The 114,106-nt window shown below is 42.2% G+C and overlaps 2 protein-coding genes across 12 annotated transcripts; both read left to right on the top strand.

Moving 5' to 3' along the window:
- The first annotated feature begins 17,832 nt into the window (after positions 1–17,832).
- Positions 17,833–39,583, top strand: POPDC3 (popeye domain cAMP effector 3). 3 transcript variants are annotated; one of them, XM_073336903.1, is made up of 4 exons: positions 17,833–17,896; positions 34,455–35,184; positions 36,645–36,753; positions 37,445–39,583. In XM_073336903.1, the coding sequence occupies exons 2-4, from the start codon at positions 34,694–34,696 to the stop codon at positions 37,754–37,756; spliced, it is 912 nt and encodes a 303-aa protein (XP_073193004.1). In that variant the 5' UTR covers positions 17,833–17,896; positions 34,455–34,693; the 3' UTR covers positions 37,757–39,583. The 3 variants fall into 3 exon arrangements, with proteins under 3 accessions (XP_073193004.1, XP_073193002.1, XP_073193003.1); XM_073336901.1 differs by lacking the exon at positions 17,833–17,896 and adding an exon at positions 18,394–18,498; XM_073336902.1 differs by lacking the exon at positions 17,833–17,896 and having other exon boundaries at positions 34,021–35,184.
- A 13,700-nt stretch (positions 39,584–53,283) lies between these two features.
- On the top strand, positions 53,284–113,818 carry POPDC1 (popeye domain cAMP effector 1). Of its 9 annotated transcripts, XM_073336895.1 has the most exons (10): positions 56,682–57,107; positions 62,332–62,392; positions 64,297–64,530; positions 77,772–77,896; positions 89,964–90,151; positions 91,754–91,862; positions 95,705–95,872; positions 104,842–104,983; positions 108,662–108,763; positions 111,819–111,859. In XM_073336895.1, exons 3-9 carry the CDS (start codon positions 64,308–64,310, stop codon positions 108,727–108,729), a joined length of 1,023 nt encoding a protein of 340 aa, XP_073192996.1. In that variant the 5' UTR covers positions 56,682–57,107; positions 62,332–62,392; positions 64,297–64,307; the 3' UTR covers positions 108,730–108,763; positions 111,819–111,859. The 9 variants fall into 9 exon arrangements, with proteins under 9 accessions (XP_073192993.1, XP_073193001.1, XP_073192996.1 ...); XM_073336894.1 differs by lacking the exon at positions 108,662–108,763 and having other exon boundaries at positions 111,819–113,818; XM_073336892.1 differs by lacking the exons at positions 56,682–57,107; positions 111,819–111,859 and adding an exon at positions 53,284–53,406 and having other exon boundaries at positions 104,842–108,750.
- The last annotated feature ends 288 nt before the right edge of the window (positions 113,819–114,106 follow it).

The raw sequence follows: 114,106 nt of genomic DNA, 5'->3' as shown, positions 1-114,106 counted from the left end.
TCTGCATATGCTGCTTGTTCCATATTTTCATAATTTCTTTTTATTTTTTTCATACTTATGGACACTTTAAAGGATATTTTGCTTTAAGAGTTCATCTACTCTTACTTGTCATAATCTGGAAGTTTATATCCTCTTTGTGATATCACACTTTCATGGCAACCCCCTATGTCAAAAAGAGAATGGTATAGCTTTAATTGTGTGGAATATGAATAAGGAATAGTGCACATCAGCTTTTAGAGACAATGAGCTATTTTGTACCTTTCTTTAGAAAAACCATCAGGAGAAGGACAGAGAGCCCAGGAGACTCAATAGCCTGGTCTATACTAGGGAAGCTTTATAAAAATTTCCCACTAATGGTAACACGAGAAAATCTGGTCTGACCAAAGAAATATGTGCAGTAGGAAAATGTACTTGGTTAAAAGATGTTAACATGTTTTAACTAGCATAGTGTTTATGTGCAACAGCATGTAGGGACAAATCATGGTTAACCCTAGGTTGTTCCTACAGTTAACCATGACTAGGACCTTACCAAATTCACAGTTGATTTTGGGCAATTTCAGTCATAGAACTTTAAAAATCTTAAATTTCAGTTTCAGATACTTAAATCTGAAATTTCACGGTGTTGTAATCATGAGGGTCCCAACCCAAAAGGCAGGAATGAAGGGGTCAAAAAACTATTATAGGGGAGAATGGGGTATTGCCACCCTTACTTCTGCGCTGTTCCTGGGGGAGGTGCTGCCTTCAAAGCTGGGCAGCTGGAGAGCAGCAGCTGCTGGCTGGGTGCCCAGCTCTGAAGGCAGCAACACCACCGCCAGCAGCAGCAGTGCAGAAGGGAAGGTGGCATGCTATGGGGAAGTCCTTACTTTTGGGGGGGGTTGGTATTATGGGTGGGAGATGTGGGTGACCGCCCAGGGTGCCATGGTGTGTGGGGGGGAATCTGTGATCACCCCTCATACACACAGCCAGCCAAAGGCCCCTTTAACTCCAGAGCGCCAGATCCAGGGAGGGGCAGGGCTTGGGGTGCCCTGGCCAAGGTTTCCTACCATACACCAGATGCTGGTGAGGGACTGGACTTCCTCTTCCCCTGCAGGGGCTGCTCCTGGGGCCAGGTCAGACCCACCTCCAGGAACCTCCCCCCGAGCTGCAGGAAGCTCTGTGGCTCCTGGCCGGGAGCCCAGCTCTGCAGGGAGCACCGCATAGCCAGCAGCAGTGCAGAAGTAAGGGTGACATGGTATGGGATCGCCTCCCTTACTTCTGCGCTGCTGCTGGCTGTGCGGTGCTGCCTGCAGAGCTGGGCTCCCAGCCATCATCTGCCTCTTTCCAGCCACCCAGCTCTGAAGGCAGCACAGAAGTAAAGGTAGCAATCCGCTCCCCCCCTAGAATCATAGAATATCAGGGTTGGAAGGGACCCCAGAAGGTCATCTAGTCCAACCCCCTGCTCAAAGCAGGACCAATTCCCAGTTAAATCATCCCAGCCAGGGCTTTGTCAAGCCTGACCTTAAAAACCTCTAAGGAAGGAGATTCTACCACCTCCCTAGGTAACGCATTCCAGTGTTTCACCACCCTCTTAGTGAAAAAGTTTTTCCTAATATCCAATCTAAACCTTCCCCACTGCAACTTGAGACCATTACTCCTCGTTCTGTCATCCGCTACCATTGAGAACAGTCTAGAGCCATCCTCTTTGGAACCCCCTTTCAGGTAGTTGAAAGCAGCTATCAAATCCCCCCTCATTCTTCTCTTCTGCAGGCTAAACAATCCCAGCTCCCTCAGCCTCTCCTCATAACTCATGTGTTCCAGTCCCCTAATCATTTTTGTTGCCCTTCGCTGGACTCTCTCCAATTTATCCACATCCTTCTTGAAGTGTGGGGCCCAAAACTGGACACAGTACTCCAGATGAGGCCTCACCAATGTCGAATAGAGAGGAATGATCACGTCCCTCGATCTGCTCGCTATGCCCCTACTTATACATCCCAAAATGCCATTGGCCTTCTTGGCAACAAGGGCACACTGCTGACTCATATCCAGCTTCTCGTCCACTGTCACCCCTAGGTCCTTTTCCGCAGAACTGCTGCCTAGTCATTTGGTTCCTAGTCTGTAGCTGTGCATTGGGTTCTTCCGTCCTAAGTGCAGGACCCTGCACTTATCCTTATTGAACCTCATCAGATTTCTTTTGGCCCAATCCTCCAATTTGTCTAGGTCTTTCTGTATCCTATCCCTCCCCTCCAGCGTATCTACCACTCCTCCCAGTTTAGTATCATCCGCAAATTTGCTGAGAGTGCAATCCACACCATCCTCCAGATCATTTATGAAGATATTGAACAAAACCGGCCCCAGGACCGACCTTTGGGGTACTCAACTTGATATCGGCTGCCAACTAGATATGGAGCCATTGATCACTACCCGTTGAGCCCGACAATCTAGCCAGCTTTCTACCCACCTTGTAGTGCATTCATCCAGCCCATACTTCCTTAACTTGCTGACAAGAATACTGTGGGAGACCGTGTCAAAAGAATACTGTGGGAGACCCTACAATAGTCTTGTGACCCCCCCATACCCCTTTTGGGTTGGGACCCCCACTTTCAGAAATGCTGGTTTCCCCTGTGAAATCTGGTCTTTTGTGTACTTTTACTCTATACTATACAGATTTCACAGTCTGTGATGTCTTTTTTTCACAGCTGTGAATTTGGTAGGGCCATGTCCAATGGACACATTTTGAAACAAGAATGACCCATTTTCACATCACATTAAAATGTTAGTTAACTTGATGCCTTTTCGTATTGCAGACAGTACTGTAGTCTCAGCAGGTTTACTGATGTTAGCAATGGTGGGGAATCTTGACAAGATCTAGGAGCTAATCAGTGTGGCGTTTAAAAAAGGCCGTGACCACAGGAGTCTTGTCTTTATGCCGATCCTAAGGTTGCTAACACCACTGCAGCTGCACTGTTGTTAACAATGGAAGGGGGAAAAATTTTAATCAAGTGTTCTTAGCGTAAACAAGTCTTCTGAAGGGTCCCCTCCACAGAGCTTTCTCTGTGATCCCATGCATAATATCACAGCATGTAACTAACAACTGGCAACAGTCCAAATGGTATTTAGTTCTTGTGTTCTTTTTCTTTCATGAACAATTTGCAGTCTGATGTGATTTTCCACATTATTCAAGCCTGATCCTATGATATCCTGTGTCTTCCTTTGCCACTGAAGTCAGTGGCAATTAAGGACTCAACTTCCCGGGTTGTTATAACATTCCCTTACAATGAAAAACATAGGAACTGATCAGGTTCTCCATCCATGACATTGGTGGTATGATGCCATTGTAACTCTGATTTCATTGGGTTGGCTTTAAATCAGTGTAACACAGAGGTGAATCAAGCCCAGTACCTCTCTTGTTTTCATCTTTGTTGGTGGACGAAAAAATCCCCTTAGAATCAGCACATTTAATCTGCCTCAGCCAGAAGTGGATTTCTGGATTTTGGCTGGCTTCTTACTTCTTCCACTGAATGTGAGCAGGATTTACGTTATGGCAGCAGACTGAGGCATAGTGTTACTCCACAGGGATAAAGTTGTCCATTTTCTTCACTATTATTTCTTTATTCTTAAAACCATTCTCTGTCTTAGAATATGTAATCTTAAAACATAATTTATGTTCCTGTGCAATATTTTATATCCACTGAAGATAGTAACCCCAAAATAGAATACTATGCATAGTACTAGACTGTATGTTACTTGTTTAAAACATATGGCTCCAAATTCATTCCTGGTGTAACTTTATTAATTTCAAAGAGGCATCTAATACTTAGCATATAAATTGGGAAGAATTTTAATATAAGATATTCTCTTCGGTTCTGGTTCTTATATTGTGTCTATCACTATGGTACCTGAGCACCTAAATCATGTTTGGATATACTGATTATAATTTTCTGTTAATACAATTCACTCAAAAGCAGTGATTTTTCAACAGTGCTGTCACAAAGTGACACTGGCCATTTAAGAGGGAGCAGGGCCAGCATGCCTATGCCACATCAGCTGACCCAGATGAGGCTTTAAAAGAGGGCGCTTGAGGAAGGGGAAGCTGACCTTGATGAGTCAAAGCTAGGAAACAGGAGGACTGCCAGAGTTCCCTTGGGGGAGAGGGGAGGAGAAGCGAGGTGAGGCATCAGACCCTGAAAGGTAAAGGGGAAACATACCCTGGGGATTGTAGACCAGGGTGAGCTGAAGAACTGTTTTCATTTGTTGCGTATGTTTGAAAAATAAAACTAACTAAAGAGAATGTGGGTGTGGCAACGAGTCCCTTAGCAAGCTGGGGAGAAGCCCTGCCTTGTTGCAAGTTTCTTGTTTATTTGTATTGCAGTAGCATCTACATGCCCTAATCCAGTGGTTTCCAAACTTGTTCCACTGCTTGTGCCGGAAAAGGGCCGGGTCGGTTTGTTTACCTGCCATGTCGGCAGATTTGGCCGATCGCAGGTCCCAGTGGCCGCGGTTCACTGCTCCAGGCCAATGGGAGCCGCTGGAAGAGGCGCGAGCTGAGGGACATACTGGCCACCGCTTCCAGGAACTCCCATTGGCCTGGAGCAGTGAACTGCAGCTACTGGGAGCTGCGATCGGCCAAACCTGCGAAAGCGGCAGGTAAACAAACTGGCCCGGCCCACCAAGGGCTTTCCCTGCACAAGTGGAGGAACAAGTTTGGGAACCACTGCCCTAATCAAAGATCAGGGTCTCATTGTGCTAGACCCAGTACAGACATGCAGTTGGCCAACTATTTTACAACCTTACAAATAAAATTTAGTTTGTTAATTTCTAAATACCTCAATCTAACTTCGGCTGTTATATCAGTGTAAGTGAGTGTAACTCCATTTGCTCTGTAGTTAAACCTATGTAACTGACATTGGAATCTGGCCCCTGATATTTTATCTGTGAATGTTTTTAGCCAAAATGTGTGCCATAAATGACAACGTTCATGCCAGAAAAGACTAGCAATAAAAACATCTTTGAGTCTATAAATCAATGTAGCAAACTCAGAAAAATGTTCCTAAAAGTAGTATTTCAGCTTTCTTTTTTTCTTAAGTAAGCAACTAAATGTGTGGGGGGGGGGAAGGAAATCAGCTCTGCTGAAAGATAATCTCCTTGTCAATCCCAGAACAAAGGAAAGAAGTATGTTAACATGAATTAACTTGTCAAAAAGAATGAACCAGGCAAGATAACTGATATTCTTGATGTCCCAGTAATCTTTGGTATAGTTCATTGTTCATCTCTCTCTAAGCATTGGTATGCGTATGTATAACCTGTTGTATTAATTTAGATGAAATAAATGGGGCAAAGGTGTTAACATGATGCAGTGTCCAAAATTAAACAGTGTTAAACAAAGTCTGGGTTCAGTATACAGAGACCTCAGCCAGCTTAGAACCATGGCAAACATACCATTACAAATCAATTGTAACTTTTTTTAAAAAAGATAAAGAAAAGAAGGAAAAACAGTTAAAGCATTTGAAATGCCAGGTAATAAATAAGGCCTGCATTTTAACGACATCTCTTGTTCCTTTCCATTTAGCTGGAGGGAATTTTTGGAAGGAAAACCTCCTGTGTGACAGCTGTAGATGACATCAAAGATAACTGTCCTTTTGGGGAAAAGAGAAAGTTAGTTAAAATGAGTTAAAGCTGTTGCTGCTGCTGCTGTTGTTTATGTCTGATCCTGTTGCATCCTAGATGGTGATGATTTAGCTGGAGCCAGTGGAGGTGACAATGTCATCTGGATCACTCTCTCTGGCCCATTCTGGTCAGGACATGTCTCAGAATCAGGACGATGAAGGCCTTGCATCCCAGGAGATGGTGGGGGTGGCAGCCAGGAAAGTGAAGCTCACTCCACTGGTCCATATTTCTCTCCAGAGTCTTTCTTTAAAGGCCCACAAAGGGAATAATGGGTGGAATAGCCCATCTCATTATTTTGTCCACCAGTTTGGACTTCATTTCTTACACACCAATTTTAGTTCACTGATTTCTGGTTCCACGCTTTTCTCGTTTACCAGGTATGATCTTAACACAGCTCTTGAGTTAGATCAGCTGGCCTTTTTGCTTGGACTAATTCAGTCTTTGTGTCCCTTTCAGTCCTTTTCCCATCAACATTTGTTGTTGTAGGTTATTGTGACATCTTATGTGTTTACACTCACTTTTTACAGTTGAATTCACAAACGGTAAATTGGTAGGCCCAATTATCACAACATTTCTAAGGTATCTGGGACATCAAGAATCCATTATCCTGGTCAGCTGATTCTTTATATAAACATCATTATGGCTTAGTCTACTGATTTTTTTTCCCCTCCCACCCCCATCATTGCTAATTGGCTATTTTATTGGTACTAGAGAAGCTGCTTATGTACATGCTGTTCTAAGACATTTGTTCATCAGAGGCATTTGCAATAATGAGTAACACAATGAAGTGGAAATCAGCAAGTTGGTGAATCCAAGAGCCAAGTAGGGGCAGAAAGAGTTAGGTTGCAGGAGGCAGTAGAATAGAGGGCATCTGGAAGCTGGAGAGAATCCCTTCTGCAATTTTCAGAAATGAGGTGCACTCTGATGCCTAATTTCTAGGGAAGCCACAAAGTGGCATTTCAGAGGTAAAATAGCAGCCAATGCAACACTACACCAAACACACAGTTCACTAGCTAAGAACAAAGAATATCTTTTGTACTCTATACTTACTTGAATGCGAGTACCAGCAAATTGCCAGCATTCGTTCACAAATCAAATATGAACTGAAGATTAGTCACTGTTATAACCTTGTGTGTAAAGGACTCCTTTGCAGGTTGAGACAAATTACCCCACCTACCTCGTCTATAAAATAAGAAGTGAACTGTGAGGAGAAAAGTTCGCAGATAAATATATTTTCAGGTACTAGTAGTGGAAACAGCAACCCTAATTCGTCCATCAAGTAGGGCCTGATCTAAAGTCAAGTGAAGTCAATGGGAGTCTGTCCATTGACTTCCATGGACTCTGAATTGGGCCACATAGAGATGCATTGCAGATTAAATTCAGGAGAAGATGCACCTGTGTGAAGGTGGTCAGATATGGCTCAGAAACAGGACCACAATTCTAGCCAAAACAAACGTCCTAGTCTATAAACGTTTCTTTCCTCTCCCACTCCCCTGGTGTTGTCTTCTCTTTTCCATGAAAAAGTCAAATTTCAAGGGAAAGAGACTCCCATTGATTTCAGTGGGCTTTGAATCAAGCCCTCTGTGAATTCTTTTTGTCATCCAAAACTCCCATTGACTTCAGGGGGAAATTTGTCTTCTTTCCATTGTTTGCTAAAACACTCATAGATGTTAATGCTCATGAAACAATCATTACTATATTTTTGTTATTGTTTTTGCCATATCTCACTCTTCAGACAAGATGCCTCTTCATATTCCTTTCTACTGAACATTCATTATAATGTACTTTTTTAATAAAGGAAGTATATAAAAGAGATTGGTGCTAGCTGTGCTTCACGGTGGAAACTAGTGCTATCGTGTACATTTTATTTTTTATTTTAAAACATACTGCATCCACTTTCACTAAATCCTACACTCTTTAAGGAGGTGGCATTAAGATAGCTGGAATGTTACAGCTCTCTCTACTCTTCTATAACTGCTCATCTTTTTCTTCTGCTTTAAATTGATCCTCTACATGGCTTTGCAAACTGCAATATACTAAACTAATCATTTGAGTGTTTCTCAGCAGGTAAGGAACAACTTTTTAAAAATTTAAAAGGGTCTTAGAAGGCACACGGTAACGACAGTCATTTGCTCTGAAGATGATCCTTTCTTTGAGTCTGAAGGACACTCTAAAATCAACAAAACAATGGGGACCATGAAACTTTAAATACCTGCATTAATTTAAGCCCCAAACTGCTTTTCTTGCTGCCAAAAAATGGGTTGGTGCTCAGCACTTTCTGAGAATCAGGCCCCTCTAAGGTGTCTCAGGTTGGATCCCTGAAACTTGAGGCACCTAAAATTATTGGCCACTTCTTTAAATCCTGGCTAATAGCATTCTCCTTGCTTTATGGCCTTTCGTCACCTCTTCTGCCTTTCCAAGAATGCTCTGAATCCCATTGTGTAAATAAATGATTGCCATTGAGACTTGCAAAAAATGGTGTCATCTATAGAAAGATTGGAGGTGATGATGCCTTGTAACACTGGCAGTTACTGAACTTCATAATCACTAAATTGTAACCACTGAAACTGGCAATTATTATTTTAATGTGATGTTGACCACTTTTAAAGGTATATCTTGAAGCTCAGAACTAATGACACATTTAATATTCTGGAATAATTCACCTACCTGCACCAGAATCTAGTAAAAAGGATCCCCTGTGATACTGCCTGTGGCTGGCATGGCTTGCTGTACATTTATCACAATGCTCCAGATAATATTAGTATTTAATGACTGTACTCTGATAAATCTGAAACTGGATGAACAGAATATCTTCCATCTAGTTGTATTTAAGGTAACATCAACTTTCATTTGTATCATAGCCACTCTGCTTACATCCTTGAATGACAGCAGAGTCAGGATGAGCTCCACCCTGACATCTGGTGGTGAGGTGTGGCAAGTTGTGGAAAAGAACTTCAGGGGCTGATCTCATTTGCATAGGCACACCCACCCCACCTAGCATGAGGCCATAGCTGCCCAAATGGTCACTTTGGCTGCTGTGGGATCCCCACTGTCTCTTTTATTGGGGCAGGAAGAATAAATTGTTATTACCCTGATTATGGGAATCAAGGACAGTGGAACTGTATTTGGCCTTTTGTTATGATGGAGGGACTCGCCATCAACTAAGTAGCACTAGCTAGGCAAGGGACATGGGTTCCAAAACTCTGTGAATTGAGAGAGGCTGGAGACTGGTGGTGTGGGCCCCTTTATGAGGGCCTGAAACATCAATTGCACTTCTGTCTCTCTCCATTGTGGACTATCAGAGCTAATTTTGGGTCTATTAGGAGTCTAGCTACAGGTGCTGAGCTGAATTTACTTTGGCCTTATGGTGCACCAGCACTAAGGCTCCCACTACTACAAGCTGAAATCACTAAAGGGCTAAAATTGCTAAGAGCTGAAATCACTGAGCACTGTGTTAAGTAGTGGGGAGCCTGAAGATCTAGAGCGGAGCAGAGCCGTTTGTGGACCAGCTGGTGGAGCAGTTCATGGGATGGCAGGAGCTGCTTGTGGGACGCTGAGAGGAGCAGTTTGTGGGACGGCTGGTGGAGCGGAGCAGAGTGGCTTGTGGAGCAGATCGGAGTGAAGCCCCATGGAGCTGCAGGGCAGTCAGCTTCAGATCACGTAAGGTGCCCCTTAGCTCTTCCCCTCCACCCACCATGTGCACATTCTCACCCAGACTGGGGAGTAACACTCCTGTAGATGAACTTTTGAACTCTGGGGCTGGACTTTTGGGTTGTTGGACTTTGGGTGATTTTTGGATTGCTGGACTCAAGAGATGTTTGGGTTGTGGGACTCAAGAACCCGAGGGAAAGGACATGGCCCAAATTGCTGGGGTGGGTCTTTGCTCATGGTTTGGTTGATGAGCCCTAGTTGTGGTGTTTTCCCAATTTAATGCTGATGTCGTTTACCTCATGTTATTAAAGATTCTCTGCTACACCCAGACTCTGTACTTGCAATACTTCCCCTCTCGCCTCTTTGAGACGTCCCGGGGTGTGTGTAAGATTTTCCCAGGTCACTGGGTGGGAGCTCAAGCCAGTTTTGCATTTGCTTTGATGAGAGGGAACCCCTGTGTACTGCTGCTATCAACTCGGCCTTGCAGAAGGGTTACAAGTATACTCCAGAAATGCTGAAAGGGATACTCTATCAAATCACAGCTGAATGAAAGACCATAACAATGAGTCAGTCTTTCTTACTGTCTTTGGATTACTTTAATAAAAAGCATTTGTATTCCAGAAAGGAAGCAAAAAATATAATTAATCAATGACACAACTGAATAGGCACACTGTCTAAGTGATTCATTAGGAAGTAGTTTCAAGAATATTTATTTTGATATACACTTTATAATTCATTAGCAGCATAATAAAGTGAAGACACTCAAATGGATGCATTTCTATTTTAATACTTTTGAATTAAATATAACAATGCCCCAGATACCTGCAGCTATGCTGGAAACAATGGGTGTATCTGCAGTAAGGGCAATAATCATGGCGGATGCAATTAATGCAACAGGGAGCCTTGTATTGACAGGAGACCTTGTTGTACTCATAACTACCAATCAGGCCAGGAATCTGACACACAAAATCCAACATCACTACTTAACATCCCTGGTGACAGTCTCAAAGAGACTGATAACTGAATGTTTGTGAATACTGAAAAGACAGTTATCTCAAAGGACACCAGTTATGGAAAAAGGTGTGTTGCTCATGTGCACTCAACTTTGGTGTGTGTGCTCACCACATGCACCGATGCCAGAAGTTTTTCCCTCAGCAGTATCCAGAGGGACCGGCTCTGGCGCTCCCGGGAGTAGTGCGCACATGCTGCGGTATATAGGGGGCCACCGGCTCCCCCCACTCTCAGTTCCTTCTTGCTGGAAACTCCGACAGTGGGGAAGGAGGGCGGGTTGTGGAATGGACATGACCAACACATCTCGAAGAACACCAGTTACGGAAAAAGGTAACTGTCTTGTCTTCTTCAAGTGCTTGCTAATGTCCATTCAACTTAGGTGACTCCCAAGCAGTACCCCTTGGAGGTGGGTAGGAGTTCATGGATGTGTAGATTGCAACACAGCTCTGCCAAACCCAGCGTTGTCCCTGACCTGCTGAGTTATGGCATACTGGGCCATAATGTGTGCATGGAGGACCACGTTGCGGCTCAACAGATATCCTGGATCGGGAAGTGTGCCAGGAAGGCTGCCAAAGATGCTTGTGCTCTGGTCGAGTGGGCTCTGATGATTGGCAGCAGAGGGACTCCCACTAACTCATAGCCTGTTCGAATGCAAGAGGTGATCCAGTTAGCAATCCTCTGGGTGGTCACCAGGAGGCCCTTCATCCTATCAGCTGTAGGGATGAAAAGCTGAGCTGACTTACTTTCATTTGGAAAGGCTTTGTCTGATCTGGGTAGAAAGCCGGGCCCTTTTTATGTCCAAAGTGTGGAGGCACCTCTCTTCACTAGTCTCATAGGGCTTAGGGCAGAAGACCAGAAAGAAGATATCCGCTTTCCATATAAACCAGGACATCGCCTTCGGAAGGAAGGCGGGTGGGGCCGGAGCTGAACTGGGTTCTTATAGAAGACCACATACGGTGGTTCTAAGGTCAAGGCTCAAAGACTCGCCTCACTGATGTCACCACCACCAGGAAAGCTGAAGATTTAGTGAACATCCAAGATATTCTAAGAAAATAAAAAACATAACCTCCCACTAATTTGTCAGAGATACAGGAAATGAAGCAACTTGACAGTGATAAAGGAAGAGAAATAGAGTTGTGAGAAACCAGTTAGTGGATATAAATCTGAGAAACCCAGGGGAACTACTTTCTAAAGAATTAAATCAAGCATTATGTTAATGACCCCATCATGAGGAAATCCAGTAATTCTTCTCCAAGGGAAGATAGGATGCGAGTATCCCTTAAATGAGCAGTGTTTAGGTCCTTGCTCAAGAAACCATCTCTTGACCATAATGATATCACCTAATTACTGCTCTTTAGTTTGGAGGCAGGGCTGTTCAGAAGGAGATAGCAAGACAACCTTGGCATTTTATGGAGTAATCAGATTTCCTTGATGTTGGTAAGATGAGTCATGGTGGTGAGTCTCTACTTCTTTTATGTAGCCTTATGTCTTGCCCATCACTGTCATAGGTGGGCTCTGTTTCATGGGTTGATGCTGATCCTCACTTTCATATGTCCATGCTGATTCTGTTAGCTCTAACAGCACGAAAGCTTATGTTCAAATACATTTGTTAGCCTCTAAGGTGCCACAAGTCCTCCTGTTCTTTTTGTGAATACAGACTAACACGGCTGCTACTCTGAAACCTTTGATACCACTGAGTTCTAACTTGCTCTTGGCTGCCAAGAGGTTGTTCCTGCAGCTGGGAATAGCCAAATCACAGGATCATGCCATTACACCAGCAGCTGGGAAGTGGAAGGATAAAATATAGCTGCTGCACTGGCTCTATGCCACCTAAGGAATTCCCCTACACTGTGGGAATTCCTGGGTAGATGGTTGTCAGCACTACTGCTGCTTTATGCTGCCAGAACTGTGCAAAGGCAGCAGTTTGGAACCAACAATTAGACCCTTGATATCATTCATCTGACTTTCCTTTGTATACTTTCTTACAAGTGCATGAAATTTTTACAGTTAAAAATGTGTAATTTATATTTTGCATAACTGTTGCATGGGACAACACCTGTTGTAATTTGTTTTTGTATTTATTATTTCATTTGATCTCAAAATGAATCATTTTAGGCAGATTAAAAAATACAAAACTTTTGAAATGAATCCAAGAGGACACTAATTACTCAGCTGGCTGATTCAAAGCATGATAGGCAATGTAAGTATATCCTCATTATGCGATTTTTATATCCATTCTATTATTTTCCCACTCATCTTGTATGTATACTCATATTTGTAATAAGCATCAGTCATGAGAAAAATTGTCCTACAGGAAGATGGGATCTAAGGCAAAGATTTTCAAATGTGATTTTTAGGTCCTCAGGTTTTTGAGCTTGGGACATCTCATAAGGGCCTGATTTTCACTGAATAAATGCCCAGCACATTCTGAAAACCAAGTGTCTCAGTTTGGGACTCAAAAATTAAGGCCCACAAAATGACAGGTCACTTTTGAAAATCTTGATCTAGATCTCTTCCCTTCTCTGCCTATTTTGTGATGCCCTAATAAACTATTTGAAAGCAATGATAGTTTTGTTAGTAAACCAGTACTGACTTTTGCCTTTTTCCACACTAATTCCACCAAATATTCACCTTTTTTTGCAGTTTATTGCACCAGTACATGCAGCCCAGTGTACTGCACTGAGACTAAATTTAGAAGGATATTTGTAATCTCAGTCCCAAATTTCAATGGGTAGAAAATACGTGATATAGATCTGAGTGGATTAAAATAGGCAGCATCATAGCACATTAACTGAGCCTGGATGATCCATGCTGTGGAAGAATTTAGTCATTGCTTGAGACCAAGAACAAATGGAAAAGTATCTCACAGATAAGTTACCAAAATGCATTAGAATTTTTCCTTTCTCCTGTAATGAAGAGCATTTTTAATTAATGAGTAAACCATTAATCATTAAGAATCACCAGTAAGAATTTATCAACCAATATATTAATTAATCTCATTTCCCAAGGTCAGTTCCCCACATCAGTTATACTGATTTATATGAATGATTGGATCTTTACAGATAGTTTAATTAGAAAAAAATAGAAACTTCAGAAGTTCTCTTCTCTTAATCTTTATCCCATCTGGTATTAGCCCAATGAAAAATAAACATAATGGATCAGATACATCCTTAAGGCAACTGGGAATGAATGTGAACCAGTGATCAGAAACCTTCAACTCTATCCTTATATTTGAACTTTGTATACGTGAGACAAAGATCACTACAGTACAAGGAACAATAAAAATAACCATGGAAAAATGTAAGCCTGCATAACCACTGGTTTAATAGTGTAGAAATCTCAAATAAATGGTGTTGCTAGAATTAAGAATTTTTCATGACCTAATATATAAATCAGGTTTGAGAAAAGAATAGTGAGTATTACTTCACACTCTCAGAATTGAGTACTTTTTAATTAAATGTTAGAATTTTGTGCTACTTCTAGGAAGGGAGTGGGGGAAGTATGTCAGACAACTAGAGTGAAATCCTATGTTAACTGAATTCAATGGGAACCTTGCCACTGACTTCAGTGGGGCCAGGATTTCACCCAAGTTGTTTTAGGCTTGGCTGGTCTATAGCTATAACTTAAGTTGACCTAGCTATGTTGATCAGGGATGGGAAAAATGGTGTGCCCTGGGCAACGCAATTAAGTGGACCTAACTCCCAGTGTAAATATGACTAGGTCAAGGATTCTTCTGTAGACCTAGCAACCACCTCTCAGAGAGGGGAATTATGTACATCAACAGAAAAACCCTTTTAATCACTGTAGGAAGAGTCTACACTATAGCGCTACAGCAGCACTCCTGCACAGCTGTAGCGCAGACATACCCTTCGGGTGAAGTGGGGAAAGGAGGGATTAGCTATACCATACAGTGACAAATATAGAGCTTGGTAACTACTTTCCAATCAAGATGCCAGATGCTTTACTTCAGTGTACATTGTGTTAAGGAAGCTTCAGCCCAGAGCCAGCAAAGCATTTAATCATGTGCTTAACTTTAAGCATGTGAGACATCCCATTTCATTCAATTTGTGTCTGCAAAACAATAAACACAATAGGCTCACTTTGGACCTATTCCAGCACAAAACATTTAGATATCTTCTTCATTCTAAGGATTTGAGAAGTCCCACTGAAGTCAACTCTTTCATCTTCCAGGTATGTAAGCAAGCTTGGCTGAATTTGATTTGTATCTTTTTATAATTTGAGGGATAATACTGATGTTTGTTTTAAGCATTTTTTAAATGTTTATCTATTTAAATTTTCTCAGTTGTGAGAAATTATGTGGGAGGAGTCAGACAACAATTATTTAATGACAACAGATGTAGAGATTCAAAAAGTTTACAACTGGTAAAACACAAACTGTCAACATCATATGTCACAATATACAAAGTAAATATCCTTAAATCGAGCTCTCTAATAAGTTCTCAAGCAGCATTTTCCCCACCTTGCCTATCTGTAAATTTCTATTATTGATGGAAATATTTTTGTCAGTTTGTGTGTGTATGGTAAAATTGATGTGTACTGATAATAAAAATCTAATCCTTCCAAGCATATCCTCCTCCTATTTATGTTGTGCTATTGGCGTCAGAGGGAGCGCAGGATTGAGTCCAGAAATGGAAACACTGCAAAAATATAGCTGAAACTTTTTAAAAATATTACCTAAAAGTTGTGTTCACAACACCTAAAAGGCACGTGTTTAGAAAGGTGCTGTAAAGGCCTCTATCATTAAAATTTTAGGTTAATAGACTTAATATTACCCTAGTAGATAGGCATGTTTTTTCCTGAAAAAGTTAAGGATTGTAGCCAGACTATGGCGTTTTGTGGATCTATGTAATGTAGGGCTGCTGTTGGAGCTAATCATTCTGATGGTCTATTTTTCAAGTATTAGGAGAACAAATGAATGAAGAAGCATGTGTCTTCTTCCCTTACAAATTTGGAGCTCATATTTAAAAACATGGAGAGAGAAGCCATAGAAAGTGGATCTGAAAGTTGTTGCAATAGGTCCCAATTCTGCAATTTAAAATGCATTGGTAGATTGCTGCACCCACTCCTTTTCTTTCACCAGGACTACATGTGGGCACAGCAGTTTAACTGTATATTTTAATTTGCAGAATTGGGCCTCAGTCCTCACAGCTGGCCACTATAATATGATATCACTGGAAATCACAACTGAGACTCCGCACACTTAATGTTTAAAATGGGCATAGCTCAAACTCTAGTTCAGGGGTAGTCAATAGGTGGACCGTGGGCCAAATATGGACCGCCAGACACTTTTGAATGGACAGTGAAATCTTTTTATTTACTTATTATCATTGTTGTTGTTTTCTCTAGAGTCTGGACCTTGACCAAGAAATTTGGACCTTGACAAAAAAAATAATTGGTTACCTCTGAGGGTTGGCTTCTGTAACAACTGGAACTGTGCATTTTATATTCTGCAATTTTTATGTATTATTAACTTGGAATTACAAGACTATCTATGTCAATCCCTAAATTATATTTCCCCAAAATGGCCACTTAAATTTACAATTAACATACTAAAAGAGATATGCATCAACACAGGGTTAATACTTTTAATTAGATCTTGTGACACATTTGTTTAGTCTAAAACAAGACAACTGAAGACAGGGTACAAACCAGAAGCATTACAATCATGTAATGCAGAAATATAATTTTCATAGTGCATTTCAAAGGAAATAGCAATATATGCTGGGTAACTAGAAAAAAAGAAGGAAATTAGATTTTTGTTTAGTTAGACTATGTTCTCTAGAACTATTCATTTCTAAGGTAATGGTTTAAAGGTAATTCTAGTTGGTTCTATTGTTATTTTTGTTTTTAAATACCTGGAGAGGCACTCTGTGACAGCAGTTGCATATAAGTATCTAGCAAAAAGAAAAGGAGTACTTGTGGCACCTTAGAGACTAACCAATTTATTTGAACATAAGCTTTTGTGTATGCTCACGAAAGCTTATGCTCAAATAAATTGGTTAGTCTCTAAGGTGCCACAAGTACTCCTTTTCTTTTTGCGAATACAGACTAACACGGCTGTTACTCTGAAACCTGTAAGTATCTAGATTGTCCAGTGAGGACAGAGATGATGACACTTTACATCACTTTTAAGATGGAGAAGGAGTTTATAAAATGAGCTCTTTGGCTAAGCAGGCTTTGACCTGATCTGTCACAGCTGGCAGTGCTGCAGCTATATCAGGTCAGGGAAAAACATGACAGAGTTCTGAACTGCTAGGATCCTAGTAAAATCTGCAGTATTCTGGCTCTTCCACTTCAGGGCTAGTCTGTAAGTGCTTTTCACATTGGGCCTGAATAAGGAGTTTGCTAAGGTAAGATGTTCAGGATCTAGCCCCGAATCCATAACAGGTACATATTTTCTAAAGACAGGTTTCAGACTAGCAGCCCTGTTAGTCTGTATTTGCAAAAAGAAAAGGAGTACTCGTGGCACCTTAGAGACTAACCAATTTATTTGAGCATAAGCTTTCGTGAGCTACAGCTCACTTCATCGAATGCATCCAATGAAGTGAGCTGTAGCTCGCGAAAGCTTACGCTCAAATAAATTTGTTAGTCTCTAAGGTGCCACAAGTACTCCTTTTCTATTTTCTGAACACTGTTTTTTCTTTCTTCCCTCTGTTCTGTATTTTGGCAATAAAAGTGAACTGCTTTTTGTTTACTCTGAACTGTGGTTTTAACTGTTAATTAGGAGCAATTCCTTGGCGATGCTCTCAGAAGAAACTGAACTCTGCCCTTAAGGGAGGCTACTATCTTCCCTCCACAACTGTGCCCTAGAAAAAGTGGTGGACAACAATGAGCCCCACATGCTGTGATGAACATAATGTACTATTACAGTTCTTTTTCCCTATTAAGAAGTATCATAAAACGGGGAGGGGAAAATAGAGAAGTTAATAAATGGTAGGCAATGTGTATAGTCATAGTTTTAATTATATGATCTCCGCTACCTCTGTGATGCACTGTTGCTAATTTTCACCATTTTATCCTGAGTCTTGTGATATTTGCTGGTTTTCTTAAAGCCTCACCTGCAGGAATTATGTTCTTATCTGAGAACCTAAGCTTTCCTTTAAAAAGAAAAACACCCTCATGACTCCAGAGAAAAGCTTGAAAATGTGAACCCGAGGTGGTCTAACAACAGAAGGCAAATCAGAAGAACCCAAAATGTATTACTTGAAAATATCTCATTATTTTCTTGGGGCGCCCAGCTCCTGATTACAGGGCTATTGTTATATCCCAAATGTATACCTAGTAATTGTGGGGCAGATTCGGCTAATACCTTGCTCTGCAAATACCTCTCTTTTCTATTGCTTCTACTCACGGTGAGTAAGGGGACAAGCGCCGCTTCGTGTTAACAAAAAATCCGTCACGTTTATTTCTCTTTAAAGACTGTTGCTTATTCTCCCTTAAGACCGCAATAGCCGGAACGGCTCGCAATGGGTGCATGTAAGGTACAGCTCAGACACGCAGCCTAAGCTCACCTGGGATGCGCGCAGAAGCTGGACACGACGCTTTGCTCCCCACATCCCCTTCTCAGCAGGTTTGTATTTGCCGGGGGGAGGGCGAGCCGGGTGTTTGTTTTTTGGTCCACAGCAGAAGGCAAACGCAAAGCAGCCCAGGGGGTGAGGGGAGCACTGCTATGGGCCGCCTGTCTTCGGGCTCGCTCGCGTCTATTAGGACCTGCAAGCGCTTGCCAGGACGGACGGCGCATTTCCCCTCCCTCGAGAAGCCCGCGGCGCAGCTCCGCTCCAGCTCCCCGGGCGCAGGAGCTGGCCCGCCTCAACCTCAGCCCGCACCTGCCCAGCCCTGGAACGCTGCCGGCGCGAGGGCGGGGGAGCGGGGCCCCCTCATGGCCCGGGGCCGGCCGTGCAGAGCGCCACGTGGCCGGAGCCCGCCGGTGCCTCTGCCGCCGGGCAGCGGCTGGTGCTGCCCGTGGCAAGCGCCTGCGCGCTGCGGTCGCTCGCTGCCTGCCCCGGAGCTGGCGCCGCCCGCAGCCCCCTGGCGGCTCCCTGCCTATTTTAGTCCAAGCGGCCGCTCGCTGGCAGCGCCGGGGCCTGAGCAAGCAGCAGCGAAGTCCCCGGCGCCTCCGCCCTGGAGCCGGGAAACTTTTCCCGAGGCGCCCGGCAGGGGGCTAAGGGCCAGGTAAGGGGGGCGCGGGCAGGCTCCCGGCGCACGGACACGCACCCCCACCCCGCTGGGGCAGCTGCTCTTTGGGGCGGGGGGGGGGTCTCCGGACAGCGGCTGAAAGCGGAGCTGGAGCCGCCGCTTGCCCGGAGGGACCGGGCGAAACTTCCCCGGGGAGACGCGCCCGGGCCAGCCCCCGCCGGGTGCAGCTCCCGCCCGGACACGGGCGGCCCCGAGCGAAGTCCCCAGGCGGCCCCCGCCCTATAACCCCCATGGGCCCCGCTGCCCCCGGAGCCAGCCAGAGGGGGGTTGTGTCGGGGGCGGCTGCGGCTCCCGGGGTCACCGCCCGCCCCGCCTGCTCCCCCGCCCCGAGCCCCCCTGCCGGCTGCGGGGTCCCGCGGCGGGGAGAGCCGGGCTGAGCCGAGCGCTGCTCTCCCCGCCGGGTTCCGCTGCCCGGCCGGGCTGCGCTCCCAGCACCCACACCCCGCCCGTAGCGGCGTCCTGGCCCCGAAGCGCCTCTCTCCTCCCCGCAGACCGCTGCTCGTGACAGTCCCTGTGAACGGGAAGCGGTGGCGTTGTCTTTGTGGCTTGCTTTAGGCGTGGTACAAAGTAACTTCGCAACACTGGATGGGATACATGAATCCAGAAGGAGGACCGCATTCCAAATGGAAAATCAAGCTGTAGTATCACAAATATTTAATATCATCCGCGGGAAATGCTTAGTTAGGAACTAAGAACAACTGTAAACAGTCCATATTAATTGCCGAAATAACGGATTTCATTGAAACAGGTGCTTTCTACATTAGAACGCCATTCCTCTGTAAAAGGCTTCACTTTAAAAGTAGAACAGTAGTGAAATGCAGTAATTTTGTCTGAAATGTTTTGAGATCACTTAAAGGTTGAAGAGCTCCCTGCTGCCTCATAAAATGTTCCATTTAGACAGAATATTGCTTGCATGACACTTGCTCTAAAGCTATCTTTCCTCTCTGATTAGTAAAGATATGCATGCAAAACAAAAATCTTTGTTTTGTAAGAATTCTGAGTTTATTTTCCCAACTGGAGTCCTAATCTCTCTACCTGATCCTGCAAATTTTCTATGTGTATAACTCCTTTTGCACATGGAGCACAGAGAGTAGTAGGTTTTTTTGTGTAGTAAGAGTCTTTCCACAAGAACCAACTAGGGGCCAAATCCTTCTCCCTTTACTCAGGGAAGTAGTCCTGTTGACTTCAGATTTGACTTTCTCTTGCCACCACTAAATAATTATATCTTAATTGAGTAAGAAACAGTAAGAGCAATTACATTAAGACCTGGTCTTTATATTTGCTTTTTTGCACATAAAGAAAAGGAGAGTAACACAAAGCATGAGACTTTTTTTTTCTAAATAGAATGTTTTACAAAATCTTCCACAACCCACCAGCTGTTCCTTAAAGCTTTGTGTACATTTAACCTGCCAATCACTTTATAGGCAAATATTTTATTTACTTGCTCTCTTATGAAATTGAATCATAGAACCACCTGGTAATGTCATAAAGATGTCATTGATGAAATCTGGCTTCCAGAAATTAGTTTTCTTGCCATTCTGTGGATTCATGGGAGTTTAGCTGCATACATCCAAGGGAAATGTATGCGGCAGTCAAAAAAGCGAACAGAATGTTGGGAATCCTTAAGAAAGGGATAGATAATAAGACAGAATATATCATATTGCATCTATATAAATCTATGGTACGCCCACATCTTGAATACTGCGTGAGGATGTGGTCGATCTCAAAAAAGATATATTGGAATTGGAAAAGGTTCAGAAAAGGGCAACAAAAATTATTAAGGGTATGGAATGGCTGCCATCTGTGGAGCAATTAATAAGACTGGGACTTTTAGCTTGGAAAAGAGACTACTAAGGGGCGATATGATAGAGGTCTATAAAATCATGACTGGTGTGGAGAAGAAGTAAATAACACTTTTTTAACACAAGAACTAGGGATCACCAAATGAAATTAATGGACAGCAGATTTAAAACAAACAAAAGGAAGTATTTTTTCCACACAACGCACAGTCAACGTGTGGAACTCCTTGCCACAGGATGTTGGGAAGGCCAAGACTATAACAGGGTTCACAAAAGAACTAGATAAGTTCATGGAGGATAGGTCCATCAATGGCTATTAGCCAGGATGGACCGGGATGGTGTCCCTAGCCTGTGTTTGCCAGAAGCTAGGAAAGGGTGACAGGGGATGGATCACTTGGTGATTCCCTGTTCTGTTCATTCCCTCTGGGGCACCTGGCATTGGCCACTGTTGGAAGACAGGAACTGGGCTAGGTGGACCTTTGATCTGACCCAGTATGGCCTTTCTTATGTTCTTATGAAAATGACTTTAGTGACCAAAAGAAAGTAAGAAAGGGCTTTCACCTGTGTAGAGTTGTTGCTATCTAGGCATGACACAATACTGTGTATGATGCCAGATCTTAAAGTAGTATAGAAAATCTTCAGGCAGGTATTTTATGTAGCATGCCAGTGACTCATTCAGTATCCCTTGAGTTGCATGTGCTGATAGTAAGGAAATTAGATGCTATTCAAGAGGGAAGCATAATACGACATTTTTAATTTTGAGGGAGAAGGCAAGTTTTTCCCTTCTCTTACAAGTTTTGTTGTAAGAAAATCTCTTAAAGATAAAATTTGATCAGCAGGAAATTTATTGGAGTAGGAGAAAAGGACTGTTAACTGAAACTAACTTTAGTCTATTTGTTTGTAAATTCTTGGGGCAGAGACTACTTTTTTGTAATATGTATGGTGCGTAGAACAGTGCGTGTCTAGAAGCTACCACAGTACAAATAATAAATAATAATAGCCTGATAGTTTGATTATATTGGGATAAAGAATTTATAAGTCTCTTCTGACAATGGTAGGCAGAAATGAATCTATTAATGTACTTGAAAGTGATACTAAATGATCTCTCTCTCTCTCTCTGGGTGTGCACGCTTCTGTATGGAGTTGCTTTTGTGATAGTCCATATGACACTTGTTCCAAAAAAACCCTACCCCCCTGTCTCAATTAAGCACAAATTAGAGGTATATTTTCAAACCTGAATGCCCAAGTCAAGTTAAACTATTTTAGTAACCACTAAAGCAGTGGTCTCCAACCTTTTTATGCCCAAGATCACTTTTTGAATCTAAGGGCAACCCAGGCTCTACTCCGCCCCTTCCCCAAAGCCTCACCCCACTCACTCCATCCCTCCCTCTCTCTGTCACTCGCTCTCCCTCACTCACTTTCACTGGGCTGGAAGAGGGGGTTGGGGTTCAGGAGGGGATGCAGGCTCTGGGCTGGGACTGAGGGGTTCGCAGTGTGGGAGGGGGCTTTGGGCTGAGCCTGGGGCAGAGCAGGAGGGGGTACAGAGTGCTGGTTCTGGGATGGGGGTCAGCGCTGGGGCAGGAGATTGGGGTCCAGAAGTTGGTACAGGGTGCTGACTCTGGGAGGGAGGTCAGAGCTGGGGGTTGCGGTGTAGGAGGGGTTTGGGGTGCAGGAGGAGGAGCTTCCGGGAGCGGCATGGGGCTGGGGTAGGCAGGGAGTCTGGCTTAACAGCAGCCACACTGCACCGCTGGAGATCACAATCGACTGGGAGATCCTCTAGGATTGACCAGTCAATCGTGATAGACCGGATGGTGACCACTGCACTAAAGTATCGCTGTTACCATACTGGAATGTGTTTTGGAACACGTGGGATAGGTAAAGTGATATCCCATGTTTTATCATGTTTATCTGTTTGAACTGGTAGCTAACTATTTTTCCTCTTTTGTAGTCTGGCTTTCATACTGGTGCATTGTGATGAACCAAACCTCAGTGTTTACTTCTTGGTTTGGAAATAACCAACCATGCTGCATGCACTTAATTTGTTGATGCATGAATTGTAGGATTGCCAGGGGGAGCTCATATGGTTATGCAACATACAAACTAATTAATTTTAAGCTGAACTGTGTTTGCAAGGTTCAAGTGCAGTTCATTAACACAGCTGTAAAACAGCTTTTAAAATATGCACTGTTACGGCTTAGCAGATTCCTTGAAAACAGTTTAAAAGCTGTAATGTGTAAACAGGAATGCCGTTTGATTTCACTTTACTGTTTTCTTTGCAAAATGCAATAAGTTTAAATCATTACATTGTTTGACCAACACAGTATGAATCATGTTTAACATATGTGAATTTTATTCAAGTTTTCTCAAGTGCAAGTAATTCACCATACTTGAAAATAAAAGATCTGGATTGTTTCATTCTGTGCCAGTAGGCTTCATGCACAATGTTCCCCCTTATCTGAAAGAACTAAAGAAAAGATGCTAACTAGCCTATTGTCTATAACTCAGATTTCTGCAAGAGTACTATGTGCTTTCTATGTGTTATTAGTCCCCATCCAAATTGGAAAAGAAACTGTAATGTTTTTTAAAAGAAAACATTATTTAGAATTAAAATGTAGATATCTCCAATATGGGCTATTGTCTGGTATGTTTTACAGTAATAAAGAAGCAATTATTGTAACTTACCTAAATTTTAAACAACAGTAAATTGTTAAAATTTTGAAGACAAAATATTTGTAACATCAAAAGCTTTCACTGTACATGATGCTTTTGATAAACCTTAAATAAATTATTCTATACTCATTTATTTTTTAATTCCGGGGCAGTTTAACAAGTTAGAAAAGGAATGAAACAATTAAAAATAGTATCCTTGACCTTGTTTCACATACAAATTCAACTAAGCTCAGTGAATTGAAAGTCCTGAGACAGAATACACATAAATACTCACGTTTGTTTAAGAACTTGTATGACTTTCTAAACTATTCTGTCAGTCCTTGTTGTAGTACACTTCTGACATCCTGTGCTATATTATTTTTTTTTCCTCAGAAAAGTTGACCTACATACACAGAAAAGGGCAACTTAAACTTGAAACAGGTTAAATTTTGTAAAAACAAGCTTTTATAAAGCTTACCACAAATGGAAGTGTTTCCACAATTATTGAAATTCCAGTGAAAACATTTGCTGTAAAGCAAATAAGCAGTGTTTAAAATGCAAACTTAAATGCACTAAAAATCTGAAAGTGAAACTGACCATAAACAAAAGTGAAGCTGAGTTCATTGATTTGTTCAAGCTGAGAGAAATGCAAAATATAAATGAAGGGTATAAGTGAGAGCTAAATGCAGCCAACCCATGCAGTTTTAACTAGTGCAGAAACCCACAGATCTTTCCTTCTGAATACTTAATATGCTCCAACTAAAGGGCAGTTTGCTTGAAGCCTGAATAAGCACAGTGTGTTATTGCTTTACCTCTTGACTGAATTGAAAGGACTGAAGTATTAGAAGAGCAAACAGATCACATCTTAAGTTTTTCAGAAATTAGTGTTCCCAGTATTCTGTGCAGGTGAATAATTAATATTCAAAGAATACCACAGCTAAAGTATTCAGTGACAAATATATGGTGATATAATACAGTTATGAAAACAGTAATTTACATAAGCAAAACATGTTCTGTATGGACTCTGCAATGTCCTCAAACACTTTTCTGCATATGGTTGTTTCAAATAAAATTTACATTTTTATCTGATTAATCTTTGATATGAACAGATATGAGGATAGCCTGTATCACAATTCTGGCTTAATATTTCCTTGTTTTGGGGGAGGATTAGTGGAATATTGCCATTCTATTTAATAATTTTTAATAAGGTTTTTTTCTTATTTTAATTATTTCTTAAAGCCCTCCTCAAAACACTTCCACAAAGCCAGCTCAGTACCTGCAGAAATACTACCGTTGGTTTTTAAAAAAAAATACTGTAGTGGTATGTGATCACAGCTCTTATGTCAGATATGTTGATCTCTCACTAACTGATTTGCTTCTATTGTGACAATGGAAGTTTTGCTATTTACTTCACAGGAAGCAACATGAACCCTTAAACTAAACTTTTCATACTTGGGAAATCAGATCTTGAATATTTTGATTATTATTAAACCAGAAGTTCATCTTCTAATGACAATTTTGACTACGAGAATGGAAACAACTCAGTGAAATTGTGGTGTTCCTATATATACACTAGTACTAGGCGCTTGTTAGAGTGGTACTAAATGGCAGAAGCTTTGCAATTCATAGCACTGTTGATTTCCCTGTACTGGGGATAAACTGAATAGTGTCTGTATAGTGGCCATTGTGTAGCCCTTGGAGCTATATGTCCTGCACCTAGAGGAACTAGGAAATATCAAGGAACACACACACTGTTTGCTCTGCTCTGCCAAGTACTTTGTTCCATTAGTCTCAATACCCTTGTGGCAAAAATTACCGACAACTCTTGGCCTCCCATAATTTACAGGAATGTTTCTCCCAAAATAATGGCAGAAGCAACTCTGATTTGGGGGCCTGATCCTGCAAGTTCTCTCTGTGCAGAATTCCCATTGAAATTCCCATGTGGTAGGTTTTGGAGGACTGGGTTCATTGTGAGCATATCCAGCTATAAATGCAGAGAATTTTTTCCATGGTCTTGGAGCCTTTAAATCTTCCTGAGCAAATGGGTTCCATTGCCATGGTGGTGTACATAAGAACGGCCATATTGGGTCAGACCAAAGGTCCACCTAGCCCAGTTCCTGTCTTCCAACAGTGGCCAATGCCAGGTGCCCCAGAGGGAATGAACAGAACAGGGAATAACCAAGTGATCCATCCCCTGTCACCCTTTCCCAGCTTCTGGCAAACACAGGCTAGGGACACCATCCCGGTCCATCCTGGCTAATAGCCATTGATGGACCTGTCCTCCATGAACTTATCTAGTTCTTTTGTGAACCCTGTTATAGCCTTGGCCTTCCCAACATCCTGTGGCAAGGAGTTCCACACGTTGACTGTGCGTTGTGTGGAAAAAATACTTCCTTTTGTTTGTTTTAAACCTGCTGCCTATTAATTTCATTGGTGATCCCTAGTCCTTGTGTTATGAGAAGGAGTAAACGGGAAATAAGCAAGTGTTTTTACCACACCAGTCATGATTTTATAAACCTCTATTATATTGCCCCTTAGTCATCTCTTTTCCAAGCTGAAAAGTCCCAGTCTTATTAATCGCTCCTCAGATGGCAGCCGTTCCATACCCCTAATAATTTTTGTTGCCCTTTTCTGAACCTTTTCCATTTCTAGTATATCTTTTTTGAGATGGGGCAACCACATCTGCATGCAGAATTCAAGATGTGGGCGTACCATGGATTTTTATAGAGGCAATATGATATTTTCTTTCTTATTATCTATCCTTTTCTTAATGATTCCCAACATTGTTTTCTTTTTTGACTGCTGCTGCATATTGAGTGGATGTTTTCAGAGAACTATCCACAGTGACTGCAAGATCTTTCTTGAGTGGTAACAGCTAATTTAGACCCCATCATTTTATATATATAGTTGGGATTATGTGTTCCAATATGCATTACTTTTCATTTCTCAACACTGAATTTCATCTGCCATTTTGTTGCCCCATCACCCAGTTTTGTGAGATCCTTTTGTAGCTCTTTTCAGTCTGCTTTGAACTTAACTATCTTGAGTAGTTTTGTATCATCTGCAAATTTTGCCACCTCACTCTTTACCCCTTTTTCCAGATCACTTATGAATATGTTGAATAGGACTGGGTCCAGTACAGACCCCTGGGGACACCACTATTTACCTCTCTCCATTCTGAAAACTGACTACTTATTCCTACTCTTTGTTTCCTATCTTTTAACCAGTTACCAATCCATGAGAGGACCTTCCCTCTTATGCCATGACTGCTTACTTTGCTTAAGAGCCTTTGGTGAGGGACTTTGTCAAAGGCTTTCTGAAAATCTAAAATCTGAAAATCTTTCTGAAAATCTATATCCACTGGATCTCCCTTGTCCCCATGCTTGTTGACCCCCTCAAAGAATTCTAGTAGACTGGTGAGGCATGATTTCCCTTTACAAAAACCGTGTTGACTCTTCCTCAACAAATTTATGTTCATCTATGTGTCTGACAATTTTGTTCTTCACTATCGTTTCAACCAGTTTGTCCAGTACTGAAGTCAGGCTTACTGGCCGGTAATTGCCGGCATCACCTCTGGAGCCCTTTTTAAAAATTGGCGTCACGTTAGCTATCCTCCAGTCATTCGGTACAGAAACTGATTTAAATGATCGATTACAAACTACAGTTCTGCAATTTCATATTTGAGTTCCTTCAGAACTCTTGGGTAAATGTCATTTGGTCCTGGTGACTTATTGCTGTTTAGTTTATCAATTTGTTCCAAAACCTCCTCTAATGACACCTCAATCTGGGACAGTTCCTCAGATTTGTCATCTAAAAAGAATGGCTCAGGTTTGGGAATTTCCCTGACATCGTCAGCTGTGAAGACCAGAGCAAAGAATTCATTTAGTTTCTCCGCAATTGCCTTATTGTCCTTGAGTGCTCCTTCGTCCAGTGGCCCCACTGGTTGTTTAGCAGGCTTCCTGCTTCTGATGTACTTAAAAAAATGTTTGCTATTACTTTTTGAGTCTTTGGCTACCTGTTCTTCAAATTCTTTTTTAGCCTTCCTAATTATATTTTTACACTTCATTTGCCAGAGTTTATGCTCCTTTCTACTTTCCTCACTAAGATTTAACTTCCACTTTTTAAAGGATGCCTTTTTGTCTCTCGCTCCTTCTTTTACTTTGTTGAGCCATGGTGGCACTTTTTTGGTTCTCTTACTATGTTTTTTAATTTAGGGGTGTACATTTAAATTGAGCCTTTATTATGGTGTCTTTAAAAAGTTTCCAGGAATTTCACTTTTGGCACTGTACCTTTTTAATTTCTGTTTTAACTAACTTCCTTATTTTTGTGTAGTCCCCCTTTTGAAATTAAATGCTATAGTGTGGGGCTGCTGTGGTGTTTTCCCTGCCACAGGGATTTTATATTATGGTTGCTATTATCAAGCGGTACAGCTATATTCACCTCAGATCCTGTGCTGCACTTAAGACTAAATCAAGAATTGCCTCTCGTGGGTTCCAGGACTAGCTGCTCCAAGAAGCAGTCATTTATTACTTCTGAGTTTGTGATGCCATTTGATAACTTGGTAAACTGTCTATACTGCAGGGCTGCCCAGAGGATTCAGGGGGCCTGGGGTCTTCGGCGGTGGGGGTCCTTCTGCTCCTGGGGGTCTTCGGGGCACTTCACTGAAGACATGGAGTGGAAGGACCCCCGCCGCCAAATTGCCACTGAAGACCCGGAGCGGAAGAAGTGGCGGCGGGTCCTTCACTCCGGGTGTGTCCGGCGGCACTGAAAGACCCCCCGCTGCCGAATTGCCGCCGAAAACTCTCATGGGGGCCCCTATGGGGCCCAGGGCAAATTGCCCCCCCCCCCCGACAGCCCTGCTATACCTTGGTATAAATAGGAAGTAAATTGAGTATGCAGAAGAGAGATGTTTTGAGGGACTTTATAAGGTTATGAAGTATTTTAAATGCTTGTCATTTTGTGAAACATTTTCATACACATTTTTAATCAAACTGAAATCTGGCATAGGAGGAAACTCTATTGACTTCAATAACCCTTCAAGACTAAGAAATTTAAGGTCAGGAACTGACCTTCTTTATTAAGTGGAAATAGTACAAGTGACACTGGATTTGTGGTGTTTTGGCTCTGTGCATTAATCTTGATATCCGCATGTATGTCTTGACAATGTACTGCTCTACTTTAAAAGATAGACCAAAATCACTAATGAACCTAAGCCAATCTGTGTTTACATGAGTTGAAATACAGGAGTTACAAAAGCTTTGAGTTAACTGGTAGTGGCTATCCAAAACCACCGGAATTCTAAGGCTGCACTGTGTCAATTTCGGTTACGTAACTTAATAAATGCTCAGTGTTGTGTGAACTAGATAGTAGTACTGATCTATTATCTTATTTACATCATACAGGCAGAGTCCCCCATAATATTTTGACCACAATCTCATTAAAAATGCAGCAGTTTACTTCATAGGAATTGGTATTGTATTAATTTGACAATTGGTAGACCTGGTATTGTTGACATTAAGCTAGAAATATCTATGCTATCAAAAGTAAAATAAACCACAACATAGGACCAGGTTGTCTTAAAAAAATCACTTGTTCTGCAGTGGACTAGCAGCAATCTCACTGCTCTGCCAAAGGATTTCAGAATAGAAGACTCAACAGCCATGTGCTTTTTGTCAATTTTGTTTCTTTGAGTTCAACAATCCTATATTTTGATCCTACTTGTCATGCCTAATGATCTCTCCATCTAAGTAACTTAAGAATTTTTATTTGTAGCAGAGATTACTCTTATCAACTCACTTGGTCAAAGTGCCAAATTCTGCATCTAGTTACATTTCTGTAGTAACTCCACTGACCCCAAGATTTACACTTGTGTGACTGAGAACAGAATTTGGAGAACAGCTCATCTTAAAGCTCCAGGATATCTCTTCTACAGGATTTAGGGTCCAATAGTGACAGATAGCTCCCGACTTTTAACAAAAAATATATATATGTAATGCACTGTGGGTGGAAACAAAGATCATGTTCCCCTCCCCCCCCCCCACACACACACACTCTCTCTCTTGCAGATCTTAGTACTCAGAGACGGGCAGACCTCCAGAACTTCTCATCGGTACTGCCTCACTATATTCTTCTCAGCTCTTCTAGATTTCACCATTTTAGCAGACATGTCTTGGAATCCTACAGCTAATGTTCCTTTTCTTAGTAAATTAAAACAAATTAAAGCTCAGCAGCTAATAAATGTGCTATTGATCTATTCCATGCACCTCTCTGAATTGTCATTTCAATGGTGGTACTTCTGAACTGCTGGATCCTCTCAACACACCAGTAGCATTTCCTCTAAGTATTGACTTCAGTGGTTCCTGGAAAATCAGTTTCATTTGATGTCCCAAGAAATGTAGTATTTGCAATAGGTTTCTCTTTTTCCTAGTAAAACAGCAGTGGAACTGACATTGAAAGTTGGGTATTTTTCACTTTTAATTACACCACTGATGAATTTTGATTTTACACTTCCTACCAATGCTAGGCTCATTTTGGATAAGTATACTTTGTTTTAAAATCTGACACAGAAGCAAATATGTTTTTTAAATTCTGGTGATCTCACAGAGCTCAGATATTCAGTGGCTTTTCCTGGAAATAAATCAAAATGAGCAAAATGAATACTGGAAGTGTTAAACAGTATGATGTATATTCTAACATTTAGGCTAAATTACAGTAGTTCTCAAAGCCGGTCCGCCGCTTGTTCAGGGAAAGCCCCTGGCGGGTCGGGCCGGTTTGTTTACCTGCCGCGTCTGCAGGTTCGGCTGATCGCGGCTCCCACTGGCCGCGGTTCACTGTTCCAGGCCAATGGGGGCTGTGGGAAGCAGCAGCCAGCACATCCCTCAGCCCGCGCTGCTTCCTGCAGCCCCCATTGGCCTGGAATGGCGAACCGTGGCCAGTGGGAGCCGCAATTGGCCGAACCTGCAGGCATGGCAGGTAGACAAACTGGCCCGGCCCGCCAGGGGCTTTCCCTGAACAAGCGGCGGACCGGCTTTGAGAACCACTAGAACTCTAATGCTTTGTTACATACTGTTCTGTTAGTAGTTGCTTTTGAGAAATTCTTTCTATATTTTCATGCTTGTATTATAAGAGCAAGTTCCTTTGTACTTGGTGTACACAAAGACACTCTTAAACTGTGTGGCTTTACTTATACTAGACAGGTTTTTTGCATGTCATAGCTGAAAAGTGTCATTTTACATGTGATGAAAAAGGAACACCCTGCACTATGCTTATGTTCCATATTGACTCATTCGGGGCGAGATCCTTCACCCCTGAAGTCAGTAGATGCTTTGCCATTGACTTCAGGGAGTACAAAAGCATGTGATCTAATTTGTGCCAATAACATTTCAAATATTAAGAAGCACTCCTTACCATGTTGGGAAAAGTTATTTGTAAGTTTAAAAAAAAAAAGTAAACAAAAAAGCTAGATCATGCCCTTCCTAGGAAGGGAAAATTTCTAGTCTATTTTGGGTATCTCCACAGGGACACCCACACAGTGAGGTGGAGGTGGTGGCTAGCCATAGGTCCTACATTATACAAGTAGGCTGGGGATCCATGAAAAACTCTGTAGACCACCCCCTCCCCAACCATGCTTGAAGACTTTGCTTGTGACTGGAAGGCTCCACCATTTCTTACACCAGCAGTTCTTATGCTGCCACTGTTTCCCTTGCTATGGGCATGATCCAGAGCGCACTGAAGTGAATGAGAGTCTTTCCATTTATTTCAGTGGGCTTTGGATCAGGCCCCCTGGCTTCATATTCAGACCTTCTCCGCAGGTTGTTAATTCAGGCATGAACCAACATTTACCGCTGTGACATTATGTCAGAGTTGAATTCCCTACATCAGAGGATCATGCCATCTAGCGCAGAGGTTCTCAAGCTGTGCTCCATGAACCACCAGTGGTCCGTGAGCTCCATTCAGGTGGTCCACGGATAGTTCCCTCTAAGGTGCACGCGCCTGGGCAGCCGCACACGAATGAATGAAAGGCCACCTGCCTAATTAGTGGAGCTGCGTAAGCATGGTTCCACTAATTAGGTGCCTGGACCCTGGAGAAGACGCACATGTAAGGTGAGGTGGTGGCCTTGGGGAATAGGAGGTAGGTGGGAGGGGGCAGTGGAGTGAGAAGAAGGTGTGGGGAAAATTTGGGACGTGCAGGGCTGCAACAGCCAGAGAAAGAGGCGACTTTCCCCAGCTCCAGGGCTGCAGCTGCCAGGGAGAGGACCCCCACTCCCCCCGCTCCTTCCCAGCCTCAGCTCTGTGGCTGCTGTGGCAGGGGAGAGGGGGAGAGACCCCCACTCCTTTCCGCCCATCTCAGTGGCTGCCACGGCGCGGGAGACACCTCCCCCTTCCCAACCTCAGCTCGGGGGCTGCTGTGGTGAGGGAGAGATCCTCCTCCTTCGCAGCTCAGGAGCTGCCGTGGCGGCGGGGAGAGGGCACATCCGTTGCATTAGAAAGGTAAGACTACTGATATTAAAATAGGAGTTGTGTGCTTTTATTTGTAGAACAAAAAAAAATGAAGTATATAGCTTTTATCCAGAGTGCTTTACAATAGTTAGCTAATGGTACAAACAGCATTTGGAAAGATCATTAAGTGGTCCACCGAGACCCTCAGCAATTTGCAAGTGGTCCACGCAAAGAAAAGTTTGAGAACCACTGATCTAACGTGTTCTTTGGATCTACCCACTTGGCTGCCAAGAGACATTCCCTCCTCCCCAGGTTCCATTTCCAGCAGATCTGCCTCAACACATCTTGTTTACAGGGAGGCCTTCCCAACTAGTAGATCGTTTATTTTTGTATTTGTAGCCCTCATTTAAAAAGTTACTACTTGATATGTTTCAGCATAACAGCCGTGTTAGTCTGTATTCGCAAAAAGAAAAGGAGTACTTGTGGCACCTTAGAGACTACTTAGAGACCCCCAGATCTCACTGTTAAATGTAAAACTCATTTGTTTTTCTTAGCTTTCTCTCAATAAGTTCTCCTCTCTCATACTCTGCAAACAAAATTCCCCCAAAATACAAATTAATCAAGCTATTGCTCCGACGAACTGTTTTGTTTTGTTCTTATTTCTGTTTGTAAATGCTTGGGAGGATCACCAGTACTACAGTGATGGGAGGCCATAGATACATAGAACACGCGTGGAAATCTGAACTGAAATTCAACCCCAACTGATAAATCCTATTAAAATATTAACAAGAATATGTTGGTACTTACTCCTACTTTGGTGTTAATGAAACTTGTATTGCACTGCTATCATCCTTGCAATATTGAATTTTGCTCCTTAAATTTTCTTTTTGATTTTTGTTTATACATGGTCCGTAGTTCAAAATATTAATAAACAGTGTTCTTGTATGTTAGCATATAATTAGTAAGGCTCTTGACATAGCTATAAAATAACCCCCACAACACACAATCTCTCCTTAATTTGAATAAGGAATCAGTCATGCCAAACTTGTCATTCCTTCAGTGCCGTAAAAGGACTGTTGCTGAATATCTGACAATTAGGGCTGTCGATTAATCGCAGCTAACTCGTACGATTAACTCAAAAATTAATCGCGATTAATCTCTGTTTTAATTGCACGGTTAATAAATTTCAATTTGTATTCTATTCTTTAAATATTTTGGATGTTTTTCTACATTTTCATATATATTGTGTTATAAATATTTGCACTGTAAAAATTATAAAGAAATAGTATTTTTCAATTCACCTTATACAAGTACTGTAGTGCAATCTCTTTATCATGAAAGTTGAACTTAGAAATGTAGATTTATTTTTTTTACATAACTGCACTCAAAAACAAAACAATGTGGGCTCTGAAATTTTAGAAGTCCACTCAGTCCTACTTTTTGTTCAGCCAATTGCTAAGACAAACAAGTTTGTTTGTTTGCATTTACAGGAGATAATGCTGCCCTCTTCTTATTTACAATATCACCAGAAAATGAGAACAGGCATTTGCATGGTACTTTTGTAGCTGGCATTGCAAGGTACTTTTATGACAGATATGCTAAATATTCATATGTCCCTTCATGCTTCAGCCACCATTCCAAAGGACATGCTTCCATGCTGATGACACTCATTAAAAAAAGATGTGTTAATTAAATTTGTGACTGAACTCCTTGGGGGAGTACTGTCTGTCCCCTGTTCTGTTTTACCCGCATTCTGCCATATAATTCATGTTATAACAGTCTCGGATGATGACCCAGCACATGTTGTTCATTTTAAGAACATTTTCACTGCAGATTTGGCAAAATGCAAAGAAGGTGCCAATGTGAGATTTTTAAAGATAGCTACAGCACTTGACCCAAGATTTAAGAATATGAAGTGCTGTCCACAATCTGAGAGGGACAAGCTGAGAGCATTCTTTCAGAAGTCTTAAAAGAGGAGCACTTGGATGCGGAAACTACAGAACCCAAACCACCAAAAAAGAAAATCAACCTTCTGCTGGTGGCATCTGACTCAGATAATGAAAATGAACATGCGTCAGTCCTCGCTGCTTTGGATTGTTATTGAGCACAACCAGTCATCCGCATGGACACATGTCCCCTGGAATGGTGGTTGAAGCATGAAGGGACATATGAATCTTTAGCGCATCTGGCACATAATTATCTTGCAACGCTGGCTACAATAGTGCCATGCGAATGCCTGTTCTCACTTCCTGGTGACGTTGTAAACAAGAAGTGGACAGCATTATCTCCTGCAAATGTAAACAAACTTGTTTGTCTGAGCGATTGGCTGAACAAGAAGTAGGACTGAGTGGACATGTAGGCGCTGAAGTTTTACATTGTTTTGTTTTTTTATTGCAGCTTTTTGGGTACATAATTCCGCATTTGTAAGTTCAACTTTCATGATAAAGAGATTGCACTACAGTACTTGTATTAGGTTAATTGAAAAATACTATTTCTTTTGTTTTTTACAGTGTAAATAATTGTAATCAAAAAGAAATATAAAGTGAACACGTACACTTTGTATTCTGTGTTGTAACTGAAATCAATATATTTGAAAATGTAGAAAACATCCAAAAATATTTAAATAAATGGTATTCTATTATTGTTTAACAGTGTGATTAATCACCATAACTATTTTAATTGCTTGACAGACCTACTGACAATATGTTGTTAAGAAAGATATCTAAGACAAGGAAAGTTGTGGTTTTTTTTGTTTTTGTTTTTTGCTAGAAATGAGGTGTGCAAATTTTTAACAGTGAGAGTAATTAACCATTAGAATAACTTAGCTAGGGTGGATTTCCCCCTTCACCTTACTTCTTTAAGCCAGAAGTTATGATGAGCTTGAGGTTGGAGCCACTTGGTGAAATTCTGTGACTTGTATTGTGCAAGAGGTCAGACTAGATGAACATAGTGCCCATTTCTGGCATTAAAATCTGTGAAATCTTATCTGAGCTAATTTATGCAAATGTTTGTATAAATGCTCCTCTCTTTTCTTCACTTGGCCAGATCCGATCACGTTATGGATCTAACCAAATCGGAAGGATACATGAGTCGGTGAGAAAGAACATGGACTTCTGAGAACACTAACTTCCTAGATGCTTAAAATAGAAGAGCGTAGGATTATGGTGATCAGTTACCAGTGGCTACAAAGATGGAAGAGCAATGGACCCCTCTACCTGTACCTATATAAATAAAGTTTTAGAAAGCAGAGAGAACTTAAACTGAACCAAATAATTATTTCAGCCATGGGAGATAATGAAAGTTTTTGGGAGAGCTTGATATATGCACATCCTACCTGTGTAGCCTGGAAGCAAGAGGCAGAGGGATCTGTCTACCATCTAGCTAGTATTCTATTTGTTGTTGGCTTCATGGGAGGAAGTGGATTCTTTGGGCTAATGTACGTCTTCAGTTTGCTTGGATTGGGTTTTCTCTGCTCTTCTGTATGGGCTTGGCTGGATGTATGTGCTGCTGATATATTCTCCTGGAATTTTGTCCTGTTTGTGATATGCTTCGTACAATTTATTTATGTAACCTACCAAGTTCGGAGTGTTTCCTTTGAAAAAGAATTCCAGGAACTCTACAGTTCTCTTTTTCAGCCTCTGGGAATCTCCTTGACTGTTTTTAGGAAGATTGTCTTGTGCTGTGATGCAGAAGTGGTTACTTTGGAGAAGGAGCATTGTTATGCTATGCAAGGCAAAACACCTATTGATAAACTCTCTATGCTTGTGTCTGGAAGGTTTGTATCAGTTTGTTCTTATCTATTTACAGGGTGGGTTTTTTTTTCATCCTTCCAAATATAAAAGTAAACAGTAATTCCTTATTTGTATATTGTTTGCTCACAATTAATTCAAGTACCAGAGATTAAATAGGTTGACAGTTTAAAAACTGTAAACATGTCCAGGAAGTCTCCCAGCATGAGAACACTTTGAGCCCAAAAGCTTAACAGCTTAAAGAACAAGGAGACTAATATTTTTTCAGACCATTGTATTATACCACTTCAATTTTTCCTTAAGTAATTCAAATAAAGGGAGCATGAGTGCATTAATCAATGTGTACACTGTATTTGTTTTAATAACATAAGAATATTTTAGAAGTGTTATCTATTAGTATAACCTGACTAATGAATCCAATGAAGTGAGCTGTAGCTCACGAAAGCTTATGCTCAAATAAATTTGTTAGTCTCTAAGGTGCCACAAGTCCTCCTTTTCATTTTTCTGACTAATATGGGAAACAAAATTGTTCTACACCATTTAGCAGTGAATGCTGTGTTTATTTTAATAGTGTATCACTACATTATAGCCTAGATTGTACCTGACTGCTTCATGGGTGTCCAAGGAGTGGAAAAAGGCATAAGAAACAAACAGCCTCCCTCCACGACAGCTGGGCACAACTACTGTCCCTACTAGTGTCTGCATGAGTGCTGCAGGGGTAGTGTCCATCCCTCCACATTGGCCAAACATGCAGGGAAGTGTATGCTACATTCCTTCCTGGGGTACGACAAAAGACTTGCACCCCCATGCCCATGGGAGATGAGAGCATTAAGCCCCATCCTGAGTAGCCCTCAGAGAGGCATACAAGGTCCAGTTGAGTCCTAGATAATTTTTTAACTCATGAAAATCTTGGTCTGTGGAGGACTAGGCCATTCATACAGAGACCCAGTGTCTCCATGCTATTCCCCTGGCCTTAATCACAGCTTCTGAAACAGCATTATCTTGCATGGGAAAACCATATATGTTACATGAGGGATGTCACCCCAGAGGGCTACCATACCCCCTCTCACCTCAGCCCTCTAAAATGCAGAGCCACAAAATAACAAAGGGGGTTCTATAGGTCTTCGAAGAAGGTGAATCATGCTTTTTCACCATTTCTATGTATATCCGCCATATCAGGTCACCATATGCCTAACATTCAGCCCTTCCACATGCCAGTCACCTTTAGAATGATCTTGCCGTGAGTAAGGACTATAGGAATTGAACTTTAGTTGCTTGCTTGCTGTTTTGTGTGTGCTTGTTCCAACTGCATATAAAAACTTAAAGAAAACAGTATGAACAAATCAGCATAGACCCCACTGACTTCAACTCCCTATACTGAATATTAAAGTACCTCACATCTAGCTGCTGTTTAATATTAGAAGTAACTTACTATTCTGTCTACTTTTATGAGTGCAATATTGACATATCCACTGTATTTTGGTAGGATCAGAGTGACAGTTGATGGAGAGTTTCTGCATTATATTTTTCCCTTTCAATTTCTGGATTCTCCTGAATGGGATTCCCTTAGACCCACAGAAGAGGGTATTTTCCAGGTAAAACATGAGGGGTTTTTGTGTACTACTTTAAACTGTTGCATAGTTAATTACTTTAGAAATTAATGTACTGTATTATTTTTGTTACTGAAAATGCCAGACTTGAGTCTATAGGGGAGGGAGGTCTGGTTACTCAATTGATTGGTGAGGTCTGTATTCTGTTGGTATCTCCTTTCTATTTAGTTTTATATTGTTGCTGCAAAATCTGATTGCTTAGAAAAAATGATTGTGTTCAGCATTTCAGAATTAGACTGCCTTTGTATTCTGTACTGGTATTTTTACATTTCGTCTAGGCTGACAGCTAGAGAACTTCCGGATCCAAGGAAACTAGAAATTCTTGGTTTCTTCCCCACCTGTCCTTTATCTGCAATGAGTCTTGGGTCATATTCTCAGCTGGCTTAAATTGACATAGCTCAGTTAACTTCAACTGTTGTAGATACAGAGCAGAAAGAATAAGGCACATGCACAGGCAGCAATCCAAGAAGCGCTAGTGGCACTTTCAGAGGACTATTTGTAGGATTTCTGTGGCCAATTGTCATAAATCCTGATTCTGCAGTTTTTACTTATGCAGCTTTCCCACTGAAGCCATAGGAGTTTCTTCTGAGTAAGAAGAACAGGCTTGAGGCCTTCATACAATTGTATAGTCAACATCAGCACACCAGAATTTAGCTATTTTTAATCTCATTTTCAGGTAACTCTTACAGCAGAGACAGACTGTCGATATGTGGCTTGGAGGAGAAAGAAACTGTATTTGCTGTTTGCTAAACACCGTTTCATCTCACGTCTGTTTTCAATTTTAATTGGGAATGACATTGCTGATAAACTATATGCCTTGAATGACAGAGTGCACGTAGGAAAAGGACTTCGATACGACATCCGGTTACCAAACTTCTACCAAGTGGCAGTACCAGGGACACCCAAAGTGCAACCTGCAGAACAACTTGTGAGCAATTCAAGACAAAAGTTCACTAACTTTGGAAACTGTGACTCTTCTAAAAAATAATACACACAAAAAATGATAAATTAAATAGGGAAATACAAGTTGTTAACAGGAAAATCAAGCTGAACAATACCTAGTAAAGCCAAACTTGATTGAAAGTGCCATTTACTTTAGTTAAAATAACTTGCATCCCTTTTCTCCCTGCTGAGCCAGCTGGTTGGCTTGTACATTTTGACTAATTATGCATTATGATTAATTTCTTTTGTTGGTCTTATTACTTTTGGGGGGGGGAATGAATCATGAGGGGATGAAGCTTTATTGTAATTGTGGTGCCTTCTGTGGTTTTTTTTTTTTTTTTTTTTTTTAAGATATTTGCATAGCGCTCTTGATCATATGTATTCCAACTTACTTGTCATAATGAATTATGGAATCCAACAAGCAAGTTATTTTGAGTTCCTTGTTACATTCATAATTACAATATCTGGACCTGGTCTTTTTTTTAAACCATCAGAAGCTTAGAGAAGATTACTTTAAAAACATTTTTTAACTCAGATTGTCTTGTTTTCTTTTTTTAAAAAGGGAAATGACAGAATGTGAAATGCACAGTAAGACAACTTTTTTTTTTTCCATTCAGTCCATGAACAGTTGATTTCTCTGAGGCTATAGGAAAGAAGCATTACAAAAAACACTAATGTAATTGCCGACGTGAAAAAAAAGTAAAGCAATCAATGTAATTGCGGCAAAGTATATAATAGGAAAAAAATTGTGTAGTGCTTTTAATAGAATGTGATGCTATAGTAACTAGACTTAAAAGGTGTAAGTTCCAATCATAATGTAAAATAAATACTGTACAACAATCCATCACTAACACATTTAAGTCCGAATTTTACAGCAACCCTTTCAGCCAGGTTTGTCATAAAGCGACACAAATCAGTAAATACATGGGGCTACCAACATAAAACAGCAAACTATTCTTCTTAGTAGTGAAGTACTCCTATTCAGCTTGCAAAGTCACTTTTCTGTGCCTATAAACTTTTTAATTTAAAATACATCTTCTCCCTAGTATGTGTGGGTGTCTTTAATAGTTTATGAGGATTCAAGATCAACATTTGGTTGGGGAAAGCTAGTTTTATACTTTTTCCAATTGATCTTGAGGTCATGGTGCCTTTGGGGAAGAGGTGTTTGAATGTCTTTCTTAACTTACTTCCTTGCTCTATGCTTGATGCATGCCTGTAATCAAAAAGGGAAAACCATTACTATTTTATGAGACAATATTAATGCTTGATACATATCAAGGTAGATTGCCTTTTTAATATTTAAAATTTAAAAAAATTGCTCTAGGGCTTGGGAGGAAAAGTTAGTGCCTGCCTTTTTGCTTTTTTTTTTTCTTTTTTTTTTTTTTAAACTAGATCTTACGAGTCATTGGTGGAGGTTCAAAGCAGTTGCCACAGTGTCTACCTTTGAAGGTAATCTTACTGTGTAAGAGAGAAACTTTTTCAAAAACACATTCATCCTGGAGCCTGAGTCAGTAGTTTTCAGTAAGAGTGGCTTTACAGAACAAACCAAATAAATCCATGTATTTTAACAAAGTTATTACAAGTGATGAAAAACGTATATATTGTACATCACTCAATACAAATAAAAGTAGCATTGTACAATGCAAGAACACATTCTGCTTTTAGCTTTTGTCCATTTTCTAGTGAGAAATGTGTAGTGGTGCTATGTGATATTGCAAATCTACTCATGTATAATGGGGTAATCCCAAATTCATGCTAATAACCTCTTTATTATGTATTCCCTATGTTATACCACATGATGTCACAATGTCCATAAAATTACTTTGTTTCTGTAACCCTGTGGCAATACCTGCAGCCATTTAATTAACTAAAAGATGCTGAGTCCTTAAATTAATTTTGGAGCTGAGGATGTACAGTATTTTGCAGGAGGTGGCTTGCACCTCATATAATTGGGTTCTCTTATTGCTCTGTTGACTTCTCACTTGTGTTCTGCCAACTCATCCATCTCCGCCACAACTATCAAATATCTCACTCTTCAGATAAACTTTCAACATTTTTTTTAAAGTACCCCAAAATTATTTTTTCCTCACCAAATCTGATGTAGACAAAAACCCAGGATTGAATATGTCCATTGCCATATAACTTGTTTTGGACCAATAAGAGATTTTACAATATTTTATGACGCCCTAGGACTAGAAATGCCATTAGAAAGCTAGTATTCTAGCTTTGACAGATATAGACAAAGCATTGATTTATTGCTCTGTTAGCCCTTAAAATCAAGACATCCTGACTTTTTCTTTTTTTTTTTAAAAAAAAAAGCTAATTTTAAATAGAGGTTTTACAAAACTTACTAGTACTAATTTCCCTTGCTTGTACTATCAGATATATGGGGTAAAATTCTGGTCTGCTTTGAAATCAATGACAAAACTCCCATTTAAAATTCTATGACCATGAAATTGACCACAATTGACCTTGAATTTGGTAGGGTCCTAATTATCAGTGTGAGTATGTACAGCGAGACAGATATAGACTTTTGGCCTGATTCTAGTCTCACCCCACTGTGTAAATCAGGAATAATGTCATTAATCAATGAGGTCTTACTGGTTTAAGTGACAGGGTAATCAAGTCAATGCTGCTCTTTGAAGCACAGAGGTCCATATTGTGAATCCTTTGCTTGGACTGTAGTGACTCTGCTTGAGTAGCACCTCGCTCTTTGAATAGTTGCATTGTCTTGAGTGGGGCTATTGATGGAGTTGGGTACTGTTATAAGTAAATCTGGCACAATGTGACTGTTTTATAAAGCAGCTGTTTGCCCTTTCATCTGTGCATCAGTCTGTCAACTGATTAGTGCTTCTAGCATTTTTGAACATGTCAGGCAGGAATCCCCCTTCTGAGTTGCAAATTTCAGGCCACACACCAGAAAGATAACTGTGCCCCAGGAAGAATTCAGCTCAAAGAGAGAAGATGATGTTTGCACCACCAGCGTTCTCAGGAGTTCCCCTAGGGAATGGTTCATTTTAATTTGGGGTTCTGACTCCATATGAGGTTCACTGGCAGCATCTGCCTACAGGACACCCCAAATCAATGTATCCTCTTCATACCATTGCTGTGAGCCCTCCACAACTAGTGCTGCCCACTTTTGAGGCGTGGTTGGCTGGCTGGCTGGCTACGGTCCTTTGACAGAATAACACACAGCTGAATCAAACCTGTAAAGCTAAGGGCCTGACTGCCACTCATTTGTAAAGTAGCTCTTACATTGCAAGCAGTCCCATTGAAATCCAAATAATGTGAGTACGGGTGACAGAATTTAGTCTTGTGTAAAAAGCAAGGGTTACATTCTACTCCACTGCCTGGGGTGACAACCAGGGAGAACATAGCTCTATTTATTATAATACATGGTGCAACTTCTAATCAAGAATTATTTGCCTTGGACCAAAACAGAAACTGTGGCTCAATCTGATCAAAGACAACTTGATCATGGAGTAGATTGTGGTACATAACACACAAGATTCAGCCTGTTTTGTAGAAAAATGGGAAACGAGCATGAATAATAATGTTATAGACTTACCACTCAGCTGAAGCTATGCAATCTTGCAATGATGAAATGATATTGATACCACTTTCTAGAAAAAAGTTTGATAATATGAAATTATTGTGACACAATGCATTGCCTACCGTTATATTCTCAACCTACAAGAAAAATTACAATAAAGTATTTTGCCACCGATGTGAACTGGTCTTGCAAGACCATCTGTTATTAAAAACAATTCTCAATTATTTAGGTACATAACATGAAGGAAAAAAAAAACTGCACTGAACTCAGGGGTGTAAAAATAGGTTAAATTACTCTACTTTCTTTATACTGCTGTAATAGTTGAATTTATATTAAAGTGGGAGTATTTCTGAAATACTCTGAGGTAGCTGAATAGACACACTGTCAAACCAATTCCTTAGCCTACCTTTTGAAAGTGTTTATTTTGATTATATGCATGAAAAATATAAAAGTACCATAATGGGTTCATGATTCCAGAGGGAGTACATCAATTTTTCATCTGCATAATTCATACTAACTTGTTTCTTTTTGTAGAGTTTTGTGTGTGTCTGCAGTTTCTGCTTAATTTTCTGTCTAGTGTAGATGCAGTAAAAGCTGTAATGGGCCTTGCATGTTTCGGACAGATTGTTATAGTACACCATTCACAGAACCTGACCTTGTAAACACTGATGTTTGAATTTTGTGGTGTTAGTAATCCCACACAAAAGTGCTATACATAACCCACTTTGTTATTTTAACTTTCAAAGTCTTCACCTCTGTTCTATGCATACCCACGTCCCAATGTGAATCAAAGGAATTAATGAAACTTAACATGCAAATTAGCAATTTAGCCTGGTAACTTAACATGTAAATAAATCCACATCATCCTGGTGAATCAAAGAGTGTAGGTGGAGCTTCATAAATACAAATGTGTAGGAGAAAATCAGTACAAGTGAGGCATGTGACCTACCCGGCTGCTCTGGAAGGCTTAAGCAGCAGCTGTGACTTCAGTGGGACTAATTGTGTGAGTAAGGATTTACAGGATTGTGCTTAAGGTCAAAAAACTGCTGGCAGATTTACCTACAAAGGCAGCATACAAACATCACCCATGGGGAAGGCAAGAAGCTTCCAAGAGCTTGAGGAAGATGTTCCAGTAGTTAAAGCGCTACCCAGGGTTCTGGGAGATCTATTTTAAATCCCTGTTCCATCATTGACTTTGTATGACCTTGAATAAGTCACTCAGCCTAAATTCCTCATCTGTGAAATGGGAATGATAGCACTTCCTTACCTCACAGTGGTTTTGTGAGTCAGTATGTTAAAGATTGTGAGATGCTCAGAAGCTAATGATAGGGGCCATATAAACACCATAAGAAGTTGTGATAAAATAATAGAGAGAATGAATAATGTTTGCTCCTCTCAGTGCTGGCACTCAGTTCTAGCCCTGGAAGATCTTCAAATACCTAACTTCAAAGTCATGAGACTTATACACAAAAAACTATTTTTAATAACTTTTAGATATTTGCACAACTATTTTTAATTTCCCCGTACAATGTGGGCTCCTGGTAGCGGAAGTCTTGTTGAATTGAGATTCAGCCATTGGGGGCTCAACTCCCAGTGTAACTGCACTAATACAAACCCCAAGTATACTTAAAAAAAGCTGCAATTTGCATTAGTTGAGTTTACTGCTGCCTGAAATCCTGGCTTTCCTTGTCTATAGTTGGGACTTGCAGTGGTGCAGCTAACACCAGTTACTGGCTACCAATGGCTGAAAATGCCACGTATAGACAAATCATAAGGATCATAATTGTACAGGTAGAAGAATACAAAAGAAAACCTCAGTGTAAAATATTTAAATTTCTCTAAAGCATTCTTAAAATAGTTTTTTTTTCCATGGTACATATGGCATATATGTAATAAGATGGTATGAAGTTTCATTAACATTTATTTGGAATAACTTGCATTACTTGTCAAGTTATTGAGTTGTGCAACCATTACCAATTGCTGCTCATAAAACCTTTGTACCACACCATGTCTGTTTGTGTGTGTGTACATACACACGCATGCTTCATATAGTGTAGAGGATGGACTGTGCTCTGGGAATAGCTCTGAGGGGTGTGGTGAATGAAGATGTTGTTTGTATGACTTTGTAGTGGAGCAGCTGCCCCCACTCCTGCAGAATAGGGGATAAAAGCAGCCCTGGAGAGGGCTACAGTAGGGAAGAGGAGTGAAAACAGCTGGGGGAGGCTGATTGTGTAGCTGACCACAGCTGTGGCCAGCTCAATCAGGGCCCTGACCCCCAGCTGTGGGAGGGAGGTGCAGAGCCCCAGGCAAGGGCAGCCCAGGCCACAGCCACTGGTTGTGGGGGATATATAGCCACAGGAGGCAGGCACAACCCTGGCTCTGGTCCCAACTGCAGCTGCTGACAGCTGAAGCCAGAGAAGTCACAAAGGTCCAGTAAAGTCATGGAATCTGTGACCTCCATGACTAAATATTATCCTTAATCATAATGCATATTATTCCTGGGGGAATTCTCCACCACTGCACATGCACAGAATTCATGGGTCCTGCAGATTTTTTTTCCGCCGCAGAAAATACATTCTGTCGGACAGGCGCTGCAGTTCCACCTCTCTCCCACAATACAGCAGCCAGCTCACTGCTCACTAGCCCTTGCAGTCAGCAGCCGAGAAGGAGAGAGCAGAGGCTCATTCCTCACAGCACCCTGCTTGCAGGGCCAGGTGATGAGGCATGGGATATATGAGGGGGAGGGGGCAGACAGACCAGGCCACATGTAGGTGCTAGGCATCATATAGACTGGGGTCCAGAAGGGCGAGTGGGCAGGATAGTCTGGACCAGGTGGTCAATGGGAGTGGGGTTGCAGGGACACATGGAGATAGGGGAGGAGGTACGGGGACAGGGGAGATGTACCTGACTGATTGGGAAAGGCTAGGGGTCAGTCAGGGTCTACATGGCCGAGGCTCCCCAACTTCCTAACAATCCCTCCCCTCCTCACAAAAAAAACTGTTCCATACTTCTCCCACCCACATCCAACAACCCTCCAGGTTCACTTTCAGGCTCCTTCCCAGCAATTACTTTCCTCTCCCTCAGCTCCTCCATTACCCCTGACTCCCTCAAACCTTTGCACTGCTTCTGAGGGGTAGGGAAATATGGTTCGGTATTGCAGTTTAAATGAATTATTACTCAAAGTTCTGTATTAATATGTCTAGTAAGGAATCTATTTGACCAAAAACATTTCCTGAATCTTTTCTGTTGTCTATATTGTTACAGAAATACTTGCTGAGAGGTATTTTGAAATAAATTACCAAAACAATTAAAATGGGAGTGATTTATATAGTGTTTTGACAAATAAAATATGCAGAATTTTAAAATATAGTGTGCAAAGTTTTTCATTTTTTTTTGGCAGAGAATTTAAGTTTTTGGTGCAGAATTCCCCTCAGGAATAGCATATGCAGAAGGAGGCTGAAATAAGGTTGCAGAGGCAACTTTAATTCCTAACTTCTGAGAATTTATTTAACTCTGCAACTTTAATGTTCCTTTAGTTTTTATTTATTGTAACTATATCTAATTTTGATGTAACTTTGTATTTTGCTAAGAGATTTAGCTGATAAACATTTTATATCTTTTAAAATATATATCAAACTTCATAACTCTTATTTTAGTTTCTAGAAATCTCATCCTATGTTTTTAAGCAGAACTCCCGCAGTGAAATCAGTGCTTAAAAATAAATACCAGGATACAGCCCTTACTGTTTTGGGTTTGTTTTTTTTTTGTTTTTTTTTTTCCTGAATCTCCATTTTCTGGTCCCAATTCAGTTATAGTTTTTCAATACAATTAAAGTCCATTTGGCATATATAAAACAATTTGGAGATTCGTTATAAATGGTAAGAACATAGCAGTATGTAAATACTGAGGACCTGAAGTCAGATGTGGAATATAAAATATTATACTGATCTATGATTTTACTAGCCAGTGTACTTTGTTCTTCACCATAGTTATCTGAATAGGTATTTTAGGTCAGAACAGCACTGTATACACAATGCTTTATGCATTTATTGAAAATAGCATTTGGTGCAAAAACAATAGACATACTGCAAGTGTGTGTGTGTGTGTATACACTGCAGTGCCTACTTTTAAGGGCTCAGTTTAATAGATTTACTTTACAGAGCAAAGAGCTATAATAAATATTGTTCATTAGACTGGTCTTCCCCAAATTTCACTGAATACAGCTGAAAAATTTTAAATGATTCTTCGTTTGTCTAGTATTTTGAAAGATCATTCAAAATTGCTGCAGGAATACTTTATCCTGACTCTTCTGGCAAGGATTAAAGTAGTCCAGAATATATATTGGCATGCATTCTGCTATAGTGAGTTTAAATAAAGAGCGTACATGAGATCCGCGTTGGGCTCAATATTTCTGATTCTATAGTCCTGCACTGTGAGTTTTGAATGCAAAATCAGACTCTTAATGTCAATTGTTTTATCTTTTTAAGTGATCACACATTACATGACTTTAGAATTAGAAGTTAATCCAGCCAAGGAACAGAATAGTTACATTAGGGTCCCCTTAGCTCAAGTTAATGCTGAAGGCAGACGGTATCTTGAAGTCTCTTGTTTTGGACTCTTGCTCTGAACAAACACATGAAATACTCACACTTGGTCTCCAGGCTCCATAGATTCTTTCCAGTGTGCTGGGAGAGGATCGTGCACAGTCACAGGTTGGCCAGATGCTTGCTCTTGACCCTCACTTCCCAGAATGTATCTGGTGATTACCCTTCCCTGGTATTTCTTGTCTTTTCCCATCTCTATTACTCTTCTCTCTCCTCTGTCCCTGACTCCAGGGAGTAGGAAAGGATGACTGGAAAATGCCCTTTTACCATCTTTCTTCTCATCTGGCTTTGTCCCCATATACTACTCCTCAGATCTCATAATATTTTTACCCTTAACTCCGATCTTCTTTTATTGTCCTTTCGTTAAATGATTTTATAGAATCACCTTCCAAATTCTAGCTTTTAATTTTTTCCCCCTCCATTATCATCTGCTTCTTCCTCTAGTTATCACTTAAATTGTCTTTTCAACATTTTCTTCCATTTTTCTTTTCTAGTACCTCTTTGCCCTGCTGGAGATTTTAAACATTTCCCATCTGACATCTCTTTTTCTCCCTTCATAATAAAAATAACAATAGGAGAAAAGACTGGGAAGAAAGGGCATAAAACCTGCTTGCTTGTGACATAAAATCCACCATCTGCACATTGTTGCTGACCCCAAGAAAGTGAATTACTTTCTATAAGACTAACCACATAGGCACAGACTCCATGGGTGCTCTGGGGCTGGAGCACCCACAGGGAAAAAATAATGGGTGCTCAGCACCCACCGGCAGTCCTGCCTATTGCTTCTTGCCCACCCACCAGCCAGCTGCCTCCCCCCCAGGAGGCACTGTGGGGGAGGTGGAGGAACAGGGGTGGGGCATGCTTGTGGGGGGGGGGAATGGGTCAGGGGGGTGAAGTGGTGGTCAAGCACCCCCTGGCAAATCACCACCTCTGGTTAACTGTACCAAGATTAAATATTTGGGGGGGTTGGGGGGGGACTATGTTATATTGGAATTAAAGTTAAATGCATTTTATTATGTAAGGGAGAAAATCCTTAACAGAACATTGTAATTTTAAAACACATATCTAGAGGCCAGGAAATTCAAAACTAAAGTTACACTTCCCAATAAACACTGGAACGTAAGGAAATGCAAAATTAAAATAAGCCTAACAGGGTAATAAAATATTCACGAACATTTGTTCTAACAGAATCCCATAAATTCACTCTGACTGTATTCACAGTTGCTTTGCTCTACACATTCATTTTTGTTCACAAAAATGTTTGCAGACAGATAAATTATTGTGGATGGTCATTAATACAGATTTGAATGAGGATTAGCACCAAAAATGTTTGGGTGGTCATCTTAAACTCCTTGGGTTTCGGAGTCATCCAACAAGGGAGCAGGAAAATCCTGATTAGTTCAAAAAATGCTGCCAAATCTGCAGCTGCAATGACCCCAGAGGAGCAGGAGCGAGGGGTGCGGCCACACCCCCTGTCTTGAAGTGGTTTCCACCATATGCAGGGTTTACAGTTTGGTTCAGTGGCTCTCAGCACCCTCCCCCATACAAATTGTTCCAGTGCCCCTGAATGACCCTTCAGAAATGTGACCTCCCTCAACCAGGAACAAGTTGAAATGCTAATGTGTTATTTTAGTGCTCATGTCGCAGTGTTGCGCAGCATGCAGTAAGAGCTACTTCATGCCTACTCGAAGCAATATGGTGGTAATAATTTGAGTCTCTGGCAACTGGGATGTTTCCCCTGGCTTCTTAGCCCTAATTGGAACACATCAAAAGTTCCCCTCTTGAAAACCTTTATCCAATATTCCCTAACTCTCTCCAGAAATGTGCACACAAACTCTGGACAGAGTCACTACTGTTTCCCCACCCTTACTGCCAAGCTAGTATGGCAATGGGTAGTGAAGGCTGCACACTGACTCCCGGCCTTGTTGGCTTCAATAGTTTTTGATAGAGAGTTTTAGTTCTCCTTTGAGTGCTTGCTCATGTCCATTCTATATTAGGTGTGTTTCCTAGAAGTTTTTCCCTTAGGGGACCGGCTCTGGTGCCCTCTGGAGTGGCACCCACATGGCATGGTATAAGAAGCGCCACCCGCTCCCCTCACCCTCCGTTCTTTCTTGCCGCCAGTGACGGTGCTGGAACGTTTGCTGCTTTGGCTAGTGTTAATTGTTCTCCGTTCTTGCAAGCTTTGCAGAACCTATAATTTAGTTGTATAAACTTAGTAAGTGAATTAGTTACCCTTAGTAGTAGTTCTTAAAGCCTTTATTAGTCCCGAACGGGACTCAGCCTGGGGATGGGGCATGCCCTGGTCCCCAGGCTTCAAGCAGCCCCTGTCCATCCACAATCCCCATAGTAGCTGTCTTAGGTGCTTGGGTGAAGGGCTTATAAGTGACAGGTGTCATTTGCAAGTCCTTCAAACCCAGAACTAAAAAGCATGACAAATGCCTTAGAGCGCTCCTGATAGAGTTGGCAGACACTCCCGCACCAGAGCAAAGATCCGTCTCAGCACCAACCACCGCAGCATCGGTGCGGAGTGCCCCACCGGTGCCGTCCAGAGGCTGGCACCATTTTCCCCCTTCATGGCTCTGGCCAAGGAGCTGAAGAGGACTGTGAGGGGACGATCTCCTACTTCCTGCAAAGGAAAGGAGAGGGCTGGGGGCGAGCCAAGACCCGCACTGGACTGCTCAATGCCCTCTCCAGGAGGTCGGGCCTAAGCTCAAGGTGAGAGGTGCAGCCCATCTCATGCCTTGCCTGAGTCCCCAGACATCGACACAGGCCTCCATCAGCTTCAGGTGCCATTGACACTGAAGCCCTGCAGGCAGTTCCGGAGATCCTGATGCTCCCAGTGCCACCTGCACCAGTGATACCCAGGTCATGGGGTAAACCCAACTTGGGACCTCTGCATACGTCCCCGCCTCAATGGCGCCATTCCCCATCGCAAGGGATGTCCTGCTACTGCTCGCCCACCTGAAGCCATCATACTTCAGAGCAGAGAGACAGGCCCAGCGGAGCCCTTTTTGGTCCCCAGACCTTGCGCACCAACAGCGGGATTCAAGGCGTACCTAGTCAGTAGCCGGGCGTAGACCCACCGGGGTACGCACCCCTTGGCAAGAGCACCGAGACAGACCCCTCACGTGGCCAAGAGCTCAGTATGATCCTGGGACCAATTAGAGGACTGAAGCCACCGGTAACCAGCCTGCCATCATTGGTTTCCAAGACGGGGATCGCCATATTCGGGAATATCCTCCTGGCAACTGGCTCGTAATAGCTCCCAGTCCTGCTCGACATCTCGGTACTGGTCCGGTAGCGTAAGGCGTAGATCACCAGGTTTCTAACGCCAATTCGATGAATGCCGTTGTTCTCCAAGGCCCAGACCAAAATGTTCATCTCGCTTGGACAGGTCTAGCTCCAGACACAGCAACTGGCCGCTGCTCCGCCCAATCCTGGTCACCTGGTGGCGACCAATCAGATGATAGCTCTGGCACAGTTCCCTGACTGCAGGACAGCTCCGATGTAGATGTCAGCATAGTCCTCATCAGCACCAAAACCTGTCCCATTGCCCCAGGCACAGTGGCTGGCGCCATGTAACCCATGGAGCCCTTGGGGGTTCACCCAACCTTCCCAGGCTGCCCGTTCAGTGTCGGGAGCCTCAGACAGGCCAGAGGCCTCAACATCCCAGACCCCTCCAGTGCTCGAGGCTTCCGGGGGAAAGACCTCACAGGTCCAGGACGATCCAGGCAAGTAGCCTGCTGGACCACTAATGGTCGTCGAGGATTCAGCTGTAGCTGTACGGGCCTTCCTGCTGAAGGTGGTATCTACGGTCCTTCTGAACAAAGACATCTTCTTCCCTGTGCTCTGTCCCAAACCGCACAAGACAAGTGAAGAGAGGCATCTTCATGCACTGGACGTCTGAAGGGCCTTGGCTTTTTACCTAGAGCATACCAAGCCTTTCTGTAAATCAACTCAGCTCTTCATCACCACAGTGGATAGGATGAATGGCTTTCTGCTGTCCTCACAGAGGATTTCCAACTGGATCACCTCTTGCATATAGACCTGTTATGATCTGACAGGGGTGCCGCCGCCGATGATTGTCAGAGCCCACTCAACTAGTCCTCAGCAGCATTCCTGGCACACATCCCTATCCAGGAGATCTGCAGAGCCACGATGTGGTCCTCTCACCACACGTTCACGGTGCATTATGACATCACTCAGCAGGCCAGAGATGACGCTGGGTTCAGCAGAGCTGTGTTGCAATCTACACGTCCATGAACTCCTGCCTGCCTCCATTGACACTGCTTGGGAATCACCTGATATGGAATGGACATGAGCAAGCACTCTAAGAAGAAAACGGTTACCTTTTTTCGTAACTGGTGTTCTTTGAGATGTGCTGCTCATGTCCATTCCATGACCCACCCTCCTTCCCCACTGTCAGAGTTCCCAGCAAGAAGGAACTGAGGGTGGGGGGAGGTGGCGGCGCCCCTTATACCGCTCCAGAGGGCACCAGGTACTGCTAAGGGCAAACCTTCTGGAACCAGTGCATGTGGTGAGCACATGTCCATTCCATTTTAGTGTATGTGCTCACCACATGCACTGGTTCCAGAAGGTTTGCCCTTAGCAGTACCTGGTGCCCTCTGGAGCGGTATAAGGGGCGCCGCCACCTCCCCCCACCCTCAGTTCCTTCTTGCTGGGAACTCTGACAGTGGGGAAGGAGGGTGGGTCATGGAATGGACATGAGCAGCACATCTCAAAGAACACCAGTTACGGAAAAAGGTAACTTTTTTTTTCTTGAGCTAGCCTTGCAACCATGTGATTTAGGTGACCGATTGTTAAGAACAAAGAGCAAAAACTTGAAGCAACGGTTTCAGAAATTCATTTGTAAGCAATCCATAGGCTGGAAAATGTTCAGATAGATCGTTCCTTGAACAATTTCAAATACTGGACAAATCTGTAAAAATCAGATGGTTCACAGATAATTCATGAACAGGAAAAGGGGCTTAGTTAATCAAATAAATTGTCTGTTGTGATTAGTTTGCATAGCTCTGTCAAGGTTCCTCCCCAACTCTGAACTCTAGGGTACAGATGTGGGGACCTGCATGAAAACCTCCTAAGCTTACTTTTACCAGCTTAGGTTAAAACTTCCCCAAGGTACAAATTAATTTTACCCTTTGCCCTTGGAATTTCCACTGCCACCACCAAACTTTAACTGGGTTTACTGGGAAACGTAGTTTGGACACATCTTTCCCCCCAAAATTCTCCCAACCCTTGCACCCCACTTCCTGGGGAAGGTTTGGTAAAAATCCTCACCAATTTGCATAGGTGACCACAGATCCAAACCCTTGGATCTTAGAACAATGAAAAAGCATTCAGTTTTCTTACAAGAAGACTTTTAATAGAAGTAAAGGAATCACCTCTGTAAAATCAGGATGGTAGATACCTTACAGGGTAATTAGATTCAAAACATAGAGAATCCCTCTAGGCAAAACCTTAAGTTACAAAAAAGACACACAGAAAGGAATAGTCATTCTATTCAGCACAGTTCTTTTCTCAGCCATTTAAAGAAATCATAATCTAACATATACCTAGCTAGATTACTTACTAAAAGTTCCAAGACTCCATTCCTGTTCTGTCCCTGGCAAAAGCAGCATACAGACAGCCACAGACCCTTTGTTTCTCTCTCTCCTCCCAGCTTTTGAAAGTATCTTGTCTCCTCATTGGTCATTTTGGTCAGGTGCCAGCGAGGTTACCTTTAGCTTCTTAACCCTTTACAGGTGAGAGGATTTTTCCTCTGGCCAGGAGGGATTTTAAAGGGGTTTACCCTTCCCTTTATATTTATGACAAGCTCTAATACCAAACAGCCTTTCCCTGCCCTCATAGCCCCATGACTCTCTGAGCCCTTCAGATTACATATTTATCTGTCTGTCTACTATCACAGGGGTTCTCAACCTTTTTCTTTGTGAACCCCCCACTCCTCCCCAACATGCAATAAAAACTCCACGGCCCACCAGTGCCACAACAACTGCTTTTCTGCATACAAGAGCCAGAGCCAGCATTAGGGGATAGCAAGCAGAGCAGTTGCCTAGGGCCCCATGCCACAGGGGGCCCCACAAAGCTACATTCCTCAGGCTTCAGCTTTAGCTCTGGTGGTGGGGCTCAGGGCTCCAGGCTTGGCCTCTGCCTTCAGCCCCAGACAGTGAGGCTTTGGCTTTCTGACCTGGGCCCCAGCAAGTCTAATTCTGGCCCTGCTTGGCGGACCCCCTGAAACCTGCTTGTGGTCCCCTAGGGACCCCAGACCCCTTGTTGAGAACCACTGTACTATCATACTATTATCACAGCTAGTGGACCTGTTAAGTTTCTTTGAGACTAAAATTCAGCCCCTGACCCTTACTTTGCATCAATCATTTGGAAAATGATTTGGAAAACAGCAGGATCCTGAATCTATTACACAGTGTTTTATATCTCCCATTCAGAACATGCTTACAGAAACACAAGTGGTCCTTTTCTAGTGCACAGAAGATGCCATTCCTTCAGACTTCTAGTAGCCACTTTTTGATATGTTGCCAAACCACATACATTGTAATTTCTCTATTTCACTTTTTGAGGAAAGATCAAATTGTATCTCAGTGCATGCTTTTATAATTAGCCTAGTACTGCAACCTTTTAGGGGTTGGACAAATTATTTTTCACCCCCATGCAATCTCTTCCCAGACAAATTTCCTTCTAATAATAAATAATACATACAGGGTGTTTTTTTGATAAATCCAAATAGTAGATAGATGTTTTCTGGATATATGACACATAACAACACCATGCAATGACTGCTCCCTTCCTATCTTGTCCTGACCATTCTTTCTTAAAACTGGAAAAAACCCTGGCTACATTTACAAATGTTGCTGCTGTTATACATTATTGCGTGCCTGTATAAAACATTTAGGGTCCAGTGTTAGAGCAACTTCACTTGCAAATTGCCCATTCACTTTTATGGGAATTTTGCCCAAAAATAACTGCAGTATTGGCTCCATTATAGCCTCTTATAGAATAGCAATATAATTTAAGTTCTAAATAAATTTAGGGGAAATTACTTTGTTTTATACACATGAATATGCTCCTCAACACTCTGTAAGTAGGCGCACTAGTCTGCGAGTCAAGAGATCTTGGTTCTGTCTCCAACTCTGCCACTAACTTGCTCTGTGACCTTTTCAAGAGACTTCATTTCTCCTTGCCTTTGTTTCCACCCTCCGCTCATTGTCTGTCTTGTCTATTTCAACTGTAAGCGTAAGCCCTTTGGGGTTTACAGAGCATGGTGCCTTTAAGTATTTTTCCCAGGTGGGGGGGAGAGTGCTGATTTGTTCCAGAAGGAGTTAGTGCTATTGTTGGAAAGGGGGGGCGGAGAGCAACTGCAGCAAGCCAGCCCTCACAGAGGAAGCAGCCAAGAACCTGCCTGAAGCCTGGGAGGGACAGAGCAGCTGATCGGGGACACCCCAGGACAGGAGCAGGACAAACTGGAGCTGGACCCAGTATCACTGCTGCCCAGAGCTGTATGGGGCCGTGAGTACTGGGCTTGTGACTTTGCATCGGGAATAAGGAGGGAGGCTGTTAGCTAGTTAAGTGGGGAGGTGGTCGCTCTGTGTAGCTTTGCAGAGAGCGGCAGAAGAGGGCACTGGAGGGGTTTGTTGGGGAAAGTTTGGCACTCAAGATGACCTGGAGCATCTAAGACTCACCAGTGGCTGGAACTTTATCCAGGACTCCTGAACTGTGTGCAGACACATTGCGCCATGTCTGCTCTTTCAGACTGTGCTACCACTGGGCCTGTGGGGCCTTGAATTGAATGCAACACTGTTTTATTGCTCCCTTATGTTTCCCCCTGTTTTTCTCCTTTCATCCCTCTGTTAATATTTTCCTTTCCTATATTCATTGTACTTTTTGTGCATGCATGTGCGCTCTGGAGGGGAACAAGTGTCCCTAGGATGGAAAGGACTTTCCCTGCTGCATTCCTGAGTGCGCCTTCTCTTGGCCAGAGGTGCCTACAGAGCAGACTCCATCTTGGCCACGAGGGTGCTAAAGTTACATAAGTGTGTGGTTTTTTTGTTGTTTGGAGCAGTGTCTGTTTGCACAGTGCCTAGAACAATGGGACACAGATCTCAGTTGGGACTTCTAGGAACTACTGTTAATATACACACATACTATTATTCCTATACGTATGAGGAAACAAAGACTTTATGTGACTTTGCCAAAGGTCACACAGCAGGTCAGTAAAGGTAAGAACAGAGCCAAATCATTTTGTTTTAACTAATGAGGCCACATTTTCTGCCATAGTCTCTACAACTAATGGCCTATCAGTTAGAGCAGGGGTGGGCAAACCAAGGGCCACATCTGGGTGGGGAAATCACATGCAGGGCCATGAATGTAGGACTGGGGTAGGGGTTTGGGGTGCGGGAGGAAAAGTGCAGTGAGGGGGAGGGTGCATGAGGGGGCTCAGGGCAGGGGGTTGGGGTGCAGGAGGGGACTCAGGGCAGGAAGTTGAGGTGCAGGGGTTTGGGGTGCAGGAGGGGGTCAGGGTGTGGACTCCAGCCCAGTGCTGCTCACCTGGAGCGGTTCTGGGGTGGCAGTGGCGCACAGAAGGGCTAAGATAGGCTCCCTGTCTGCCCTGGCCCTGCGCTGCTCCTGGAAGTGGCCAGCACCATGTCCCTGCGGCCCCTAGAGGAGGGCGGGGGCAGAGGGCTCCGTGCACTGCCCTTGCCTGTGGGTACCTCCCCCGAAGCTCCCATTGGCCTTGGTTCCCCGTTCCCAGCCAATGGGAGCTGTGGGGGGCAGTGCCTGCAGGTGAGGGTAGTGCATGAAGCCCTTTACCCCTCCCCCAGGGGCCACAGGGACGTGGAGCCAGCCGCTTCCGGGAGTGGCCTCACGGGCCGTATCCAAAGCCCTAATGAGCTGGATCCAGCCCACAGGCCGTAGTTTGTCCACCCCTGAGCTAGAGAATTGAAGAAACTATTTGCTAGAGAGCTACACAGACTTTTATAGCTAAAGAGATATGTGAGAGAGATAACACTAGGCAGCTGTACAGACTCTTCAGTACAGATGGGCCTAAAAGTGCACCAATTCAACTAAATTAATCTGGCTAAACTGGCACAACCCCATGAGATAGGCACACTTACACTGCTTTAGTCCTTTGCCTATAGCAGTTTAGCTTGCACTTGCAATATTTTTTTTAATAAACATAAACAAGGGTTAAACCAATTTAAATGCGCCTATATTAAGGCTTCACCTTGGTTTAACTAGTTTGGTTTTAAATTCATGTAATTAAACTGGTGCACTCTTCTAGACTAGACAAGGCCAGTTTTAGAGAATGCTCTCTAGTTAGCTGGGGAGACTGTTGTCTATACAGTATAGCTAAAAGAGATTGTTAGATATATAGATTTGGAAGGATAGACTTTTATTGACAAATGTTGATAAATGTCAATTTTACTGTATGCAGTGTTGTTTTGCCCAGTTGGTCCCAGGATATTAGAGAGACAGGAGGGGTGAGGTCATGTCTTTTACTGGACCAACTTCTCTTGAGGAGAGAGGCAAGCTTTCTCCCGAAGAGAAGTTGGTCCAATAAAAGATATGACCTCGCCCACTTTGTCTCTCTAATTTCACTGCACACCCACAAACATTTTTTTCTGTTTTTTCACAAACATTTAATACTTGCAATTTACAAGATAGCCTGAGTGAATTGAGGCAAAATGAGAAAAATGCAGCTTGAGAACTTATTTAGAATTTGATTTACTATTTACTTTGTGTATTTTGACATGTGATGTTGACCTTTTTGTGTTTTGATGCTTTATAAAGCTTTAGCTTTTTGCCTCTCAACCATCTCCTATTATTAAACAATTACTAGTTGATCCCTCCTCGCATTGTTTGACCCCCCCACCAAGCTCTCACAACTGTAAACATTTAAAATCAATAAATATTAGGCAAAAAACTGCTTGAAAATGAATATGGTTGTTATTCCATGGAAGTCATAAAAAAGGATTATGGAATCCAGCCAAGCCCAATTCTACACAGCTCGGTAGGGGGTGGGGGGCAGGGGAGGTCTCGGGGCAGTGGTTCGAAGAATTTATACAGTGGTGGTGCTGAAAGCCATTAAACCAAACTGTAAACTCTGTTTTTATTGTATACAATGAGGAATTCGGTGGCACCTTAAAGACTAACAGATTTATTTGGGCATGTGCTTTCGTGCGTGAAAACCCCACTTCTCCAGCTGCATGGAGTGAAAATTACAGATGCAGGCACTATTATACTGACCGGTGAAGAGAAGGGAGTTACCTCACAAGTGGAGAACCAGCGGTGACCAGGCCAATTCACTCAGGCTGGAGGTGGTCCACTCCCAATAACTGATGAGGTGTCAATACCAAGAGAGGGAAAATTGCTTTTGTAGTGAGCCAGCCCCCTCGAGCCAGCAGGTGCTGCCCTGGGGGTGCGTTCGGTCTGGAGCTAGAAGCGCTGTTGCCCTAATCCCAGGGGGCCGTGAGCCTTGGGCTATGGAGTCAGTATCTGGGGCCCCTTGGGGAGACTCAGCAGGGGGGAGGCGCAGCACAGCAGGCCCCCTCACTCCCAGGGCAGGCAGCGCGGGTACTTGCCCTGCCTTGGCCGGGGGCTGAGCCGAGACCGTTCTCTGCCCCTTCGCGGCACCGCCCCCTGGCGGGCCCCCTCGGCCCGTTTTACCCCGCTCCCGGCTGCAGCAGCTGTTCAGTGTCTCGGCCGCCGGGCAGCGGCTCGTGTCCGTGGGAAGCGCCTGCGCGCTGCGGCCGCTCGCTGCCTGCCCCTGGCGGCTTCCTGCCTATTTTAGTCCAAGCGGCCGCGGGTGGCAGCTGGTGCGGGGAGCAGCCGCCGAGTCCCAGCGACAGCGCCCCGGGGAGCCCGCGCAGGGCGAGGTAAGGGAGCGGGGCAGACGCACCCCTTGCGGGGGCAGCTGCTCTTTGGGGGTCTCCGGGCAGCGGCTGAAATCGGAGCTGGAGGCGCCGCTTGCCCGGAGGGACCGGGCGAAGCTTCCCCGGGGAGACGCGCCCGGGCCAGCCCCCGCCGGGTGCAGCCCCCGCCCGGCCCTGCGGCCCCTGCCCGGACACTGGCGGCCTCCGCCCGATAACCCCCATGAGCCTCCCGCCCCCTGGTAGGTCAGCTCTTACTGAAATGGCTTTAAAACAAATTGTACTGAAAGCCAAGAGAGGCAAGCAAGACAGCAGTATTCAAATGGAACCTCCCTTACAGTGAGTATACACCGCACATGAGGTTGCAGGATTTAGGCAATATTTGATGATAGTTGAGTGACTTGAGCTTCTTCAGAACACGTTTTCTTTTCCCAATAGAAGCTTGTTTAAATTCCTTTGGTGTAGGATTGGTTCAAATAGACGTATTCAAGGCATTTGTGTAGTATTAGCACATTTTTTAAGGTCGCATCAGTATTTCCATGTTTTAGGGGGTTGCCACTCTTGTAAAATATGCTTTGCATTAAAACTTCGTATGCTAAACGTTATCTGATAATATTTAGTATGTTTGGACACCACTCCTCTTTTAGGGATTCCACCATAGCAAGCAGTCCTGCCCTTGCTGTAGTGGTCCTAAGATTGTGGAACACACTCATCCTTGAAATGAGTCCCTTCATCCCTTCCCACTTTTAAACACTGTTAAACTTTCCCCCCTAAATGTATAGGTTTGAATAGGTGGTAAAGACAGCATCATTTCTCCCTACCTGTTTTTTCCTTTTAGGAAATCCTAATCTTAATGGGTTTTTTGGGAGGGAGAGTGTGCATGTGCCCAATGGTTGAGCAGCACCCTGAGTGACTTGATCGGACGGGTGCTTTAGAAAGAACATTATTTTATTATTATAAATGCAAATGTTCAATATCTTAATTTTATTGGCTCTGATTTAAGACACGTATTTATAGTTTTTCCATATTGTGAATTAAAATTAAACTTCTGTTATTTTGAGAGAGGTTGAGGATTACAAAGTGACAGTTATAGATGTTTCCCTTAACAGATCTTTTCCATGTGTCTGTGTGTTATGTAACCATAACACAAATTTGTATCTGCAGTTAACACCATTCCCAGCACGCATCTTTGCCATTATGACTGTTGATAGTGTGAGCAATATGAAGAATTTCACTTAACATTGATGCATTTTCTTAATACACAGAATGAACATACTGTTAATTTGTATCAAGAACATTTACACAGCCCAAGGCTAACAAATATTTCAGTATAGAGACATTTTAATCTAAAGGGGTGCAGGGCTTCACTTGCATAGCATGTCCAAATACATGTTTTCTTCACATTCCTCTGTTTCTCCCTTCAATCCTATTTCAGGAGTAAAAGAAAATTAAACTAAACTACAACACACCTAATTAGAATAGCACTAGTGGTCTGTTTTCAGCTCTCAAAATTAATAGTTACAGGCAAGGCTCTATTGCGAGCTCTTTTTGCTGCAGAACCATAGGAAAGTAGATTGAAGAAAAGTTTTAGAGCTAGATTTAAAAAAAAAAAAAAATCCTGAGGCCCAATCCTGCAATTAGATCCATGGGGAGCCATCTGTATGGATACAGTTGCAGAACTGGTAATGCAGGACCAGATTTTTAAAAGGTATTTAGGTACCTAAAGACTCAGATAAGATTGATTTCAGTAGCAGTTAGGAGCCAGGGGCTAGCCACCTAGAGCCCTTTGAGGATCTTACTTCCACTTCATGTGCCTAAATCCAAAATTTAGATCCACAAAATCCCCACTCAGCTGCCGTCTAACCCTGAAGGCAGGCTCCTGAAGTCCCTAGGTACATAACATTCCCTAGCCACCTAAATTTCTGTCAGTGGGCATATTCAAAGCCATCTAATCCCTGATGCCCAGAGCCTGATTTGTACCCTAAACCCCAACAGAATCCTCAGGCTTGGCGTTCCCAGCCTGTCTGGTAAGCGTGCTATTGGATCAGGTCTTGCACAAAACTGCCACCCTTATATCCGGTAGCCCAGTGGTAGGGCAGGGCACTCACCTGGGGAGCGGGAGACCTGGGTTTAAATCCCTGCTTCAAATAAGGCAGAGGTGGGATTTGGACCTGGGTCTCCCATAGCCTGGGTAAATGCACGAACTCCTGAGTTATTGCATATAAGGGTGGCGGCGGCGGCAGAGCACATCTTCTGCCGAGAAGGAGCTTAGGCATCTCGCTCCAGGGGACAGTTCATGGGTGTGAATCCTGAGCAGAAGGGGGTGCCTCCATCCAGCCTAGATTTAGGCACCTATGTCCATTAGAGGAACAGGGGGAGGCCATACCCCTCGTGGCATTTCCAACAAGTAGTTTAAAGCAGCTCCTGCTCGGTGTGCTGGCTTTTGTGGATCCTGTTCTTAGGCACCTAACTTTCCCCAGACGTTGCATAGGGAGCCTAGGCACCTAACGCACAGCTAGAAAGTCCACTAAGTGGCAGGGCGCCTAAAAGTCATATACCCTGCATTGCAATGCCTAAATCCCCCTTGTGGATCTAGCCCCTGGGCATTTCTGAAAATCTCATTATCTGCATCTCTAGCCGCCTAAATATCTTTACAAATCCATCCCTTTTAACACACATTTAATTCAAAGTATCTTCACTCTTGTCGGTTTAATATTGGTATTAATATTCTGACCACTTTCCAGACAACACTTAAACAGGTTTTCTTGTTGATTATAGCATCTTGTAGTAGATTTAGTGAGACATTGTCAATTTAAGCATAAACATCCAATTTATTTTCACTGTTTGTTTATTTACTACTTGCTTTTCTCTTAGCTCCGATAGTGGAAAAACAATGAAATTGGTTTAATTATAAACAAATTGAGTTTTCAGTCTCAGATTCTGAGTGCCGTAAACTGGGAGAGAGTGTGTGTTTAAAAGCAATTGTTTTAATTTTGAATTTTAAAAATGTATCAAACATTTTATTAAGTTTTTTAAAAAGCATCATTTTACAAAATTTAAATGTTGTGTCAGATTTAAGTTGACAACGTTCCATCCATTTTTTCTAAATACACAATAGTTTCTGAAGATGAAATTTTATGACTTCTATTTAAACATCAGTTTTAGAGGCGTTTTTGTAAAGAATATATCTTTATTACAGTTTGTTAACACACTATGTTATAGTTCAAATTACACTATTGTAGTAATCTTTCTTATAAGCGGGAATCCTAGTTTTCTGTGATTGAAAAAAACAAAATTCTCTTATAAACATAAATCCACATTTTTCTGCAATTTAAAATGAAATCTGACAGCTGGAGCCCTACCTCCCTGGGCTGACAGCCCGAGTCCCATCTCTGTTTTTAACCAAAAAAAAAAAAAAATGGGGAGGGGGGGCAAATTCAGCGTTTTTTCCATGGCAAATGGATTTCTAGGATCCCTGCTTATAAGTAAGCTGAATTGAAAGCACTAGAAGCTTGATCTTCTACTCCTTAACTTCCCACTTACTATGAACTTTTGGTATTTTGAAATACCAAAGGTCCGAAAGTGAAAACTAGATATGTATCCTTTGAATAGAATTTTTCATGTTTGTGGCTATAAACAGGTTAGGACTGAAAGATCTGAGCTAGGACCAGAGGAAAAGATACAAGTTTCAGAATTATGTCTAACAATTTATTTCCTGTAACTATCTATGGATAAATACCCAGATTGCATACCTAGTTTAAGTAAAAAGAAAAGGAGGACTTGTGGCACTTCAGAGACATCCTCTAGTTTAAGTAGTATCTCCATCTGAAATTAGTGGGCAGCCTTGTTTAAGACCCAGTGGCACAATCTGTCACTTTGTAGATAGAGTAAATCTATTTCTGCAGGCACTTAGAAGTCTGTTTATCAGAAACAGCCTTCTGCTATCTGTCAGTAGCACTCCTATATCTGTGTGTCAGTAATAAGTCAACTTGAACTTTAGAGGATTAGACAGCAAGATTTTAAAAGGAAAACTAAGCCAGAAGTTAGGTTCCTAAATCCATATTTAGGCACCTGTGAAGGGGTCCCACTCACCACATGTGCACCTGGCTAGACCTGGGATGTAAGGAATGTATGAGTGTGGTTTGGTGGTGTGACAGGTTGAAAACCCCCCCCCCCCCCTTCGCGCTGTCACCTGGTGTGATGGGACACCACAAAGGCAGACTGTTCTGCCAGCCTGGGCCCCCTTTTACCTGGTCTTGCTGGGCTAGGCTCCTCAGCTTTTTCCAGCCAAGCACACAGACAGGGCCACACCCAGCCGCACAGAGAGCCGCTCTGAGAAGGCTCAGTTTAAGGGGCTTGACACAGCACCCAGATGTCCACCCCCCCTTGGAGTACAAACCCCAAATTATATGAAATTTGCCTCTTCCCTCAATGTGGAAGATGGTGTGCACAACTTCTTGCCATAGAAATCACATGAACTGGGTTATATTCTAAACCAGAAATAAATGTATTAACTGTAACAGGTGTATTTTAAGTAGTTAAGGAGGTAACAGACAGAACAAGGCAGATTAATAAGAAAATAAAACAGAGCATGCAAACTAAGCTAGTGTCAGTAAAGAAACCGGTTACATGTAAGTTCTCACCCTAAATGTGATTCTAATAATCTTCTTCACAGGCCAGGTGCCCTTCCAGCCTGGGGACAGTTCTTTCCCCCAGTTCAGTCTTTGTTGCTTCCAGCAGTCCTCTTGGGTGGGATAGCAGGGGAGAACTGACTACCGGGATTACCTCACTCTCCACCCTTAAATAGGATTTGCATAAGGCAGGAGTCATTTGTTTCCTAGTTTGACCCCCACCCCACCCCACCCCTCCAGCTTCTCATGGAAAAATACAGAAATTCAAGATGGGTTACAGTATCCAGTGACATGGTCACATGCCTCTGTAGGGTGCCTGTAGCCATCCTTCACAGACTGACCCACATGTTCACAGGAAGACAAAGCTCTTTTATAGTCCATTGGCTCTTGCTGATGGGCCTCAGCACTCAGGCTTTTTCACTGTTGTATCTGAAGTTGTTAGCAGGGGGTGTTGCCCAAAATAACGTGTTGAAATATAGATACATAGACAATATTCCTAATTTCAGATACAGAAATGATACATGCATACAAATAGGATAATCCTATTCAGTAAACCATAACCTTTCCAACGATACCTTACAAGGCTCATCTTGCTTAAAGTACAACTTAGTTATGTCATATTCCTATCACAAGCATATTTTCATAAAGAATATGGAGTATAATGTCACAGAAAGGTGCATGAAAGATCAAGGGAATGTCTGTACAGGATTTGTTACAATGCATACTCCATAATGTGTTACAGGAAAAGAGTGTTTTCTCGCTGATGCAAACGTAGTTCATTAATGGAAATCAAACAGAATTCCATATAACCTTTTATATTGCAACCAGTAGGTGTCCTAAATACTTAGCTGAAAACAAGATTTACTTTACTTTCTTTTAATATGAAATGAATCATTGTTTCTTCAATTGAAAAATTAACCTTTGTGTATTAGGTATATCAAGTTGCTGTCAATCTTGATGAGCAAAGGCTGTCTGCAATAGGCTTAAAAAAAGGTAATATCTCCCAACTTCCTTTTTAGTTACCTATTTAATCAGAGTTATTTAACTGTGTTTTGGAATGATATTGGCTAAGGGAAAAAAACTTTATTGGTTCTTTTTGTTGTATGAAAAAGGCCTACAAGATTAAAGAAAACAGTGAAGATTTTTAGCTAAGGGAACAATTTACCAAGGTTCCTGGTGGATTCTCCATCACTGACAATTTTTAAATCAAGATTGGTTGTTTTTCTAAAATATATGTTCTAATAATTTGTGCTGAGAAGTTCCACGGCTTGTGTTATACAGGAGGTAAGATTACAGGACTACAGTGGGTCTGTTCTGTTCTTGGAAACTGAATCTGTTTTACGTTAGAAAGTCAGTTCTCTTCTGCCCAATTTTCCTGAAAGAGTCAATGGATGACTGGAGAGCTAGAGCATTTGTTATCAGAGACACCGAGCAAGTGAAACCTGATCAACTGAGAAGGGAAATAGTTTTTATTAATTCTCACCCTAACACTCATGTATGGAATGAGAGAGCTTTGGGCATACATTTTTGATCTCCAGGGAGTCCTACAGCAAAACTGGAGAAGATCAGACTTGGTGGTTTTTTTTTTTTTTTTTTTTTTTTTAACCTTACAAATATCAGTTCTCCTCCCTGCTTTGAAAGAAAGAGAAAATACTTTCAGGACAGCTTTATACGTTACAAAGAAGAATTAAAAGACATAAATTTTCTTTGGCTTTTTTGGCAAGCTTTCTTTAACAACAAATTATGATAACAGGTTCCTCTGAATTTGTATTTAGCTTTGCTATTCTACAGGTACCACAGCTATATACTGCTCTTGGTATTCACATGTGTCTTCTGACTATGAGGGACTGGAAGCAGTATGCCTGGATGGTCCAAAGGACCATTTAACAAGCAGCAGAAGTTACCATTATGGTGCCAGTCCTGCAAGCTGCTTAGCATGGGTGGACCCCTGTACTCTCACAACTTACGAAAGTCACTGGGCATGTATCTGATAATACATCATGTGTGCAGGTTGTCAGAATATTGACCTTTATCCCTTCTTCAAGCCCTTAGTTTTCACCTAAATGTGACTGTAAAATGTTTTTCATGTGTAGGGATAAGGTTGCCAGATGTCCGATTTTCGGCTCTAAGGCCCGGTGGAAAAGGGACTCTGGCGGATCCAGTCAGTACCACTGACCGGGCCATTAAAAGTGCAGTTGGCGGGGCTGGCAGGCTCCCTACCTGGCTCTGCATGCTCCCCGGAAGTGGCAACATGTCCCTGGGCTCCTAGGCAGATGCACACTCTTCGTGCTGCCCCCTCCTCGGCAGCACCTGTGTGCGGAGACAGGGCGTAGAGCCGCCTGGCCACCCCTGAACCTACGAACCGGACATGCCAGTTGCTTCTGGGAGCCGCCCAAGATAAGCGCCGCCCAGAGCATGCACCCCTCACCTCCTCCCACAACCCAACCCCCAGCCCAGAGCCTCCTCCTGCACCCTGAACCCCTCATTTCTGGCCCCACCCCAGAGCCCATAACCCCAACTGGAGCCCTCACAGCCCTCCTGCACCCCAATCTCCTGCCCAAGCCTGGTGAACATGAGTGAGTGTGTGAGGGTGGGGGGAAAGCGAGCAACAGAGGGAGGGGGGATGGAGTGAGTGGGGGTGGGGCCTTGTGGAAGGGGCAGGGCCTATGAGAAGGGGTGGGGCAAGGGTGTTTGGTTTTGTGCCATTAGAAAGTTGGCAACCGTATGTAGGGACTTAGTTTAACTTTTGAAGTATGTGTAGAATTTTTGTTCATATTAAGGAGAAATATGTCTGCACTTGAAGGAGAGAATATACCCCTAAGTCCCATGACACACGTCATTGTTTTTCCGTTGTATTCGTGCTCATTACTCTTAATGCCTCTTTTGTATTTTTACAGGATTCTTCAAGATGAATACTACAGAAATCAATTCATTCACCATGACCCCATTAGGTTTTATACCAGATTTTAAAAATGCCACCCTTGTACCTGTCAATGAGACTGCGTGTGAAAACTGGAGTGAGGTTCATCATCTGGTTTTTCATGTGGCAAATATTTGTTTTGCAATTGGATTGGTTATTCCAACCACTCTGAATTTCCATATGATTTTCCTGCGAGGCTTGCTTGCTACAGGTAGGCCAAACAAAATTTACTTTTTACAACTTTAATGTGGCTGAAATTCCATTTACTGACCTATAGAAAGTAGGGCTGTCAAGTGATTAAAAAATTAATTGAGCGATTAAACAATAATATAATTTATTTAAATATTTTTGGATGTTTTCTACATTTTCAAATATATTGATTTCAGTTACAGCACAGAATAAAAAATGTACAGTACTCTATATTTTTGAGTACAGGTATTAGCACTGTCCAGAAAAGAAATAGTATTTTTCAATTCACCTAATACAAGTACTGTAGTGCAATCTCTTTATCATGAAAGTTGAACTTACAAATGTAGAATTATGTACAAAAAAACTTTTATTTTTGAACGCAATCTAAAATTCTAGAGCGTGCAAGTCCACTCAATCCCACTTCTTATTCAGCCAATTGCTAAGACAAACAAGTTTGTTTACATTTGCAGGAGATAATGCTGCCCACTTCTTGTTTACAATGTCACCTGAAAGTGAGAACAGGTGATTGCATGGTACTGTTGTAGCCAGCATTGCAAGATATTTACGTGCCAGATGCACTAAAGATTCATATGTCCCTTCATGATTCAACCACCATTCCAAGGGATGTGTCCATGCCGATGACTGGTTCTGCTGATTAACAATCCAAAGCAGTGCAGACCGACGCATGTTCATTTTCATCATATGAGTCAGATCTCACCAGCAGAAGGTTGATTTTCTTTTTAGATGGTTTGGGTTCTGTAATTTCCGCATCGGAGTGTTGCTCTTTTAAGATTTCTGAAAGCATCTGCCACACCTCATCCCTCTCAGATTTTGAAAGGCACTTCAGATTCTTAAATCTTGGGTTGGTTAGAAATCTCACATTCATACCTTCTTCGTGTTTTGTGAAATCTTCAGTGAAAGTGTTCTTAAAATGAACATGTGCTGGGTCATTGTCCAAGACTGCTGTAACATGAAATATATTTCAATATATGGCAGAATGTGGGTAACACAGAGCAGGAGACATACAGTTCTCCCCCCAAGGAGTTCAGTCACAAATCTAATTAACAATTTATCTTTTTAAGTAGTGTCATAAGCATGTCCTCTGGAATGGTGGCCGAAGCATGAAGGGCCATACAATTGTTTAGCATATCTGGCACGTAAATACTTTGCAATGCCAGCTACAAAAGTGCCATGCAAATGCCTGTCCTCACTTTCTGGTGACATTGTTGTGACGCTGCACTCTAGCATATTTTTATAAAATCATATAATGAGTGTGAGTATAATGTAACTGGAATATGCTTCATGCAAAAGATTTCTTGTAAGGTATCATTACAAAGCATATAATCTATGGTGTGTGGTCATCCTATTTGTATAAATGTATCGCTCTTGGTCTGAAACTAGAAATATGAAATATAACTCTGAGGTCCTATTGTAGTTATACAAAGTGTGGGCCATTAATGTTGGTTTGGAATCTTAATGGCTCCCATTAACCAAGACAATTGACTGTAGATGGCTCTGTTTTACTTGTAAGTCTTCCTGTATACCTGTGGGCTAAGTCTTACAATGACATGTGATCATGTCACCTGAACTGGAATCCATCTTTAACTTGGTGCTCTTCCATTGAGAAGGAGGGGTGAGAACCCAGAGGGACAAAGGAGTCCCACCTTATGCAAAAGATATATAAGGGGGGGGGGGGGGGGGGGCGGCGGCAGCAAACAGCTGTGCATGTGTCTCTATCAGTGTTATAGAGGGCGAACAACTTGAGTTTACCCTGTATAAGCTTTATAGAGGGAAAAACGGATTTATTTGGGGTTTGGACCCCATTGGGAGTTGAGCATCTGAGTGTCAAGGACAGGAACACTTCTTAAGTTGCTTTCAGTTAGTCTGCAGCTTTGGGGCACGTGGTTCAGACCCTGAGTCTGTGTTGGAGCAGACTGACGTGTCTGGCTCCACAAGACAGGATGCTGGAGTCCCAAACTGGCAGGGAAAGCAGAGACCAAAGGAGTCTTGGCACATCAGTTGGCAGCCCCAAGGGGGTTTCTGTGATCCAACCCATCACAGTTGCAAATGAGAAGAGGGCAGCATTATCTCCTGTAAATATGAACAAACTTGTTTGTCTTCATGATTGGATGAACAAGAAGTAGGACTAAGTGGACTTGTAGGCTCTAAAGTTTTACATTGTTTTGTTTTTGACTGCAGTTATGTAACAAAAATCTATTGTAAGTTGCACTTTCACAACAAAGATTGCGCTACAGTACTTGTATGAGGTGAATTGAAAAATACTATATCAGTTTTACAGTGCAAATATTTGTAATAAAAAATAATATACACTTTAATTTCAATTACCACACAGAATACAATATATATGAAAATGTAGAAAAACATCCAAAATATTTAATAAATTTCAATTGGTATTCTATTGTTTAACAGCATAATTAAAACTGATTTTTTTTTTTTTGAGTTAACTGCGATTAATCAACAGCCCTAATAGAAAGTATTGTCCTGGGCTCACTTGTCTTCCGTTTGTGGTATTTCAACATATTTTAATTGTTTTAGCATGATTTGGGGCCTGGTCAACATTCTGACATTGCAGAACTTATTTGGATAAGGTAATACAGACCCAGTCTCTTAAAACTCCACAACAACTGCATAGAGAATTTTGAGCATCTGTGCAGTTGCTGAAACACCTGACTGTGGAAGGGTAGGGTTTGTTTATGTGGTCTGGGCTTTATTGTATTTTGTTTTGTTTTTCATTTCTTCATCTGTTTTTCTCCACTCTCGCTTAACTTGTCAGAAAAAAATCTATACTTGGACAAAGTATGGGAAAAAAAATTGGCCCCAAAATTTTTCGTTATGAGTAAATGAAAAACATAGAGCTCAATTTCATAGAATTATAGAATCATAGAATATCAGGGTTGGAAGGGACCTCAGGAGGTCATCTAGTCCAACCCCCTGCTCAAAGCAGGACCAATCCCCATTTAAATCATCCCAGCCAGGGCTTTGTCAAGCCTGACCTTAAAAACTTCTAAGGAAGGAGATTCTACCACCTCCCTAGGTAACGCATTCCAGTGTTTCACCACCCTCCTAGTGAAAAAGTTTTTCCTAATATCCAACCTAAACCTCCCCCACTGCAACTTGAGACCATTACTCCTTGTCCTGTCCTCTTCTACCACTGAGAATAGTCTAGAACCATCTTCTCTGGAACCACCTCTCAGGTAGTTGAAAGCAGCTATCAAATCCAACTTCATTCTTCTCTTCCGCAGACTAAACAATCCCAGTTCCCTCAGCCTCTCCTCATAAGTCATGTGTTTAGACCCCTAATAATTTTTGTTGCCCTGTGCTGGACTCTCTCCAATTTATCCACATCCTTCTTGTAGTGTGGGGCCCAAAACTGGACACAGTACTCCAGATGAGGCCTCACCAATGTCGAATAGAGGGGGACGATCACGTCCCTCGATCTGCTCGCTATGCCCCTACGTATACATCCCAAAATGCCATTGGCCTTCCTGGCAACAAGGGCACACTGCTGACTCATATCCAGCTTCTCGTCCACTGTCACCCCTAGGTCCTTTTCCATAAAACTGCTGCCTAGCCGTTCGGTCCCTAGTCTGTAGCTGTGCATTGGGTTCTTCCGTCCTAAGTGCAGGACCCTGCACTTATCCTTATTGAACCTCATCAGATTTCTTTTGGCCCAATCCTCCAATTTGTCTAGGTCCCTCTGTATCCTATCCCTCCCCTCCAGCGTATCTACCACTCCTCCCAGTTTAGTATCATGCGCAAATTTGCTGAGAGTGCAATCCACACCATCCTCCAGATCATTTATGAAGATATTGAACAAAACCGGCCCCAGGACCAACCCCTGGGGCACTCCACTTGACACCGGCTGCCAATTAGACATGGAGCCATTGATCACTACCCGTTGAGCCCGACAATCTAGCCAACTTTCTACCCACCTTATAGTGCATTCATCCAGCCCATACTTCTTTAACTTGCTGACAAGAATACTGTGGGAGACCGTATCAAAAGCTTTGCTAAAGTCAAGAAACAATACATCCACTGCTTTCCCTTCATCCACAGAACCAGTAATCTCATCATAGAAGGCGATTAGATTAGTCAGGCATGACTTTCCCTTGGTGAATCCATGCTGACTGTTCCTGATCACTTTCCTCTCATGTAAGTGCTTCAGGATTGATTCTTTGAGGACCTGCTCCATGATTTTTCCGGGGACTGAGGTGAAGCTGACTGGCCTGTAGTTCCCAGGATCCTCCTTCCCTTTTTTAAAGATTGGCACTACATTAGCCTTTTTCCAGTCATCCGGGACTTCCCCCGTTCGCCACGAGTTTTCAAAGATAATGGCCAATGGCTCTGCAATCACAGCCGCCAATTCCTTTAGCACTCTCGGATGCAACTCATCCGGCACCATGGACTTGTGCATGTCCAGCTTTTCTAAATAGTCCCTAACCGCCTCTTTCTCCACAGAGGGCTGGCCCTCTATTCCCCGTGTTGTGATGCCCAGCGCAGCAGTCTGGGAGCTGACCTTGTTAGTGAAGACAGAGGCAAAAAAAGCATTGAGTACATTAGCTTTTTCCACATCCTCTGTCACTAGGTTGCCTCCCTCATTCATTAAGGGGCCCACACTTTCCTTGGCTTTCTTCTTGTTGCCAACATACCTGAAGAAACCCTTCTTGTTACTCTTGACATCTTTTGCTAGCTGCAGCTCCAGGTGTGATTTGGCCCTCCTGATTTCATTCCTACATGCCCGAGCAATATTTTTATACTCTTCCTGGTCATATGTCCAACCTTTCACTTCTTGTAAGCTTCTTTTTTATGTTTAAAATCCGCTAGGATTTCACTGTTAAGCCAAGGTGGTCGCCTGCCATATTTACCATTCTTTCAACACATCGGGATGGTTTGTCCCTGTAACCTCAGCAGGGATTCCTTGAAATACAGCCAGCTCTCCTGGACTCCTTTCCCCTTCATGTTAGTCCCCCAGGGGATCCTACCCATCCGTTCCCTGAGGGAGTCGAAGTCTGCTTTCCTGAAGTCCAGGGTCCGTATCCTGCTGCTTACCTTTCTTCCCTGCGTCAGGATCCTGAACTCAACCAACTCATGGTCACTGTCTCCTAGATTCCCATCCACTTTTGCTTCCCCCACTAATTCTTCCCAGTTTGTGAGCAGCAGGTCAAGAAAAGCTCCCCCCTAGTTGGCTCCTCTAGCACCTGCGCCAGGAAATTGTCCCCTATGCTTTCCAAAAACTTCCTGGATTGTCTATGCACTGCTGTATTGCTCTCCCAGCAGATATCAGGAAAATTAAAGTCACCCATGAGAACCAGATCTAGTAGCTTCTGTGAGCTGCCGGAAGAAAGCCTCATCCCCCTGGTCCGGTGGTCTATAGCAGACTCCCACCACTACATCACTCTTGTTGCTCACACTTCTAAACTTAATCCAGAGAGGCTCAGGTTTTTCTGCAGTTTCGTACCGGAGCTCTGAGCAGTCATACTGCTCCCTTACATACGGTGCTACTCCCCCACCTTTTCTGCCCTGCCAGTCCTTCCTGAACAGTTTATAACCATCCATGACAGTACTCCAGTCATGTGAGTTATCCCACCAAGTCTCTGTTATTCCAATCCGATCATAATTCCTTGACATCACCAGGACCTCCAGTTCTCCCTGCTTGTTTCCAAAGCTTTGTGCATTTGTATATAAGCACTTGAGATAACCTGTTCATTGCCCCTCATTCTCAGTATGAGGCAGGAGCCCGCCCCTCACAGACATTCCTGCCTGTGCTTCCTCCCGGTATCCCGCTTTCCCACTTACCTCAGGGCTTTGGTCTCCTTCCCCCGGTGAACCTAGTTTAAAGCCCTCCTCACTAGGTTAGCCAGCCTGCTTGCAAAGATGCTCTTCCCTCTCTTTGTAAGGTGGAGCCCGTCTCTGCCCAGCACTCCTCCTTCATGGAACACCATCCCATGGTCAAAGAATCCAAAGCCTTCTCTCCGACACCACCTGCGCAGCCATTCGTTGACTTCCACGATTCAATGGTCCCTACCCAGGCCTTTTCCTTCCACGGGGAGGATGGTCGAGAACACCACTTGCGCCTCCAACTCCTTTATCCTTCTTCCCAGAGCCACGTAGTCCGCAGTGATCCGCTCAAGGTCATTCTTGGCAGTATCATTGGTGCCCACGTGGAGAAGCAGGAAGGGGTAGCGATCCGAGGGCTTGATGAGTCTCGGCAGTCTCTCTGTCACATCACGAATCTTAACCCCCGGCAGCAGCAGACTTCTCGGTTTTACCGGTCAGGGCGGCAGATAGATGACTCAGACCCCTGGAGGAGAGAGTCCCTGACCACCACCACCCGCCTCCTTCTCTTGGGAGTGGTGGTCTTGGAACCCACAGTCTCAGGACAGTGCATCTCATGCCTTCCAACCAGCAGAGTCTCCTTCTGCTTTCTCCCCCCAGATATATCATCTGGTCCACTCGCTGCAATGGTACCTGTGGAGAGAACATGAAAGCGGTTAGTTACCTGTGTCCACGTTGCTGGAACCCAGACATTCCCCCTTCTTCCTCTGGAGGTCACATGTTGCCAAGCTTCTTCACTGGCCTCTTGGCTCCGCTGTGCAACCTGCTCTAAATCTTTAGAGCTTTGTGTCCGTAGAAGCATATCCTGACTTTTGTCCAGAAAATCCTCAGTTTCTCGTATGCAACACAGGGTCGTTATCTGTTGTTCCAGACCTTCAATCTTCTCTTCCAATATGGAGACCAGCTTGCACTTTGTACAGACAATGTCGCTTCTGTCCTCTGGAAGAAAGACAAACATGGCACATCCAGTGCAGGTCACAACAGCTGAACCCGCCCCCCCCCCTTCCATATCACCTTCCCACTATGAGCTTCCTCAGAGAAGTTGGCAAGATGTAAGCCTCACTGGGCTCACTCCAGGCGAACTCCCAGGCAAACTCCTGCTGTTATAGCAACTCCTTTCAGTTATAGCAAGATAGATTTATATTGTAAAATGTATAAGTCTCTTGCACTCTCAGACCACTGATATAATAAGAAATACCTCCTACCCCTGCAATATTTAAGTTTTCCTTGGAAAGCTTCATGTAGTGACTATCCCCAACTCTTCGTAAAATATGAGGTCTGAGATGACATCACACACCATGGGAGTGAAGTGTGAACATATTTTAAACACATTTTCTTGAGGATGACTAGATGTCAGCTCAAGCTGAACATTGTTAAAACAGATCTCTTCATCTTAACTTCCCCTTTTTGCCCCCTCCCCGCAATACCTCCTTTTTGGGCTACTGTAGATCACACCACCATCCTGCCTGTCACTCTGGCCCATACTGTGGCATCCTCTCCAATCTCTCTCTAGGTCTTCACGTCCAGGCTATGTCTAAATCTTGCGGATTCATTTTGCGTAACATTTCTAAGATATGGTCTTTCCTATCCATCCACACATCTAAAATGCTCATCCAGGCTGTTATTTTGCTTCTTGATTACTGCAACATTTCTTCAATTGTCACTGCCCTTGACAAGTGCTGTCTTGCCCCACTCATATTCATTCAAATGATGCTGCAAAGATAATTTTCCTAGCCCGTTGCTTTGACCATACTTTCCCTTCTCAGTTGCATCAAACATAATCCACTTGTCGCTTTCAAGACCCTTCACAGCTAACCAAAGCCTGCCTATCTTCTTTCATTTTCTACTGAAATGTTCGCTCCCATCTATCTGTGATGCCAGCCTCCATTGCCCATTTACAGAATTTTCAAACAAGTATCTTTGTGCTTTCTCCCTGCTGCCCCACCTGCTTGGGAGGCGCTTCCTCTAAACATCTGCAAAACTAACTCCTTATCCTTCTAATTCCGCCTTAAAACTCTCCTTTTCCATGAAGCCTGCAAAAAACTTGACAACCGTTAGCTTCTGGCACACGAAGACTGCTGCCTATCATGCTAGCTAATATCGTCGTCTTCTTTCCTTGCACTCCCCTGTTTGTCTCTTGTGTGATACTTAGATTGTAAGCTCTTTGGGACAGGGAATTTTTTTTTTCAATTCTGTTCATATAGCACCTAGTGCAATGGGGTTCTGTTCCATGATAGGGCACTCGGGCATTATGGAAATACAAATAATTAATAATAATATTCCAAGTCTAATACTATTGTAATGCAAAGAGCTAACTAGAATTTCCTTTTTCTGATAGTAGTCAAAAAAAGCAATTCACTGTTGGAGTCTTGGCCTGATTCATTATTAACCACCTTAAATACCCTGACTTTTAATAAAGATAAATAGTTGGATAATAAGAAAGATGTAGTTGGATTCAGAACAGTGGAATACAACACACTTGGCAATCTTGTGTGCTCTGAGAAATTAGAGAGCAGGAAGAATTCTTAATGCTTTCAGATAACGTATGGATGCTTCTCTTTGTTCTAGCATTTCATTTCATTCACTGCTAGCTTAGAAATAGTGTTAGCTTTAAAGCTAGGGTGAAATCCAGGACCCATTGAAGTCAAAAGGGGTTTTGCCATTGACTTGAATAGGGCTAGGTTTTTACCATTGAAGTACTGTAAGCACCTCGCGACAGTAGGTGATGCCAAAACCTTGTTTTCAGCTGCATTGTTAGGAAGACTTTAAACATGATTTGAGTGGGGCCAAACTGGTTCTACACACAGTACAATGGCAGAGAGGTAAATCACTTACAGGGTTCCTGAACTATGTTAAGACTTTACGAACAAAGTCTTCATGACCCATTGAGGAAATGTTGAGAAAAGTTATGACCCTGTAAGGTGTATTTTTGAGAAATATCATTTTGTTATTTTTACAATATAGAACATGTTCAGTGTTTGAGAGAATCTATTTAATTACCAGACCTTTATGTTGCTTGTATGAATTTTACAGTAATTGTTCCATATCTCTTTTCACACTTACAAAAGGCTAGTTTACCAAAATCAGTTTCTCTAATGGCCAGGAACCTCCGTTTTTGCAAGACCTTTTATCTGTTGAACTCTCATTAAAATCAACAGGAGTTCTGCACGTGGAGGGTTCACTGATTTGGGCTCTAGTTTGAATTTTGAACTGGCAAAAATGTATGGAGTATAAATTTTTCAAGCTGAGATGGCAACTTGAAAGAGTAACATTGTAAGAGAAAGATGCATAATTAAGAACTTTATCTTGTTTGTTAGCTCTCACTAATCAGAGCAGAGGAATTAGTATTTGAAAATTATGTAGAAGATATTCATCAGTCATTCTGTTTTCCTAACAAATGATATCTTGAACAATGGCATAACTCACAGCAGGAAGCCAGATTCATAACATGTTATGGTGGTGTTTTTCTTTTAAAACTGAAAATCTTGGTGGATGGCATTTAGGGAGCTCCAGGCAAATAGTGCTTGCTTACTCATGTTTTGTTTATCTACAGGCATCAGCCCTAGAAATGAATGTTTATCATCAATGCTTATCATCAGGGTGCATTTGATTTTAATCACTAGTCAGGAAGCCTCCATTTAATCATGGATTTCTACATAGAAGTGCATTCTTATTGGTTGTTATAACCTTAATACGTATTCTTCACAACTCAGAGATAGATGTAGGTTTCATTTTTAGAAGGTACACACTATACATTTTTTAAGTGATTTATTTTGAAAACCTTTCAGATTAGTTTTACAGCTATATCAGAAAATGAATGATTGTTTGGTTATTTCATTTACCAAAGGTAATTGAAGCAGATAGTTCACCTGCCAATGACTTCATAAATATCTCCAATTCAACAGGTTAATCATTAATATTTGGAGGATTTTCTTGCCATGCTGTATTAGGAGAAGATCATCAGACAGACATTTAAATTGTTTGTTTTATTTAACTAAATCAACAACACTATGTATTCTGGATTTTTTTTTTCTTCAACAGCAAACATAATATTTTAACAAAACAAGCACATGAATTTTTGAATTTAGTTAAACATTCAAGTTTTTTAAAATCAGGTTTGATTTTGTTAATTTTTTTTTTTACTAAAATAGTTAAATGAAATATTAAAAAAAAAAAAAACCCCAACAAATTAAATCGACTATGTCAGCCAGGTCAACATGAGAAACGTAAAATATTGGCTTCTGCTGCTAACTCAGGCATCTTCACCTTCATTTTCCTGTTTGTTCATAATCTGGAAAAGAAAAACAAGCTTTCCTGCTTTTTCAGCTCCAAATGATTTCTCAATTTGGAATGGATTGGTCCAAAGGAAGAAAATATTCTTTCTACTCCGGCAGAAGAAGCTACTGCTGTTAAAAGTGAGATTATCACTTCAACAGTCTCTGAATCCAAGTGCTTAGGTGACTTCCACCTAAGTGACTTCACTAGTGACTTTCTTTAAAACGTCATCAGCAAACATCTATTTCTTGAATGGTTCACCCTTAGCTCTGAAGTTTATTATAGTTGTCATTATGAAGGGATGATTGCTGGATGTCCATGTCATAGCCAACTCCTCTTCTTCAGCAGTTAAGGTTTGACCCTGCTACTGAGAATTGACAATATTTGCAAGAAAATGAGCTGCAGATAGTGCTTGTCCCATTCATTTTTTTTTAATGTTTGTCATTTAACTCTGTCATTGCATATTTCTCTTTTTAAGATCTCACTCGGTTCCTTCCAAATTTCAACAGCATCAGCAATAAAACAACTATTTCCCTGCATTTTGTTCAAGGCTACAGAAATAGTCTTCAGGATACTCAGCATATGTTCAACATTTCTCTTAAGCCCAACGTTAAGAATTTTTTCACAATTTTGTTCACAAACTGTCATCCGATTAGGCCAGTTCTTGATATAGTGCTCAAAACAGTCCACTGCTGAGTTCCGTCGCATGGCTTGTGGGAGAGTTAGGTTGGTTCCTCACACTTTTTTCAGAGCAGCTGCTGCAAAGTAGTTGTTATGGAAGTATTTTGCAATTTCAACAACATTAGTCTTTATTTCTGAAACACTGAAATCTTTGATTAGGAGGTGCATCAAATGAGCACCGCAACCATATGTTGTTAGTTTGGGACTCCCTTCTAAATCCATTTCTTCTCATCTTGGATACATTTGCAGCATTGTCTGTGACCAAACTGCGTACTAGACATTTGAAATTTTTCCTGCAGTTTGTGATAGCTTTTAATGCTACTTCTTGTAGGTACTCCGCTGTGTGTGCATTTCCTGATGTATCAGTTGTTTCTGTAAGGAAGATGTTCCCTTCTTTTATTGTCACACAAGCACATACAACAGGATCATTGCGGACATTGGTCCACCCATCAAGACTCAGGTTAACAATTTTACCCTCTAGGCCTTTTGCACACCGCTCAATTTCTCTTTCATACACTTTATCCAGCAATTTGCCTGAGACATCTGCTCTGTTGGGTGGACTGTATCCTGGTCTTAATGACTGAACCATGTTAATGAAGCGTGGGTTCTCAATCATACGGAAAGGAGAGTTTGTTGCATAAACAAACCGGGCAATTTTTTCATCAATTGCCTCTTTTTTGTAATCTTACCTATGGTGGTTTTTGGATGATGGAGATTTTTTTTTTTCTTTTTGCTACAGGTGGTATACTGTGGCTATGTGACATACATGGTGTGACTGAAATGCTATCCTTGGCAGATAGCTCTGAAACTATAGAAAATAATAGTGATCTTGAAGGTGGATAGTCTTCAGAATCCTGTATGTTGAGGATGGATTCTCCTAAACAAAATAAGCCAATGCAGTTATTTAATTATTATTACCATACTGCTCATTTAGCATTACTCATTGCATTCACTGACACTCAGTACTACTTTAAAGGTGAAATTGTAAAAGGAAGAGCTGCCTATTTCAGCTATTTATTTTTTTTATCACAACTGCATCTAAAATGATAGTACCATTGAGTAACAACTACATTTTTTGCTCAAACATGAGAATTCAAGAATAGTTCAGAAGGAAGACAGGCAGTCCTTAAAGTATGAAATAAAAAAGTTTACCAACCTGAAGATCCTGCATGTTCAGACATGTTCCTTTCATCCTCTTCAACGCAGCTTCCTCTTGAGAAGGAACACTTCTCATGATGTTGTTTCATTCAGGCAACCAGGCCTTGTATTTCTTTGTTACACTGTTTGCGTTTTGCACGCATGCCTGTCTTACCCACAGGTAGAGGAGCTTCATTAAAATATTATGGCCTACTGCCATTATAGGTTTTCCCTTCTAGTGAGAGAATAGTATGGTAGACCTCAAATCAATGAGGGCTACCCGCAGAAAGACCTCAAGACTTATGGAATATGTTGCTCAAACAGTTTCACTTTTGTTTCTACTGCCTGTCCCTCCCTTCTCACATTTATCTCCAGACTACTTCTCCTTGTCCAAATCTGTTCTGCCACTAGCAATCTTCTATTCATTGAACTTTTTGTAACTTTGCACTTTTAGAGAGAGGTAAGGGATTGACTCTGTGTATACAAATTTGCAGAGGGACAATAGGGTTGAGGTCTGTTATTTCTCACCTCTCTATGTATATTTATTTATTTTAAAACATTTTTGCTGTTAACAAGCATATTATCTCTGGAGACCAAAATCCACAGTTTGAGAACTGCAAAACTAAGCATCTCTGATAGTATCTTCTAGACTGAGCACTGTGTCCCATTGGGTAGATAGAAAGATGAACCTAAATCTTGAAGCCCCTGGAACCCCAGAAGATTGGGTCCCTAATCCATGAACTACTGGAACTCATTTACAAAACTTTTCTTAAACATTACATGAATATATTGTTTCATACTATAGAATTTATAATTCCTACTCCATAATGAGATATGTTTTGAGCTATAATGTACCTTAATTAAAACTATCTTAGGTTTTTTTCCTCAAAAAACATTTTATCAAAAAATCTGATTTTAAATAAAAAATCCAATTTTTTAAAAATCATTGATTTTTATCCACCCTGTTATCATTTGTCTCAAATAGCGTAATGACAGCTGTATGAAGCAGTTGTATGTTTTTAGTTACTTCTTGTAACTAAATAAAATTAACTATTACACTTAATAAAACATTGCTTACCTTGATCCATAGTACCTAAGACTGAAACTTGTGAAATGCTTCACTTCTGAACATAATCACTGTACTCTAAAATAGGGTGCTGTATTATCTATATCAAAAGAATGAAGTGTGTGTGTGTGTGTGTGTGTGTGTGTGTGTGTGTGTGTATATATATATATATATATATATATATATATATAAAAAAATCTGGTAAAAATATTTTTGTATCTTTTAACTTCCTGCTTTATTTTTGACAGGATGTGTACTTTTCATCATCTGGGCCATTCTGTACCGCTGTGCTTTGGATATAATGATCTGGAATTCGGTGTTCTTGGTTGTCAACTTCCTGCATTTTATATATCTACTGTACAAGAGAAGACCGGTATGTAAAGAGTATCATTACTACAGAGTCTGGTAGGGTACAAGGAATGGACCAAGTCCTATGGCTGTGCTTGGGCAAGCCTCATATTGAATTCTGTTGGAGTTTTGCCTGAGTGGGTTAGTTATCAACCCCAGCAGGTACCAGCTAACATTAGTGTGATTTTATCCTGATAGTTTGTGCATCACTGTCTGATGTAGTACTTCCATTTTAAACCTTTTTGGGGGGGGGGGGGGTCAGGCATCCTTTTATTTATCTAAAGGACAAGGACATACATTTCAAAAGTGACTAGTGACTTTTGGATGCACAACTGGAGCATTTCAAAGGGGCCAGATTTTTCAGAGGATAGGTGCTCAAAACTTCTGAAAATCAGGTCCGCATATCTCAAGGTCGACATCCATAACTAATTATTCCTGGAAAATTAGGCCATGACCTCTTTAGGGATAAAACTTCTCTTGCTTAGTTTAAACCCAGAAGTATCTGGTGTACTGGTGCGGACAAGGTTGAGAGTACATTTTGGCTCTTCATAAACCTGGAAATAAATGTAGGTGTTCATATACAAACAACTTTAATGTTGTTCTTGCAGTCCATTCATACAAAAATACCCTTTGGGCCATGTGTCCTTTCTTGCCCTGTCCTGCAGAGGGAAGGAAATCCACAAAGAAAACCCTGGTCGGACCCTGCAGATGGGGAAAGTGATAAGTGAAATACTATTCCCTTCTCTATCAGATATCTGGGATGCCCAGGAATGAGCATGAGAAAGTGGGCAGGGTGATGGAAGATCCACATTCAGTGACATGATTCCTGCCTTTAACCAGTTTGGGGCATGGGGATATTTGCAGGTCAAATCAGCGAAGCTAAAGCTGCCTAAACTCTGGCTGTGCACCCTCTGACTCCCCTCCATAGAATCAAAGGGAACAGCTAGGGGAGTGAGCCAATAATCTGGAAGGGTCTTCAGAGTAGTGTAAAACTGGAGTCAATCAACAGACTTGAGCACAGTCACTGAGGTTGGAAGCCAGGATCCTTGGGAATCCCCATTCCTTTATCCATCCTGCCACCTGATATCTTCCCATTCTGTGAGTACACAAATTCAATGGATGGGTGGGGATAAGGGTTAGAATGTGCCTATTCCATGGCTCCAGTGGACCACAGGAGTGTTTCCATTAATTTGTTCCCCTTATGTATTCTTTTTGTGTATGACCATTTATTTTTAAATTTTAGCACATAGCTAGTCCTTACTGCAGCCTCTTGCCTCTTTTCAGAAATCTTTAGGCTTAGAAAGAAAAAGGGAAAATTTTATTTTTTGCTCACTTAGATTTTGTACAATATGAAGTCCAATCTTAAGAGAAATTTGCTATGTGAAGGTTACAGGAATATATATACTTGGGGCCAAATTCTGAGGTGTTTAGCAGAACAACTCTATGCATTACTCAGTTAAGTACTGTAGAATATGGCCTTTAGCTTTGTTCAGCCAGTACCTGAAATCAGACCTACTCCTTCCAAAGTGTATCTTAGATCAGTGCTGGAAGAAAAAATTCCAGCTGGAACTGAATTCTTATACCAAATCAAATCCCCTGGCTGCCCTCTCACATACTCTCCTCCTTTCCTGGCAGGGCAAAGTAAAGCTTTATCTAGTTTTTGTCTAAAGCATCATCAGTCACTATTTTAAAACTAGATAGATTGCTCTACTGCTAACTGTCCATTTAGCTACCTACAGTATATTGAGCCTAAATTGCCCATTGCCTTTTAAAATCTCTTCAATTTAAAAGGGATAAGCACATTTGTTTCTTACTTCTCTGTCTGAGATGCTTACACAATTATTTTAGAAAACATTTTTCTTGGTCTTCAGAATACGATATGATGATGAAACTGCACCTTTACCTATAAACTCAGATATTCTGTCTCTGTTATGCCCCACCCATTACTGTATCTAAGCACCTACTGTACACAAATTTTCATATGTATTATGTTATAGGCTCCCAACATGGATGTCATAATCTCCAGAGGGGTCACTAATGTGTCATGACCATCTTACCCTTCTTCTGTTAGATTAGAGAGGGTGTTGGGGGAGGACGGTAGATCCTGGTATTGAAAACACAGAGAACCACTGTATTCTATGATAAAGTAACAAAAGACCTTCTTGCAACAGATGTATGCAAAGGGCCAAGATTAAAACAGCCATAAGAATTTTAACTCTGACTTAAGTGACTAAAATCTGAGACTTAATGCAATACTAACATACTTAATTTTGTGTGCCACAGTAATAATTTGATTGTATAAAAGTGCCAGAGTCCACTAGGGACTTCACTTTTGCTATTGCTCTTGCAGGAAAGGCACTCAAATACTACAGTGATGGGCAGTAGTATAAAACACTGATAGATATTGTTTATGTAGGTCCAAATAGAGAATATTTGAGTTTGAAACTCAATTTATAAACTACTAGTCAATTAAAGTGTTATATAATCGTTTCAACAGGTGGGGTGAGGGGACTTCTTGCCCATCTTATAACGTTGCTAAATTCCTCTTCTGGGTTTAGTTGGCTACTTATGCCCATACTGGGAAAAGTGCAGTTGGCTATTTTTATATGCACTGTCCCTTGAGCGCGTTATGGTTGACAACTGCCTTTCAGTGGTGTCTGAAAAGAAAATGTTTGTTTTTCAATTTTCATCTTCAGATTGCATGTGCCAGTAAAGCAATGCAGCCGGGACTTCTAAGAGCAGGCCATATTTGATTTTAATAGTAGCTAGTCCTTTGGATGGAATTGAGTGTTCGGGAGAGATGCAACACTACGTAAGAACCTCCATTCAGCCCTAGTCTTAGGTTGCATTTTTAAATGGTGACAAGCATTCGTGCCCAGATTTCTTCATACCCCAATGGGACACCTCTCACGCATTGGCAAGAATATCAGTTTTGATTTTGTCATCTTGTCTTTCTACTCTTCTGTCTGTCTATGTCCCTTTGATAGCACCCATCTCCAGCGCGTGACCACTCACACTTGCTCTTTTAGAGGTAAAATACATACAAGCAAATACTGACCATGAAATTGCTCATTTCACCTCTGTTGCTAGGTGTGTGTGTCTGTATGAGAGAGACAATGCTGTATCCACCCTTGGTCTAGGGGGAAAGGCAATTCATCATAAAATCCAAATAGCTAAATAAGTGCACAGTAATGGAAGACGCTGTCTCTGTTTTTTGAGCCAAAGAGAGTTTTACCGTGAGGTGTTAATAAATGAATAAGGACTACTGATCATTAATATTTGTGACTGTTTGACCGTGTGGTTGGTTGGTTTGAAAAGTGTGAATTGGGAGTGTTTTGTTCCAGGTGGGCCTTGAATGGTTGATTGGAGGAAAGGCTTTGGGCCAGGGCAACTGCTTCGAGCCAGCAGCCTTATAAAAAAGCAGCCAGTTGTGAACAAAATGAGCAGTGAACAGAGGATAGGCAAACAGAGGGAGTTCGCCTTGGGGGAGTTCTCACAGAGTTTTTTGCCTTTCAGGCTTCTGTGAGCAGTAAATAAAACATCTGAAGAGGCTCTTGAAAGGAAGACAATGTGGATCGTGAACGATCCGCTGTTGTGACCCGCACAGGATATACCATCTTGGCCTTTCTCCCAGAGGATAGACGTGACTTCGTCTGTATCAAGTGCAAACTAGTCTTCATATTGGAATAGAAGGTTAAAGGACTAGCAACTCAGGGTTGATACTTGGGTAGCATCAGAGAGAATGAAGACGTTCTGGATAGACGACAGCGTCTGGTACTGCAGGCACAGCATGCTGAAGACTCAGAGGGCAGTGCAGAATGGGGAAGAAAATTGGCAGCATGTGACCTCCAGAAGAAGAAAGAGGAGAACTCCTGTACCCCCAATGCAGATAGAGGTAAGAAACCATTTTCAGGCTCTCTGCACAGATACGATGGCAGAGAATGATTTGGAAGAGTTACCTGAGGGAAGGGATCAGAGGGAGACACCATCGACCGGAAGGCATGGGAAGCATTGTCTTAGGGATGGGGGTTCCACATCCACCACTCCCAAGAGGCGGAGATGGGGTGGTGGTTGTCGGGGGCTCTCCCCTAAGGGGGAATGGAGTCGTCCGTCTACCATCTAGACCAGGAAACTCAGCGTGCTGCTTGCCTGGAGCTAGAATTCAGGATGTGACGGTGTGTCTGCTGAGACTGATCAAGCCCTTGGACTGCTATCCCTTCCTACGTCTCCATGTGGACACCAGTGATACTGCCAAGAATGACCTTAAGTTGGTGACTGTGACTACGTGGCTCTGGGAGGAAGGATAAAGGAGTTTGAGGCGCAAGTCATGTTCTCATCCTTCCTCCCTGTTGAAGGAAAAGGGCCGGGTAGGGACCATCGAATTGTGAAGATAAATGCATGGTTGCTCAAGTGGTGTCCAAGAGTGGGCTTTGGATTCTTCAACCATGGGATGTTTCAGGAAGAAGGATTGCTAGGAAGAGAGGAAAGAGCGTCTTCTCAAGCAGGCTTGCTAACCTAATGAGGAGGGCTTTAAATTAGGTTTGCTGTGGGATGGTGACCTAAGCCCTGAGGTAAGTGGGATACCGGGAGGAAACACAAGGAGGAGGGTGCAACAGGGGAGGCCTCCTGATCCCTACTGAGAAAGCAGGGTAATTGACTAGTTATCTTAAGTGCCCGTACATGAATTCAAGAAGCCTGGGAAACAAACAGGAATCACTGGAAGTCCTGGCACAGTCAAGGAACTATGATGTGATTGGAATAACAGAGACTCGATGGGGTAACTCGCATGACTGGAGCACTGTCATGGATAGGTATAAACTGTTCAGGAAGGACCGGCAGGGAAGAAAAGGTGGAGGAGTGGCACTGTATGTAAGAGAGCAGTATGATTGCTCAGAGCTCCAGTATGAAACTGGAGAAAAACCTGTTTGAGTCTTTGGGTTAAGTTTAGAGGCGAGAGCAACAAGGGTGATGTCGTGGTGGGCATCTGCTATAGACCACCAGACCAGGAGGATGAGGTAGATGAGGCTTTCTTCGGACAATTACAGAAGTTTCCAGATCACAGGCCCTGGTTCTCATGGGGGACTTCAATCACCCTGACATCTGCTGGGAGGGCAATACAGCAGTGCACAGAAAATCCAGGAAGTTTTTGGAGAGTGTTGGGGACGACTTCCTGGTGCAAATGCTGGAGGAACCAATTGGGGGCCGTGCTCCTCTTGACCTGCTGCTCACAAACAGGGAAGAATTGGTAGGGGAAGTAGAAGTGGGTGGCAACCTGGGCAGCAGTGACAGTGAGATGGTTGATTCACGATCCTGACAAAAGGAAGAAAGGAGAGCAGCAGACTACAGACCCTGGACTTCAGAAAAGCAGACTTTGACTCCCTCGGGGGACTGATGGGCAGGATCCCCTGGGAGGCTAATATGAGGGGGAAAGGAGTCCAGGAAAGCTGGCTGTATTTTATAGATGCCTTATTGAGGGCACAGGAACAAGCCATCCAGATGTGCAGAAAGAATGGCAAATATGGAAGGGGACCAGGTTGGCTTAACCGAGAGATCTTCAGAGAGCTTAAACACAAAAAGGAATCTTACAAGAAGTGGAAACTTGGACAGATGACTCAGGAGGAGAAAATATTGCTTGAGCATTCAGGGATGTAATCAGGAAGGCCAAAGCACAATTGGAGTTAGAGCTAGCAAGGGATGTGAAGGGTTTCTACAGGTATGTTAGCAACAAGAAGGTCAGGGAAAGTGTGGGACCCTTACTGAATGGGGGAGGCAACCTAGTGACAGGTGATGTGGAAAAAGCTGAAGTACTGAATGCTTCTTTTTTCCCCTTGGTCTTCACAGACAAGGTCAGCTCCCACACTGCTGCAGTGGGCAGCACAATACAGGAAGGAGGTGAGCGGCCCTCAGTGATGAAAGAACAGATTAAGGACTGTTTAGAAAAGTTGGATATGCACGAGTCCATGGGTCCAGATCTAATGCATTCAAGGATGCTGAGAGAATTGGCTGATGTGATTGCAGATCCATTGGCCATTATCCTTGGAAAATTTGTGGCAATCGGGGGAGGTCCCAGACAATTGGAAAAAGGCAAATATAGTGCCCATCTTTAAAAAAGGGAAGAAGGAGAATCCGGGGAACTACAGATCAATCCGCCTCACCTCAGTCCCTGGAAAAATCATGGAGCAGGTTCTTGAGGAATCCATTTTTGAAGCACTTGGAGGAGAGGAAGGTGATCAGGAACAGTCAACATGGATTCACCAAGGGCAAGTTATGCCTGACGAACCCGATTGCCTTCTATGATGAGATAACTGGCTCTGTGGCTATGAGGAAAGTGGTGGGTGTGATATATCTTGACTTTAGCAAAGCTTTTGGTACGGTCTCCCACAGTGTTCTTGCCAGCAAGTTTTAAAAAGTATGGATTGGACTATAAGGTGGAGAGAAGGCTGGCTAGATTGTCAGGTTCAATGGGTAGTGATCAATGGCTCGATGTCTAGTTGGCAGCCGGTATCAAGTGGAGTGCCCCGGGGTCGCTCCTGGGGCCAGTTTTGTTCAACATCTTCAGTAATGGTCTGTATGATGGGATGGATTGCACCCTCAGCAAGTTCGCAGATGACACTAAACTGAGCGGAGAGGTAGATCTGCTGGAGGGTAGGGAAAGGTCCAGAGTGACCTAGACAAATTGGAGGATTGGGCAAAAAGAAATCTGAGGACAAGGACAAGTGCAGAATCCTGCACATAGTGCATGGGATCCTTCCATCCTGCGACAGGCTCGGGACCGACCGGCTAAGCAGCAGTTCTGCAGAAAAGGACCTGGGGATTGCAGTGGACGAGAAGCTGGATATGAGTCAATAGTGTGCCCTTGTAGCCAAGAAGCCTAACGGCATATTGGGCTGCATTAAAAGGAGCATTACCAGCAGATTGAGGGAAGTGATTATTCCCCTCTCTTCGGCACTGGTGAGGCCACATCTGGAGAACTGTGTCCTGTTTGGGGCCCCCCACTACAGAAAGGAATGTGTACAAATTGGAGAGAGTCCAGTGGAGGCAACTAAAATGATTAGGGGGGCTGGGGCATGTGGTTTATGAAGAGAGACTGAGGGAACTGGGCTTATTTAGTCTGCTATCAAATCCCCCCTCACTCTTCTCTTTTGTAGTCTTCAACTACCTGAAGGGGGGGTTCCAAAGAGGATGGATCTAGACTGTTCTCAGTGGTGGCAGATGACAGAACGAGAAGCAATGGTCTCAAGTTGCAGTGAGGGAGGTCTAGGTTGGATATTAGGAAACACCATTTAACTAGGAGGGTGGTGGAGCACTGGAATGGGTTACCTAGGGAGGTAGTGGAATCTCCATCCTAGAGGTTTTTAAGGCCTGGCTTGACAAAGCCCTGGCTGGGATGATTTAGTTGATTGGCCCTGCTTTGAGTAGGGGGTTGGACTCGATGACCTCCTGAGGTCTCTTCCAACCCTAATCTTCTATGATTTGAACTCAGCAGTATAAAAGTAGTTTCATGCATGTAAATATCAGCTTAGAAATTTCCATCATGATTAGAATACTCCCTCCTCATGTGACAGACAAAGCAAAGTGACAATGTGACTGTATCTTCAAACAACTCCACTCTCTCTTCATTTGAAGATCCCAGTCCTGCTACTCCATTGCCTTACACCTTCTGTAGTCCTTTGCCCAGAAGATGGTGGGAGTGAAATGTTACCAAATCAGGTACTGTTTTACGCTCACTATGCATTGATGTGAATGACTGCTTAAAGTGAAGATCATCTGTTCAGAACTCTCCTTCTTGCTTTGAAAACAATAGTCTGAGTACATAACAGTGGCCTTTCACACACTCTTCCCTTTATTGGTAAGAGAGGCTTCTCCTCTGCAATTCTTGTCTTTGGGAAGAGCCCAAGTACAGTGCAGTGGTCTCTCTGGGGGATCCACACGGGCCACGCCACGCTCAGTACAACCCACCCCCACCCTGCTTCCCCTATTCTCAGAGGTGGTACAGAGCTGGTTGGGTTGACTGTGCACCTAGCATAAGGAGTTCCCAGTAGAAAGGGTAATTTCCCCAGAGAGGACTTAAACCTGCCCCTTTGTGCTAACCTAGCAAGTAAAAAGAGGCAATGGCACAATGAGGAATTGGACCCTAAGGGTCCAATTTTTCAGAAGTTCTCTGCACCCATAACTGCAGTTGTAAGCAGTGTGGATGCTCAGCGCCTCTGAAAATCAGGCTCTGAATATCTTGCAACATAAACCCATCCATCATGTGAATTTTAAAAATACTGTAAAATTAAAAGGAAACAAGAAAACATATGCCAGACAATATATGTATCTTCTTCATTATACCTTCTGAGCAATAACTCTTCTTGTAGATGCAACATCGGCTACTTACTCCACTCTTTGTAATTGCTGTGAATGTAACTTTGCTTTTACTATGAACTTGAAAATTGGTGGTTTTAAACATAACCACAGAAGGTAGCAAAGAAGATGTTGAAAAATAATTTTTGAATGAGATTTTCTATCTGCAAGTATTGGCCACCACCCAGAATCATTTTTATTTACTTGGCCTCACACATCACATAATCCAGAAAGAATGGAAAAACAATTAAAATTCAAGCCTTATTGCAGAATGAATAATTGATAGATATTTTCAGTTAAATATTTATTTCATTAAATGTAGTCTTTGGAAAAACAGTGGGTTCTTTTCTGACCAAAATATGACTTCTTTGGCTTTAGCTTATTGAGGCTTTACCTACATGGTTCTTTTAAGAACCTCCCCCTAACTCAGAAGCTAAAAGATTGTAATCAGTGCCTCTGCAGCACTCTGGCTCGAGGCTTTGGCAGTACTCCAGAACTCTTCATCTATCACAGAGCAAAACTGATACCTACCCATATGGCTCATTTGGAAAATGGCTCACGATGACGGCTGCCGAAGCGATCAACTGTGCTTACTTAGGTTAGGGTGAACACTGCTTTGAGAGGGAGGGCTCTCAAAGGAGAATAATACCTCCCACCTGATCACTCGTTTTAAAAGCGGCACTTCAGTTACGCCTGCTTTCCACTTAGATATATTTACATATTAGATCATGAAAGCTCTAAACTTTGTTTTGTTTTCCTTAGTCAGTTTTGCCCTCACAAATGCTTGTGTAATTCCCAACTCTGTCCTCGGGGGCTGCACATACACATCTAAGAATAAAATTTGACCCTGTCTGTGAACTGGTAAGATCACATGCAGGGAGATACACAGCATTAAGTTAGAATTGCTGACACAAAGGAGGGACTGACTGAAGAAGAGATGTCAATTGCAATCAGTCCATCTAACCTCACAGTTGCACGGAACCTATATGCAGATATTAACAACCTTAGGGGATTCTGTGATTGATCTATTTTGATCCCTAGCACACTTCTCCCTACCATGTATGTTTAAATTGAAACTTTGCTTTGCCTGGGCATAGGCCCTTTTTAGTTGTTAAGAACTATGATGTGCAGCACGGCCTGGGGAATTGAAAAGTTCAGTCTCCTACAAACATAGTTACAGTAGCTTGAGTGCTAACAACCTTATTGTTAATCTTGCCTGAGCGTTTCCATTCCAACGCCCCTCTTTCAGGTATTTAAAGGCTATATCATAATGTATATGCATAAGGAGGACAGATTAAAGGTGCACAGGCAATGTTAATCCGGCCTTTCTTAGCTTTTCAGGGCTTGACTTTGCATCCTTAATAATGTTTTTTTTATGTAATTTTTGTGCGTAATTTTCTAGATATTTAAAAAAGCAAACTCAAAAATGGAAGTTCTTTCACATGGCATTATGTTGACACCCACAGGGATCATTAGCAGGTTGGAATCTTTTAGATCCACTGCACAGACCTCTGCCGCTTGAGCTAACGGAATAACTGATAGCAGTACTAGGTTGTTGTTCTCTATGTGGACTAGCTGTAGAGGGGGATGGGACACTTTGCCAGTGGGTTTCAAAGATATTTGCTGGCAGCAAGGACGTGGTAAGACTCGGGGATCATGGGTTCCGTTGCAGACTCTGGAGGAATGTGTGCTGCAGTGGGCACGGACGCTTCTGCTCATTTCCCCCCTAGCTTGACCCCCTTCTGTCCCATCCTCCATGAATCCTCCTGTCCTTGTCTCTGCTCCAGTCCTCTGTATCCCAGTTTCATTCTCCTCATCTAGTCAGTGCCAGTCTCCACTTCTGAGAGGCTTCTGGTCCCAGCCCCAGGATCCGCCTTTTCCCACTCCCAGTCTCCCTCCCCAGTTTGTCTCTGTGTTCCTCCAGTACTCCCCTGCCCATGTTTCCCAGGCCTCCGTAGGAGCCAATGCTCCCAGTCCCAATCTCCCTCCCCAGGCTTCTCATCCATTCTCAGTGTCCTCCCCTCTGCTGGCTCCTTGTCCCAGTTGCTCTGCCCAGCCAGTCACACCCTGTCTTCTTGTCAGATCTTTCTCACCAGCATCTTTATCCCTTCCCATCCCTACGGGTTCTCAGGCTCCACCCTCGAGCTCTGTGTCCCAATCTACTTCCTGGCCCTCACTCTCAATGTCCTATGTCTGGCTTTTGTCCCCTCTGCATTAGAATCAGACTGTTCCTTCCACTGCGTTGCCTGGGTCCCAATAGAGTAGGGGGTGGAGGTCACTGGGAGCACAGGAGAGACCACTTCCCTGTTCTCAGTGTGGGTGTCTGGACACACCCTAGCCAGGAGCAGCCATAGCTAAAAGCCTACCTTTGCCCCTGGACTGGAACATGCTCCATTGCTCTGTGGGGCTGGCACATGTGTTTTCTGGTCAGCACAAGGAGCTGTGACAGGCCTCGAGCATGCTCAGTGAGGATAGAATCTTGCAAGACTTTTCACTGTTAAGCTATAGCAAATTTCAACTGAACTTGTGCAAATGTGCCTTTCAAAAGTGTAACTTGGCCGGATTTGGACGGATTTTCACAGTGATGGCAAAAAGCGCATCCCTGACACAAAGGCCACCTCCCTGCCAAAAGTAAAGTCCCTATTCCAAAGCATAGGGGCCTTTCCAATGAAAATGTCACTAGAATATTTTTAACATTGAAAAATAATTTTATTTTCCTTCGTCTCATTCTTGGAAATGGCTGTCCTGTTTTGGATGAAATTTTCCACAACAATTGAGCTGGAGGCGGACACCTGGCATGGAAAATTTCAGCTAAAGTAGTTTAAGTTTGGCAAAGTGATAAGTGACCTGAAATTGGGGTCTTCTAATGGGAAGTGTTGGGCAACAATAACAGGTGGTGCTACCAGCCCCACCTATAAGTTTGTTAATCATTTTTTCTTTATTTTCCATTCTGAATATGTTTACTTCCCTTTTTATCCTCTGATGTCCACACCCTTTGTCTGTCCTGTTCCACCACCAAGCAGGCCTCTCTGCTCAAGGTTTCCTGTGCTTTGGGGTAGACAAGGACCCAAAGCACTAGCTGCTGTCTCCTTCCCAGTTGCTTTCGTTCAGGAAATACTTTCAGGCTTAGGATTTCAGCCAGCTTCCTTTCCTCTTCCCTGCAGCCGAAGTTTGGGTGCGCTCCCAAGAGTGGGATGTTCATCTGGCAGTGGCTTCTTCCTCACTCATGACATGTGCGTATGGTGGGTTTCTGCATGCTGGCTCTGTTTTTAGGGCTTGCAGGCCTGCTGTCCCTCTGTATACAAGCCATGAATATGAAGAGGTGCTCCCTCATTCTTTCCTGAGGCACAGATGTGTAGCGAAAGACACAGGGGTCCTGATGTTCCAGGTGCCTTTCTGGGCCAAACTCTATTTGCTCTTACAGCAGTATAAATCCAGAATGACTATTTACATCAATTCAAATTCTACGGGTACGGAAAAGATGTTTAAAGTACCAGCATACCATCTTGACACAATTTTAGCTCTGCATAAACAAGTGCTATGGTCACCATCTGAGAGTCAACATTTGCGGAGAGATGCCAGTTCTTTCCTGCCCTATATGTAGACAAAACCTGAGGTATCTCAGCTACAACCGTTTTGGCAAATGGTGAATTTTTATAGCAACCTGTGGAACTGAAAAATAACCTTGCACTTCGGTTTCTTCACTGACCCATTCGCCTTTTATGATGTCTGTTGTTGCATTCCAGATCAAGATAGAGAAGGAGTTCAGTAGTCTGTACAAGAGAATGTTTCAACCACTCCACGTACCTCCAGAACTGTTCCAGAGATTAACTGGACAATTCTGCAACATTCAGACTTTAAAAACAGGTCAAGCATATGCTGCAGAGGACAAAACATCAGTTGATGATCGACTAAGTATCCTGCTAAAGGGAAAGTATGTGCTGCATCAAGTTTGGAGTCTGGTGGCACCTTAAAGATGAACAGATTTATTTGAGCATAAGCTTTCGTGGGTAAAAAACCCCACTTCTTAAAGTTTGGGAAAGTCTTGTGTATTGCATGAGGGTGGAATGAAAAACAAATTCAAAGGAAGGTCATTTTAAAAATAATTGTTCGCAATATACAGTAAAAGCTGTGTTTATCCAGCCCTGTACCAACCAGAAAGCTCTATTAAACTGACATTTCTAAACTTCATAGAAAGTCAAGTTTATACTCCAGTTGGCACGAGGCCAGCAGGCTCCCTACCTGGCTCTGCATGGCTTCTTGGAAGCAGTGAGATGGGGAGGAACAGCCACGAGGGATTCAGAGTGCGGGGAGGGCTGGGCGTTGGGGTACCAGGTCTGTGCGGGGGGAGGGAGGGTTCACCTTGGGTGGCTCTCCACGAGCGTCAACCTGTCCCTGCTGCTCCTAGGTGGAGGTGCGGCTAGGCAGCCCTGCATGCTGCCTCCACCCTCAGGCGCCACCCCTGCAGCTCTCACTGGTCGCAGTTCCTGGCCAATGGGATCTGCAGAGCCAGCTGATTTGGAGATGCACCGATTCATAACTTCCCTTGATCAGACTTCTTCATGAAGCTGCTGTGGAGTTCTAGCTAGAGTTTAAAGCTGATATTCCCTGTAAGCTGTGGTACCACCATCTATCCTCTTTCCTTAGGGGTGCTAGTGACACCCTATGTCACTATGCAGGTGGATCAAACCCAAGGTATTTGGAGGACATCTGATAGATGTAGTATTCTGCCTACTGGGTGCTGCCTTCTGGGTAGACCTGGGCAATTTTTTTTGGCCGAAACTCTTTTTCAGTGAAATATGCAGATTCGACAACACTGAAATGTTTAGTGAATTTGTGTAGGTTTTGCTGAATTGTTGGAGTGGAAATAAACCCTAATCAGTGAATAAATACAAAACCCAAACTGTTTCATTTTGACATTTTTCTCAACAGTGTTTCAATTTTTCACTTCAAAACAACTTCATTTCGAAATTTCTCTTTGGGCAATTGCTTCTAATTCTGATTGGAAAAAAAATAAAAAGCTTTTTAACATGGTTGAAATGGAGACAAAATATTCACCAAAAACGTCCCAAAAATTGTTTCACGTTTGACCCGAAACAGTGCTGTTTTTTTGTTTTGGAATTGCTAGCAAACCAAAAAATCCATTATTCATACAGCTCTGCTTCTAGGTTTTTATTCTAGAAATATAGCCCTGAAAGCAGTACTCCTGGGGATCATATCTGGCAACTTAAATTGGCTGATGCTGTGATGTTATTACAAATAGCACCACCTTCTGAAGGATATACTTATTATTTCAAACCATGTAGCCTGTTTTTAGGCTGTGATACTGCTCCCTTTAGAATCAAACTAAGTTTTATCAAAACTCTCATTATTTGGCTGACAACTAGGTCAGATGCTTGGTGGAAATTCCCTGAAACATGGATTTACAGTGACCTCTCCGAGTTCTGTATTATCATTGTCAATAATCCTATTCAAATTTAGATTGTTGTTATACCTTATGTTTTTTAAATGTTCTAACAAATATTTTTATCATCAGAATGAAGGTCTCCTATCGAGGGCATTTTCTGCATAATATTTACCCCTGTGCCTTTATAGATTCTCCTGAATTTCGATCAACTCAGATGAACCGGGGTGAGAAATTCCAGGTATGTTTCTATTTGGCTGTCACTGGATATGAACTTAATGAGCAGTGAATTTATTGACTTACACAGTTTTTGCTACGGGTTTTTTTATATTTAAAAAAATATATATGTTAGACCATTTAAAAGATACTCCTGACTAGTAATTCATTTCAAAATGATATTAGTTTTTTCACTGACAAACCTCAGTATTGGCTTGTTCTATGCTGTTCTTTCTCCCTACAGTTCATATATTTAAATTCTGTTTAATAGGATCTGCACTCCCTGTGCAGGACATATAAATCAGAAGGAGTTTTGAAATTGTCAGCAAAATGTTGAGTGAAATATGTATAGGTTAAAAAGATGTTCTCAAACTGAATCTAGCTAGTGTTTTTGTTTTTTTTGTTGTTTTTTGGTTTTTTTAAGTGAATTTCAGGTACTACAGCTACCTCTGGTTCCCCTGGTTTACAATCACACTTCTATATTTTTAATGTTCCTCCTTTCTACTATTGCTGTATATGTCACACTCACAAATAAGGCTGTGATCCTGCAAACAAGCACATACTTCACTTTATCCACCCACAGGGACTATTCAGGTGCTTATCTACAGGATCTGGTCTTAACTGACTATTGGAAAAGTATGAAACTGGCTATATGCAACATGTTGTTGTTGTCAAATGCACAAAGACGAGAAACTGAAAAAATATTTTTCTTCTTTTAAACTCTTTTAGTTACAGTAATCTTAGGCATTCGTTGTATCTGCTTTAAAAAAAAAAAACTATTACAAGTTTGAAGTTGGTGTCTCTTTAAATGTGTTCAATTGGAAAAAAAAGCTAATGTGTGAAAATATTGCAGTTGTCATTCAGCAGTAATTACTTATACTGAGTCACTTTATTCATTTATTTCCTTTTTGTGTTCCCAAAAATGTAAAATTAATTTATTATATGAGATGTTGCCTTTAAGGAGCAGGCCTCCTTTTTGAACACATGCACACAAAAATTGTCCTTATGATTAAGAGCAAAAGTTTGTCTATATTCAGACAAAACTCCCAATGACTTCAACAGGAGCATCACCAGAGGTGAAAGTGGGCTGGTACGGCATACCAGTAAGAAGTGGCAGCCGGTACCGGCCTGTACACAGTTGACCGCACTTCAACGTCGCTGCCCCTTTTGCCTCTTTCCCCCTGCCCCCCATCCCAGGACTGCCGATGGGTGGGGGGGCAAAAGGGACCGCAGCAGCAGCGGGAGCCCCGGCCCCTTTAAATCGCCACCAGAGCCCCAGGCAGCACGGGGTGGTCTGCATGGAAGAGCTGGCTTGGGGGAGGCTGACCCCCCCAGCCACGCCCCTTCTGCCCAAGGCCCTGCCCCTTCTGGGGGCTCAGAGCCAGGCCCCTGTACCGGTATGTCTTTTATATTACTTTCACCCCTGAGCATCACATAAGTGAGGCTGCAGGAGTTGATGCCTAGTATAACATGCCATAGAGTACCACACTGGAGACAGGGAGTGATCTTAGGGGTTCTCATTTTTAGGTTTAGCTGATCTGATACTATAACATAGAGTGACACTATTATTTGTATTATTGTATCATCCAGGAGCCCTAGTCATGGACCAGGATCTCATTGTACTAGGCGCTGTACAAATGCAGAACACAAAGACAGTCCCTGCCCCAAAGAGTTTACAATCTGATCTCATTACATTGGTGTGAATCCAGAGTAAAGCCAACAGAGACTAATGTGACTGGTAGTTGATGGCCTTGCACTCTGAAGGAAAACAGTGTGGTTCTAACATCTCTTAGGACTTGATCCTATTGCTTGATCTGATTCCCATTAATGTCAATGAAAAGACACTCATTAACTTCAGTTGGAGTTGGATCAAGCCCTTTCTGCCATGTTATAGAACAATGCTGTTGTCTCAGAAATCCCTTATCTTTCTGTCTGCATGCTGTAGCAGTGATCATGGTTTCTAAGGGTCTTGTCTACTTGGGGAAATTTCCCAGAATTACTATACCAGTATAATTGTACCAGTATGGTTCTACTGGTATAACTCCCCATGCAGACACTCTTATGCAGAATATCAGAGGCTTTTTTCTCGGTTTAACTTATGTTGCTTTAGAAGCTCTGGAAGGTGAACAGATGGCTGAAAGCATTATATACTGGTGTGCAGCAGATCACAAAATATTAAGGAGGGAAGGTTTTCTACCCAAAATACTAAAATCAGTACCAGATGTTTTGCTAGTTCCTTAAAGTGTTACTATTCTTAACTATGACTGACTGTGCAATAGTTACTGGACTGTGACACTCATCATGCCGGGAAGGGAGGCAGGGTTGGTATGGCATCTAAGTGATTAGGATAATATGTTCCAGTCAAGAACTCGGCATAAGGCCAAGGAGAGATGGTTGTGAAGATATATTCACTAAAGGAATCCTGTACACTTGCAGTCTTCTTCATGTAATCTCTCCTTTAGAAGATGATCAGACATGGATTAATGCTATTGAAGGGAAATAGTTTAGCATCAAATTTCTCCTACCTTAAAATTATTATCTTGTATGGGATGACCTTCACTTTCTAGGGTTTTGTTTTGTTTTTAATTTCCACACTCTGACCTATATAAAAAAATCTCATCAGGAATGTTCATGCAGGACTTTATATTTAAATGATCTATAGAACCTTTTGTGCTCCATCCGCTGGCTGTGCTGATGAACAAATACTCTTCCCAAACCTGTACTTCTAAGAACTATTACAAAAAGCGGAGACTACAATGTATCACTTAAAACCTGTCTAGTATGTAACCGTGTTCCCTCACCTTCTGAGACTTATACCTTCTTTAATTTATTTTAAGGAGGAAAAAAGGCTACAAGTAACTTAGAAAAGAAGTAACTATATGAATCCTACTTTTAATTGTTTACTTTTTTTGTAAAATAAGTGATTTGATTAAAATATGGCTATAGCCGTACTGAACTGTGATTATAGTGGTTTTAGTGTGCCACTGCCCTCTTCTGGCTAGAATGCGAGACCTGCTCCAGTGTTAATAAGTTTGTAATTGTCTTCCTGAAAAGGGGATGTAAACCTTTCTGTAACTTCCATAACAGTACTACTGATGACTAATTGCTTGGATTGTTTAGTACAGGTGTCGAAGGCTTGCCTTTACGAAAAGGTCACTAATTTTGTTGTAGCTTATGACAGAGCAAATCAAGCTGTAACAATTTGTATGAGATTTCAAAACATTATTATTGTTATTATCATTATATTTTTTTCATATACCAACTGCGTCAACGCGTAGTAACTATGAATAACTACTTACATAAGTAGTCTTGGAACATCAGTGGGACTAGTCACATGAGTAAAGAGATTTTTCCACAATATCCTTGCAAAAATCTTTCTAGGACAAATTTAGCTCTCATGTAATTAGATGGGAATTGCATTAAGGTCACTGGATTTAATTTGATTGTTTTATGTCCAATGAATTTCAGTGGAATTAAAAGGTGTGTTCCTTATATTTTATTTCTAAATATATGTCTGGATTACAAATGCTGATCTTAACTGTACTTATGGAGACAGCTCTATTTAGCGAGGAAAGGATTCTCATGGCATACACTTCTGCCAGTCCATTAAACAAATGAAAAATGAAAAAAAAAAAAATCTCAGCAGAAAACATTTACTGCACTTATTAAAAAATGGAATTTAAAAAAAATAAGCAGCAGCATCTTGGGTGCCTTTAAACTTGTAGGTGGTATGTATCTTATGGGATATACACGGGTTGAGTCATGACTGCACTAGTTTATTTTTGCTGCATCCCCAAATTAAAATCTGGTGTGACCTGTTTTTCAAACCATAAATCGGTGTTAATTCTGTACATATGTTTTTCTCAGGTCACCATTACTGCAGATGACAACTGTAAGTTTCTGTGCTGGTCCAGGGAACGACTGACTTACTTTCTGGAATCTGAACCATTCCTTTATGAAATATTTAGGTATCTTATCGGTAAAGATATTACAAACAAACTCTACTCATTGAATGATCCAACACTAAATGATAAGGTGAGTTTTGAGGGAGGGTTCCCCTCCCTGTGTTATATTGTTAGATGCTATAAAGACAGGTTAATTTTATCCTCTTAATCCTGCTCATATATTCCATTAAATTCTCTCTCTCTCTCTCTCGACGGAATTGTTTTTTGTGTATCAAAAATGTGCTTAATGCAAAATATTTGGGTGTTTTGGATGGTAAAGGTGCTCATCAATGTCAGGTCAGTGCTTAAAAGAAAAGAGGTGTGGTTAAGGCCCAAGTCTGCACCATAAACTTTCACCGACGCAAGTTACATTGGCATAAAGCTGATGCAGTTAGTATATCGCTTACATGCATGCTTGGCGCTTTGCCGTGGTGCTGTGCATACTCCTCAGGAGTGCTTGTGTTGATGCACAGTGTGGTGCACCATGGGTAGGGATCCCAGTGCATAACCTGTCACCGTCCAACGCACTGTCTTTTGGGAAGTTTTGGCAATGAATGGTGGGGCAGAAACAAATCATCAGTGTGACTGGGCGCAAGGGGTCAACTTCTCAGCATGCAACTGTCTCCATCCCATAATGTCATCTATATCCCATAATTTTCATGCCATATTTAAAAATCTCACAAAACTGCACAGCCCTCCTCTCTGTCTGCCATCTCTGATAAAGCATGGAGCCTACACAGCTCTGACCTATTGTCATAAGTGTTGCAAGCACAGGACGCACGATCCTCTGGTACTTGCCGTAAGAAGAACCCACTGATTTGTGGGGATCAGGACTATTTCTTGGAGGACAGGTAGCTGTGGGCCATAACAAGAGCCAGGTCAAGGTGGTTACTGGTATTCATGGAGCAGCTGCAGATGGTGGAGCGCCATTTCTGGCCCCAAGAAACAAGCCTGACTGGGAATCACATCATAATGGAGGCCTGGGGTGACGAGTGGTGGTTGCAGAACTTTTGGATGCACAAAGCCACATTCCTGGATCTGTGTGCTGAGCTCACTCAGCCCTCCAGTACAGGGACACTAGGATGAGAGCTGCCTTGACAGTGGAGAAGCAAGTGACAATAGTACTTTGGAAACTTTCAGTGCCATATTAGTGGCATCCAGTGGGAAACAATTTTGGAGTCGGAAAATCCACTGTGGCAACCTTTGTTGTATACAGGACCATTATTCATGTCCTGCTATGCAGGACTGTGACTCTGGCGTGCCGGACATAGTAGATGGTTTTGCAGCAATGGGGTTTCCAAACTTCTGTGGAGCAACAGACAGCACCCATATCCCTATTTTGGCACCAGATCACATTGTCACAGAATACATCAACAAAAAGGGCTACTTCTCAATGGTTATGCAAGCATTGGTCGATCACCAGGGACACTTCACCGACATCAGTGCTGACTGGTCAGGGAAGGTGCATAACGCTCTCATCTTTAAGAACACAGGACTGTTCAGAAAACTACAAGCTGGAACTTCCTTTCCCAAGTGGCAGATCATCACTGAAATGATGTTGAAATGACCCTTGCGCCCCTGGCTCATGAAGCCAGACACCTCAACAGCACGAAGGAAAGATTCAACTACCGGCTCAGCAGGTGCAGAATGACAGTTGAATGTGCTTTTGGTAGAGTGAAGGGATGCTGGCAGTGTTTGCTTACAAGATTGGATCTCAATGGGAAAAAAACATCCCAATGGTGTTACAGCTGCCTGCTATGTCCTGCCTCATAACTGTGAAGCTGAGGGGGAAAAGCTGCAGTCCCGGAGTGTAGGGCAGAGGTGAAATGGTTTTCTGCTGAGTTTGAACAGACAGACATAAGGGCTGTTAGAAGAGCTCAATATGGAGCTATACTGCTCAGGGAGGCTTTGGAAGAGAACTTCAGCAGTGAGCCACAGGAATGCATTGTGGTGTACTGTGCTCAACCTGGCCTTGCTGTTTTGGACCTGTTAGGAATTGTGTGGTGTTGGTTCACACCTATGAATATAACGTTGTCAGTGCACCTATTCATTTTGTGGTGCTTGCTGTAAATCTATGGTTATTACACCATGTCACTTATGCTATGAGTTGTCACACTGTACAGTAACAAGTAAGCAGGTGCTATTAGAACTGCTAGGCACTCTGCAGCATATGTTGTGAGCTAATAATGAATTTTTTTCCAAATAGAATTTTATTCATTAACAAAACCACTGCAAAGAAAAATCTGTTCAATTTAAAAGGAAATACATTAAAAACTTTAAGTTCTGTTCCATTCATTTATTAACCAAGTGAAAGAAAATTCATGTCCATCTTACCTACGTATGCTAACCTGTGAAAGCGACCGTTGCTGTATGTGAAGCTGTAGTTGCCCTTAATGTCCCCTGGGGTGCAGTGGTAGGGGTAGGGATGTAGCCCCTGATGCCACATAGAATGTTGGGGGTAAAGGGGGAAGGGAGGTGCTGCAGTGGAGTTCTGCATGGACTGCAAAGGGAGGCAACACTGTGATTGTTGAACCTGTAGGTCCACAAGGGTCTGCAGCATCTGTGTTTGCTGCCGGGGAAGCCCCATTCTATCCTGTGTATCTCCTTCTCCCTTTCCTACTTGGCCTCCTGGGCCCATGGGCAGCGCATGAACCGCTGGCTGGGGGAGGTTAGCCCCCAGCCCTGCCCCTTCCTCCTAAGGCGCCCCCCCCAACTCCCGCAGCTGCTGGCCCCCACCCCTACGCAGGCTAGTGCTCCCAGCCCCAGAGCAGGCAGCGTGGCCACAGCCCCCCACCCCATCCCCAGAGTACCGGGAGGGCAGGTGGCACAGCCCAAGCTGGGACTACTCCAGGAGACTGGAGCCATGCTGAGTGGAAGCAGGAGGGCTGGGGGCAGAGTGTGGCCACCCTGCAGGCCCTTTGCTCATGGTCTGATGCAGCACTGGCTTGCAGGATCTCCTTGATCTCCTGTGACCTTGGGCAGTGGAGTTCACAATGGTGACCAAAATGGTTAGTGTCTGGTATTGTGGAACAGCTGCTGGAGGACTGTTAGAGTTGACATAAGTAACACAGTGTCTACACATGTGCTGCATCAACCTCAGTACATCAACCCTGGCTTAACGCTGCTCAGGGAGGTGGTGTTACTATGTCACCATAACAGGGCATTTACCTGGGTGGGAGACAAATTTAAGTGTAGACACATGCACAACTAGGTCAGTCTGAGGCAGCTTACATTGACCAACTTTGCAGTGTAGACCAGGCCTTAGAATCTGAACCCATGACTGATATAAATATTTCTAGCCAAGTAGCTGATAGGTCAGGAAGTGATCATTGTTATAATTTGATTGCCATCTCCACAGCAGAAGCGAACTCTCTTGTGTTGTGGGTATAGGTTCTTCTTCCAACGATTAAACATCAGATATGGGACTGACTCTTATCTCAGTTACACCAGTGTAAATCAAGAGCAGCCTCATTGAAGTCAGTGGAGATATACCGGTGTAATACCAGTGTGAGACAGGAATCCTCCTTACTCTCTTAGTTGCTGCTCTCAGCAGGCTGGCAGATTCTTCAATGAAAAGAAACTGCAAATTTCCAGACAAGAAATCACTTGCTGGGGTCAAACCACTGTTTGCCATTGATTATGAAGGAGGAATATGATGATTGTCAGCAATTGCAGGATGCAAACATCAAGCAGAGAATAGGGTGATCTGCACAACATAGGCAGTAAAGCTTCTTTGTTTTACTCAGCCAAAGTGCCTCTGCCTTCAGCTGGTAGGGAAACCTCCAGGAACGAGAAGACAGCATCGTCTCTTCTTTTCATTTAACCTTGGTGTCTCTGATAATGCAGGTAATGGCACCAAGGAATGCCTGCTGTCAGGGTGCGATGTTAATGATGTGGATACCTGTCAGATAAGAAAAGGACTCAAATCACCAACTAAATTCACAGGGTGGGATCCACAAATGTTGCAAGGCTGAGTTTCACGGCTCCTAGAAAATCCAGGAACAACAGTGCACTCCTCAATGCCTGAGTTAGGTGCTTAGGCTCCCTAGGAATAAATAGGGAGAGATGGGTGTCTAAGAAAGCCAGCATGCTAGGTGGAGAGCCACCTAAGCTAACTAGTGGGAGGTGCCAACGAGAAGGGAGTGTACTAAGCTCCACCCCCTCCCAAAGACAGGTGGTCCGGGCTCCAGGGAGGCACCTAGCTCTGCTTAGCAATCCATGAATGGAAGCCAGCTTCCTGGCGTCAAGTGGCTTAGGTGCCTACAGTCTGTCTTTGGGAATGAGTTTGGGGCCTCCCTGACTCCACACTAAACAGTCAGAGAAGGAGGAGGGGATGGTGAAGCCCACCTTTATAACTTTTAGCCCAGTGGTTAGAGCCCTCACCTGGGATGTGGGAGACACTAGTTCAGTTCCCCCGCCTCTCTGCCACAGGGGGAGAAAGGATGTGAACAGGGGCCTCTAACCACTAGGGTATGGGATAGTCTGATGTGGGGCTCCCCTCGTCCCTCCTGTTGAAACTGTTCCACTGTGGGTAAATAATGAGAGTGATTTTTGACCAGCAGAGACGGGGCCCTGGGTCTCTTACCTTGTACCATATCATGGCACCCTTCTGCGTTGCTGGTGGTGGCTCTGCCTTCAGAGCAGAGCTTCTGGCCAGCAGCCACCACACTCCAGCTGCCAAGCTCTGAAGGCAGCACTGCTGCCAGCAGCAGCGCAGAAGTAAGGGTAGCAGTACCGCAAACCCCCCTCCCCCCACAATAACCTTGTGCCGCCCACCCCACAACTCCTTTTTGGGTCAGGACCCCTACAATTACAACACTGTGACATTTCAAATTTAAATAGCCAAAATCATGAACTGTTTATGGTTTTTTAAATCCTATGACCGTGAAATTAACTGAAATGGACTATGAATTTGGTAGGACCCTAGCTATATGAAAAAAGGTTATGTATATCTTTTAATTGGGAGGAAGCTGGACTAGGTGACTAGGGGGACTTTACCATCTCTGACTTCAACTGTTAGACTTTTTGGAGACAAGTCTTGATTCAGGTATTATGTGAGGACAAATCTATACGTAACCCTGTGTTACTTTCATTGTGTCTCCTTACATGGCTTTGCATTGTTTGGATAGAGGAGCTATGTTGTGCTTATTGGGTCTTATTGTTTATGTAGTGGCTTCAGAGTTTTGATAAACATTTACTCTAGTAATATTGGACTTCTTCTGCACCACTTATACAACTTCCAACTACTTGTAGGTTTAGGGTTAGGGTTAGTCACTTTAACTCTTGCTTCATGATTTTAATCCACATGGATTTATCAACCCAAAATTCTTTCTTATAAGGTTGTTAATCAAAATTCTCCTAACTAGGTCATATTATAGCTGCTATAATAAAGTTTTGAACTTAGTGGAAAATAATCCAAAATGAATTAATTGCCACTCATACTGTAGAACAAATTTCACTCCAAAAGCATCCCTGGAATTCAGCATCAGTAATTCTACTGGATTTCTTCTCTGCCTCCAGACAGATCTGCAATAATCATTCGAGAAACAACATTGTCCTCTTTTTTTTTTTTTTTTTTTTTTTTAAGGCAATGTAGCATTGCCTATACTGTCCCCTGCTACATTATACCTGGCCAATAAATGCACGAATACAAACGGCTGCTAAAAGTCAGCTAGAATATAAGAGACAGGCCTGATCCTGTAAGGACAGGTTTGGTGTTTTGGGCATATAAGAGCAAGGTAAAAAAAAAGTGAGGAACAGGACAGGGAGCACACAGTGGAACTCTGTATTGCAATAATGAGGTTGGTGCTGCACAGTTGGCAAGTGATTTTTGCCTATCTGGAGTGTGGCCTAAGAAGAGAACGCATAGATAAGCGTCTCCTTTGCATGCTAAGTTCCCTCAGGCAAACCCATTTTCTCTTGTGCACTCTTCAGAGCATGGAAATTTGAGGCTGACTTCTGTTTGGAGTAGGGTACTGCGCATTCTGCAGCCCTCACTTGAAGCAGGCCTGTGCTTCCTGTTGTACGTCATGCAAGGACTTGTAGGATCAAAGTCTTAGTATCAGTAATTCTTAAATAAAAAAAAATGGAATACGTGTCCATTTGCTCCAAGTTGTGTAGCCAGTGTTTGGAAGTCAAGTGGCTCTTACTCTCCCTATTGGGATATTTTAAACAGACGTCCAAAGAGATGGTTATTGTAGCCTGGCTGCTTAGGCCCTAATGAAGTCCAGCTACAAACGGCTGGTAGGAAGCTATAACTGGAATTTGCATTGTATGGGATTTGCAAATTACAGGAGAAATCAGAGGGGAAAGATGGATTTACTGAAAGATTTGAGCTTCACTTCATCTGAGGTTCAGGCCATCCCCTCCAATATCTTAAACCTAGACACAATCTAAAAGCATTTAAATGCTAAGAGATCTCTTCTTGCTCTTTGTCTCATATTTCCATTCTTCGTTTTTTTCCCTATCTTAGTTCATTTGAATTAGTGCGTTCTTATTGCTTCTGATACTTCTCACTGCTTTAATCTGCTCTGCGTGGGACAGAACTACTGCCTCCTGTTCGTGACTTTGGACACAATTTTCAAAATTGACCTGTGATTTTTGGATGCCTCTAGTTTTGGGGTGCCCCACTTGAGACCCTTCCAAAGGGACTCTATTTTCAAAAATTGCAGAGCACTTGCCTTCCTAAAAACGGGCTACTTAAGGTATCAGATACCCCTAAAACTGAGTATCCAAAACGACTGGGCACTTCAGAAAACCTTGGCCATAAGCTTTTCTTGTAACATGGATTTTTCCCATCTTGATTTTCCTCTCTTCCCAACCCTTTTCAATTGCCTCCTCTCCTCTTTTTTGTCTTTCTTCATGACCACCATCTTTCCTTTCTCTCTGCCCCTCCTTCCCATTTCACTTCCTCCTCCCATCCTTTCTGCTCTTTTCTACATCCCCTTAATAATAATAATATTTCTTGTAGGGTACCTTGGAGTAATGAGCTCTCCGTCCTCCCCCTAGGCTTCCTGCTTCCCATGGTGTTGGGACCACTCTCATCACTGTTCCCACACTGCAGTGTCTGTTGTTGAAATGCTCCTTGTGACTGATGGGAATGGAGTGTTGACTGGACTCCCAGCACTGTAGACAGGGCTAGATAAGTGTTTAGAGTGTTTTTTTTTTCCAGTTCTGCGCCTATACCCGCTACGCTGAAAATGGTAAACGAGCCTTGCTTAGTTCAAATACACCTATGTTAAATACATATGCATTTAGTATGAAGAGAAAAGATTTAGTGTAAATGTGTTTTGGTTAATACCCATTTTGGAGGTTATATCTTACTGCCTTCAATTTAATACAATGGATGCTTATTTAATTGTTCTTTTCCAGGTCACTTCAGAAGATTAGAATCAGATTGATAATGTGTATTAGGTTTTATTTGTTGCCAAAGAGAGGGGAATTTTTAAAATACTTAAATTTATGTGTAATTTTGTTGTTTTTTTGACCGTGAAATACTAATATGACTTTGTTTAAGATTATTATAGCTGCTGCTGCTACTACATTTTTAGTGCAACTGATATGAACATGTATTACATTCGCAAAAAATTTAAAGCCAAATGTATGGCTTGGGGGATTTTAAAAAAATCTTTTTATTCTTCAAAGTTGGACCCCTTGAAGGCAAGCCATTCTGAGGGCTGTAAAACAAAATGATCAGTCGAGTAGTTTGCCTTCATTTTCGATATGACACACAGCCACAGGTATGTGTGTCAACCTGGATGGGATTCGCTGCCCAATGCACATTTATAAATTCCTGTTCTCTCTCAAAGGTGCCTTTGTTGTTTGTGCAGAAAGTGGTGATTCATTCTCCTTTTTTATGAGAAAGTCATAAATATTAAAGTTCAATGGAACAAAGTGCCATCCCATTACATCTTTGTCACTGATTATCACCTCTCGTGTGCGCTTGACATATCATTGTGACATACAGTAGCATTTAAAAGATGATAGAGTATGATTATTTTCATATAAACTTAATAGTCCAAAGCCTTCTCAAGAGGAGTACTCCAAAGCAAGTGAAGGTCCTGGGATCATACACTTCATCTGTATTCAGTAAACCCCAAAGCTAGATTATAACACTTGGAGAATATATTCCCAAGTGCAGCAGTTGATTATCCAGGAGTTAAGGTTGAATGAATGTATCCTTTATATCTACCAAAAGGTGGCGGGATGGGGGAGGAGTGGAAAGACTTCAGTAGCCTCAAATGCAAATGTCAGCCAGGAAATTCCAACTCACAGTACTGCTTTATAAAAACCCCCCAGAGTATATGAAAGTATTCACATGCACATCTAGGGTCATGGTGGCTTACATAATAATTCTGCCCTGTAGTGCCATCCTGATAATGAGAAACCCAGAGACTACTTTAGCCTTCCCTCACACAGGTTTATGTCAGTAGTGACCACAAACACCATGCATACACATTAAGACTGAAAATGCAGTATGGATGCTGGATACATTTATAGATCAAGTTTGTCTCTCTTGACTTTCTCATGGTTCTCAAAGTGGCACTGTGAGGCAGAATGGATTCTCTTTCCAAATATTTGCAGCGTGTGACAGTCCGATGTGCTTAGCTAGCCACGAGAGTGTATGAAGTGGTTGTTAAGGTTTGGTGTTGGATAAAGTAGGGGTACTGGCTGACTTTGTTATCTGTTGGAGATGAAACTGAAATCTTAATGGGGTGTTAGAGTGTGGTGTTCACAACGGTGTGGGCAAGATGAATGAATGCAGGATACTTCTCTCTTTAACGTCTTATTTCCATGGTTTTTAAAAGCATGGTGAGTGTCTCTTCCAAGCTCACTCCCCATTTTGCCTCTGGAGCAATGAATCAAGCTCACTTCTCTCATTGGAGAATCGTTATGCTTTCTTCAGTCTCACTTGCATGGAATGCCCATAGTCACTAATGCATAGGAGCTCACCTCTGACGTTAATAGCCGTACTTTAGCCCAAAGATCCTAGGATGGAGGAAGATTTGCTTTTGTTTCTCTAAAGTGTAGCTGTAATATATTAAAATCTCTTTATTTCAGACTTCCAAAAAAATGGAGCAGCACCCCAGCCTTTGCTCACAGCTTTCTGTGATGCAGATGAGAAACAGCATGGCTAGTTCCAGTGACAGTGAAGATGGCTTGCAGCAGTTTCTTCGTGGGTCTTCCACTGCTTCCTCTCTTCGTGAGTCCTCCAAAAAAGTGAAGCAAATCTTGGGCCCAGCCCTGTGGCCCATTAAGGACAACTGCAGAACTTCTATTGACTTCAGTGGAAGCAAGATTTGGGCCATTTGTGTGTTGCTGTAAATAAAAGGAGCTTTTGTATTAAGCTGTAGGGAAGTTGAGACATTGTATAGTGGCTTTGGATGGCAGCCGAATCTACTTAATTTAAAAATTAGGGAGTGTTACTAATACTAGAAATAATGATCTATATTATAATGTCTGAGATCAATAATATTCAAACAGATATATTTGAGAAAGGGAGGCACATCACATGTATAAATAACACTGAAAGTTTCAGTAATTGTATTCAGTATAAAAAATAATGCATGAATCGTGTACACAGGGGCTATAGCCTATAGCTCAGGGGTTCTCAAAGAGGGGGTTGGGACCCCTCAGGGAGTCACGAGGTTATTACGTGGGCTTTCAGCCTCCACCCCAAACCCCACTTTGCATCCAGCATTTATAATGGTGTTAAATATATAAAAAACGTGGTTTTTAATTTATGGGGGGGGTCACACTCAAAGGCTTGCTATGTTAAAGGGGTCACCAGTATAAAAGTTTGAGAACCACTGCTATAGCTGCATCTAAGCCGCACTGGAGAGTGCTTGGTGCAGGGTCGGCAATGGTGGTTTTATGTTACCTTTACAAGCTCTTTGATGCTGGGGCTGGTTTGGCTCATAGTGCAATTTAGAGCAGCCTCAGAGCTGTCCTACATTGTGCTGGCTGGTAATACCTATGAAGAGTCATTGTCAGGGACCATCTTTTTGTTCTCTGTTTGTCCAGTGCTTAATACAAGGGGGCCCTGGTCCATGGCTAGGTCTCCTAGGGTTCATCTACACAGAAAAAAGAGACTCAAGGCAGTGAGCCTCGGAACCCGGATCAACTGACGTGAGCTTGGGTTAAAAATAGCAATGCAGACATTCAGGTTAAGGCTGGAGCCCAGGTACTGAAGCCCAGCAGGAAGGGAGGGTCTTGGATCCCGGGCTCTAGCTTGAGCATTAACATTTACACTGCTTCACAGTGCAAGCCTGAGTCAGTTGACCCAGGGTCTGAGTCTCGCTGCCGGTGGGTTGTGGGTTGTGTTTTTTGTTTTTTTTGTTTTGTTTGTTTTTTATAGCGTAGACGTATCCTAAGGCGCTTAAATACTACTGATAATTTTACTCTCCAGGAATTGTCAGAGCACATGCTCTTCCCTCTCTATCTGGCAATAAAGGGTATGGCGGGAGGAATGTGACATAGAGCTAAAAATGTCTGCACTGTGCCAACATTGGAAATCTCCAAGTAGGCAGTTAAACTGTCTTTCCACCTGCTCCGAACCCCTAGAGTAGCACAAAGTAGGTGGAATGGGGAAAGCCAGGATCAGGTTCTGTGTTTTTTGCATCAGGATCTTATACCTTTATAGAAATTTTTTAAATAACTCAATTTAGTTTGGCTTTTTTCTCTGTTGCATGTAGAACTATAGGAAGCTTATTGGAGGTGTTCTAAAGACACGCAGTCTTACTTTGTTATGCTGATTTGCCCACAACTGTGTGGTTACTTTCACGTTCACTATCACAGGTGTGCCCAAATCCCTAAGTTATGTGGGCACCAGACTAGATGGTCACTTCCTCGGGCACACGCGCACACACACATCAAGAATTTCTTTATTTTTTTTCCAAATACTCATTTTAGATCCAGATTTTTTTATTTAAAAACAATTTCTTATAATCATCAGGTTCCATGATCATATTATATTACTTGTTTTCAACATAGAGAATCTAACAAATTTTGCTTAGAAAAATAGGCTCCTCTCATCCTGCAATATTTACATTCACCCAAAATTGTTTATCAAGTGTACTTGGGTCATATGTGTTCATGTCAATACTTTCCTTTTTGTCTCCCACTTAACTTAAATAAGCTTTAGTAATCATTTTAACCTGAAATCAGATATTGGAAGAAAAAAAAATGTGCCTAACCGAGCTGGCACAAGCTCTTAGTTTAACTGGGTCATACAGAATTAACTATGGTGGCTCTCGCGATCTCACTGTTTAGCTGTTAGGACCTTAATGCATAAAAACTTGTCAGTGGTCCACCAATACCAAATTTCTCTCTTTCTAATATGAAAAAAAACAGATGACTTAACAATTTTTATTTAACCTTAAGGCACCACCTTAATTATCCATTCTCCACTGTCTCCCTTACAATTCTTCTCCAAGCCTCCAGATTTGGGGAGTCCTTTTCTTTCTACTTTTTACCAATGATATATTGTCATCACAGTTATAGGAGCACAAGCCCTAGGAGTGTTCCACCCTGATTGTTAGGGGGTGACTGACAGGATGTAGTTTTAGGGGGTTAGCGGCAGATCAGATTTGATTTTTCTTAATTTTCCTATGATCTTTTTTCCAGCAAGACAGGGTTTTGGGGGACATTAATTCTGAGCTCTCCCGCATACAACTATGTAGGAAACTGAATGATTATATTTGTGCAATTGGGAGACTGTCATGGGCAGTTTGGAAGAGAACCTCACTTCTAGCTAACAGCTTCAGAGTGTTTACTCCAGTATTTCAACATTATCTAAAGGCTTACAATTTTCAGAGATAATATTAATCCCCATTTAAGATAAACCTGAGTTTAATAATACTTGGTAAAGTCCTCTTCGCTATTGTATTCCTATTATTCCATCTCTTTGTTTCTCTCAACAAGATTTCTTTGTGTTAGTTAATAAAGTGTCTAAGCTTCCAAAACTGATAGAAGGGGATTAGCTGTCTCATTGATATGCAGTGCTTCTATGGAATTAAATTCTTTGCCTAGACGGCTGGGTAGTCTGTTACCCCTATATAACACTGTCTATATGACACAGTTCCACTGTCACAGATTAGCATTGCCTGAATGTAGGTATTGAGAAGAAGATTTAGCCAGGGCTCTCTTTCTCTCGGGTCCCAAAAGCAATCTGAACAAAAAGGTGGACATCTAGCTTTCCAGGTAGCCCTGTCGCACCCATAGGTGCAGCATATTCAATAATTGCTTTTCAGACTTGTCCAATGATGCATGCCAGTATGCCTCCAACTGTGGCATAAATGTACCAATATTGAGTTCCCCTTCAAGCTGCAGCCTAGAGCATAAACCAATGTACGTTTTTTTTTTAGTAAAAACAAAACAGCAGTAAAACCCACAGTAGATTATTTAGAGAAGGGCAACAAGCGAAAAGCAAGTGTCTTCTGCCATAGGAGAAAACAATAAAAGGGAGCTTATCTGGATAAGGCTCTGCATAAATTATAACCTTCTATGTGACCAGTTCTTGTGTAGACAAAAGCTTCCCAGTAAAAAGGTCTGATTAGGATTTTTCTACATTGTAGTAGCAAAAAATACTCTCCTAAGTTTCATGTACTTACTGGAATACACTTGTAAAAACTAGAACTTCATCTTTTGAATGAGTTGAAAGAATTTTTTTTTAAGTTATGACTTTGCTGCTGTGCTCCAAAATATAAATTCTCTAATACATTTCTAAAAAGAAATCCATATAAAGACTTTATCAAAGTTTTATAACAGAAAAAGGGAAAACTGGTTCTATTAGCAAGAATATCTACTCACATACTAATAAACTGTGTTTTAAGTTTAAATAACTAAAAACAAAAAACTAACACTCTGCTTTTATATTAAGGAAATAACCAACAAGAGTTCTATAATACTTATGGAGCGGGTCGTTTGCAGCATGATGTTTTCTGTTGATAACATCACATATTAACCCAACATCCTCAAAAAGGTATTAAAATGAAGTTTGCTTATGCCAGATTGGTACTTGTACTTGAAATACACAATGCATCTGTGCACAACTTACTAGAAATGAAACTGTGAAGTAACTTTTTTAAAAACATAAGTAAGTGGGGGAAAGAATGAATTGGAGCAGACAAATAATTTCAGCTAATTTTATCTTTGATGGTGTTTCAATGTTATTGCTACAAAATAAGCCTAATGATTAACAGTAATAAACATGCAAGGTGACTTACTATTTTTTTTTTTTTAAAAAGAGACTATTTGGTTTAGCTCACTCAGTAGTGTTGCTGGTCTCTACAAATTCTGTATTTGCAACCCTCTAAGGCCTAAGCTAAGGAGGAAGGTAGTATGAGGATATTTTCAGTAATGCTTTCATTGGGTGTTACTCAGTATGTTCAATGTTATACCCAGCTTGTGGTTTAAAGCAGGATTGGGTTTCACAGGAAATACCGTTTTTTATAGGCATTTGAACTTAGGAACTGGAGACAGTGCAATAGACTATTGTATTGGAGGCCCAGGTTTGAGGCTCATTCAGGCTTTGTATGTTCTCCTTACAAAGGATAGAGGCATGCCTAGATGACGCTTCAGCATTTGGAGGAAGCAAGGGCATGACATTGGTGCAGAATGTTGGCCCTGACTCCATGGGTGCTCCGGGGCTGGAGCACCCATGGGGGGAAAAATGGTGGGTGCTGAGCACCCTCCAGCAGCTGCCCATCAGTTCCTCCCCCTCCCCCCAGCACCTCCTGCCCTCAGGCGGGCCCTGCCGATCAGCATCTTCTCCTCTCTCTCTGCGCCTCCCACCCACCACAATCAACTGTTTTACAGCGTGCCTGGGACAGAGCCGGGGGTCAAGCACCCCCTGGCACTTTCAAAAGTCTACTTCTGTGGTGCAGAAGAAATTTACAGTATGAGAGCAGACTGCCAACTCTGTTCAGCAGGCTTGTGCCACCGTGCTTCTGCCTACTATGGAGAAACATGGGCTTTTCTGAATAAAGGAAAATAAGCTTTGCTCATATCACCCTCAAAATTATTAACTACTAGTGACATCTAAAAAAGAAATTGAAACTTTAGTTTTAAATTTTCAGGCCTCCATTTTTATGGGTGCAATTTGTGCCCGCTATTTAGGTCACTTAGATATCTAAATCCATAACTTCACCCACAAATCTCAGATTTAAACATCTGAGGGTATGTCTACACTGAACAAAACCACCACCACCACCCATGGCAGTGTGTCTCAGAGCCCAGGTCAACTGACTCTCAGGGTCACGCTACAGGGCTTAACCTAGCCGTGTAGATGTTTTCACTTGGGCTGGAGCCCGGGCTCTGAAGCCCAGCAAGGAGGGAGGGTCTCAGAGCCTAGGCTTCAGCCTGAGCAATAATGTCTATACTGCTATTTTTAGCCCCAGAGTGCAAGTCTGTGTCAGTGGAGCTGGGCTTGGAGACCACTGCTGCGGGGTTTTCATTGCAGTGTAGCTATACCCTTAAGTGGCCTAACCTGCACTTGCAATTTTTACTCACAAAATTAAGTATCTGAAAACAAGGCCTTTGTAATCCTGTATTTAATAATATACGTAATAATCTCTGTATAAAGCCAGCTGAGTAATTAAAGTAGTTTGTAAATACTGGGGGAGGGGGGCAGAAAGTACTGCATAATACATTTACTACATGTGGTGGTCTAAAAGCATTGATTAATGCCTTCCAGTGTTTGCATGAGTGTAATTTTTTAAATCTGATCCCAGTAATGGAAAGCATATACTTGAATTGTAAGCTCCCCGGGACAGAGACCATCTTTCTCTTCTGTCTTTGTACAGCACAAAGCACCATGGGGCCTTGGTCCATGACTAGGGCTCGTAGGTGCCATGGTAATAAAAATAAAACATTTATTAATTATTGCATAGTGGATGGATTGAAGTTTAAGTAGTTTTATGTAATAAGTGTCAGTTTACTAACCATATGTTATGACTGCAAAGATTCTTGAAGGGAAATGTTTTTCTTATCTGCATATATAGTGTGTTTCTTCTACTGTTTTTCTTCTCGGATAATATTTTAACATTTTAAAGTTTTTTCATACTGTTTTCAGTCATCATATGCAGGCTGTTTATAAACTGTGCCAGTCCAAAGCCTGCACCAGTTGTGAATGAAGGACTGCTGAACTCTTAGGGAATTGAGAGAAGACAGGGAGTTAAATACAATTTTCAGATTGGAGGACATAGATTTACCTGTCAGATGAGAGTTCTGAAACTAAATCCCCCTCCACAGTATGTACTCCTATAGATTCAAATCTTGAAGTCCATTCTCAGGCAAAATGCCCATTAACTTCCAACTGAGTGTGTGCTTTTGTGTGCTCTCCTTTAGAGGGTTTTATACATTTGCTGCTTTGCCTGAAGGCTACCACCTACTGCTAGAGCAGTGAACCAATTTCAGTCATTAGCTATATGGTGCATATTATTTAGTCCTACATTTTGTTGTTAATATAACATACATGTTTTTCATTATAGTTGTTTATGCAATGGGATTTGTATCTTACCCCTCAGTATGTTTTATCCCATGTTGTTGCTTATGAGGCAGTGGAGCTATGATCAGTTACTCTGGCTGAGATCTGCCAGAGTAAACTTAAGAATTTTGTCATGACTGCGTATCCTGAGGCAAGTACTCAGAGATACCTTTTGTGCTTAAGTCCTCCTTCTATTTCTTTGGGCCAATTCGTGCATGAATACAGCAATAAGAAAAATACCTATCGGGAACACAATTCCCTGAGTAAGAAGTGCAGAAAACTCCCATTGACACAAAAGGAGTTTTCCTGAGTATGGACAGTAGCATTTGGCCCTAAAAGATTATGATTCCTATCCCCTTTACCTGGCATTCATGATTTCCTGATGCTATAGTACAGATGTCAAATTAATTGACTTTCACCTGGAAAATCTAAATTCTTCACCTTTGGGAGAATCATCAGATTTGCTGTGTCCTTATCACAAATAAGTCTATATCATGGCGGGGCTGTATTCTTCAGTTTAACTTTTTCTTCTCTTTTGAAATTGTGGCAGGCCGGACATCTCCCTATATGAGAGCTTCAGCAAAAATGAAACCGATAGAAGAAAGTGGTGAAGATGATGTCTTTGAACTACCATCTGCTGTTAAGCCTGAGGTTCAGTGACTGCCTTGAGTAGACATGGCGCTGTAGACATGGCAAAAGCAAGAAGCTTATTTTGATGGGATTCTGAAAACTATCAGCACCTTTACTTTCAGAGAATTAAACCACAATATACCTGTGTTAGTGGCTTCTAGATAAAGATGCCAAGTTTTATTTATTCTCCTTTTAAAAAAAAAAATTAAAAAGACATTGTATTTTTACTTATTGGCCATGATTTTTGAATGGTTGTATTTTTACTTTAGCTCTCTGCCTAGTTGAATTCAATTTTAAGCAACAGACTAGTCTGAAATTTTATTTGCTTGCTGAGGACCACTTTTAAAATCACCCAAGTCCCATTTTTCTAAGCCACTAACAAGCCTAAGTCCCAGTGAAAGTGAATGGGAATGTTTGGAAAATTTGACCCAATATCATTTGTACTGAACACCATAGTTATTAATATTGCAATTTCAAAATGAAGTTAATACTTTTTTTGTGTGTGCATGAAAGTGTGTGTTTATATTTTACACACACAAAACAATTTAAAAAGAACATTAAAGTTGCACAGTCAAGTACTCAAGTTAGGAAAAGCCAGAATTAAGTTTCCCATGCAACCTATATTTGGCCCCCTTATGTGTATGCATTATGATGCAATTTTTAATTACATGATCACATTCTGTTTTTCACAAGGATTTGGCAAAATGTATAGATTTGACACAAAGGCCATCCTTCTGCCAAATTTCAAGTCTCCGCTCCTAATGCATGGGGGTTCTAAAGCATCTTTAAAAAAAAAAAATCACCAGAATTTTTAAACGTGGCCAAAATAATGTATTTTTCCCTAGTTTTGTTCTTGGAAATAGCTGCACCGTTTTGGCTAAAGTTTTCCAAAAAAGTTCTCCTGAGGGAGATGCCCAGTATGGAAAATTTCAGCCCAAGCACTTATGGTTTGGCAAAATTATAAGTAGTTCAAAAAAGGGCCCTTCGTAATGGGAAGTGTTGGGCAGCCTTAATAATAGGTAGTGCTACCAGCTCCACCTCCAGTTTGCGTGTACATGCCTAAATAACATCAATGTATTTATCACAATAATAAACTGTATTCATTGTCAAAGAACGTAATGGCAGATACAACAGTCTATGTAACAATTTAAGATGACAGAATGTGGAGACTAGAATATGACAAATAATGAGATTGTGGATAACAGTGGGAGTCAGGCTTAAACTCACTCTGATCTTTTTACTGTGATCATTGTCCTAGTATTGCCAGTGAAGCTAAGCCTAAGAGTGTCCTTGAATCAGCCTGTGCCTATGGTATATAATCTGTTTTTACACTGTTCTGAAGCTCTTGCAATGCCAAAAAACGACACTTGTTTTTGTGGCTTTAAATTTAATTTTTAATGTTACTTCAGTGTGTCTTGTGGCTTGTTTTTTGCATATTAAAAATTCTCATTGAGGTGAGCCATAGTTACCAGTTTATGTAAATATATGTTAAATACATTTTACATCTCACATGTATGCAGTAGATCACGCTGGCCCCTTTTGGAGCGGAGGTAATTTACCATATAAATTCACTGAGTTTTGTAAAAACCTTTATTTACTTTGTAGACAATAAGAGCTCCTTTTGGATCCATTGCCATCTCTTGTATAAGTACTTAAACCGGTTATAAAGATACAGATCTGATAAAATCACCGCGGCTAGGTATAAGTTCAATGAGTGTTGTGTGGTACTAGCATTATGAGCATTTAAGACAAACTTAAAGACATGAAAAAGGTTATGCAACATTTATAGTAGCTGATTGTCAAATAACTGTACAGCATGACCTTTTTAAAAGAAAATACTGTAGATAGCCAGAGGACTTGATATGTTAGGGACAAGTCCGCAACATTTATTTTCTAAACAATAAAAATGTTTGAATTAAAGGAGCATTTGAAATTTGTAACTCCTAAACTTTTGCACTTATACTAAATGCGGAGGATTGGGTGTGGGATTGGGTTATTTTGGTGTGTAGAATTTACTAAGAAAGTTTGTCTAGCATGAACTTTTATAGGAAGTTTTCAGAGAAGAGTTTGAGTGGAAATGCTGCTAGAGACTCTTTAATTATAGCAGGGATGGTGCACCAAAAATGAATATGGATGATCCCAGAAATATTACAGTGTACTGTGAAGATCATAAATCCAGAACTTTGAAGTTCTTAGCTTAAAATACAG

The sequence above is a fragment of the Lepidochelys kempii genome, chromosome 3, assembly GCF_965140265.1.
Source record: "Lepidochelys kempii isolate rLepKem1 chromosome 3, rLepKem1.hap2, whole genome shotgun sequence".
Classification (NCBI taxonomy): domain Eukaryota; kingdom Metazoa; phylum Chordata; order Testudines; family Cheloniidae; genus Lepidochelys; species Lepidochelys kempii.
Note: the sequence above shows the minus strand (reverse complement) of the source record. Positions and strands in the feature narration are given on the sequence as shown.

Bases quoted from the DNA above. Each gene is read 5' to 3' on its own strand.
- POPDC1 (XM_073336892.1), top strand. From the start codon at position 64,308: ATGAATACTACAGAAATCAATTCATTCACCATGACCCCATTAGGTTTT. The intron at 64,531-77,771 runs GTAGGCCAAACA...TATTTTTGACAG, and splicing joins GCGAGGCTTGCTTGCTACAG to GATGTGTACTTTTCATCATC. The intron at 95,873-104,841 runs GTGAGTTTTGAG...TCTTTATTTCAG, and splicing joins ATCCAACACTAAATGATAAG to ACTTCCAAAAAAATGGAGCA.
- POPDC3 (XM_073336903.1), top strand. From the start codon at position 34,694: ATGGGAGATAATGAAAGTTTTTGGGAGAGCTTGATATATGCACATCCT. The intron at 35,185-36,644 runs GTTTGTATCAGT...GTATTTTGGTAG, and splicing joins TCTATGCTTGTGTCTGGAAG to GATCAGAGTGACAGTTGATG. The intron at 36,754-37,444 runs GTAAAACATGAG...TCTCATTTTCAG, and splicing joins CAGAAGAGGGTATTTTCCAG to GTAACTCTTACAGCAGAGAC.